The sequence below is a fragment of the Mustela lutreola genome, chromosome 9 (assembly GCF_030435805.1).
Source record: "Mustela lutreola isolate mMusLut2 chromosome 9, mMusLut2.pri, whole genome shotgun sequence".
Lineage (NCBI taxonomy): Eukaryota > Metazoa > Chordata > Mammalia > Carnivora > Mustelidae > Mustela > Mustela lutreola.
Genome location: NC_081298.1, coordinates 79,786,345 through 79,930,523, shown reverse-complemented (window position 1 = coordinate 79,930,523; position 144,179 = coordinate 79,786,345). Strand labels below are relative to the sequence as shown.

General features: G+C 38.4%; 1 protein-coding gene and 1 non-coding gene across 4 annotated transcripts; one reads left to right on the top strand and one right to left on the bottom strand.

Annotated features, from left to right (window-relative positions):
- Positions 1 to 77,786: 77,786 nt before the first annotated feature.
- On the top strand, positions 77,787 to 139,049 carry EFEMP1 (EGF containing fibulin extracellular matrix protein 1). Of its 3 annotated transcripts, none has more exons than XM_059187714.1 (11): positions 77,787 to 77,931; positions 79,218 to 79,305; positions 83,497 to 83,545; positions 83,711 to 84,124; positions 121,182 to 121,304; positions 125,239 to 125,358; positions 126,334 to 126,453; positions 127,567 to 127,686; positions 131,690 to 131,813; positions 131,898 to 132,093; positions 138,727 to 139,049. In XM_059187714.1, the coding sequence occupies exons 2-11, from the start codon at positions 79,225 to 79,227 to the stop codon at positions 138,769 to 138,771; spliced, it is 1,392 nt and encodes a 463-aa protein (XP_059043697.1). In that variant the 5' UTR covers positions 77,787 to 77,931; positions 79,218 to 79,224; the 3' UTR covers positions 138,772 to 139,049. The 3 variants fall into 3 exon arrangements, with proteins under 3 accessions (XP_059043697.1, XP_059043694.1, XP_059043695.1); XM_059187711.1 differs by lacking the exon at positions 138,727 to 139,049 and adding an exon at positions 136,554 to 138,159 and having other exon boundaries at positions 77,789 to 77,931; XM_059187712.1 differs by lacking the exons at positions 77,787 to 77,931; positions 138,727 to 139,049 and adding exons at positions 78,583 to 78,706; positions 136,554 to 138,159.
- Positions 108,373 to 108,479, bottom strand: LOC131808682 (U6 spliceosomal RNA). Its single transcript, XR_009344891.1, has one exon. It is a non-coding gene; the product is annotated as a U6 spliceosomal RNA (small nuclear RNA).
- Positions 139,050 to 144,179: the final 5,130 nt, after the last annotated feature.

Below are 144,179 nucleotides of genomic sequence, written 5' to 3'. Positions count from 1 at the left end.
ATGATGGTTAAATCCCATCAAATTGATTTGTAAGATAAGAAGGTCAAATGGCTTAAAGCTGTTAAGAGAAAGGTGTGACCCCCACCTCCCCAGGCTCACAGCATCAGCATCACCTAGGGGCTTATTAGAAATGCATGTTTTCAGGGGCACCTGGGTGGCTCAGTGGGTCAAAGCCTCTGTCTTTGGCTCAAGTCATGATCCCAGGGTCCTGGATCAAGCCCTGAATCGGGCTCCTTGCTTAGCAGTGAGCCTGCTTCCTCCTCTCTCTCTCTGCCTGCCTCTCTGCCTGCTTGTGATCTCTGTCAAATAAATAAATAAAATCTTAAAAAAAAAAAAATGCACTTTTTCATGCCCAGCCCGGGCCTCCGGAGTCAGAAACTTTTGAGAATGAGCACCAGTCATTTGTGTTTTAACAAGCCTTCCAGGTGATTCCGATTCACATTCAAGTTTGAGAACCACTGGCTTACAGAAAACAAAAGATTACTGCTGGAAGTCTGAACTCAGAGATCTTCTGATGTTATGTAATATATGAAAAAATCATACAAAAGAATATGTATGCACAAAATATTATTGTCAGGATACATTTCTTTCTTAAAGTGATTATTTTAATAATAAGTGAAGGATTAATAATAGAATGGAACATCTTCCTTTAACTCTTACTTTGCCAATGGAATTGCAGAGCTTGGCAATTTTCCTTAGAAATAAAGAGTTAAGAAATCTTATTTAGGAGGAGAAAACGTTTTCATGTTTGGGAGGATTAAAAGGGTACTGACATCATTCAAGTCATGAGCCATAATTCTTATTAGATTTTATTGCTACATTCTTCACACAGCTTTGGAAAGTTATTCCTAAGAGCACAAAATATGCACTTAGACTGCACACAGAGAAGGAAAATGCTCTCACAATGAAATTATTTTAGGCTGACCCAATAATATCTGAAAGACTCAAGACTTGTTCTCTATGTAATATATCTTTTCAAAATAAGAGATGAGTCTATATGAATTTGTCTTTTTCAATATCTTTGATAATTTCCCTTCTTAATAGTTAAGTTTGGCTATAAAAGACCTAATTTCTGCATGCTAAAAAAGTTATTTTTCTTTCCTCTCTGATATTATAAAAATTGCATGGCTGAAGGGTAAAAAAATAAAATTAAAAATTATGATCGAACTTGGCCTTTAATGACAATGGATAAAATACACAAATTAGCTCTTATGTATCAGAATATAGTACGAAATGTCGGTATGCCTGTTAATCAGTAACTTCTGGTAGTGCGTTAAAAATTCATCTTCAGTTTCATTCATAATGAATTCATTTTTATTCTTTCTGGACCACACCAATTTCCCATGATGTGATGGAAAAAATTGTAATATTCAAAACTTGAATTAGATCACACACAAAATGACAAGTTGCTCAGATTATCATAATAAGGTTTGGTTTATTCATTGACAAGTGAGAGCCCAGCTATGTCCAGAATCTACAAAGTCTGTGCTGGAGAACAGCAAGATGTTTCAGACTCCAAACACCCCGAATGAAGTACATTTACTTAGATGAGGATGAGAAGGTTCTCTAAATGCCAGGTTTCTTTGCTATTATTAGGATTAAATCAATTCCGTATTGATGGAATTGCTGATCAGTTTCTCCAACTGGCAGTCTTAAATGTCTTTGATAATAAAAGAAAATTATCAACCAGTATAAGCAATTTGATAGACAAAATCTTTCAAAACATGGGGTTCATTGGAGGAAAAAATAAAAAGCGATGCTAGGAATTTAGCATCCTCCTAGGCAGTAGGAGAGCTAAAACTGTCTGATACCAACAATGTGAAACACCCTATACACATTACCTAATTTAGTCCTCAATGCAAACTTGAAGAGGAAGGTATTACTAACAGTCCCATTTTGTGAGCAAAGAAACTGAAGTTGAGAAAGACATAAATGGAAAGAAAAGAACCTGTACAACTATACATCTGAGACAAAATAGTACGGAGAACAAGCAGGGAACTACAGGTCAGCAAACCTGGGTTTGGAATATTTGATGCCCTTATCTGTGCCTCTCTGCATCTAAATTTCCTCATCTTTAAAACAATATATCCTCTTTTCCTATCTATTTCCCATGGCTGGGCAAACACTTGCCAATGATAAAGAACTGAAAAGCTATAGGAGACTGTGATCTTGCTTAGGGTGAATGGGGCAAGCTTTGGGAATAGCTTGGTCCTTTGCTTCCCCCACCCCCAACCATAAACTGCATTTGGAGCTGTGCAAATTGCAAAAGAAAGATTGTTGCTAGAAATAACTAATTTGCCTCCATCATCGGCCTCTAGCAAAACTCTGGCTTTCTGTCTTTGATCAGTTTCCCTCCCAGGCCCAGCCATGTTTCTTTGTCCCACTCTGGTGATTCCGAGGCCACTCATCTTTAAGGCAAGCCAGCAGCCTCTCTTGAAGGGTTGTGCCAGACAAGTTCACGAGGTCTTTCTTCTTTTGACAGGGGAGCAGATTTCCTCTGTTTTGCTTTTAAGGGATGTCAGGGTTTGCAATAAATGTATAACTGAAATAGACCAGTGCCCAAAAGCATATACAGAAGTGGAGCTTGGCTACAATGGACCACCCCCTCAGCAACCCGAAATTCCTAACAGATCCAATCCTGACAGACACTTTATAAGCTCTATCATTCATAGACTTGTGATATTTCAGATCCAAAAAGGAAAATAATGACTACTTATTCCAACTCTATTATTTATTGAGCACTGATTGTATGCTGGGCATTTCACATGCACTGTCTCATTTAATCTTTATAACAATGTAGTATCAAATAAGATTATTAATGGCACAGTTTTGCAGATGAGAAAACTGAAGGTCCTTGAGGTTAAATAAGGGCCTAGAACCAGATCTATTTGTCTCCAAAGCCCATCATCTTAACCCCCCAGTTTTAAGGCCCAGAAGTTCAGTGGCCCCAGGTCACACAACTGGTTAGTGATAAGTCTGAAACTAGACTTCAGTTTTCTTTATACCATGTGACACTTGTTACTACTTGAACAATCTATCTTATTAGAAATATGTCCAAAGAATTATTCAATCTGTCATATAAGCCTATTGGCTGTCTTGAAATCAAAGCTACTAACTTAAAATCTGCCAGCTACAGTGAGCACCAAGGAAGAAAACTTCATGTGAATTCTGTCTCTATTAATACTTGAAGCCAAATGGTAAGTGTTAAACCATGCCTTTTCACTCTTGAGAACATGAAAATTCATACTCATCATTATGAAACAGATCCGCTTCCCAATTTCTTCTGGCAACCTAAAAAACAAGGCAAAAGCAGTCATTAATACAGATGGTCCCTGATTTTCAGTGGTTCAACTTGTCGATTTTTCAACTTGAGAGTGGTATGAAATTGATACACACTCAGTAAAAAACATACTTTGAATTTTGATCTTTTCCCAGGTTAAGGATACATAGTACAATACTCTCCCATATTCAGTGGCATAGGATAAGTGAGGATAAACAACTAAAGTACTTAGAACCATTCTATACCCACTCCATTATTCTGTTTTTCACTTCAGTACAGTATTCATTAAATTACCAGATATATTCAACACTTAATTATAAAAAAGGCCTGTGTTAGATGACTTTACCCAATTGTAGGCTAATAGAAGTATTCTGAGAACATTTAAAGTAGGCTTGGCTGAGATACAGTTTTCTGTAGGTTATGTGTACTAAATGTATTTTTGACTTACAGCATTTTCAACTTACAGTGACTTCATTGACATGTAACCCCATCATAAATCAAGAAAGATCTACACGTAGCACAGCAGGGATCATTTTGGGGTTTTGTAAGACCAGGCTTGAATTTGCACTTATAAACAGGTAAATATTACCACTTCATTACTCATCATCAAATTTTCATGTCATTTGTCAACATTTGTCCTCTGTAAAGTTTCAGCTGAAGGGCCCAGTAAGGATTTTACAATATGCAAAAAATAGATAACCTTTCCATTTGACAAATGCCTTTTCATTTTCTGTCTTAGTGGTCACCCACAGCGGTGGCTGCCATGGAAAACTTCCTTCATACCACAAATGATTACTACCAAGATACGAGTAGCGCAAAATGAAATCTAATCTAATAAAAAATGTGGTTAATTGCTATGCCAAATTGCAACATTAATTCTTTGAAGCAAAACAAAGTACAAAGGGACCTTTCCTGAGTGGGTTTAATTTGGCTTTTGTTTTTCCCTCCTATCCATGCTCCTCACCATCTTGCTCCTTATTTTCTTTCCTTCCGACTGTCCTCTCCTGCATCTCTGAAAAACTCAGAGCCGTGTTTTGTTGTGGGGCAGGATGGAGGTGAAGGGCAAAATCATTTCAACTGGTGTGTAAGATACATCACCACTAATTCATAGATTTTATCCTTTCCCCTGAGGCTCCAACCCAGAGATTCAGAAGGACTAAAAGGCATGCTTCTTTGCACAGGTGATTGCTTTAAGGAAACCAGGGATTGCCTTGTAGTTTATAAGAAAGGTAACTCACCACCATTGTCATTATGGACTCATTTTTGCTGAGAACAGTATGTGCTCAGAACAGTGCCAAATGCTGTGTGTTTTTGAAGGCTTTAGGCTAAGATGGGGTTTTCCCTTTTCTAGTAGGGACTCATCTCTAAAACTTAATTTTCAATGCCCCACTGGTTTGGGAGGGTGCACAAAAGTATCCCTTGTTTCAGGATTCAATTCAGTTTATTCAGGCTTCAATATCTCACTCTTATGTAATTTTATGGATTTTACGTGGTTTCCCCAACTTGTTTTTAGAACAAGCTCTCTTTTCTCACTTTCTATATAAAACATCTTAACTGGCCCCATTTCTCTTTAAATAGCATGTTAGAAGGACACACATTCATTTAAGAAACTAAGCATTTGAAAACTATGTGTAGTAAATATTTATAAAGAAGGTAATGTTCTCTTTCTTGACCTGGGTGGTGATTACATGGGTGTGTTCACTTCGTGATAATTCATCAAGCTGTACACTTACAAACTGTACATTTTTCTATAAGTGTTTACCTCAACAAAATAACTTAGAAATATGTATGTATGAAGAATCCTGACATCCCCTCCCTTACATGCAAATCCACAGTCAGAATAACTGATTTTACATGAGAATATTTCTCTACTCTCTCCTAGAGCCCTCATTTCTTGTCTTGGGGACTTACAGCTCTTCAACCTCAATCCAAAAAGATTGTTTGTAGGATCTCTCTCTCATCTGATATTCTCCTTTTATGCTCCCCCCCAAGGGATTTCTTCTGTCAACTAGGCACCTGTACCTTTATTTTCTTAATAGCTCAAAAACAGTGCAAAATTGGTTTCCTTCATCTTTTCTCACAGTATGCTCTCTGGCCACCCTTGCCACAAACCTTCAGATATCCTTTTGCAGGTGCTGGCTTGATGGCTTTCTCGCGTTCCTCTTCAGGATGGGCTCATAGGATTAAAAATTACTATGCCTCCTACTCTCTTCATCTCTCTCTCTCTTTTTTTCATTATACCTCTGAAACTTGCATTTCCAGAAAATGAGTCCCATGTTTCTTTGCAACTCCACTGAAAAGTACCACTATTAGACACTCTCCCATTTTCCATTTAGTTTCTATAAGAACCTTCCTGGATTCTATTAGAATCCCTCCTAGGATTGCTGTCAAAATCAAACGAAATAATCTACATACAACACTTAGTTACACATACTAAGTAAAACAGACCCAGTAATCACTCATTAAATAGCAGCGTTTGTTATTGTTAGTAATAGTATGATTAGCTAAGGATGTTTTTGTTTGCTTGTCACGACAGTTGGGTCAACTCAAATTCTTAGCCTGTGAAAACTTTTGTAATGCCGAGGGAATAACAAAGTAGCCGCCACCATAGTCTTATTTAAGCCTTTAATAATAGTACAAAATAGATTTGGGATCCTATTTTAAAATGAGAAAACTGAGTTTTGTAGGGGTTACACCATTTGTCTGGGGTACTTGCCAATTAAATTGACTATGGAGATGCATTTTCTTCTGAACTCACCACCTTTTTGTAGGATATGTGTGTCCTGCCAGCTTAGGGCATCGCCCTCAACCCCTCAGTAAGAAGCCACTGGGTCCCAATTACGAAGAAACCTCAAACCTGGCCCCTGCTTCTAAGGAGCAGATGATGGGTAAGTCAACTCCGTCACCACCTCACCCAGCATTTTGTCTTTGAGACCTAAAGCTTTGCAGACTTCAAGGACCTAATCGTCCTGTACTCTTTGTGTTAATTGCCTTTAGCATCGCCCCCATAGTCCCAAACCAAGTAACCGTCTTAGAAAACTGTAACAAACTTAGAGACTAAAGTTTCCTCTCTGCTGCAAGAATCTTTAGGGTCTGGAATTCTAGACACTCTCTCCTAAAAATTTCCAGAATAAACTTCCTTCCTTCTTTTACTGTAGATGTATTCTACAAAAGATTTAAGTTTAAGCTGATTCAGCCACTAAGACTACAACACCATGAGTCGTGATCGATGCTTCTTGTCACTGAAGCCAGTTCTTGCTGTCTTTGGCCTTCAGAAAGAGGATCTTCAAAATACTTTCTTTTTTTAAGAAATGGAAAGTGGCATACACCCAGTCTTAAGAGTTACACCCAATTATACACAGGCAGTCCTTAATGAATGTTCTAAAAGCATCCAGTTTATTTATTTCTCTCCAGTTACTCATGTTGATATCATTATCCAACCTGCTTATGGCTTTCCTTGAAGAGGTTATTTAATCTTTTGCTTTGCTTCAGTTTTGAAAGATACATTGTGTTCCTTAAACCAGGGCTGGCTTCTAGCTAAGTCTTTCTAGAAGCTTAAACTACAGAAGTATAAAAAGACTTTTTTTTTTTTTTTTTTTTTTTTGTGGGAACCATTCTTTATATCAATTACACTTCTGCTCTGTCATTAATTGTGACTACCTATTCAAGAATGTCTCCACCATTCAGAATGTGGAAAACGTGCCAATGGGAAGCTCAGCTCAATGGCAGTTCTGGCTTTGGCTTTGGGCTGGACACCCACTTATGCACAGTATGACTCAGACTCCCTTCTCGTAACGCCTTATCTCTAGACACCATTCTCCATGAATCCTTTTCTCTATTCGTAATCACTTCTAATCCTCATGCTCCTCTGTCTGACCTTCTCTTCCCACAAAAATCCAGAAAGTATGCACTTAATAAACAAACAAATCCATTGACAAAGATAGATGTATTCAGGGCAGCTTTACCAAAATTCAGCTTCAAACTGGTATTTAACAAAATTCCAGCCAAAATGCTCATTTGTAACTGCAGCCAACTATTTTATTGAAACCAATTCAAAGCCAAACATTTTTTGAATGCCTACAAAGCTACAAAAATAATAAATAATGTTTTGCTATCTTTCAAGCCTTGGGGGATTCAGAGTCCCAATCCCATAAAGAACAAGGAGGCAAGGTAAAAAGGAAGCAGACCTGAAAAAGGCTATTGTCTGGAGAGTGGCTCTCACCCAGAAATCAGAGAGAGGAAGTTTGTTTGGGGTAACTTCAGGTGGTCCCCATGACTGCTAGGAAATGGGGATATAGAAAAGAGTCAAATTGAATGTGTTCTTATAATTTCTCTCACCCATCAACACCTTTCCAGTTGGTTTTTATAGATTTTTCTGCCTTTGTTTGGAATTCATTTCCAAAAGAAGGTTTGCAAAAGATAGTCAAATATAACAAAATTAGTCCTACTCCAGCACCAAAGTGAGTTTGAGGACCGAAGGACCTGAGATGTTTCAGAATTCTGACTTGAAGGCTAAGGTAGGACTCGATTTCTAAACATGTTTCAAATGACGGAGTGCTCATATCCATAAATAAGAGAAAATTGAAATATAAAATAGCTTATATCAACTCTGGATACCATGGAGTTCTGAGAAACCATAAACATCATGCTAACTCAGAAGCCCCTCAATATAGAAACAAAGATATCTCTTGACCTACACCCTAGAACATCCTGGTACAACAACAATAAATCAGTTAACTCGAGCAACGTACAGAAGTAGATTCGAAAAAAAAAAAAAAAAAAAAACTTCTAGGAAGGAATAAAATGACAAGAAAACATAAGCATAAAAAATGGTGGAATTTGGGCACCTTTTCTAAAATCTAAAGGTTGGAAATTTGAAAAAAAAAAAAAAAAGTAGTTGAGTCCACCAAAGCACATCATAGTAAAAATAAAACCAGAATTTATTGAATATCGGTGTATCCGATTTTGTGCTAGGTAGAATTTTTCACAATAGCACCCTATTTAGTCATTAATAGTCTCATCCACAGTATTAACAGTGCAGAAACTTGAGTCTCAGGAAATGAAATGATACATCTTAAAGCACCCAGCTAGTAAGTGACAGTATCAAAAATCACAACCCAGCCTACCCTGCTCCAAAGCTCCTATGCTTCCCAACAACTTATGCTATGCCCCATTGTAAAACTTGCAGTAGGAGGAACAATCCTTCCAAGTTTTCAGAAGGTATCTAAATAACACCCAACTTTGAGTAAACAACATGGTCTTCAGAGAAATATTAAAATTGGCACTATCTGAGCAGATCCAATGACCTGACAAATGTGTTACATCTCAGTACAAATTTATAGAAAGTAAGGTCTAACAATTTACAGAAGATCACAAATGCATACATTGCAATGCCCCCAAAGATGCCTGTAGAAATACTTTACTATGGATTTAGAAGCTCTCTTCCTTTGGTAATATCCCTAATATCTTTGAATGGGATGAATAGTGTTAAAAATAGCTTGTTTCTTGATACTTTGCTACTATTTTTTTCCATTTATCTGGCCTATGGACTATCTAGCCAAATTAGTAAAGCTTTGTTACCAAAACCACTTTATAACATTTCCCTCCTTTTTCCTTTTATGTTCCTATCACAACAACCCAGAAGGTAGGCATAGCAGTAGTGTGTCTGTCCTTTCCCTTCAGAGTCTTCCCCACTGTGATTGTCGGCATAACATGCCCTATGTCTTGGGTTCATTGAAGCTATTCATTTTCCTCATCAATGAGCAGTATTTTCATTTATGATCTTTTTCTAATGTTTTCCAGTAGAGGGAAGAAGAACTACATCTTTATTCTTCTTCCCTCTTTATAGTCACTTTTCAGTGTTAAGCCTTCTAGGGAGAAAGGAAAATCAAATCTAAGGTTAAGAAAAAAGAAAAAGTGAACCAGTATGCATGTTGCTTCAGGGTTTGAGCTGATTTATCCTAACCCCTAGAGGAAAAAAAAAAAAAGACATGAGAAATGATAGGCCCTTGTTTTCTGCTTAGGATAAAATTTTCTATTTTTCTTTGATCCTGAGCAATGTGACTCCAGAAAATAGATTTAAGAAATATTTTAAATGCTAAATTTCAGTAAGAAGACATTTTTAGTTTTCAAAAAGTAGCCTTTTACTTAGGAGTTCATATGAAAAGCAACATTATATTCCCTTGTTCTTTCTTGTTTTATGACTTTATATCTATCTGAATTTTTTCAAGCCATCTTTCTAATTTAGCAAATTATCACTATCCTAATTCTGTCAAGTCTTCATTATTTAGGGACAAGTTATGAGCTAGAATCTGTAATTACTTGCTTCAAAAGACATTTCATTTAGCTCAACAAATTTTTATTGTGTACCTTTTAAGTACAAGATACCATACTGAGAATGGTATGTCTGAGACTATAAAGATGAAGAAGGGTGGTCCTGACTTCCGGTAGTTCATAGTCTAATGAGGGAGGCAATAAGTAAGCAAGAAAACACCACTGTGTATAACAGGTGACAAAATAGAGAGGGTACAAGTTAAACAGGATCACAGAGAAAGAGAGAAGAGGGAAAGCAGTGTCTGATGTTGGTGTTAGAGTCTATGTGTGTGTCAGTCACATAGGTGTTCGTGTTGGGGAGGGGGGTGTCAAGAAAGGAGTGAGGAAGAGGAAACCATCCCAAGTATGTGTAAAGGCATACTACAGCTCCTTGGATTCTTGGAACTTCACATAGTTTGTTACGCCTGGAGTCCACAATGCAGGAGAAGAAATGGATTATAGAAATGGTATGTCACAGACAAACCATAAGTGACTCTTAATCTCACAAAACAAACTGAGGGTTGCCGGGGGGAGGGGGTTTGGGAGAAGGGGTTGGGATTATGGACATTGGGGAGGGCATGTGATTTGGTGAGTGCTGTGAAGTGTGTAAACCTGGTGATTCACAGACCTGTACCCCTGGGGATAAAAATATATGTTTATAAAAAATAAAAAAATTTAAAAAATTAAAAAAAAAAAAAAAGAAATGGTATGTCATGAGGTGGAGAGAAAGGCAGGGCAAATCCACACCAAAGTGCAAATCCCAGCCCTGCACCAGACCTACGGAATCCAAATCTGGGCATGGATCCTGGGGATCTGTGCTTGGAACAAGGGCCTCCGGTGCTTCTTGTGCTCCCTGAAGCTGAAGATCCCTGCCGCAGATAATGGAGCACCTCTGCAGGCTCTCCCTCCCTCCTTTCTTGATCATTATCCCTATGATTGATCAGCCCCACTCAGTGAATTGAAAGGGCTGAGGTGCATGGCCCAATCCCATTCAGCTGAACGAAGCAGCGTGGGCAAAACGACTACCATCTAAAAAAGACGAAGGCCTGGCCCCCCATTTCACATCTGCCCCTTTGGTGAGTAGATGGTCATTATTTTTTTCACTTACATAATTGCTGTTTGGGGAAGGGGTTGTTGTGTTTTGTTTTACCTGAAGAACTCTTTTAGGGTGTTGGCTTTGGTATTTGCAAATTCTTTAGAAAGCTCACTTATAAATGGGTTTTTGAGTGATTTGTTTACAACCACCTATACTCTTGTGTTTCTTATTATGTAAGGATTAAATAGAACAAATCCTCTCTAAATGCAAAGATTAGAACATTACACGCAATGCTGTACATACCAGAAATGTGTGAAAATCAGGTTTCTATTCACCAAGAAAAGAAGCTTGATGATGTCTCATCAAGATAAAAGCAGAGAGACACAAGTCTTCAGTGACGGGCTCAGTGAACAGTGCTGTGCTTTTACCCAAGGCACCCATGTGCCTCTGCTCACATGATTCTCTTCTTCTTGCAGGTCTAACCTGGATGGCTGTGAGTTGGCTTAATCTCAGCTGGCAACTGTGAGATGTTCATACAATCCCCCACAGTGGTCTCTGGGATTATGCTAAACAGAGCAATTTCCTTGCCCTCATGGATCAATAGCCTTGTAGGCAACCAAAATTAGACTACAGAATTTCTATTTCATGACAAAGAAAAAGCAAAGCTGCTATGGTTACCATTTCATACTCAACCTCCTTTCGTCTTACTAAAGTCTTTCTGAAGTCCCGCTATACTGGAAAGGCCACCAGCCTTGGGAATTAATTTCCCTTTACTGAATTCATGTTCCATTTATAGCACTCCTTCAAGGCTGGAGTACAAAAGCCAAACATATAAAAACAAAACCAAAAAACCAACCAAGAGAGTTCAGGTGTTAGAAGCGGAACCTAAAAGGTTTTCCTTCTGAAAATTCCTCCCACTTTTTTTGTGGATGCTGGTCTGTCAAATTACAAACAGTCCAAGAGAATATGATCTGCCAGGCCCTACTTAGACTTCAACAGCCCAGATTATCACACAGAATGGCTCTTCCTCATTCCTTCTGTAAACATTTTGCATTCAACATCCTAATTGATACTCAGATTTAGAATCAATTTGGCGCTGGCCTCCAAGACTTTTACAAGCTATACCTAACTCCTATTCTTGGTGATCCCTGGAAACAGGGGCAGAAGACCATATTCTGGAAAAAGATTGAGGACAAATGTCATTCCCCACGATAAAAAAAAAAAATGAAGTCCATTTCTCTTTCTCATTCACCCAGCAGCAAAAAACAAACTAGACAGAGCAAATTTATAATTAATGTAAGATTAATTTAAGAACAGAAATGATTAAAGATGCTATTTTGAAGGTCTTGGCTGATGCATAGGAACTATTCCTTGGGTATTTTCAGGAAGAAAAGAAGTCTATATGCCTATCTCATTAAATTACACCTCTGCTATTGTGATATGTTAGGTTTTCTTGCCAGAAATTGATGTTGGGTAGTATGAAGTCAATTTGAGAACTAGTTATTCCCAGACTAAGAGGACAAATCCTGAACTGTAAGCCAGAAAATAACCCACCTCTAATAGAAAGAGGGTTTCATATCAGTCCTCAGGGCCGATTAGGGTCCATAAAGCTATGCAATTCTTCAAAGGTCATCTGTATCTTCCTGCTGGTTGAAATAACTACCACCCTCGCAAACATTAGAAAATTACCATTTCCAACTCTTGGTGACAATTTTTCAAAAAAGATAAATCCTTTTTTTCAAAAAAAAGAAAATTACTGTAATTCAACAGGATAAGAGATCATTTTTAAATAGAAGAGCCCATACTGTCCCTCGGGAGCTGTGTTTGTGGTCATGCAGGCATACACAGTAATTTCTGTAGATGTTTGCTATACTGTCCATCCATTCAGGCACTGTAGGAGCTTTTAGAAATGCCCTTGGCAAGGGCTTCATCACAGTGGAGTCAAATCAGAATGACTGGGCCTAGGGCCTAGGCATCACTATTTAAGAGCTGCCCAGCAGATTCTAATGTGCCGTTGGAGGTGAGAATCAGGAGTCCAACAGGAAGGCTGTGGATGGAGTGACAGAGAAACTGGCCGGAGCTGGAGTCCGAGCAAGAGCTGGGTGGGCCATTGTAAGGATGTGGGGTTTTACTGTGAATGACTTGAAAAGCATGGGGAGAGTTTTAATTAGAGGGGTAACAGGACTTGTTTATTAGGTCACATAGATCAAAGAGGATTTTCTCAGAACTTCATAATTTATACACTCTAAGGAAAAATATTTGTTGTGGGTTCCAAATAACTTCCTCAAAATTAAACTTCAGGAACATAGACCATGGGATATGCAGGTTCCTATCAAGAGGAGAGCTGGGATAAAAACAAAACAAAACAAAAAACTGTTTCTGAATTAGAAGCCCCAAATCCTTTTGATGCCTGATTAGCTCTGTTACTGTTTTAAGAAAAAAACTGATCACGTTTTTTTTTTTAGCCACATATAACCTGACTTAAAAACAAAACAAAACAAAACAAAAACTTAAAAATTCTACAACTGCACCCTGGGGTAATTAGCATCAAAATAAGGGAAGGCTTTGGCATCTGTGTCAGTGAGACATTTGGTATATTGTTGTTAGTTGGGGTTGGTGTATGACCTTCCAAATGAAAAGAGTACAACATGGTTCTCAGCCTTTTCGTAGGGAGGCTCTGTCTTGTTCATTATCAAAGACCTTGTTAGGGCTCCTGGGAGGGAAGTCCTTCCCTATGTCGCCAGCACCTACAGTGTGGCCCTTGTTACCCTTTCACTACCTATGCCTTGAAGACTACCTACATCAAAAAGTAGCCAACCCCTTTCCCAGAGGGAGAGAGCAAGCAGGCCGAGCTTATTACTGCTCTGCTGTTCCACACCTTAGATATGTGCTCAATTTGGGATCCTGAGCTATTGCACTAAACCTGAACTCTATTCCTGCTCAGTGTAGTTGACCATGATTTTTTCATCCTCCAGCCTGCGTATTCTTGTCTGAGCACAGATTCTAACTCAATGAGGCTCGAAGCATTGCTTAAGTCAGACCTCAGCTCCATGCCCAGATCTGGCTTTGCCCGTAGGAGCCACAGGGACCCTGTGCCTCCTACAGCCTTAGTTATTTGGGATCCCATGCAAAGGACATCCCAAGACTCCTTCTTTAGATCTTGCCTGATTCTTCCCTGACCATATGTCCCAGTATGTACTGCCCACCAACCTGTGTTGCCCCAAACTTGTACTGAGTGTTCTTTAAGCATCTCTGGCTTCCTCACCAGGTACAGACTGCCAGCCCCAAGCTATCCCAACACCACCTGGCTATGGTGTCTACCAGAATGACAGCAGTCTGGAGGTCTTGTGATTTCCCCACCGATTTCCTGGCTTTCCATACTGCCAGGACTGTCCCCAGACGAGCAAAGCTCTCCTCCTGAGCTCATTGCCCTGAACAACTCTTGACTGAGCTTTCTTAGTGCTAGAAATCAACATTTCTGTCCCTACTCAAAAAGCGAGGCAGTATCATTAGACTGTTAGTGATGTTGGCTCAGGAGGCTGACCGAACGTTTCAGTTGCTGCAGGAACTGTGAGGAAGCCCAACTTGACAGGAGGTTTTATTTATTCCATTACTGAGAACAAGTTAGCTAGATTAACCACCCTTCTACCTTCAAAGGGTTTTATTGTCCTCTGCATCTGAATGTATGTAGCAAGGAATGTGGGCAGACTCAAATCAGCTAGTAAAAGTTCCATCAGCCACCAAGAAGGCCCCTGAAGTCACAGACAAAGTCAGAGCAGCCAGAGGCATCCTAGCAGCACCCCCATACAACCTACAAAGTGGCCCTAGTCTCACAGTGTCTGTCCTCTATGTATATCCAGATTAGAACTTTCTGTGTCCCTCCCCAGGCTGGACTCCTGGAGGATAAACAGTTAATTGAATGCCCAGAAAGGCCATCTTTGTCTTCCTTTGCCAAATACTACTCTTAAGTAAATGATTAATTAATTTAAAAAATCAAAGCTGAAACAACAACAAAACAAAACAAAATGAAAAAGGCTTCTGTGTCCAGTGATGATTGCGAGGTCTCAGGAAGTCTACAGCTGCCCATCCTATCCAAGCCAGAGCTGTCTTCCATTAAGGTAGAGCAAGGTTAAAGAAATCTTTCCTGGTTACAGACTCAATCCGATATCATCTGGAGCCCCTCAAGATCAGTCGTCTTGCCAGGTTACTGTCTAGTCTATTCTTCCAAGTTATCTTTGAAGTCCAAACTTCTCCTTACACACACACTTTCTTTTGGGGGGTTATGGCATTATTTAATACACAGTCTCAAAAGCTGTCACACACACGTGCATCTCATACTCCACTAGAAGTGAACATGATGGTCTGGAAGGGGTAAGAATGGAGAAGGTTCCAAGCTCAGTCAACATACTTGACCAAGAAACCCTGGTTTCAAGTAATCCCCATAATATACAGCTACTTTTCATGTTTCATTCAACAAGTAGTTAAAACCAGTTGAGGTACCAGGTTTTGTATGGGAATGCAGTGGTAAACAAACCATCTCTATCCTGGTAGAATAGTTGGTTTTAAGCCAAACATGTAAATATCACCGTTGAAAATATAGACAATTAAATGCTATGAGCAAAAGATGGGGAGATCTCATCTAGACAGAAGGTGAGGTCATGATTTAAAGAATGGGTAGAAGTTGTGGGAACAGCACGGTGAATCTTGGGAGAAGGGAAGGGTTTGACCAACTCTGGAAACAGATAACTTCTCCCATGTGGATGTCTGACATTCTTTTCAGTTGGTATTGACATACCAGGAGGATCTCTCCAGCAAAACCCTTGGGAGACACTAGAAAAAATGACCCTCTACTTTTTAGTTCTGTCATAGACTCTCTTTTAAAGAGATGCCCTTAGCCTATACAATGCCCCAAAGATTACTGAGTTGTCTTTCCTTACTATCATTTTTCCCTGTCTACAGGCAAACTAACTCTATTTCCAAGCTCAAATAATCCAGAGAACTAAAGAGTTTTTATTCTATGATTTTTATGGGGTGAAAGGAAATGAAAACAGGAAATATGTCATCTAAAGAGCAACATTCCTGAACTCTAATAATTATTAGGACTTCAACTTCTGTAGGTGCTTCACTCTGGCCCTTTTCCCTTTTAAATCATCACACTCACTTTATCACAGTCCTGGTTAAGGTCATTTGGTTCCAATAGCCCATAAAGCCTTGGGCCAGGCTAGAACAGTTGTTCTCAAATTATAGTCTCTGAGCTATATCACCAGGGAACTTGTTAAAAATGCTAATTCTTGGGCCCCATCCCAAATCTATTAAATTAGAAACTCTGTGTATCCCAGCAGTCTTTTAACAAGTCTTTAGACAATTCTGCTGCATGCTCAAGTTTGATAACCACTGGCCTATTTTGGAACTTTTACCCACCTTCATGAATCCCTCTTTTCCCACCTAATTCCTTGTAGCAGTTTGCAATTAAAGATGATATTCCCATAGTCAACTATCCCAGCCACCATGTCCCAGTCCCAAGGGTTTACAAAGCTTGTTGCAATTCTATACTAGGTACTCCAAGTAGCCCATACAAGGCTAGAATCATGATCTGTGGACAAACAGACTTCTGTTACTTTGAATAAATGACATTACATAAAGATCATACTGTGTATGTGCAACAATCAAATCTTGAGGGACCAAGTCCTATTCTTCACTTATTTTTATCTCCTTATCACATTCCTTCTAGCTCACAAATGACACAGTACCAACTAATTTCCCAGTTACTGCAGGAGGTGTTAACTTCCTTCCCTAATCTGCCAAATCTACCTGCAAAAACCAAACCTATACCCAAGAGGGAGCATGAGATCTACAAGGAAATATCATGATGGGCTGACTTTTCAGGTCCTTCTGGGGTTTCTTCTCCAACAGAGGTCTTCAGGTTCCCCAGGACTATTCTGTTTACAAGTCCTTTAGTTTTACTTAAATACTCTCTATGAAAAGCATATAAACCTTAAGGAAATACCTGTTAAACAATAGAGATGATATATTTGATCATAGGTAAGAACTCTAGAAAGAGAATAAATAATAAGCTGAATTATTTTAAAGTATTCCAAAATTTCGTCATTGGTAGAATTAAAATATGGTGAAACCTTAACTCTCAGGTCTACTTTGTATTCAGATAAATGAAGACAGACAGACAAAAATCAATGGACTTTCTAGTCTCCATTCCATGGTCTCTTCTTTTCCACTTTTTCGTTTCTTCTTTTCTACTTCTAAATCCCTTATCCAGTCATTTCCAACCCTTCTTGTCCAAGATAGCCCTGTAAACCAAAAATTCCATTAGGTAGAAGGGTAGATTTTCTAAGTAATACTAGAGCCCTTCATTCATTCTATATTTGGTGGAATTTTAGAGACTAATAGAATTTTCTGGTGAGATCATCAAAAACTGACCTGCAAAATGATCAATATGGTAGGAAGCCAGTGACATTCTTTGAGTTGTACATCTGACCACTATGTTCTTGGTGTCCTATGCCTCTTATATCTACTAATTCTAATTCTAACCTTATCATTTCAGTGAGCTAGAATTCTAGAAAAACTTAAAAACATGGTAAACTTATCTTGTTTACGATTTATCCTAATGTGCATACGATTTATCCTAATCAGTGAATCTCAAATTAAATGCTCACCGGGTTGTTTCATTCAAATCTACCTTAAGATTTTAACATTTTAAAAATTATCATTAAAAAATAGGGGAAAATGGCTTAAGGAAAGCTATTTTTAAAATATCCTCTCTAAAACATACTTACCCACACTTGTTTGCTATGAAATATATGATTAGACTATAATAGTCTTATACACATCATGTTCACAATGTCTCTCAAAATATGGTGAAACCTTAATGTTCAGGTCTACATGGTATTCAGATAAATACAGACAGACACACAGTTAAATTCCCAGTCTCATTAGTGGGAAATAACTCATAAGTGTGATGTTGGATTGATTTTACCACATGACAGGATTACTTAGTTGCAAATTTTATATGTAGGAACAAAGTTGTTGCATTTGGAGATAAAACCTTATATAATTATTACAGAGTTTTTGATGTCGCAGATACTGCATCAGGAACTGATTGGATAAGAATGGGTCACCATCAGTTCCTAATGCATTGCCTTCAGCATCTAAACAAGCCTCAGTGAACACTTCATGTTAGATGCGCTAGGATGTGTTTATGGTTATACAATAAAAGAAGCGCTCTTAATTTAACCATGAAGAGAATGTTTCTAGAAGATATGGTCCCCAAATGCTAAAACACCTATCATTAGCCTACACTTTTACAAATTTACCACTGAAACCAAAGAAGTCAATCTAGTCCTATGTTTGTGCCTATAACACACTGGTACTTTCCTTGCTAAATATAATACTAAACAAAGCAAACTAAAGTTGCTGATCATTTTTAGAACTTGGGAAAAATTAATAGACAATTTTTGGATTTTCCTTATCTTCATTTTTTTGTTTCTTTTTTAACTTAAGGGCTTACAGGGGTTAAATAGGTATTGCTATATGAATAGGGATTATTTCCCACCATTACTGCTAAAATAAATATTATAAGAAAAAAAGACTACAAAGTAATTACTATAAAAGACAACCTATTAGTTAAATTCTACTTTCAGCTAACCCAAAGTCATTTGTACTTCCAGCATTTTCTAGTTGAAGGGTCCAGGCATTTTGACAAGCTAGATCATTTTACTTCGCTTACTAATTGACTTATCAAACATTTGCTGAACACCTATTGTATGGAAGCTACTATCCTAGGCATTTGTGATATAGGAGTGATAGGACTGAGCAAAATCACTACCCTAATGTCACTTACATACTAGTGAAGTGAGTAGTCTAACAATTGATTTATGATATTCTGTGTGAAATCAAAAGTTTCCAGAAGAATAACAGTCTTAAAATATACACAGGCTGTATCATGGATCGAACAATATTGTATACAAGCAACAATACAACTTCTGTGGATACATTCCTGTTAAATAAATTTCATAAGCAATCTAATGTTATTTACCATATACTATAGGTTATATATAAATATGTAATATAAATGTGTGTGTGTGTGTGTGTATAATATACTTCATACACTCAGCTGAATATGTTCCCCAAAGGGAGAAAAAGTTACTATGCAGGATCTCTGAATCATTCCTATAGGTAATGTGAGGCATAAATTTAATATTTATTAAATTTAAAAACAATCCAAATATGGCCATACAACGCAGTACCAGTGGAGTGGTACAATAAAAGGAACATAGACTAATGACCATAAGGAATTATAAAATAATCCCTAATTCTAGTCATATCTGACAAAGAACTTTAAAGGAAGAGAAATTCATAAGCTTCAGCAGTACTTCTAGGAATCGCCTCTCTTATTCTTAATGCTCCCACAAATTGCTCTGGAGCCTCTGAATCTCAATTCTCCAACAGTTGCCAATTGCAAGATCCCAGCCCTCCTGGCTTTTTGTATCTTCTTTCCCCTCCTTTCCTCCATCTCCTGGGTTCTCCCTCTGCCTCCCCTTTTCACCCTGCCATCTCCCACTTCCCTCTCACTCTCAAGACCCTACAGAGTCAGATCCCTGGATTCTCTTCCAGTTCCTTCCATTCTTCCTTGCTTGTCATACCCAGCTACTCCATTCCCTACCACTCACATAGTTAGCTCTCTCACTTCAAGTCTCTTCAAGAACACCTTCCCCAGCTACTGTATTTAAAATAGCACCCTAGGGGCCTCTGGCTGGCTAAGCTGGAAGAACATGTGACTTTTGATCTCGGGGTTGTGAGTTTGAGCCCCACATTTAGTGTACAGATTACTTAAATAAATAAATAAATTTAAAAACAATAAGATAGCACCTCTCATTTCCAGCAGGCTCTATCCTCATACCCAGTTTGATTTTTCTTCATAGTATCTATCACTACTTGATATCTGGTGTACTTTGTTTGTTTGTTTGTTTGTTTGGATTTTTTTAATTCTCTGTTTTCCTTATCAGAATGTAGATAGCTTGAGGACTGGGCCTGTGTAGTATTCAGTGTGGTATCTCTAGAATCTAGATTTCCCGGCATATAGTGGACTTAGTAATTATTTGAATAAATGAGGTTTTTGTACAGGAAATCATCATTTTAATTCTTCTTTACAGAATAATAATGTATACTTAAATATGAAATTTTAGAAAGACTCTTGATTAGGTCTTCAGGCTTTTCTCTATCCCCAGTCTCTCCTTGCGTAGGGGAGGCTGGGAGGTTTTAGAATTAAGTCTTATATCTTTAAATACTATCCATATGCTAATGAATCACATATTCATATCTCTAGTCCTAATAGTTCCCTGAGCTCCAGACCAATATATACAACTCTTGGACTGATTGGATAGAATGGGATCCTTGGAGTTGGAATAGGGACAGATGAGAAGTCCCTGATGAACCTGGGGATATTGAACTTCTAAATTCTGAGACATTTGCTAGTGAAAGTGGTCTCTCCACCTCCTCCCTCATCCTTCTGACTAGAGGGGATTAACCCTTTACTGCTTGAGAAAACTGCAATGATCTCTACTGTGGTAGTATCCATGCAAGACAATGCTGAGTCTCCTCAGGAGCTCCCCACACCCACCCTCTTTGATTCTAGAGCTGTAAGAAGACACAGTCCCAGCACTCAGCAGTCCCTTAAAGGTGAGGTACAATGTGTCCCATCAGGATGTATCTATACTCCAGAAGAACTACTTGAGTTCTCTAACTTCTATGGACAAATCCAGAGAATAGTTATGAGAATGGATTATAAGAGTGTAGAATAATGTTTTAAGGAACATAAAGTTGAATCAGGCCAACTTTATTGATATGAATTCACTAAATAGAGATTTCAATTTAATGTTACAGAATGGATAGTTAGAAAGAGCCCTAACAGTTTGGTTGGTTGGCTAAAACATGCACCGAAAAGTGGTCTACAATGGCTGAGTTAGAAATGACAGACTTATCTTGGTTTAATGTAAAGGAAGGGTTAAAAGACTTAGGGAGATTGGAATGTTAGAGTGGATTTGTCATTTAAGACCTACTCACCTACCCTGGGAGGGTGCAGAAGACCTATAAATTCATGAGGGAACCCTAGATCCTTGAAGAGCTCTTCTCAATATATCAGATCTTATAGTGGGAACTGCTGTCACTGCACTGGGAGGACCTAAATATGAGGAGAATAATTGGATCCTGGGTGATGGCAGCTGCCAAAGGCAAGGTAGGCATAGTTCCCATAAGGGACAGCAGATTCAGAGGGGCAATCAGAATAGTCTAACTCATGTAGAGCATGGTATTGGCTAATCAATCATGGTGTCTCTATAAATAAAATACTTAGGAAGCCTACTAAATTCTTATCTGTATAAGCAGAAAAGTTCTAGGTCAAGGGAACAAAAGTCTAATCTGAACCATAAAAAAAGACTACTCTCAATCAATTCCCACATTTGAGCCAGTTTACAGACCCAGAACTGCTTAAGTGAAGGGAAGCTGGATCCGCTTGAGGAAGGACCCTAGTCCATTGTTAAAATTTAATACTTTTTATCTTTCTCCCAACCATTCCCAAAGAAGCCTACAGCCTTTTAGCAGGGTAACTATGCACTGGGGAAAGGAAATAATCAGACCTTTGAAGACTACAGATATTGGCTCTAAACTAACACTAATTCCAAAAGAACCAAAATGTTACTGTGGTCCACAAATCAGAGTTGGGGTTTATAGAAGTCAGGTGTTCCAAGGAGTTTTTGCTCAGGTCTGTCTCACAGTGGGCCCGGATTGTACTTGGACCCACCCTGTGGTTAGTTCATTTTTCAGAATACAGAATTAGAGTAGATATACTCAGAAACAGGCAGAATTCTCACACTGGTTCCCTGATCATAACTGGCTACCATGGTAGGAAAAGTTAGTAGTAGCCATTAGAAATATATCTACCAAGGGGTCCCTGGGTGGCTCAGTTGGTTAGGCATCTGACTCTTGATTTCAGCCCAAGTCATGATCTCAGCATTGTGAGATGAGCCCTGCATCTGGCTCTATGCTTAAAATTCTCTCTCTTCCTCTCCTTCCACCACCCCCTTTAGAAAAAAAAAAAGAAAGAACCATATCTATCTAGGAAAAATAGTGAACCAAAAGCAACGGCTCACACCTTGAGAAATTAAAGTGATTAGTGCCTTCATGAAGGATCTAATAGAAGCCAAGAGTGGTGATTCCTACCACATCCCCATTCATCCTGCCAATGTGGCCTTTGCAAAAGATAAAAGGATCTAGAAGAATGATTGGATTGTTGTAAGCTTAATCAAGTTGTACCAGATGTGGTTTCATTGCTTGAGAAAATTAGCATATCCCTCAGTACCTAGTATGCAGATACTGATATGGCAAATGCTTTTTTCTCCATACCTGTCAATGAGAACCACCAGAAACACTTTTCTTTCAGTTTACTTCACTGTCCTACCTCAGAGGTATATCAACTGTCCAGTCCTATGACATATTTAGTTCACAGAAATTTAGATCCCCTTTACCTCCACAAGATATCAGACTGGTTCATTACATTGAAGATATTATGTTGATATCTACTAAATGAATGATTACCTAGTAAATGAAAAGTAGCAAGTGCTCTAGCCTATTTGGTAAGATATTAGCTAGTCAGAAGGTAGAAAATGAATCTGAAGAAAATTCAAGGGCCTTTTACCTCAGTGAAATTTCTAGGTATTCACTGATCTAGAGCACAACAAAAAAGTTCTTCTAAGGTGAAGGACTTGTATCTGGGCCCTCTTAAAACCAATGCAGAGACACAATTCCTAATGGGCCTCTTTGTATTTTGGAGTCAACACATCCTCTTTTGGATGTGGTACCCAAGCCCACTTACCAAGTAATCGAATAAGCTGCTCATTTTGAGTAGGGACCAGAACAAGAGAAGGCTCTGTAATAGGACAAGCCCATTGTGCAAGCTCTTCTCCCACTTGGGCCATATGGTTCACAGATCCAATGGTGCCTGAAGTGTCAGTGGCAGATAAGTATGTTGTCTGGAGCCTTTGGCATATCCCTATAAGTGAGTCACAGTGCAGGCCTTTGGGACTTTGGTTCAAAGCCCTACCAAGCTCCCCAAATAACTATTCTCCTTCGAGTAATAGATCTTGGCCTGCGATTGGACCTTGGTAGAAACTGATGCTCTACCATGGATGACTAAGTTACCACGTGACCTGAGATAACTCATGAAAACTGAGTGTTAATCTGATCCAACAGCCATAAAGTTGGACATGCTCAATAGCACTCTGTTATCAAACATAAAAGGTATATATATATGTGATCTGGCCTAAGCAGGCCCTAAAGGCACAAGCAAATTATATGAAGTGGCCCAAATGCCCATGGTCCCCCTTCCTGCTACAGACTTTTCTCTCCTGCATAGCCTCATGGAGAGTTCCTATAACCAGTTAACAGGGGACAAAAAGACTCAGGTCCGGTTTACAGATTATTATGTATGATATGCACGCATCACCCAAAAGTGGACCATTGTAACACTGCAGTCTGGGACATTTCGAAGGATAGCAAGGAAGGGAAATCTTCCCAGTGGTCAGAACCTGACTGTTCACTTTGCTTGGAAGAAGAAAAGGCCAGAAATATAAATATATTGGTTCATCATCTGTGGCCAATGATTTGGATGGATGGTCAAGGATTTGGAAGGAATATTAGAAAATTGGTAGCCGAGAAATTTGGGGAAGAGGTATGAGAATAGACCTATCTGAATGGGCAAAAAACCCATGAAACATTTGTGTCGCATATGAATATTCACCAAAGGGTGACCTCAGCAGAGGAGGATTTTAATAATCAAGTGGATAAGATACCCATTCTGTAGATACCAGTCAACCTCTTTCTCCAGCCACTCTCATTATCACCCAACAGGCTCATAAACAAAGTAGCCATGGTATAAAGGATGGAGGGTTTGCATGGGCTCGGCAATATGGATTTCTTTTTTTTCTTTTTTTTTTTAAGATTTTATTTATTTATTTGAGAGAGAGAGGGAGAAGCAGGCTCCCCACTGAGCAGAGAGCCTGATGTGGGGCCTAGGTTCCAGGACCCTAGGATCATGACCTGAGCTGAAGGCAGAGGCTTTAACCCACTGAGCCACCCAGGCACCCCATGCGATATGGATTTCTATTGATCATGGCCAGCCTCGCTACTGCTGATTACCCAATCTGCCAGCAGTATAATGCCACTGAGTTCTAAGTATATCACTATTCCTTAGAGTGATCAACCAGCATCTGGTGACAGATTGATTATATTGGATTATTACCATTGTGAAAGGAGCAGCTTTCTCTTCCTGCTGGAATAGACATTTACTCTGGATATAGATTTGCAGTCCCCGCATGCATAGCGTCTGCCAAAACTACCATCTATGGGGGCTTAGAATGCTTTATTCACCATCATGTTACCCCACACAGCATTTTTTCTGAGAAAGGGACTCATTTCACAGAAAAAGAAGTATAGCAATGGACCCATGCTCATGGAATTAAGTGGTTTACTATGTTCCACACAATCCCAAAGCGGTTTTCCTGACAGAATGGTGCAATGACCTTTTGAAGATTCAGTTACCTCAGCTGGTAATACCATGTAGGACTGGAGCAAGGCTCTCCAGAAGGCTGTATGCATTCTAAATTAGCATCCATATATGGTCTTGTTTCTCCCATAGCCAGGATTCTCCAGTCCAGGAATCAAGGGGTGGAAATGGGAGTGGTAGCACTCACTATCACCCCTAGCAACCCACTAGCAGAAGTTTTGTTTCCTGTTCCCATGACCTTATGCTCTGCTGGCCTAGAGGTCTTTGTTCCAAAGGGAGGAATGCTTCCATCAAGAGACACAACAATGATTTCCATTGAATTGGAAGTGAAGACTGTTGCCCAGCCACTTGAACTTCTCTTGCCTCTGTATCAAGAGGCGAGGAAGAGAATTACGGGGCTGGCTGGGGTGATTGATCAAGGAGAAATTGGGTTGCTACTCCACAATGAAGGAAAGGAAGAATATATCTGGAATACAAGATATCCCTTCCTATGTCTTTTAGAATTACCGCACCCCAAGTTAATGGAAAACTACAACAATGATCTAGGCAAGACTATCAATGTCTCAGACCCTTTAGGTAAGAAGGTTTAGGTCATTCCACCAGGTAAAGAACCATGACCAGCTGAGGTGCTTCCTGAAGGCAGAAAAATACAGAATGGGTGGTAGAAGAAGGTAGTTATAAATATGAGCTTAACCACATAATCAGTTATAGAAATGAACATAGCAATTGTCATGAGAATTTCCTCCTTATTTTCTTATGAGTATGTTTGTGTATGTGTATTCACATATACATATATGCTTTCTATTTACAAAATACACATATATTTTTGTTTTCTCTTTTGTTCCTTTATCATGTAACATAGGAAGTATTGCTAATTTTACATCGTAACACCCAAGTTATAGGATCAAGAAGAGTAAACTTTACTCAAAGGCCTACTTCTTCTGGGGAAGGAGTTTGTGCTTTTTGGGTTATATGCAGGATAGCTCTGTCACGTTAGATGAAATGATAACCTTGTTATTGTAATTATCTGGAGATTAAATATGGTTTAAGGAGATGCTCATGGGTGGCCACACTGACAAAGGTGAACTGTGATAGTTTTCTGTGTCAACTTGACTGGGCTACAGAATGCCTACTTAATGGTTAAGAGAGAAGACTCTAGAGTCAGAATGCTCCACTACTTACTGAGTGTGATTTGGCAAGTGGCTTGACTTCTTGTGCCTCAGTTTTCCCATCTGCAAAATGTAAATGATAACCTCATGAGGAGGTTATGAAGATAAGAGAAGAATATGTATTTAAGCACTTAAGGCAGTGTGTGGGATAAAATAAGGACTCAAATGTTAGCCATTAGCATAATAATCATTCATTTATTACTATTGCTGTGTGTTTATGTGTTTCTCAAATACATTCTCTCCCTAGATAGCTGGAGTAATTGTTAAAAACACAGGGGGCATGACTTGGACTTATTGTGATAATAATTTTGCAATATATACAAATATTAAATCATTACATTTTACACTAATACATGTGTCAATTATACCTCAATTTTTAAAATGCAGAATATAATTCAAGTATATGTAATGATGTCATTGCCCTGGGTATCTAGAGATGAGGCTTGACTACAACTTAGAGAAGCTCCATACACATGTGAACAATAGATACTCTGAAAACGAGGAAAGCACATGACTCCCTTGCCCAAAATCCTCAATTTCCCATTAAATTTGCAATATAATAAAAACTGTTTATTGCTGCCTACTCTCTGCCTTCTCCATTTTATGCCATACAATTTGCTCCCTATATTTAGGAGTCAAGGTTCCAGTAGGAACCTGATAGATACTCTGAAGGGTAATTGAAGGGACTTCACAAAGGCCTATAGAGGGTTAGAGAACCCAGAGACTTTGAAGGATCCAAGGACTTTTAACTAGCAATAGTGGAGAGCCCATACCATATCTAGTCCTGAAGGGACAAAAGTAGAGTGAGTGGTCACCAGAAACGGAACCCTAAGAAAAGAGCCACTAACAGGAAGGGGGGGTGCCTTCAGGTAGAGAGAAAAAGCCACTATCAAATCCTAGATAGCATGGTTGGGTATGGGAATGTAGTTAAAAATAATCTAACTTCTTTCTTCCTCCTGAATTTTGAGTTCCATCTAGTGTCTCCTGTTGGCTAAACTCACCTGGATGCCAAAAGGCAAAAGAACTCATAGAATCTGAGCGGTAAACCTACTGGCACACAGAAGAGTAGAAAGTATATATAGAAAGGTAAATGCTAAATTTCCAGTACAATTCATCACTTTTGTTCCTCAACATCATTTCCTGTCCTTTATCTGGATGAAAAACTCAGGTACCTATCATAGTTGCCGCAAAACTTCCTGTAATCATTATATTGATGCTGAGTCTGATGTTAATTCAGTTTACACCTACCTCAAACCTAAATTGTAAAGTTAGTCACCACCAGTACTCTTCAAAAGAGGTAGCAGAAAAAAGGAAGGAAAGGAAACAAGTTTTGTTCAAATATAGTTCTGTTAAGCTGAGCACTAAGTTTTCTTGGGGCTTTTTAAACCACTGCACCAACATGCACTTCTTTGTATTGTCCAAGGTTATTGGCCTCAATTACCAAGGGAAAATTGTGTGGCTGCTACACAATAGCGGCAAGGAAGACTATGTCTGGAACATAGGGGATTCGCTGTAACACACCACAGTACTCCCAAGCACAGAAACACTGGTCAGTAGAGATAGCGGTGATGCAATAAAGACAAGATCACCAAGGCCTTGTGTCCTGTAGGCACCAACATTTGATTCACACCACCTGATAAAAATTCCTGACCAGCCAAGGTTCTGGCAGAGGGTAAGGACTAGAACTGATGTTATGATTATCAACATAGGCCTATGACCAGTTATAGAAACCAGAACTGCAGCAACCTTCAATTTCACAGAATTATGACTTGGTTCCCTGGTGGAAGTGGATATGAAGAAGTGTATACTTTATTGGATCTTAGGATCTCTGATCCCACCCAGCCCAAGGCTTGAAGGAGAAGAAATAATTCCTTAAGCAGAATATTAAGTAAAATGGTAAGAGAGGCAACTCTCATCCCCATTCCTCAAACATGAAGAGTGCAGTGCCCAGTGGATTAAACAACCTGTTCTAGAATGTTCTTTCTTCAATCTTTACACAGCCTGCTTCTTATTTCCAGACTCAGGTCAAATGTGAACTCTTCAAAGAGTTCTTCCATGACCTCCTGTTGTGTAAAATAATGCATTCTTCCCACTTTTACACACACATTTGCTCTATGGTAGGTTTTATTTCCTTCTTAGCACTCTGAAATTATTTGTATCTCCTTGTTGATTCTATTTCTTCTTCACTCCAAGAAGCCTGTGACTTTATCTTATTTCTTCAATACCTAGAACAGTGCCCGGTACATAGAAGATATTCCAAAAATACTTTTGAATAACATAAGGACTGATAGACTCTAAGAATGTAAGGCAAGAGGGAACCACATGCCAAAGTTCAAGTGTAAGCCAGAAGATTCCTGGAGAAGGAGTACTTTCACTACAAGGAGAAACTCAAAAGTATATTTCTAGAACTAATGTTCTAAGACATTATTTGTACTCTATCTTAAGTGATAATGATGGCATATGGAATCAGAAGAGAAATATTTAAGTAATGCTTGAATTTAATTATGGGGACAAAAAAATGTGCATTTGGGGGAGAAAGAGCACCAGATGTGACCCATGTTGGCTCTAGTGTAGCCTCTCTTTAAAAGAAGGAAAATGCAGTTTAGAACATGTAGTGTGATAAGGACTTGCTTGCATTAGAAGAACTGTGAAGAAATTTGTGAGGTCCATGGGAAGGACTGTGTCCTATTCCTCTATATCGTGCCATCACTTAGCAAAGCTCCTGGCCATAAGAATGGAAGGTAGAAGAGTTTGAGAAACTTTGTGAAATGCTTTTGTATCCACATCACAGAAGTGAAGTCAGGCCACACCCAGCAACTAAGTGCACCCGTGGAAAATGCACCATCTGAGGTACCTCTCATTTCTTTAGGAGGAGAGTGACAAAGCACAATGCTGTAACTTCTCATTCATTTGACTAAACAGTCCCAATCTCATTCTGCTTATTGGGACCAGAGACATAGAGCAGACGTGTCTGTTCCCCATTATTAACTCACTGAACTGGACGTAGGAATAATTTGGGAATGGGGACCATGGCCCATATCACATCAATCACAGTTTATAAAACAACAACACAGACACACGCAAGTACCTGAGTCTATAAATCATAGGCCCTCCGAGAACCCACATGACATCCCATGTGCTGGATGGTATTTCTGAAAGCTCTGAGAAAGCTGAAAATCATACACAGGCAATCACGTCCCTGCTGAATATACATCTGAGGAACTGTGCATGCATTGTTTACTCCATCAACTTTATGGAATAAATCACACAAAACAAATTAGTTTCAGATGGTAGGATATGAATAGCTGATGTACAGTATAAAGGAAAGTGAACTCCCACTTTTGACCCAACTACTTCCCATCTCAAGCATCTCAGAATCCAGATGAAATTCATTTTTGAAAACGTAATGGAGATTAGAAAGTTAATAATTGGTGAGGATTACAGATTTCAAAAAAAATTTATGAGTCTTGTTAACTCATTATGTTGTCTCATGATTTTTAGTTATTGTATGAGAAACCATAGGTAATACTGAACCCATCTTCTCTCCTTTCCTTTATTATGCATAATAATCAAAAATAAATCTCTTTATGGGGCATCTGGGTGGCTCAGTCAGTTAAGCATCCAACTCCTGATTTGGGCTCAGGTCATGGTCTCAGTGTTGTGAGATCGAGCCTCAAGTTGAGCTCCATGTGGAACCTGCTTAAGATTCTCTCTCCCTTTCCCTTGGCCCTTGCCCCTGCTCGCACTCACTCTTCTCTCTCTCTCTCTCTCTCTAAAAACAAATAAACAAATTAATCTCTCTGTGACATTTCCTACCTGTACAGAAATTCCATAATAGATATGACTCAACACACACTTAAATACCTCACTGCATACCATACTGGGACAATTTTTTATATTCCTAGAAGAGGCATAATATCTTCCCACTCCCACCACCAGTCTTTTTTCTTTTTAACTAGCACTGTAAAATTAACTTATTTTAATGTATACTTCTATGAATTTTTCTACATATATAGAGACATGGAACCACCACTGGTGATCGGAACAATTCTATCACCCTCCAAATTCCCTGGTGCTACTAATTTATAAACTACTGGCAGTCCACTGATCTGTCCTCTGTCACTATGGTTTTATCTTTTCAAGAACGTCATATAATTTTTGTTATGTAACATGTCACTCATCAGAAATTCTTTTGAGATTCATCCAAATTGTTCCTTTTCTTGACAATTTACTCCTTTTTGCTGCAGAGGAGTATTTCGTTGTATGACTGTATCACAGTTTGTTTATCCATTCGCTCACTGAAGGATATTTCAGTTACTCCCAGTTTGGGCAGTTATGAATACAACTTCTAGAAGCATCCAAGTACAAGATTTCTCTTGGGTAAATACCCAAGATTAGAATTACTGAGTCACATGGTACATATATGCTTGACTTAATAAGAAACTGCCCAACTTTTTCAATAATGGCTATACACAATGTCTTTTCTCATAAGTAAAATAATAAAAACTATTAAAGGTGACCCCCAATTAGCTTGTTCATTTATGTCTATGAATTTTACTACATATACAGGTGATTCCAACAGTATTATTCACCACGATAAAATATTGTCCTTAAAAAATCCGAAGCATCTGTCTTCTTTTCTTTTCACTTTTAAAACTTCAATCATATTTTCAATACTTTAACATGATGTTTTAATCAAAATTAGATGCTTGAAAACTGTAGCAATGTAAAGCCTGAGGAATCTACTTATAAACGAGGAAATTTTAATGAGAGAAGGAGAACTGAGGAAAGTTTTCATCACAGCTAAGTTTGAGCAATTTAACCCAATGTCATATGCATGAAGTCCAATTTTCAATTCACAAAGAAGACTCCCCCTCCCTTCCTCCAAAAACTTCCACCCTAGGCTAATTACAAAAGAAGAAAATGGAATATGAGCTCCAGCCAGAAAAGATTCACAGCTGCCACTCTTTAGTTGCTACTTTAATGGAAAACACATGTGCAAGATACCACCCAGGAGACAACTGCACTCTGACAAAAGGACCGTCACCAGAAAATGAGCCACATGAGAGGACTTATTCTCTTGAATAGGTTGAACCCAGAAAGAAGGTTGATAGTCTTGTTATTCTTATATAAATATGTGCTGGTCCAAAGATGAAATGCTGGGATAGGATTTAATCTGTGGCAACAAAGTTGAAAGGCAATGATATGATTTAGTCTTTCACACTTCTCACCTCATCCACATACCCTGCAATCGGTTTATCATCAGATTTGAGGAGTTTTTGGCGAAGTTAACATGAGGAGAAATCCTGCAAAGGAATTGGAAGCAAGGGCATAATGATGAATGCAATTAATAAATAATACCATTTATACTCATTGGTTCCTCTTATTACAGGTAGACAGCACTGTTGCAAGTGCTGTACACATAGTAATACAGATATATATCTATATTACTGTGTGTAAATTAGAAAGATAGATACATATCTAATTAGGGAGATAGAGGATCTATCTAATTAGGGAGATAGATCCTCTATCTCCCTAATTTTTCAGGGTAGGGATTATGTCCACTGCATTAGGTTAGGTTGCCATAACAAAATACATTAAATGGCTTAAATAACAAGAATCTCACAGTTCTGAAAAAGAATGAGGTCAAGGTGCCAGCCATTAGATTCTTGATGAGGGCTCTCTTTCTGGTTTTCAGATGGCCACCTTCTTGCTATGTCCTCACAGGTGGAGAAGAGAGAGAGAGAGGAAGCAAGCTCTCTGGTCTCATAAGACTAATCCCATCATGAGGTCCCCACCCTCATGACTTCTCCTAATTATCTTCTAAGCCCTATCTCTAAATATCATCACATTGGGGCTATGGCTTCAACATATGGATTTTGGGGGAATACAATTGAGACCATACCATCCACTTTACAAATAAATGACATTTTGAGAAGTTATGGAGTTTACAATGGATCATTCAGTGAGCAATCAGTCAACCCTTGAACTTGAATCCATGGCTGTCCAACTCCAGGGAATAATATCTACTATTTATTCACTGCCCAGTAAGTGCTGGCTTACTCTACACAATATCTCTGATTTTCATAGAAAATCTTGAAAGTCATTACTCTTCCCATTTAGAGATATGGAAACTCTGGCCCAACTGAAACCTTCTGAACCTTATTTATTACACATAACACATCCTAGCAGTTCTTAAAGTATAGTTCTCAGACCAGCATCATTGTCATATTTATGTGGAAACAAAATAGAAACGCAAATTCTTAGACCAAACAGAAAACCTACTCAATCAGAAATCCTGGGAGTGGTGTCCACAATGTGTGTTTTAACATCCCTTCTAGGTGATTCTGGGCCATACTGAAGTTGAAAACCATTTATTCCATAAATTTATTAGAAGAGTTAATACATTCAAAACTCAATAATAGGTGGTATATCTGAGATTCAAATACAAGTCCCTTTGGTGCTAAAGCCTGTGGCCTTTTGCTAAACTATACTGCACCATCCCAACATTACCAAAGGAAGACCCTGAAGATAGAACATATTTTAAGTAAAGTGTGGCTATAGAGCATAATTCTGAATTCTGCTTTGCCACCATAATGCTAATCAGTTCTCCTACCTACAATAATGTGATATGGGGAAATGTCTAAAATATAGCCCCTGGGAATTGATAATGATGCATTCCACTGATCAAAAAACACCTTATGGTATGAACTAGGAAACAAAGCTTTGTGAAATTTTAATTTGAGCCTGTCAATTTTTTATCCCATCTAGTGAAAATGAAAAATAACCTAGTATAGAGAAAAAGTGTAGAACAAAGTTACTTGTTCAACAAAGCAAATTTCACCCCTTTGATTTATTTTTAAAAGTCATGTTTAATTCATCTAATCAACCACTGCTTTATCCCCATCGAATTACTATATAGTTACACCATTTTTCCCTGTAAGGAACAAGACCATTTTGAAAGTCTGGGTAATTTACAGTAAGATATAAAAGTCTGACTATACCAGACATGGCTAATTTTCAGAGAGTGGTGAATAAAGGTACTTGTTCTCACACCAAGGGCCTTTTAAAATCATTTGCAAAGTCAGAGCATTTTGAAACAAGCTATTTCTAATACAAATATGATCACCTACACCTATGATCAATATCAGCTCTAACAGATATTATTATATTAAAAATATTAATGAGCATTGCTAGCCACTGCTGTGTTTTACAGGTAGTAAAGCTCATTTGATCATCACAAACATGTGAAGCTAGCTCTCAACTTATTCCCATTTCACAGGTGAGGGAATTGGGAGGGAGAGAGGTTTAGTAACTTGCCAGATTAAGCCCATTAAAGAGCATTTGAGGGACATTCATTCAGACATGGATGCTTCACTCAGGATGGAGGGGCTCCGTGTTGCTCTGCATCTGGATTAGCTCCAAAGGCCCATCTGTGAGGCCGCCTGACCCCTGGGGTGGGAAAGTGTGGCCTTCGTAGCCCTGGCACTCCATCTGGACAGAGTGAAGAAGAGCTGCCGTGTGACGGTGCAGGAGATCTGACAGTTCCTTCACTCTCGTGAGAGATCAAAGTGATCAAGGGACAGAATGGGAACCACAGTTCTATTGGCCTGCTTGTTTTCCATTTGATTCTTGAAAACAGACCTATTAATCATTTAGTTTGTGGTTTTTGTAATTTTACTGACTTCTAACTCATTTGAGTCAATGAGGCAAGGATTAGCATGGTCTGTGGATATTCAAACCTCTCGTATGGAAGAGAAATTGAAATCCTTTAAAAACACATTACCAGCCAGCAGAAAGATGTTCGTGTTTTCCTGCTTCAGAGTTACAGATGGATGTGACTTAAGTCCTAATTGGGAAAGACTTCATGTGTTTTATAATAGCAGATACCCTTTTAAGTAAACTTCCCATACTTTTTTATTCCATCTACCAAAAACAAAAGCAGTTTTCAGCAGAGCGTGTGGAGGTGAAAAGGGCTTTCCGAAGATACTGTTGTGATTTTTTTTATTCTGTCCTGATTTGGGAAGTTCATGGAGCCCAAGTTCATTGTGTGCAGCTGACAGGAAGTTTGCTTGATGGCTTTTGCCTTTCACATCCCTGCTCTCTTTATCTAAACAGACAGATATTCCACTTTCTTTTCTTCCTCCCTACTTCCTTCCCTTCACAACACTTCCACTCTGCCCTCCACTCTGATTTTATTCACTGACACCAGAAGGATCCCTGCTGGAAAGGGAGGTAAAAGTTCTTTAACGTCCAGGGGCTTTTGGTGCAGTAATTAATTAATCATTTGTCACCACAGGTCGAGTTCAGACTCTTCAAAACTCCGTGGGTTGAGATCTTCCTATTTTGAGTCCCTCTTTCTTTCTTTGTACACCTTTGAGCTCATTGAATATACTGGCAGCTCCATAGAGAGGGAAGACCTAGTCCTTGCCCTTAAGGAGCTCATGCTTGCCTGGGGGAGAGGTGGGTGGGTTTATGGGTAACAACAGTCCCCCTAGTTCATCTGGACCCAAGCAGATTCATTTAGAAGGCAATTTCTCTTAGAACGCTTTATGAAGAATTTCAAGCCAGGCATCCGGTTCACAAATCTCCTTGGGTCAAGAAGAATGGTAAGCTCTCTGATATAAAATGATGAGCTTTAGAATCAGATCCACTTAAATCCAAATCCCAGCTCTGCCTTGGACAAGCCACTGAATCTCACAGAGTTTCAGTTCTTGGTATTATAAAATGGGAATGAAATTCATCTCAAGAGTCTGCATGAAGATTAAATGAGAAAATGTCATACAAAGTACCTGGCATAACTCCGAGTACAAAATAAAGGCTTGTTTCCCTTTTCATTTTTCCTCCTCTCTTCCCAGACCTCACAGGAAGAGGGGTGTGGCCTCCTTAATGAGAGGACATGAAAGAAGTACTAATAATATTAAACACTTCAATATCACCTGCTACATCCAAGGCATCATTCTAAGCACTTACACATTTTAACTCATTTGATTCTTTCCCCCAAACCCTCTGAGATATGCACTATCATCTCCATTTCATAGATAAGGAAACTCAGGCTCAGAGATGCTAAGTAACCTGCCAAGGTCACACACACTGTGATTCATGCCTGGTGTATCTAGCTCTTAACCATCATGCTGTCAGGAAGCAGATCATGAGAAAGGAGCTAAAGGCCTCTGCAATCTGAGTATACAACCTGGTAGTCCTCAGGTAATGGGCTCTGTACGGTTGGCAGTATTTTAACAGTCAGGAGAGTCCACATTAGAGCCTACCCTTATGACTTCTCTCAAAAAGGTTTGGAAGATCTTGGGGTGCCTGGGTGGCTCAGTCAGTTGAACAGCCCACTCTTGATTCCAGCGCAGGTCGTGATCTCAGGATCATGGGATTAACCCCATGATGGGCTCTGTGCTCAGAGCAGAGTCTACTTGTCCCTCTCCCTCCCCCTGCTTTCTCTCTCTCTCTCAATAAATAAACTCTTTTTTAAACAAAAATTGGAAAATTTGGCAATATGCAGCCCACGTCCTGGTAGCAATAAGCCAAGGACTCATGACTGCTCTCTAGACTAAACATGTGTTCTCCTATTCGGCACAGTTACCAGTGTTCACACTGGTATTAGGTAGCCTCTTCTTCACTTCTGACCTGCACATGTATTTGAACTTGTGATCCAGAATGAGGCAGTGCTCTAAATAGAGCCTTGTCCATAAAGACACAGGAACTATGTTCAATATGTTTGAATGACATGAAGGAACAAATGAATGCAGGAAAGAAGTCTGAGTAAAAAACAGTCAACAACTACATTAAAATCACAACCACTTATGTATGGTGGACCAGCTTTTAAGCCATATGTGCAAGATTTGTAAACCCCTGCCGTTCATCTCCACATTTCCACACCTAAACAAAAAGCAAAAAATGCAGGTTTCCTTTTAGGCCATGAGGTGAAGAACCATTTGCTTTCAATGTTAAAAACATAACTTGATAAGGTAGTTTAAATTTTTAGGTACTACTTAATTCAAGCAACAACTTCTAAACCATCTTTTTCTTTTAGCTCTTAGGCTTTGGTGATTTGCATGATCTTGGAGAACTGACAGATATATAGCAAAACTCTCCTAGAAACCTGGAAAATATGGGAAGGGGAAGTCATGGAACCTTCTCTGTATAAGTCTGTGAGTGAAGAGGAATCACTTCAATTTACAAGGAAAAAAATGGAGACCAAAAAGTTATCTAAGACCACACAGCCAACTGACCCAGCATATTCTGAACACATAGTCTGTGTTCTGTCTAAGACTTCATATCACCTTCCTCAGAGCCTATCAACCTAAAAATCCTGTTTAAAGCAGTGCTCTACAAATGGCATCACCATTTGTACAAAATGATATCACACACCCTGTATTTAACTTCCTTACAGATATATCTTTGCCCAAGAGGGAGTTCTAATATTACTCACCAATGACCCTGTCTTTGTAACATCTGAATTGTTTTTTTTCTTACCTTCTCAATTTTATTAGACCCAGTTTTATTAAACTGAGATCAGAATAAACTCAACTTTTTACCAGTTTATAATCATTTTATTTTATTATGAACCTGCAGTAATGCTTATTGTATTTACAGATCACTAAGTGAAATTTTAAAAACCATTTTCCTCCTCTAATCTCTCCTATCCTGCTTTCTTAGAAGTACACAAAGCATTTCAACCACTCCCAAATTCCCTCTTGATACCCTTAATGATTCTGAAATATTTTGTTATTCCCCAAACACCGCCCTAAAGACAAATCATTGGACTCCAGGATCTTTACACTGCCAAGTTGAGTAGAGTTCAAATGTTCTATCTAACCAGACTCTAACTTAACAAAGACACATATAGTAGATGATGTGTAAGATATTCCGAAAATACCAAGGCAACAGGAAAAAAAAAAAAAAAAAAACCTCTGTCATGAAGAGTTCCTCTCAGAATGTCTTGTAATCTGAAATAATTATCTCTATCAGGACACTGTAACCTGGTCATAGTACATATGTGTATATCCTTACAAAAAATAACATAAGGCAACTTTGATTTTAGTAATGTGTAGCTTAAGATTTCTCACATCCAAAACAATTAGTATTTCAAAACTTATGGTAATTTCTCTAAACATCAGAGCATGCACAAGGACTTCAAGAGGGAAAAAAAATAAATAAAATAATCTTACCCTGATAAAATAAAAATTTTAAATAAAATTATGAATCACTTAAAATACAATCTTGCTTTTTAATTAACCATTCCACAGTATGGCATAAATGTGAAACCAGGACACAGAAAAGGCATTTTCCAAAAAGATACAGAACCTATTAGAAGTTCCTTCTATGTTAAAAAACAAACAAACAAACAAAAAAAGGCCCATGAAAGAATAGTTTTCAGAATGACCAAAGCATAACCAAGCACCTCTTCCATTAGAAGCTTCACCAAAAGGCACATTTTTTTCCTTACCTTGAACTTTTTATTCCAGAACCAGTCCTTTCTCAAGTTCACTAGGAATTGTGGTAAGCTTTGAGCCCATCTCACTTAGTAGATCGATAGAAGCATTTAAAAAGTTTAAGGCAGGTCCTCTTATTATTTTCAGAGCCATATGAACATAAAAGGAAACTATATGAAAATACATTAAAATGATGGAATATATTTTTTTGCGAAGAAGAAGCTCCTTGAAGACAAGGATACTCCTATTTTCCATCACTGTTGTATTATTTCCACCTAGAATAAGGCACAGCACATAGAATATACTTAATAAATTCAGTACTTACATGAATAAACTGAAAAATTAACTCAGAAGACCAATGGGGCAGTTCTACAAACCTCTCCGAAGCCCTGAAATTTTCAAAGGTTTCATCATGTAGTTTGCCCACTGCTCTTCAGTTCACTAACCATGAAGCCACTTAACCTGAAAGAAATCCCAGGGACTAAAAAATAGCTTGCCATGTTCATCAACTCACATTTTTACAGAGTTTTAGAGCTAATGAGGATATTGGAAGCTGCCTTTGAACTCTTCTGTTTTACATATGAGGACACAAGTCTAAGCTCTCAGGTTAAGGGACTTAGCCTTGATTATCCAGCTGACAGGTACCAAAGCCCTTCTCGTTAATCTTACATCTATCTCTGCAATTCCCCCAAAAAGTATTGGTAGACTTGAGGAGTTCATCTTTAATAGCCTCCCAGGAATCACCCATGACTTCCCCTTGAGGAATGGTGGAGGGGCCACAATTTTAATATAATCTACCAATAACCAGGGGTTTGCTTAACCTGAAAATATATGTTGACCGATTTGCAGGGTCTTGCTTTGGGGCAAAGATCTGTGGTGCCCATCTGAAAACCTGATATCTTTTAATGCTCTTACATTATTTCATGAATAGCTCAAGTGTTGGGGGATGGGGCAGATATTATTTCCTGCAAGTATTGAGACAGAGGCAAAAACCTCCAATTTGGCCACAAGAGGGCAGCTACAACATTTCCTCCTTGATCTTTGCAGTTCCAAACCAGGACAAACTGGACATTTCAGGGCCCAGCCAGCCATAGATCACTGATAGCACCTTTCAACCGAATCCTCAGTAGGTCACAGAACATTCTCTCATGGTGTTGTTTCTTGCGACTTTTGTTTTGTTTTGCTTTTAAACAAATTATTTTCTAACTCCTTTCCAGATCTAGAGAGCCCTCTTTTAGAACTTTGTGCCAAAATGACCGTCTACAAAGATCTTTGGAGACCAATAAATCGTTAGGCTAATTTGGAAACCCACAGAAGAGGTTTTATTTTAATTATGTTTGACCCCAGATAAAAATAAAAACAGTAATAATCATCTGAATTTTCTACACTTAATAAAGCTTGTCCTAAGTGCTTTACAGGATTTGCCAAATATTTGCCTCATCTCATAGCCTTCATTCGTCATTTTCATTTTTGTGATATCCTGAAATCTTTCAAGTCAAATTTATTGTGGAATTTTATCACTGAGCTAAACAGTGGGAGGTCTGCAAACAAAAAGCAGAGATTAGTGATAGCTAAATTCCGTATCCTTACAGTTCTATAAAAAAACATAAAGTCAAATTTATTTCACTTTTTTAGATGAATAGAGTTGGGAGTTAATTTGAGAAGTAAATGTTAGGTGGTTGTTGTGTGTGTGTCCTCACTAACAATTACTGATAGCTAGTTTGGATGTTTACTACTTTGAATTTGTACACAGATATGTATTTCTTTCAAGTTTTTTGTGGGGCTTTCCCTAATCATCCTATTTTAAAATGCAACCCCTCCCAATTCCCACATATCCTGTCTCCATTCCCTGCTGTATTTTTCTGTCTTGCATTTATCAACATCTGACATACTTTATATTTTACTTGGTTTCTATAAAGTTTCTCCTCAAACACCCTCTCCCCAACTAGGGCACAGCCCAATGACAAAGGAAATTATGTCTCTTTTGTCTATTGCCATGTTCTCAAAGTTTAAAATAATATTTAGACCATCATAAGATCTCTGCAATTCAGGGCACCTGGATGGCTCAGTGGGTTAAAGCCTTTGCCTTCGGCTCGGGTCATGATCCCAGAGTCCTGGGATTGAGCCCCACATCAGCCTCTCTGCTCAGCAGGGAGCCTGCTTCCTCCGCTCTCTCTCTCCCTCTCTCTGCCTGCCTCTCTGCCTACTTGAGATCTCTGTCAAATAAATAAAATCTTTAAAAAAACAAAAAGAAGAAGAAGAACTCAGCAATTCAAAAGCATGGTGAAATCACAAAAAAATGGGAACATTTTAAACATTTTTACCAGAAACTGATTTTTTTATTTTAAATCTCTGGTAGGGCCTAATTTGCTTCGGTACATTTAAGGAGACCTCCTTTAAATAACCCACTTAATCAAAATTAAAGCATGTTTCTTAAATCAAGTATTTTTTTTTAAAGATTTTATTTATTTATTTGACAGAGAGATCTCTCTCTGCAGAGAGAGAGATCAGGCAGAGGGAGAGGGGGGAAGCAGGCTTGCTGCTGAGCAGAGAGCCCGATGCGATCCTGAGACCCTGGGATCATGACCTGAGCCGAAGGCAGAGGTTTAACCACTGAGCCACCCAAGTGCTTTAAATCAAGTATTTTAAACAATACTTGGGTCACCATTATCGCTGAGACTATCCTTTTGAATGCTCGGACCCAGCTGGGTCCTATTTCCCAGAAACCAATTAAACCTGGACTGAATTCTCAGTGAACACGGTCCTTCAGGGGATGTCACGGCAAACCAGTGGTCTGCGGAAAAGAGCCGTGACTTAGCAATAAGGTGCTCATAGTTGCAGTTCTGCTCCTACCACTAGATAACCAGGAGTAAGAGGATTCGTTTAAACTGTTAATGCTTTCATGTACCCACCCCAGCCTATATCAAAGAATTTTAGAGTCTCATGAAATAGTGAAATGTAAAAGTATTTTGGTAAGTATGGAGTATTTTTCAGGGCAAGATGATATTAAAACCAGTGTTTCTTCCCCTCTGCTATGTGGTAGCCAGTCAACTATATTTAATGGTTTGATGGACAATTATAGGCTAGATGCAGTTCTAGTCAAGAGATGTTTATCAAGCCCTCCTTGGTAGCCAGCCCCAGACCTTCTTCTTGCCACAGCTGGGTATACTCGGCCCTGGAAGCTTGGCCCCGGCCTGTCTCTAGGATATATTCTGATTAGAAACAGAAGGTATTTAAAGGAGCTCTAGCCCCATAACAAGGAATTCATATTTGTCACAGGAGTTAGTCCAACCCTGATCATGTGCTCTGATGCTGATAACCAGGCAACTTCCTTTTTTTTCTACAAACAACTAGATCAGGAATTTACCTCCTCTTGGAAGCATTTTCAAGACACATCTGTCTTAATCCATTCAGGCTGCTATAACAAAATATTTTAGACCAGGTGGCTTATAAACAAAAGAAATTCATTTCTCATAGTTATGAAAGCTGGGAAGTCCAAGATCAAAGCACTGGCAGATTTAGTGTCCCGTGACAATGTACCTCCTGATTCATAGATGGCTGTCTTTTCACTGTGTCCTCACATGGGGTCTCTTTTATAAGGCTGCTAATCCCATTCATGAGGACCACCCTCAGGACATAAGCACCTTCCAAAGGCTCCCCCTCCAAATACTGCCTCACTGGGTTTGAGGTTTCAATTAATTAGGGAGGACACAAATATTCAGCAAATATTGCTGAACCAGTGTTCCTCTACGTTCAGAGTTCTGTTGGGCTCTTGCCAGTATCCCCTTCATACACATATCTCTTACCTGCCGACAGATTCCCTGATGCTGGCTGACCAATTGGCACTGGATACTCCTGAGGTTCACCTTTTCCTCAACTTCTCCTATCACTTTAGTTAACCATCTTTGGGATTTGTCACTGATTCCAACAGACTCTATAAAGCCAACTGCTTGCCTTATATGTTCTTGGTTGCCAGACCCAGGGGATACCATGTTCTACTAGTCACCCTATGCTCCCTCAGGACAGCTATAGTGGTTCATATCACTGGGGCCTGCCTTGCTTTGCTTCTGATCCTGCTCATGGCTTATCCCAGACTGCATGACCCTCAACAGTTAACTGAAAGGATGCTGTTCAGTCATGTCCATGAGGGGCATAACCCTGAGAGTATACAAACAGAACAAGAAATACCCAACCTCAAAAACTGCTGTATTCTAAAAATTCTGTGGTAAATGGGTTCTCTAGCACTTGGGAATTCATTTCCCAACTCCTCACAAACAACTCATTTATTTTAATAGTCATTCCCTCAAAAATATTCATTATCTCACTACTTTGCACCAGTCACTGTGCTGGGCATAGGGAGACAAGGAGAAATGAGACTCGGTCCCCTTTTTTCCAGAAGTTCACAAAATAACAAAAGAGAGAGTTGTAGAAGCCAATAATATGAATATAGTACAGCAAGGACAAGAAAGAAAAGGTGATCCCTCTGCCTGGGCAGATTCAGAAGGTTCCACAAAGAGATATTCCTGATGCAGGCTGAAGAATGAGGAAGTGTGCACTAGACAGATGAGTGGAGAAGGGTGTTCCTGGTATGTGATTGTCAGGCTGCCAGACCAACACCCCAGTGTCAAAATTTAACCCCTAACATAGCTCTGCTAATGTGCAGCACTGATACAGAAAAGGAACAGTTTCTTGAGGATGGTCTGGGAAAACTCGTTTCTGTTGTAAGATTAGTTCTAAAACCTTCAATAAGACAAAGTTGACCCTGGGCTCATGCCAACAGACACACACACACACACACACCACCACCACCACCACCACCACCCCTACCACCGTTCATCATCTGGGGCAAGAAAGAAAAGCAACTCAGTTACAGGAGGAGTAATTTTTACACTTTCACTTTCTTGCAAAACACTAGCTGAATGCAAGGTCATGAGTAAAGCTTGTTAGAGACTACACATAATACACAGGTCCATACCCCTGAGGAGTTTAACAACTAGCTGTATAGACAAGACTCGTGCATATAAAGTAACTAAGAGCCCAAGGCAGTAGCTGCCAAAAGAATGACGCATTCTAGGAGCACTATACTGTTAGCCATCACTGCTTTCTTCAGAGAATAATTCAGTTTAGTTCAACAAGTGTTTTATATTAAATGCCCACTACAGGTCTGTTGATGATGTAAGGCTGCATTCTGAATTTCACAAGGCAGCATCCACCCGGTTCTGTAAATGCAAATAAGTTTTCCTCCCAGAGGTATTAGGTTAAGTCAACTCTGGAAAGACTCTGGGGGACCTAATTAATAGGAATTCTGTTTTACTCAATACGGGAAACACATCAACACAATAGGTATGAGAAAGAATTTCCCACCAGTTGGAGCTGTCCGAATTAGAATGAACTGCCTTGGGAGGTAGTAAGTTTCCCGTCAAGCCAGATAATTAGTTGGCAGTGATTTGTAGAGGTGACTCAAGCATTCAATGACCAGTAGGCTCCCTTCCAATCCTGTGATTGTGTGAACTTCTGCAGCTCCCAATTGATAGCACAATAGACGAATCTGGGAACCCTTGCCAGGAAACAGTCACGGTGTTGCAGATTAGCCATGGGTTAGGCTCATTCAGGGTACCAGGGCCCAGACTGAATGGTGGTGAGGAAACAGAAAACATGGGAATATATAACTTCTACCAAGAGCCTGACCAAACTCCTAAGGTCAGAATGTCTGGGAGAACCTCAGAATGCCAAAATTCATCAGTATGTAAAGGAGATGGTGACTTTCAGTCAAGGAGCACCCAAGACAGAGACTAACTCAAGAATGAAAACTGCAGCTCCTTGGATAAGACATATATAGGATTTTAGAGTACTTTGAAAGGCTCATCTGATGAAGACTCTCCTGATCCCCACCCTAAGGGGACCTCCTGGACATTAAGGCATTATAATCCTTGGGAATGTCCAAGCAAAGGTGTTGCCAATGATGTGTCCAGGAGGAGAGCGTCTCCAAAGTGAAACAAGCGAAGGATGGGCAAAGAAAAGTTATGAAGTCCTCCTTGGGTGACAAAGGCAGTCATGGGATCGTGGGTGTCAAAGAGAGGAAATGGCAGGAGGGTCTAGAAACCAAGAAACAGCTGTTTAAAATCCTGGTGTCACTTGGCACCACGTCAGAACAAACTTCGAAGTGTGTGATAAACTGAGCTCTACGTTTCCCATATCTAAACAAGGTAATTACATTGATGTAGGCATGTTGGCGAAGGAGGTATCTAGTAAGAGAAAATGCCCACATTTGGATCCCTTCTTATCAATTTTATAACACCTCTGAGCTTCACAAACGAGGAGACTGAATGAGAAAACCTTCCTGAAGTCCCTTCCAACTATAAGGTCTATAATCCCAATGCACAAAGCACATCCTATAGCTGAAGAAAACAATTATCAAACAGGTCAGAACAAAACATGCAAGAAGAAACTAATTGAAGCAAAAACTTTATTCTTGGATTTTGATCTGTGACTTCTTCCCCCCTTCTTGGGATTAAATTGTGATTTAAATAGTTAAGTCAAATGAATGGAAGTGAAACCAACACACTACACACCAGGAGCATTCTTATTTTTGTGGGGAAAGAAAGCAAATGTGCTATTTGATTGTGTACGAAAGATCAATCTGCAAAGCTTCCAGAGACAAAGCCCCATTAAATCAATAGGGGTTCTGCCCAGTGCCCAAGGAAACCCACCAAGAGGAGCCAAATTATTTCTTTTTTGTAAAAAGCCATCAACTCAATGTTACAAATCATTTGCTATTCTCAAGAGAATTGCCTAGTATTGCAAAACTTGATAATTACTGATTCATGACTGATTTAGGAAAAACATGGGCTTAAGTAATCAGGCCAGAGCACTGCTGTTGACCGCAAAGCTGGCAGGAAACCTATCCTTTCTTTCATCATTTCTTTCATGAATGTTTAACATTCTACAAAATTTAGCTTTCAACATATTAGTAGTGGCTGGATTTTTCCAAAAGTTGGGAAGACAGAACATACCAGTTGCATGGTATTGAGCACTTATATTTTCTCTTTTATTCAAGTGTCACAAACCAGAAACCATGAAAAAGTGATTTCAGAAATCAGACTTGGTAAGACCTGGATTGCTTTATGTGATGTATCAAATCTCAGACTCTTTGAAAGAACTCTGCAAACACATAAACCTCTCTTCCATGAACTGACACTATGATCTGTATAAACTGGCAAGAAGAATTTAATAAATATTTTGAGCTGACCCTACGTATAAGCTACACACACCTACATTTGGATAATACATGCTTCTCTCATAAAAGTTTGCTAAACAGTCACTTTATTGGGCTAGCAGATAACAAGCACATCAGAAATATTCATCTGTACATGCGTCTGGGAAGACGTTGTCTATAAGGAGATGTGGACCCCATATCTGTAGAGAGAAAGCTACTCCCTCTCTGCTGGAATCACTTTTCTGCTTAAAATTAAGAAATTAAGAATATTTTCTTTTCTGCAGAGGAATTACAGAGAAATTCAAGCCAAAATACTGTCCCACAGATTCAAAGAGACTGCCTCTAAAACCATATCAAATTCTCTTCTCAGATCTTTCTTTTTCTGAGATTCTGCTTTCCAAGTAAACACGCTTTTGTTAGTGAAAGGCAAAGCCTTGTCATCAACTTAGTATCTACTATCAGTCCTTATATGCATGTACCACAAAAAACATAAGAATTGTAGGTCTATTCACTGAGACACACCATCAGTGTTCTTGGAGGAAAAGAGTAAATTATTTAAAGAGCAAAAATGTTAAGTAAACATTTTCACAGGGCTGTGGTAAAGAGGTACTCGTAAATTGCTGGTGTGCAAGCTGGTGAAACCCTCACACAAGCAAGTCGACAATGTATATTAAGTTCTAAATATTTATGCATTGGGTCCAAAAAGTCCATTTTGGGGAACTTATCATTTAAAAAAAATCTAGACTAATGTAAAGCTTTGTGCAGGAAGATTTTTTACTACAGAATTTTTTATAATAGAAAAACAGAGAAAGAACTTGTATGTTGAACTTAAGAAAATGGTTAAGGAAAAACAGATGAACATAGGGCAAAGGAAGGAAAAATAAAACAAAATAAAAACAGAGAGGGAGTCAAACCATAAGAGACTCTTGACCATAAGGACACAAACTGAGGGTTGCTGGAGGGGTGGAGGCTGGGCGGATGGGATAACTGGGTGATGGACATTAAGGAGGGCACTTAGTGGAATGAGCACTGGGTGTCGTATGCAACTGATGAATCACTAAATTCTACCCCTAAAACTAATATTACATTATAGGTTTATTAAATTGAATTTAAACAAAAAAATTTTTTTTTTTTTTTTTTTTTTTTAAAGATTTTATTTATTTATTTGACAGAGAGAAATCACAAGTAGATGGAGAGGCAGGCAGAGAGAGAGAGGAAAGCAGGCTCCCTGCTGAGCAGAGAGCCTGATGCGGGACTCGATCCCAGGACTCTGAGATCATGACCTGAGCCGAAGGCAGCGGCTTAACCCACTGAGCCACCCAGGCGCCCCTTAAACAAAAAATTTTTTAAAAGAAGAAAACACTTCTGGGCACCTGGGTGTCTCAGTGGGTTAAGCCGCTGCCTTTGGCTCACGTCATGATCTCGGGGTCCTGGGATCGAGTCCCACACCATGTTCTCTGCTCAGCAGGGAACCTGCTTCCCTCTCTCTCTCTCTGCCTGCCTCTCTGCCTGCTAGTGATCTCTGCCTGTCAAATAAATAAATAAATAAAATCTTAAAAAAAAAAAAAAGAAGAAGAAAACACTTCTATCTTCAGAAAAGAAAAAAAAAGGAAATGATTAAGGAAAATACAGTATAACCTCTTAACAGAATACTATGCAGGCAGCCACAAGAAATATTTGTGAACATCAGTAATGACATGAAAATGCTTATATTATAATATTAAATTTAAAGCAGAAGACAAACATATATTGCAGATATACACATATATATAAAAGACTTTTAAAAATGCTTATAAAAATAATAAATGTCGACATGTCAAAAAAATGAAAGGATTGGGTAATTTTTTTCTCCCTTTTACCTTCTCGATATTTTCCAAATTTTCTTCAATGAGCTCCTTAAGGAAACATTTTAAGTAAAATAAGAGGGACTCTAAACAGACATAGATTAGGGTTAATGCTCAATATTCCTGACCAAAATTAGATTAGGCCTGAGGGAGATCAGATGTGGAGAAGGGATTTTGGTGGCATTAATATGTATTGAATTAACTCATAATTAATTCATTCAATGAATAGTTATATAAATTGACCGTGGGAGGGAGGGAGGGAATCACAGATTCCCTAAACCAAAGAATCATCTAGCCCACATTTTGCAGCAGCAGGAAGAATGAACCCTGGGGAGACCGAGATGTAATTTAAGAACTGGAATAATATAGCAGCAGAGGATTCATAGGAGGAGAAACTTTCAACAAGGCAGAGAAGATCAGAAATGTTAACACTGCAGAGATGCAGGGAAATCACGGAAAATGAGGAGGGGGGAAAGGCCCTGGATTTAACAAGTTAAAGGCAATCGGGAAACTAAAGAGAGAATCCAATCCCCGAGGGTCAGTAAGTGAGAAAATGGAAGCAGTGAGTGAAAAGAGAGGTGAGAAGGAGTGACCGATTTGACCCAGGGTTATTTATTGCGTCCTTTACAAAAAAGGGGAGACGATTGTGAATTTAGAGGCAAGAGGGAGAAAGGCCGGCCCTGAGAGCCAGAAGATTATAGACGTGGGAATAGCCCGCAATAGTTCCACTCCCTGCCCACCCACAATGGTCACAGGTTGACCATATGACTGCATCTGGCACAGATGTCCCCATAGACTGGCTCTACATGCCTGCAGGACCCTATCTCTAAACTATCCCTTGTCACAAGCTGTCTCTTCTGATCAAACCATGCTTGTGCTCATCCACACCTGCACTCACGTGGCTCTTCCTCCTCTGGGACTGTTTTTTCTCTGCCTCTTTCATGAGTCCTCCTCCTCAGCTACCCTCAAATGTCAGGTTCCAGGGTCCATCCCTAGTCTTTGTATTAGTCTCTTAGGACTACCAGAACAAAGCACCACAAACTGAGTAGCTTAAAACAACAGAAATAAGCTCTCTTACAATTCTAGAGCCTGGAAGTTGGAAAGCAAGGTGTCATTAGGGCCATATCCTCTCTGCAGGCTCTAGGAGAGGATCCTTCCTTACTTCTTCCTAGTTTCTGGTAGTTCCTGGCAATCCTTGGCATTCCTTGGTTTACACAGCGTGACTCCAGTCTCTGCTTCTGTCTTCACGTGGCCTTCTCCACGGTATCTGTTTCTGGTTTTCTTCTTGAAATGACACCAATCACTAATTAATTAATCCAGTATAACTTCATCTTCACAAGTTACATCAAAAACAAAACAAAACAAAAAAAAACCCCTGGGGTGCCTGGGTGGTTCAGTCAGTTAAGCACTGACTCTTGATTTCAGCTCAGGTCATGATCTCTGGGTCGTGGGATCCAAGCCCATGTCAGCTTTGTACTCAACGTGGCGTCCACTTGAGATTCTCCTTCTTCCTCTCCCTCTGCCAAGCCCCCCACTCACATAATCTTTTTAAAAAAGATAAGACCCTCCTTCCAAATAAGGTTATATTCTGAAATTCCAGGTTGACATGCATTTTCAGGGTACACTACTCAACTTAAGCCAATCCTGAACATTTCCTCAGACAGTGCCATTCCCGTGTGATCTCATCTACTTCCAACCCATCTAATCTATGTTCATGAAGCTGTATCCCCAGCTTCAATCTCAACCCCATTTCCCAAGCCTGTATTTCCTATTGCCCACTGGATATGGTTGAGTGAGAAATACACAAGCCCTTTCAACAGAACCTGTCCACTTCCAAAAGAGAACCTGTGCTGTCTCCTGTGGTTTATGTTTTAATTCATGATAAATCTATCTGGTCTCCCTAATGAAAAGCCTTGCATTATCCTTAACTTTCTTTTCTTCCTAATCACCTCCCACCACATCTGATCAGACAATAGACCCTACAGATTCCATCTCACAAACATTACTCAAATTTGACTTCTTCATTAAAAAAAAAATTATTTATTCGTTTGAGAGAGAGAGAGAGCACAAGCAGGGGGAGAGGCAAAGGGAGAGGGAGAAGGAGATTCCCCTCTGAGTTGGCAGCCCAACATGGGGCTCAGTCCCAGGACCCCGGGATCATGACCTGAGCTGAAGGTGGATACTTAATCATCAGAGCCACCCAGGTGCTCCTCAAATTTGACCTCTTCTTTCCACCTCTACTGCTAAGGCCTGAATCTGGACTCTCAAACTTTCCTTAGACTATTCAAGCTACCAAAAATTTTACCTCAGTGAAATATTCTAAAACACCATACCATGATAGTGCTGGGCATACCAAAGAGATAAACACAACCGTGCCTTTGTATAGCTTTCAATCTCAGCTGGTCTCCTTGCCACAGGCTTAAATGCATTTTCTTATAGGAAACAAAATCAGATAATGTCACGTTGCGACTCACAATTCTCTTTTGACTCCTTATATCCTTCCAGATGAAACACAAGTCCTCCCCTTGTCATAAAAATGTTTCATAATCTGCTTCCCCAGATTGTCACAACACTGACCCACAGCCTTTTGTCACTGCCAGGGTGGTTTCTTTTCCTTTCTAGAATCATGCCCAGAAGGAGTGATTTCTTTGATCTAATGTGCCTCTCTTCCTTCTGTACCAGGGGAAGACCCTACCTTCCTTTAAAGTGCAATTCAAATGACTCCTCTTTTCCTACTTCTCATCAGAATCTAGCAGAGTCCCTGTGGCCTCACAGGACTTTGTTCCAGTCCCTATATGAGCACATTTACCACATTGTATTGAAATTTATTTTTTACCTGTCTGTCTCCATCACTAGACCATGAGCTCACAGAGGACTAGTACCAGGTAGCACTCATATATCTTGGTCTAAAAGATTGTGGCTATGAATGCACCCTGCCTTCTGCTTATGTGAATCCTACTAAAGGTTCCAGGCTTGATTCAATCTCAGCCTTTTCAAGGACTTTTTCATTCCAGGCAGTGAGTGTCTCCCTCCTCCGAATGGTCACACCACTTATTTTCTGTATCACTGGCATGGCATTTACAACATGGTGCTTTGAGCCATTAAATGTCTCTGTTTTCCTTCCTGCTGCAATTTAAAATGTGTTTTCCAAACTTTAGTCCAATCCTTACATTGTAGAAGGCATTCCTTAATATTTGCTGATTGGTAAATCTTTTAAGGGATGGAATTCTAAAGGAAATGAATGGGACACAGGTTGGGTAGTGTTTTTAGCATATGGAAAGATAAGGTATATTTCCTTCCATGAAACTAAAAGGTTGAGAAGGAAGAGAGAAAAGAATGATAAAGGAGAATACAAAAGTCCTGAATCAGAGAGCCTTGATCTTGTAAAATAACCATGAAAAAATAAAATTCAAGGCTAGGTATACCACACAGATATTAAATGCAGCCAAATAAAAACATATCAGAACTTAATAGATATGAGTAGATAGAGGAAGAGTTGGCAAGAGTATGTGTAACTTATACACAGTAGAACGTATCATATACACATTCAACTTATGTAAAGTAACCCCTAGAGGCTTGATAGGAAGGAGAGAGTGAGAGAGAAAGAGCCATAAAGGGTGGACAATTCTGCCAGCTATTCCATCCAGAGATGCACGTCAGCCCAATGTATCTCCCAAGCACCCCACACAATATAAGCTGATACTGAGGGTGGTTTTTGGGTTTGAATATAAACTCGAGCCAGGTTCTTCAGTGATCTGTTCGCACCGTAAATGAAACACTAACTGCACAGAACTTGCTGAGAGAGCATGTGTCAGGATCCAATGTGGCACCTATTTGTGACTATATATCTTGAAATTTATGGGCGATTTGAGGGACTTTCAGAAATATGGACTTCACATAGTTTTTGTATTGTGTATTGACTTTGGCACCAAACCCCCAAGTAAGATGTGACTCCACTGGCTGAGTCCTATGTCCTCTACTGACACTTACCTTCCATAAGAAGCACTTACAGTACTTGTTGTTTGTACTGCTTATTTTCACATGTAGTCATGCATGGTCTCGTGCCCTTATTTAATCGCTCAGATGTAAATACAACCCACTTCATCCAGACTATAAGTTGTTGACAGTAATGCTGCTTAAGGCTTTATATCCCACAATGCATGTGGCACAGTACCAATGACAAAAGTTTTTCTTGTGGGCACCTGGGTGGCTCAATGGGTTAAGCCTCTGCCTTCGGCTCAGGTCATGATCCCAGCGTCCTGGGACCGAGCCCCACATTGGGCTCTCTGCTTAGCAGGGAGCCTGCTTCCCTTCCTCTATCTCTGCCTGCCTTTCTGCCTACTTGTGATCTCTCTTTCTGTCAAATAAATAAATAAAATCTTTAGGGGGGGGAAAAGTGTTTAATTGTTGAAAGGTCATTTTATCCATGTCACTTTTGCTATTATCAAACTCAGAGTTTAGAAGAAATAACGAAATGTGTGATTTTCACGTTTTTTACTGTGCCTTCTAGGTTATACTGACAGCTGTGAAATGACAGGCAGGAGGGGAAAAGCCCTTGTTTGACCCCAAATTATTCATTAAATGTTAAGTAATTGACTCTTCTATTGAAATGAGGAAGCATGAAGAGGCCCAGTATAAAGGGTAATAAAAAAGATATTGTCATCAGCATTTTTCTAGAGAGATAGTAAAAAAAAAAAAAAAAAAAAAAAGGAAAGAAAAAAATCATTTGGGGAAAAAGTCCTGCCTTTATTAGTGGCCTGGGAGGGAACATCAAATCAAGCTAAGATCCACCCACTCCGAGCGAGTAAAGAGAACACAACAGAGCAAAATCTCCGAGGATTAATCAGCAAGATATAAATGTATGAAAAGATTAATCAGGATTTCTTCAGGTTTAACTCAATTATTATGTATCAATTCTAATTTAAAAACAACATTTTTGTTGTAAATGAGTCTTTCTCGCTGCTGATTCCTGACATACTGTTTCCTTAAATCCTTTCATTTTATTAATATAACTCTGTCCACAAGGCAGCAGGGATCCGAGGAAGATTGAGCAATTACTGAGTGTCATGGGATTATGAAGATAAGCTATTTGGATAATTTAAACTAAAAAAACAACTGTCCTTTATCTCTCGGGTGGGTTTGTCGACCTGGGTTATTCAGATAATTTGACCGACCTATACTTCCTATTACCAGAGTAGATACTCTAAATGTGCCTCAAACACTAGAAAATTATTTCAAACTGTTTTCAGCATGTTCTGTGATAAAGAGATGTGAGGTTAAATTATCATCCCAGTTAAAAAGTAAGTTTGTAGCTATTTTTACTGTATTGGTCAGCTAGCTCTTTTTAACTCTTGGGTCAAAGTTTTGGGACATTAAAACAAATAAATTCACTCTGTTTTTTCAAGCATAAATGATATGCAATAAGCCTCAGAGAACAGAGGTTACTCATTCTGGTTATGTTTTACTTTCTTGCAAACACATACTCATGCTCAATTGAACTGCCGCCAAGTGATTTTTAAGTATTAAAGGTGAACACAGCCCTCCTTTTTCAAGGATATTTTGGGCAACTGTTGTGAAACAAAATGCAAATCATTAAAAAAAATGATGTTAAAAAAGAAAGCACTAGTCAAGAAATCACTCAAAGTTTAAGCTCACATAAAAATGAACTAAAATTAATGATGGGTAAGCACCTCATAACATGGAACAGGAAAAACATTCAGAACTCTTGACAACGGGTTCAAATTTCCTGACCTGCTAGACAAACCTTCTCTTTCTACATCTTTCCTAGATTCCATCAGGTCCTGTTTTTCTCTCTACAATAAACTGCCATTTATCTAGAACGCAATCAATAAGAATGTTAAAATAAACAGGCTGATGTGTTCCTATGTTCCTTTTCGGTTAATTTACAGGTGTTTATTGGATGCCTATTATGTTTCTAACACTGATGTATATGTCACAAATATTACTTAGAATTGCATAACTTCCCCCTTTATGAGGAAAAAAAACCAAGTAAACAAGTAAACAAACAACTTCTAATATACATCAAAAAGTAATGTAGTCCATAAAAAAAATTCTAACGCATCAAAAAGTAATCCTGGTTCAATTCCAAACTGCCTTGTTCATCTCTAACCACAGGCCAATAACAGCCAGTTCTCTGGCGATAAGTGAAAATCACTGTAAAATTTGGAAGTACCAAGTTTCTTCCATATACTTTTAGTTTCAAAGGTACTCCCATTATTTGACCTCATGGAAAAATGTGACTAACTCTTATGTTCTAGTAATAAAACTAGCCTATTCTCCAACATTTTAAATAAATGAGGGATGAAATCTCTTTGTACCCTACACAAAACCCAGCATGAGATTTTGAAGGGTTGACAAATAATTGCTGAATGACTGAGCTTATGTTCATAATGTGAGGTCACACAGAACAGTGAATTTTTAGTTTGCATGGAAATGAGTCTATAGATAGAGGGAAGCACTAGAAAGCACAATTTAATCTATGAAAAAGAGCCTAATATTCTTCTATAGAAGTAAGCCACACACCCTTCTCAAGTTCCAATTTTGCCTTCCAAGTTAATGTGTGTCTGTTTCTAATTCTCTACTAGACCACCAATAATTGTGTCACAAAAGGGAAATTCAATACACGCAAGATTCTGATTTCAGAAAAACAGAATATATACATGAGGTCAGCAAAAATCTTTAGTTCCCCAGGGTTTCTATTTTAATGCCCCATTTTATAGTATCCTGGGAATTTCTGTTGAAAAAAAAAGAGAGAGAGAGAGAAAGAGAGAGCTCTTCCACAGTCGGCACTGGTAACTAAAACCAAGGAAGTAGTCCAATGGAAATTAAGATAGTTAAGTAAAAATACAAAAGTATTCATTTTCATAATTGACTTTCCATATTATGTAGCTAATAAGTATGCTTATGACTTCTATTCAACACAACCCTTTTGATTGGTGATAACTACTTCAGCCTTAATTATTTCATATTTTTATGTTTTGACAAATTACATAGATTTTGGGACAAGTTAACTGAGAAAAAAATAAAATTAGATTTCTACTTCTTGTGTTTCACCAAGACAAATTCTAAATAAATTAAATATTTAAACATTTAAAACATGAAACCATGAAATTATAAAAAGAAAATATATGTGCATATTTGAATATTCTTGAAGTGGAGCAGGACTTCTTACATTTAACACCAAAACCAAAACCCTTTAAAGAAAATGTTCATATATTTGACTACATCATATATTTAAATTTCCCGATTTATAATTCCAGCAATATGGTGCACCAAGGAATGCTTCTGTACAGGGTACCAAAAAATTCAGACTAAAACACTTTTAAAACCTTTTAGAAGCATAGCTTAAGTGGAAGCGAATAAGGAAATTCTTCAGAGGCAAAAAATACTTAATAGTTAGAATCCAAAAAGATAATCAAGCACTAAAGTGGCCACTCGCTGATATTTTCTGATTCCTGGCAGTTTGAAGATTTCAATGTTAATGAGAAGTGGGAAACAGAGTCAATTCAAGGCAGAAATTAAGATTAAGATACTTCCACAGAACTCATTAAAGGAGACATTTTCAGTGAAAAAGATAAACTGAAAAAACAAACAAAATAAGGCAAATGTAAAATAAATAAATAAATAAATAAAGCAGATGTAAAATAAATAAATAAATGAAATATGAAATAAAACAAAATAAAAACACCATCCTCTGTTTCCTCTGTCCCACAGAGGAAGGGCTCTCGATTCTGGATTCTGGAAAACAAGATGAGAATGCCTGAAAACTAACAGCCTCAAGTTATCTTTCATTTTGGTTTGGTAACAGACCTCACATTGTCTATGGGACTGAAAAGAAAATTAAAGTAGACCAAAGCAGTTCTTGGTTTTGTAGCACCTAATTGGCTTAGAGAACCAAATGAAAATTTTCTCTACAGAAGATACTAACCCCAGCCTCACAGAGTTCCAATAATTGTGAGTTTACAAATGAAAATCACAAAATACATAAAACAAGAGTCAGCAGAAAAACCAAGCCACTCAATCAGACTACAGAAATTGGCAGTGTTGGAATTATAATATATTTTCTAAAAAAATGTGAGTTTAATGTGTTTTTAAAAATACTGAAAATTATGAAGAAATAAGAGACTATAAAAATGGACAGGCTTTTAAAAATAAAATGAAAACTGTAACAATTAAGGTTAGAAACTTAATTGTCAGAGTAATCATCAGATTAGACAAAGCTGAAGAAAGAACCAGTAAACCAGAACATAGATCTGAGTACCCATATGCAGCAATGAGAATCAAAGATCGACCTTATAAAAGAGAGGTCAAGAGACTTGGAAAACAGAAAAGATAGAAATATGTTTAAAAGGACAGCCAAAAGAAGTTGATAAAGAAGATGAGGAGATGCCAGCAAATTGCTAGAATTGTGAAAAGATATAAATCCTCAGTAACAAGAATTTCAAGAATAACAGTTGTAAATAAGTCCTTATCTAGACACATCACAGAAACTGCTACATACCTGAATTAAAGAGGTCTTAGAAGAAATTAGAAAGAAAAGAAAGATTATGTACAAACAATTAAAATGAGTGCTAACATCTTGAGAGTAATCATGGAAGCCAGAAGATTATGAAAATAATACCTTCAACATGCTAAATGATAATAACTCTCCACCTAGAATTATATACACAGCAGAAGTATCTTTCAAGATGAGCATAATTTTCTAACAAATGGAGAAAGTCACATTTTCTAACAAACGGAGAAAGTTTATTACTGGCAGCCACTTACAAAAGGAACTTTTAAAGAAACCACTCTAAGACAAAGCCCTGAAGAAAAGTCTGAAATACAGGAGGAAATACAGAGAGAAAATATAGTAAACATGTTGTCAAATTAAATAGACATTGAATGCAATGACAACAATATCTAATATGTGGCATTTTAAAAAGAGCAAAAGTAAAAGCAAATAATAGTATAGAATATGGATATCAAAGTTAAAGTGTTCTAAAGCCCATATAATATCCAAGAAGATGAAGACAGTGATGATCTTTGAACATTTTTAAGTTAAATATGCATGCTAAAAATTTTAAGATAACACAAAACTAATAGAAATGGTATATTTAATTAAAAACTAGAAGAAAAAGTAGAATTAAAAAAAAAAGAATAACAAACCAGTTCCAAAGAAAGCAAAAGGGAGAAAAAAGAACAGAGAAAAACTAAGACAAAGAGAAAATGAAATTTAAGATGGTAGAGATGAATTCAAAATCACAATAATAACAGGTTGATGGGTATTAAGGAGGCCACAAGCTGTAATGATCACTGTGTGTTATATATAACTAATGAATCATTGAACACTACATCCAAAACTAATGATGTACTATACAGTGGCTAAATGAACATAATTTAAAAAAAAACACAATAATCACTATAAATAAAATGACAATGTTTTCTCCTTCAAAGAACAAAATTGTTAGACTAGAATTAAAAAAAATAAATAAATAGATAGATAGATATTTAACCCATAAGGGGAAAAGATGGAGGAAAAAAGAAAGTAATAGGAAAACACTAACCAGAAGAAAACCAAGACTAGAGACATCACTATATATAATGAAAAGAGAGACAGTTGATTTTCATCCAGAAAAAAAAAAAAAAAATGAAATTGAATCAGCACTTGTATCAGTTAACTAGTGTTACAGAACTAACCAGCTTAAATCCAGTGGCTTACAGCAGTAATGGTTTATTATTACTGACTAGTTTCAGTTATTTAGAATTCTACTGAAATCAGCTGGGCTCAGCTCAGGATGCTTGGTTGGGATAGCTCTTTAGTAGACAGGCCTAGACCTGTTTTTCTCATAGCAATAGAAGAAGCAAAAAAAAAAAAGGCCTCTTAAGGCCGAGGCCTGAAACTAATGGCTCTTCTGCTCATTCTGTTGGCCAAAACAAGCCAGGTGACGCAACCCAACTAAAGCACTGGGAAAATAACTTCTAACTTTGTGGGAGGAACTTGAAGCTGCATGTCAAAGAGGATATGAGGGGGGTGAAGAACTGAGACCAATAAAACAACCTACCACAGCACATGAAACCATTCATGAAAATCAATTTCAGATGTGTAAAGGAATATAATCATGAAAAAACAAACCTGTTTATCTTTCAGGAAAAAAAATAGATGAATATCTTTATGTCCTCAAAATAGAAAAAAATTTTAAACACAAAATTACAAAGCACAAATCATGAAAACAAAGCTTGATGAATTAAATTATGACACCAAAAGATATACTAAAAGTAAGTGGAAAAAATAAGTCACAAACAGAAAGAAGGCATTTTTTTCACAAATAAAGCTGACTTAAGACTAGTATCTAGAATATATAAAGAAAACACGGAAAGAAAGAAAGAGAAGTGAAATGAAGTGAAGGGTAGGGAAGGGTAGGGAAGGGAAGGGAAAGAGAGGGTAGGGGAAGGGAGGGGAGGGGAAGGGAGGGGAGGGGAGGAAGGAAGGAAGGGAAGGAAAAGAGGAAGAAAGGAAGAAAGAGGAAAGGAGGAAGAAAGGGAAAAAAAGGAAGCAAAAACAGCTCAACAGAAAAATGTGAAAAGACATAAGAAAGTTTTCCTCAGAAGAGCATCTACAAGTGACCAATAAAAATGAAAAAGATGCTCGCTTCATCAGTAATTGGAGAAATGCAAAAATCATGATGAGAAACCATTTTAAAGCCACTAGTCATTTTGAAGTCTGATACTATCAAGTGTTAAGAACAATGTAGAACAATAGTAAGTTAAACACTGCTGGTGAGAGTACAAAATGGTACACACCCTTTGGAAAACCATTTGGTTTTTTTTTTTTTTTTTAAACAGAAAATGCACCTACCCTACAACCCAACAATTCCAATACTAAGAATAAAATTTTTGCATGTAAGCACCAGGAGATATGTACAAAAGGTTCAGGGTAGCATTTTTATTTTATAATAACAAAAAAAAATCCAGAAATAATGGAATGAATCGATAAATTGTGATATGGCCACATAATGGAACACTTTACATGCACTAAAAAGGATGCCTCCATGTGGGTGATTGTCAATGGGTTATGTTTAGTCAAAACAATAAATAACGGGTATCACAAAAGAATTCATCAAGTATGATTCTCATTGTATCTATTCAAAAATAAATTAAATAAATAAATAAAATTAAATAATACATTATTTAGGAATTATCCATATTAGGAATTTAAGAATTATCCATATGTGGCAAAACTACAAAGAAAAGAAGTCAAAATTAAGAAATTTGGTTGCCTCTAGAAGAAGGGGAAATGGGATATGATAGGTGTTTTGGAAATATACTATCCTTAAACTGGGATATGAGTACATGGTTACTATTTTATTATTGTTGTTGTTCAAACACTATATGTATGGTATTTACATGTTCTGCTATACAAATATTTAATCTTTAAAATAAACTTAAAGGTTTAAACTGTAAACTTAAAATATCACAAACATTAAAAGGCAAATGACAAAGTATTTTAAATCTTGTATCATATCTAATAGAGAGTCATTGCCTTTTTAAAAATCCTGCAAATAGGGGCTCCTGGGTGAGTCAGTGGGTTAAGCCTCTGCCTTCGGCTTAGGTCATGATCTCAGGGTCCTGGGATGAGCCCCACATTGGGCTCTCTGCTCAGCATGGAGCCTGCTTCTCCTCTCTCTCTGCCTGCCGCCTGCCTACTTGTGATCTCTCTTTCTGTCAAATAAATGAAGAAAATCTTTACAAATAAATAAATAAATAAATATAAAATCCTGCAAATAGATTTAATAGAAAAATAGGCTAAGCAGTGAAATAGACAATCCTCCTTAAAAAATCATAGCTGTGCAAGTAAATACATAAAAGAGTATTCAACCTCACTAGGAATCAATGAAATAGAAATCAGAACAATTACGTGATGTCACTTTCGATGGTAAGAATGTCAAAGATTAAGAATAAAGGGATTTATAGGATAAAAGATCACTCATATTCAACAGGAGGGACAAATATTGATGTAATATTTCTGGGAAACAATTTTTTTTAAGATTTTATTTATTTATTTGACAGCAAGAGTCACAGCGAGAGAGGGAACACAAGCAGGGGGAGTGGGAGAGGGAGAAGCAGGCTTCCTGAGGATCAGGGAGCCCAATGCGGGGCTGGATCCCAGGATCCTGGGATCATGACCTGAGCTGAAGGCAGATGCTTAATGATTGAGCCACCCAGGCATCCCTCTGAGAAACAATTTGGCAAAGAAATCAAAAGCTTTAAAATGTACTTACTCTGTCACCCAGGAATGATGCTTTTAAAAATTCATCCTGGGAAAATGATCAATCAAATAGCAAGATTTATTATAAGGATACTGGCTGTAGAACTCTTTATGGCAGTAGAAAGTTGGAAACAATTTAAATGTACAATAATTAGGCATTAGCTCAATAAACTACAGCAATGTACAATACATTAAACAACCACTAGATGATAGCATAGATATCTAATCGTAGACAGGAGAAATGTGTCTATATTAATATTAGATTGGAAAAACCAGTCGTGCTGTATGTAGGCATAGTATGACCTCATTATATATATTTATCTATGTCTGTGTATACATGGAAAGATATGATATATACATGAAGGGTATAAAGCACAGCCAAAAAAGTATATTAATACCTGTTACCTCAGAGTGGTAGGATTTGAGGTGATTGAAATTTATGTCTCTTTGCCTGTCATTATTTTCTTATTTGTACAAAAGTCATGTATAATGAAAACTTCAAAAGAAAAATATTTTAAATGTAGTATTTAGAAAAATAATACAGTGTGTAAATAACACCAGAGATAATACCACTGCCACTTTTTAAAACTTCACCTTTTCCATTATGGTAAACCCAACACTTTCCAAAGGGAACATGAGGAGGTTCAGAAAGGACTGTGGAGTCCAATACAAGACTATACAACTAGGGAACGTAGTGGAAGTCACAGGTGAAATTGTTTTTTAAAAAGTGGCATATTTGATGTGGCCACAAATTTAATATACATAAGTGTAAAGAAGTCAAAATTAAAATCCAATATCTGGGGGAAAATGAAAAAATCTGCAGAAACTTAACAAAGAAAAAGTTATTTAGAGCTCAATAACGGTGTGTATACATTAAATATGAGACTCCTATATCTAAAATGAAGAATTTCCTAAGTTATAAATTGTTTGTACTTTAGGCATCCATTATGGACATTTGATGTATCCCCTGACATTATATAGTTAATAACATAAGGAGAAGAAAAACGAAAGGAACCTAAGAGGCCATGGGGATTCGTAATAGGACCTAGGGACTTTCACCTCTAGTTCATTGTTTGGAATTAGGCCTACATCAACAAATAACTAAGAATTACAACCTACACTTCATTCCCAGCGGTTACATGGTCCCCCTTGCCTGGAGAAAATTTATTCAATCCAAAAAGCTACCCGCTGAGGTGGCATTTCTACTAGGACCCTGCAAACACTTTAGAAATTAAAGACCAATCCTGATTTTACCCATTCTTTAAATAACTGTGTATGTATGAAAGAGGAAATGAAAGAGTAAAAAATTCAGGGAAACAGGTGGCTTAAATTCCACCTAAAATCATCCAGCTTCAACTTTTACACAAGTGTTGGCAGCTTTTTGTTTAACAGAGTAAACCATGCTATAATTAGAAGACTAATTTGATCAATACTAAAATATCTTAAATTTCATTTCGAATTTGCTTCCCTAGCATCAAAATTCTAAGATTTCTGTTACATTTAAAGCATGATTTAAACCTTCCAGTGATTACCTCCCCAAAAGTAACCCCAATTCATATATTTTCTATTTTCATAACAAAACATCTCACCAATAAAGAGTTATCTAACAGATAGTGAACAATTATGCCACAACTTTCTAAGAAATGTTCTTTATAGTGAAGACCCAATTAGTTGAGTCTGTTTAACTCATGCTGGCTTTCATTCAGAGACTAAATTTATGTGGTGAGACCTGCTCTTTCCTAGAGATATGACTCTGGTGATTGAATAATGCTAAGTATACATGGCTAAGATCCCAAAATCTGACAAATCAGATTATTGCTTGTAGAAATTTAAATTCCAGTTGAGAGCATCTCACAGTTCCCAAGAGCCATCACATACTGTAATCATAAATGTTATTTATTCATGACTAAATAAGACAAAATTAGTAGGTAGGGGGTTAGAAGGGCAGGAGTGGGAGGTTATTGAAAGGATAAATCTGTCAGCTATTCAGATTAAATGTAACATTCAGAAGCACTTTCAGCTATAAAATGATCTGGTAAATTTCTAACAGGGTTTTTTTTTTTAATTTAATAAATACAGAGACCCTAAAAATGTTGCTAAAACTAGTAGATTCTGCCTGATCTCAGCTCTTTATTTGTTTTTTCTAAAAACTAGATTTCAGATTTGAAACATAAAAATAAACTATGCTTAGAGTACCAGGTGCTCTTTAAAAATAAAATATTGCTGGACTGGGAGGAAAGTAAGGGAGGCCTTAATAGTCTGGGGAAAGCCTGTAATAAACAATGAAACCCTTTGCAGGCTTCTAGAAAGAATTCTGGAGACCAGGGATCGGTCTGAAAACACAGTTACCACAGGAGGATTCAATTAAACATCCATTTGGTTCTATGGAATAACATGACTCCATTTTGGTAATATAAATGCTTTGACAGCTGGGTACAAAAATGGGATGACCTGTTCTTCAGTTACTCATGGATGGCTTTAGCATAGATGAGATTCCTAACTCTGGCTATGTCTACCACAAGCCCCATGCACACTGAAGTGTTTTTGCTTTTGTTTTTAAGATTTATTTATTTATTTGAGAGAGAGTGAGAGAGAGAACAAACGTGGGCATGTGTGAGTCAGGGAGGGACAGAAAGAGAATCCTAAGCAGACTCCCTGCTGAGTGCAGAACCTGATATGGGGCTCAATCTCACAACACTGAGATCTTGACCTAAGCAGAAACCAAGAGTCATTTGCTTAACCAACTGAGCCACTCAGGCACCCCAACACTGAAGTATTTTAGTGACAAAATAAATCTGAGGCTGTTTGTGTGACAACAGGTATCTGTGTCATATACAAATTATTCATGTTTTTTTTTTAAAGATCTTAATTATTTATTTGACAGGCAGAGATCACAAGTAGGCAGAGAGACATACAGAGAGAGAGGAGGAAGCAGGCTCCCCACAGAGCAGAGAGCCCGATGTGGGGCTCAATCCCAGAGCCCTAAGATCATGACCTGAGCCAAAGGCAGAGGCTTACCCCACTGTGCCACCCAGGCGTCCCAATTCATGGGTATTTTTATTGAATATTTTTATGAATTTTTCTTTTTACCGTGGTTATAGTTAATTTAGGCCTATCTCTTTCATTTTATTCTGTCAGAAGATGATAGCTTTATGGCTCCTTTCTTCAGAAGTTATTTTCCTGATAGTCATTTCAATGTTCTAACAAGATTCCGATTATGGACAACCAGTGGTTTTTGAGTGGTTTAATGCTCTCCTGGGGTGGGAAATTAATAAAATACCTTGGGTAAAACAGCTATCTAAAATATACAAAAGCAATAAGCAGTCATTTATGTATGCTAATGACACCATAGACAGAGTCACTCTTGACAAGACATATGCTTGAAGTCCCTTTTCCTGTGTGGTCATGAATATGCCCTAAGCCAGCCATAGCTCTTAATAGTTCCTTTATGGACAGGGCATTTGTCTTTAGATATATTTTTCTGTGAAGAGTTAACTGTTCAGGTATGAAACAGAAAAACCTCACCATTTGAACCACTTGAACATAATAAGCATTTGAACAATACACAACTAAGTTTACACTTTCCTTCTCTTTTTTAAGATTTTATTTATTTATTTGAGAGAGAGCAAGAGAGGGAACAGAAGCAGGGAGAGTGGGAGAGGTAGAAGCAGGGTTCCCGCTGAGTAGGGAACCCAATGTGGGGCTCGATCCCAGGACTCTTGGATCATTACCTCTGCCTAAGGCAAATGCTTAATGATTGAGCCACCCACGCACCCCAGTTATATGCTTTCTTAATGGGCAGACCCAGATCAGTCTTAGCTCTGTAGGCCTCAGTCTCCTCATCTTTGTGCAATGCAAAGCAGAAATAGATCCTACCCAGTCTTGCTGTGTAGATTAAGTTAAGACTAGTTCACAGCAACCCCTAAAATTGTGGTCTTACTAGATAACAATGCCCCACAAAAATAACAATAAATGACTTCATTATAGAAATGTTTTGCTTTGTTAGTTTTCAAGAATATCTCTACTCATTGACACTTGTGTAGAATTTAGGCATGTGTGCTTCTCCCTTCAATAGCCTCTTCTCCCAGTTTGTTGATAAAGTTCAAAGAAGAAGCTTTAAATACTTACAGAGATTCTTTTTCTAGAGATTATCTGTTACAGAGATATTAAGGAAGACCTAGATTTTTGTTGGTTTGAACCTTATATAATTTGGGGGCCCTCTTTAAGAAAAGGAGTCTGAAATTATGGATACCAAATTAGGTACAAGACCTTAGGAATTAGAAATCCAGAATTAGGTACAAGGCTATGCAAGTGAGGGGGTTCTGAAGTTTCATTAACTTCATGGTAAATCCAACACTGATTAGAGTTTTAACAATGGAAGTATCATCTATTAGCTTAATTTTTAATGCTATAGTCTGAAAAAAAGTTTTTATTGAAAGGTAGGCAGCATGGCACTTAACAGTACAGGTGCACTATTTTGTATAGTATTATGAATGAGGAATTCTTATAAATCAAATAATTTTACATGTATAAAAGAGCCAAAGAAATTCTACAACCAGTATCTTTTATAATGTCAAGAATTCTTATATAAAATGCATAATTTATCTTCAAAAATTAAATTCCTGTTTACTGCTTTATTTATAGCTGTAACTATTTAAAAATTGACTGAGTTCAGTAAGCATCCTACTCTTAATCTCAGATCATGACGTTCTTGGTGAGTTCAAGCCCCTTGTTGGGTCCCATGTAGGGCATGGAGACTACTTAAAAAGTTTTTTGAGATTATCTTAATTTTAGATGTGCAGCATAATAGCTCAATATCGTATATATTGCTAAAGGGTAACCACAATAAGTCTAGTTAACCTCCATCACCATTTTAAAGTTACAAAATTTTTTTCTTATAGTGACAATTTTTAAGATCTACTCTCTTAGCCACTTCAAAATATGCAATATAGTATTGTTAACTACAATCACCTTGCTATATATTATATCCCCATATCTAATTTATTTTATAACTGTAAGTTTGAACCTTTTGACTGCCTTCACTCATTTCATCCACCCGCCCCCCGCCCTTGCTTCTGACAACCACCAGTCTGTTCTCTTTATCTATGAGCTCAGGTTTTTTTTTTAATTTCTAAATTAGGTTCCATGTACAATATAATCTATTTTAAGTTGTCTCAACTAGTCACTATAAGACAGAACCTTGTAGAAACTTCTCAGATCTCTTATGCACCATAATTCTTAAATATGAGGCATTTACCTTGATCATGAAGACTTTTTGGAAGAAACATTTTTATCACCTAACATTATTTTCCTCATAGTACTCCGGGAAAAATAAAATTAGCATACATCAAGGGAGATATATTACAGTAATCCTACCCTCTCTTATTGTAACCAAACTAAAATTCCATACTAATTCTATACATTTAAGGGCATACAAACATTAACTGTTTCATAAATTAACTTCTCGACAGCAATCACTGTCTCTATACCATCATTTTTTATCCATTCTTCAATCTGCTGCATTCTGGTTTCCACTCCCACCCCTCCCATTAACTGTCCTCTTCAAGGTCAAATATAACCTCTGTTTCTAAATCCATCAACACTTACCAGTTCGAGACAAATATACTTAAAATCCATTTACATAGTACTGAATAGTCCTGATTGCCTAAAAAATTGCTGGCAAAAAAAAAAAAAAAAAAAGGCCTCATAATTTAACCCCAGTTTATCTCTCCAACCTCAACTCCCCTCTTTGTTCTTTCTACCCCAGTCAGATGAACTGTTTACTGCTCCTCTGGAGGCTTTATGAGCCTTTGTGAAGGGCTCTTTCCTCCCTTGCCCTGGCTAACTCAATTGATTCTCCAGGGCTCCTCTTAGATGTCTCTCCTTCCAAAGCAAACCTTCCATGGCCTCCCCAGGTGGAATTAGTTGCCTCTTCCTTTACCTCTCTGTAATGCCCCATCACATTGTGCTATATTGCCTGCTTAGGTGTTTGACATTCCTCCAGACTATAATATCCTTAGAGGCATGGTGGTAAAGCCAGTGCTTAGGATCTAGCATTGCATACTTAGTACACAGTCTGTTACTGTACACAGTCTGTTAGTACACAGACTGGGAGCTTCCTCACATAAACATTATTTCCGTAGACTGGAAGCTAGTCAAACTTAATGTATTACCATTTGCAAATAACGGAAGTACACATTCACTTTCATTTGGAAAGGAGTTTTGAATTTGGGTATGTCTTAAACATCCTATGTGCTTTAAAATCTCACTGTTGTCCAAAGTAGAAATCAAAGAAAAAGACATAAACTCTCACTTTACAAATCTGCATCTAAAGAAATCTAGTTGGGAAGACTAGAACATACTCAAATTAACTCTTTCTAAGACTAGAACATACTCAAATGAACTCTTTCTGAGGTCTCTTAAACAAGAAGTTTCTTGGGCTTTTCAATATTAAAAAAATAGTAGCAAAAAAGAGTTGCAAAAGGAAGACAATAAATATTTGTTGAAGCCAATCATCTTTAGCAGAAGATGGAAGAAAAGAAGCCATATTCTTGATAATACCCTCATGGTGTTCTGTGAGAGCCTTCAAATAGTTTTTCCAAGGAAAAACTAACCATTCAATAATTCATTCAACACATTTTTGTTAAGAACCTATTACATGGCAAGCAGAGACATAGAAGTGGTCAGACAGAAACAGCCCTTGCCCCTAGAGAGCTTAGATAGTTGTAATGTATGTTTGAGAGTAGCTTATCACTGAAGAAAAAAAAAAATTTGAATCTCTTAACTCTTACCCCCTAATTATGCATTTGTAAGTTTACTCTGTTATTATAAACTATTTCTCAGACCTGGATAACCACCTTACAAATGTATATTATGTGTCTCCAAAAATACCTTTGACCCCTCTGGAAAGGATTACACATTATCTGTCTCGTCTCCCAAATTAGGATGGGCTCCAGACTGAGCTTTCTTCTTTGTATCCTTGATATCCAACCCAGGGCCTGGAACATAGCAGGTATTCAAAAAGTCCTAAAGAATGAATGAAAGGATGGATATTATATAGGATAAGAATCAAGAAAACAGAATCCCAGACCTGGCTCTGCTATTCACTGTGTGTGTATGTCTCTTTACAGGTAAATTTCTTCTTCTATAGAATAGAATAGGATTAAACCTCTAGCTCTGAAGTACAGTCACAAAAGAACAAAAACGGCCTAGGAGGTCAAAGAATTAAAGATCTAGTGCTTGTTTAATGTTGCAGGATTTTGATAAATATGAGAATATGGAAAAAAAGAAGAGCCTGAAAAAGGATCCTCAGGCTAAAATTTAGACTCTGATATGTTTTATTTTATTTAAACTAATTCCTACCTTGCCCAACTCCAGTTTCAAATCTATTTATAGAAAAAGGAGTAAGGATGAAAGGGACAAGGGTACCCTTACTTTCTGTGTCTCAGTTGTTATCTCTTTCATGTCAATGCAATGATGTTGGTTTAAGAAATCTGGCTTTCCTCAGCAGCTAGGAGAAAAATAAATGAAGGGCTAAAAGATGTTTGGGAAGAAAGAACACAGCAGATGCTATGGAGAAGAGAAGAAAGGTAATAATAATTAGGCATACCAGTAAAAACCAGCATGTAGCAAGAATAGCAAAACTTTTCGAGGAAAATCAAAAAGGAAATCTAGAATTAGCAAGTGTTCAAAAGTTCTTCAGTCTGTGCTGGAAGTTCAAACTCTTTTTCATCTTCATTATCTTTTATTGAGCTACGGACCACCCTTGCAGACCCTTGCAGACCCTTGCAGACCAAAGTTTAATTTGATATAGAGATACATCTACCATGTTCTCCATTGAAATCCAGACATATGAGTTTGTCTGGTGAACTGGTAACACAGGCCTGCTGGAAGATGGTTTGCACTAGGAGTCTGAGGAGCCTCCTCAGTTTGATTCAATACCAAAGACACAGTTGCTGAGAGGAAGAAAAGAGGGTAGCAGCGTGTCTTGAGTATTATATTGTCATCCAGACTTGTCTCATTGGCCAAGGCCTCACACACCGATTCCCAAGAAAGGGGCCGATGAGAGAATAGACTCAAGATACTGTTACCTGCTGTTGACTGGGTAAATACCGATGTCCAATGCAATGCCACTTTGGTGCCCATGTGATAAAACGTAGCTCAGGAGAAAGTAAGAGACATCTTCCTTACCTCTGCAGGGGTCCAGGGCAGTGTCAGAGCATTGGAGGCTCCAGAAAACAGCTCACTTTGGAAACTTTGAGGCCTCCAACCCAACCATGGGAGCTTCAGTGCCCAAAAGAAGGCCTTAGACTGCATTCCCAGGAGAGTTGCACCATTTTGCAGACTCGGCAGCTATCAGCAGAAGTGAGAAGGACACATTCATGAGCCCTTGTGGGACCTCCACCTCCAGATCTGACCTACCCAGGAGGAAAGACTTTGGGACTGAAAATCCTGTAGTAAAAAAAAAAAAAAAAAACAGCTACCAAATCCAGAAAGTAAATTATTATTCTCAATGTAGGCCTGCTGTGGTCAGCAGTAACTTCAGTAACAAAGAAACTAAGATCAACCCTGTCCTCTAGGAAAGAGGCCTAGAATCTAGAATAATCCTGCTCACTGGGACCATGTAATGTTTCTGGGCCTCCTTTTCTTCATTTTTCTTTAATAAACACATATGGAGCACCAACTAAAGCCACACTCCTGAGTGCTGAGAATATCAAAATTAAAATGACCTGACCCCACCAAGAAGCTTTTGGTCTCATAAGGGAAATACATACACAGATGGATATGCCCACAGCAATAATAAACTATAGATCAGTGTAATGAAAAGGGAAATATATATGGTGCTGTTATAGTGTAGACAAGTATTTAAGCCAATCTGTGAGTGTCATAAAATGAAGGGATGATTTTCCCATGAAAGCCAGATTTTCAACCCATGAAAGTGGAGCATAATTATTATCCAGGAAATTATGGTAATCCAATTCAGTAGTGACCAGAACCTAAGTCTAGAGATTGCTCACAGAGAAAATAAAAGATAAGCTTTGCAAAACATTAAAAATATGAAGAAACGCTTAAAACAAAATGTTGAGGGGCACCTGGGTGGTTCAGTTGGTTAAACATCTGCCTTCGGCTCAGTCCGTGATCCTAGGGTCCTGGGATTGAGCCTCACGTCTGGCTCCCTGCTCAGCGAAGAGTCTGCTTTTCCCTCTCTCTCTGCCTGCCACTCTCCAACTTGTGCTCTCTCTCTCTCTGTCAAATAAATAAATAAAAAACAAACCAAACAAAATAAAGCAAAATGTTATAAAGAAAAAACAATATACAACATTTGGTAAAGGAGTATAATGTATATGCTCCAAAATAACACCATTATCTATATTTGCATATGTATTTAGAATATATATGGGAGGAGAGAGAAATCAGAGAAGACTGAATAAGTATATATACATATATACTTTTATATGTGTATGTATATATGTGTGTGTATGTATATATATGTGTATTTACACACATATATAATGTGTATATATATATATTCACACACACACACACACACATATACACAAATCTGGAAAGAAATACAACAAAATGTTAACTGGTTCTCTTTAGATAACATTTAAGTAATTTCATTATGGATAACTTTAATTTACATCTTTATATTATCCTATATTTTGTAAAATGTCCACATTGTGCGTATATTACTTTCAAAACACAAAAATACTATTATTTGAAAGTCACTAGGAAGAAGGAAACTACAGAATGTTTAGAAACATAATAAATTCATGTTGAAATGTTAGAAGTCACTGAAAAAGAAGATTCTAATCAAGATTGTCATTTTTTAAACTCTCTGCTATCTCCTTTAATATACTTCTGTTGAAGAAAAATACATTTGTTTTTTCTAAATATAACTGATTCACACATTTTTATTTATTTTTTTCCTCCTTGTTTTCAGAGAGAGAGTTTGGGGCATTCTCAGGGGCTGGGAGAGAGGTAAAGGGGGCTGGGGAGAGGCAAAGGGAGATGGAAAGACAATCTCAAGCAGGCTCCGAAGCCAGTGCAGAGCCTGATGTGGGGCTCAATGTCATGACCCTGAGATCATGACTTGAACCAAAATCAAGAGTCGGCGCTTAACCAAATGAGCCACCCAGGTACCCCCAAACATTATTTTTAAACTGCTAGGTATTAGTTAGCTCCAACCCAGAATTTCTGAAAGTGTTTGAAAGAAGACTAAGTGATAAAAACCCAGCAGGTGTTTATGGTACAATCATCACTGATTAGAGAAGAGAAAATAATCCCTTAATATAGCACAAAGTTATATCCAAACTAAGACTTTACAATACACAGAAAGGGAGAAAAATAACCAGTTATTTATAGAATTTTCCAAGTATCTAAAGCCAACTATCTGGAGGTTCAAGACTAAGAGTATGTTTTATTTATGTATCTGAGTAGGATCAAATGAACAATGAACCATTTTATATCACACAGGGTGCTTAACATCATCTCTCCAAACTAAATGTTCAATAAAAAGATGAAGAAGATAGAGACAAAGATGACGCTATGAAGTGTCTTTACTGTTCATTCGACAAATCTCTACTGAGGATCTACCAGTGCCAGGCTATCCTCATTTTCTCAGCAATTCAAAGATAAGACTGTCAGTGTCAGCTCTCAGACAAGTGAGGCCTGGGCACTAGGGTGGGCTGGGGCAGTGTCCTGGGAATGTGCAACAGGGAGAGATATTTGGGTCACTTGCCTAAGGAGCATAGTGTTAAGCATAAATAACATAAAAGGTAATCTCCAAGAGAGAGACCAAAATCAAAGTCAGGCTAACCAAGAGAATTGTCAGTCCAAAGTGGGTACTAGAGAGGAGGCTCCTAGTAGGAGACAATGGGACAGAAATCAAAACAGACAAGAGGATTCATTGCATAGGGACAGGTGGAGAAATTTCCTGAGGCTGAGTGCATTCTGCATAAAGTTTCATGGAGCATATATGTGGAATGTGGGCTGCGAGAGGTGAACAAACACAATCCCTGCCTTCAAGATCACAGCCTGGTGAAAAAGAGAGATAACCCTCATTTCATTCTGTACATGAATGCGTCAGCTCCACCCAATAGTTCCCCATGCCTAGAAACATACCTCTGTCAAATGTTCAATTTGTGTTGTACAGATGGATGATGACAACGAAGATTATGTCAAACAGACAAAGGAGGCTGAAGATAGAGAGATAAGGCAGGGAGGTGGAACACTCCCAAGACAAGGAGTCAAGACACCTGGTTCTAGTTCTTGGCTCTGCCACTAACTAGGGTTAGCTTGGACAAGTTATCTAAGCTCCAAGTTTCATGAGGGAGTTGGCACAGATGGTTGCAAAGACCCCATTTTCCTTCTATTTCCTTTTCACCATAAAATGAATACATTAATCTTAAATCAGATTGGACTTTCTCATCCTGCCATTCTTCCAACCGAGTTGAACAAACTTAAGTGTTTTATAACTCTTGGTCCTTTTAAAAATCAACTACAGTTGAAGCATGTGCTTGAACAGAGTTTAAAAAAAAAAAAAAAAAACAACAACCAACATTTATGTCTAAACAATATCCCTGTGATATCTCCCTTGTGGATATGTAAACTTTCAACCTCTTACCTTGAATAGAGTTTCCACATTTGCCCTATTTAATCAACAATAACAGTCAGATATGTTATTCCTTATATTTTTTTGCATTAGCAGCATACTATAAATTCCAAGTAGAAAGGGTTTGGGTTTTTTTGGCCTTTCCACATTCTACACTGAGAAAGAAGTTAAAGATATTTAATCAGAATAATTTATGCCTTAAAATTCCTCAAAGAGCAGAGAGAAAACAATACTGTCTATTCCATTTTAGGCTTTGGTCTCAACAGTTCCATTTGTATAGGATATGACATATTAATAGGAAAAAATCATAAATATGTATTACTAATATTATTACACATTTCTTTAAATTCTAGATTTCAATGAAAACATTTCAGTTTTGTTTGAACCATTGCTTCCTAAAAAGTTAATTTAAGTATTTTCAAGATGTCAAAACCCATTTTGTTATCTGTGTTCAGTATCGATACAAGATTAAGTATTCACAAAAGGACAGATAAAGAGGACTTTCTATTTTAGTAAAAATCCAGAGTGAGGGAAAAATAATTCACATAAGGTAAAATGAAGTTGGAAAGTAGAACATAGAAATTCTAAAAGTCAACAAAATACTATGTAAAGATTCCAAACTGAGAAAAGTAGGAGAGTAATGATCCATTTTTTTAAGTTACATATTGAAATCAAATTACTAACTTTCAGGAGGTATTTTTTCTAATTTCATTCTCCATAATGCAATCATCTTGAAACCCCATCAGCCCTGATTAGCCAAATGAAGTTTCCGGAAAACTCAAGTTTGAAAGGAGAGGGAAGAGCTCATAGCCGAAAACAAAATAAAGTTTCACATCTGTGTCGGCATCTGAAGTTGCTCTGTAAGATCTGATAACTTGTTAGAAAGCAATCTTTTTTGCAAGGCGGTGGATTTACATCATACACTTTATCTCTCCAAGGAAATTTTAATTACTGGTTCCAATCATTTCTGATTGATTTGCTTTTTATTCATCCAAGGTATTCTCTGCTCTATGATGAAATCAAGCCTTCAATAAAATTCCAAAAATTTCAGAACAATTTACAAGCTCCAGATGACTGAAAGTTTTCTCATGTCAGTTTGGCATTCAGGAAGAGCATTTCACCAAATACATTCTGAAGGAGAATACATCTGCACTCACTAAAATAAAGAACTCACCGCTGACATACTTGAGGCAAATTAATGTCACATAGATGTAAATTTGCCAATATTCTCTGAGACTAGAGCTGCAATCCCACTTCCAGGTATTTCAATGAGTTCTCTTCTAAAGCACAAGCCACAAGTTACATGGCTTAATGTTTGGGGTATTATAGCAATCAATTTAATAAATACACATTATCTTCTGTGACAAGTTTATAACAGTTTGTATATGTGTGTATGTCGAGTGGGTGTATTAGGAAAGACTATGTGTCTGCTGAAAGCCCACTTAAATTTCTCTTGGCCTGGTCCAGACTCCAAAAGACAAGATAGAATCAAAGAATCTTAGCACTAAAAAGAGTATTAGAAGCTATCTTTTCCAAGGACTTGTTTCAAAATGGCAAGCATATCAGAAATCCATATGTGTATTCACCATGAGAATATTTTCACAAATAATAACAGTAAATCTAGCTATTCAAAAATATTGAATTTTTAAACATCAATATGAAAGCATCCCAAGAAAATAAATAATTTAATCAACATTACTCTTGAAAGAGTATGTTACAAGGACATCATTAGGCAGAGATCAATTTTTGTCATGTCACTAAGAATACTAGTACTTAACAAATGAACTCTTTCTATGAAAGGCAAAGACTTATACAGCCAATTCTGGCTCCAGTGTTGGCTTCTCCTTCAACAGCTTCATAAGGGAATATACTTTTACAAATCAACTGGACCCAAATATTGTCTGGTTTGGCTACACGACCAGAAATTGTAGGCTAATTCTACGATTCATGTCTTGGTCTCTAGAATGTCAGGCATACTCACTGTGGGTTCTTGCTGGGTACTGTTAGCCTGTGCTCTAGTCAGTCACTCTTAGAACTGAGCCACACTTGATAGGACATCTTCGATTCAGGGACACATTATAAAGCATACAGAGACTTAAAGTGCGATGCAGGTTCACCAAAGTCTGTGAATCTCTTCCGAAATTGTGGTTCCCTCCACCCCCAAACAGATCTTCAAATCCTCAAAATCTGATTCCCTTGAGCTCTAGCAATTCAGCAGAGCGAATTTATTGCACTCTCCAACTGCAGTCTGCTCAACCCAGCTTGGATCTGTGCGCTTGCGTTACATTGAAGACACAACCCATGCCTCTGCTCTGTCCCTGCAACCCAAAGTTCAGTTGATGGTGGGGAGGAAGAGACACAAAGCAGCATGTAGAGCAGGGGCTTGGGCACAACACCTCCTGCTTTTGAACCCCTGTTCTGCTGCTCACTAGCTGTATGACCAGGGCAAGTTCCTGAACTGTTCTGTGCCTTAATTTCCTTTTTAGCAAAACAGGCATAATAATAGTGCTGCTGACTTGACACATACGAACTGCTTACTATAGTTTCTGACACAGCGTAAGTAATATGTAAGTGTAAGCTATTACTGCTTATTAGCAGTAAGGAAGTATAATTTTATAAGCCGTTCAAAATTCAGAATATCCGGTATCTCAGAGCCACTTATTCCAAAAATACTGTCACCTCAGGACAGTAGTGATGCGCAGTATGGAGCCACACATTTCCCTGACTCAGTCATAAAACTGCAGTTTTGTAAAACTATCAGACCCTGCTTCTTCTAAATATCCCATAAACTACAAATAGTTACAAACAAAAATAGGAAGACAATTGTTAACCTTAGTAACTTCTTTTATCTTATTGTACAGTGAATCTGGTTGACTCAGTTCACAGCACAAACCCATGAGTGATAGATCTCTGGTATTAATAATAATGATAGCGGCAACAACTATGTGCAAGGAACTATACCAAGGACTTCATGTGCATTCTCTTACTTAATACTCATAAAAATTCTACAAGATAGGAATCATCATCATCCCCATTTTCCATAAGAGGAAGCTGAGGCCCAGACAGGTTAGGTAACTTTCCCAGGTTCACACAACCAGTGAGTGGCAGTCAGGATTTGAACCCAGACTCTAAAATCCTGATCTTGTGCCACACTGACCCTTCAATGGGGGTTGTTTTAGGGTGGGTTTGCTTTTCTGACCGAATCCCAGTGGATATAAGAGATTTGATGTTAGGACTGGCAGAGCCTGGGTCACATATACCCACAGAGTCACGGGAAAAATAATCTCCATGCAAATCATAGGGATTGGAAGAGCTCTGGAACAAACCATGGTGTGTGTTTTCAGGGATAGAAAGAATCAGCCGGCAAAGGATAAAATGAAATAAGGGCTCAGGGGGTATGCCCCAGCTCTCTGCCTGCCTTGTAGCTCAGAGAGGCAGGCCTAAAGCCTAGAAGCCTTGACAGCCCATGTCCAGTGGGCTCCTTCCAGACAGGGAGTGTGGAATTATGGGCCCTGTGTTCTCTGTATCCTCATTCTTATCAGCACATGGAAACAACTTAAGAAGACAAAAATTCTGCCACATCACTAGGCCTGAGAACCAAGTCTGCTCTTGACATTCTTGTACCAGCATTGGGCCACTTCCCCTTATTTTTAGGGTCTATGAGTTTTCCCTTAATGTATACTTAGTGGCATTCTGTAGGCAGGGATGGTCATGGCCTATCACTGTAAGGGTTGGTTTCCAAAGGAAAATCAGGATATAATTACCAGAAGAAGAGGTAATAAATGAGGAACAAACAAAAACAAGGTGATAAATATAGCTAAGTATAATATAATAACAACAGTGATAAATGTTGTTACCCTGGTCAACATTTGTGCAGAACTGATTCAAAGAAGTTGAGTGACTGCCATGGTTACCCAGCTAGAGCATAGCAAAGTCCAGGCAAGAACTCCTGGCTACTTGTCCTGTTTTCTTTCCACTACACAAACATTTAAATTTGTCTAGAACTGGGCACTTTCCCAAGACACAGAACTGCTAGTGCAAAAACGAAAGGTCCTGGGCAAACTGGGGTGAATTGATCACCTTGCCATTAATCCCTATGGAATTGTTTCATATTCACTGCCTTTTTGTTTAATTCATTTTGGGATTTTTGTTTTGTTTTTTACATATTTCACTCTCCAATTGTCCACACATCAGTGAACATTCTTAATCAAGTTTTAACCACAGGATTTGTAGACTCTATTACTCAATTAATTAAAGAGCCTGTGGGTCCTTGAGACTTCTAATTATTTTCAGGGGATTTTTTAAAAAAGGGAAATATTAAAGAAAATATAATAAAAAATTTTCTTTGTAATATATACAGTGTACTAGTTCGTAAACTAGGAAGCAGAGGGCCCTCTTATAAAAGTTAGTCACTGGTTACTTTTCAAATGGAAGAGAAGGCAGAGTTGGCTTCTTGAATTAAAGGGAGAGTTCAAGTCTTAAATCTTTAAAAATCTCACACACACACACACACACACGCACACACACACACACATCCCAATGCTAGGGGGTGATGGGGAGGAGCTCAGAAGCTGATCCAAGCAGAAGTGGCTGGAACACTCAGCTTGCCCAAGGACAGAAAGGCTGGGAATCTCTCTGAACAGCTTCTCCCAAGAAACACTCAGAGCCTGCCACTCTGGAGTGTGGGATGCAAACATAGCACATCACAAGGGCCAGAGCTTCCAGAATAGACTTCCTCATGCTAGCGGTGAGTACATTTTCTGCCGCAAGTAACTGAACACCTGACTCAGACTGGCTTGAATCATAAGAAAATATATTACCTCACAAAACTGGAGTGCAGAGGTAGAACAGAGTCCACATTTGCCTGATTTGGAAGTGCAACAATCAGGGTCACATTATAACTTTCATGGTCCCTGGGTACTTTTGCCTTCATGAACCCCTTCCTCCACTAAAACAAACAAACAAGCAAGCAAATAAGTAAGAAAAAGGAAAATAAAGAAAAAAAATTTTATTTCGTGACTGCAATGTTATTAAGACATTTAATCAGGCTAGATGACATTTATTTTTTTCCTCTGACTTTATAAGAAAATAAGATATTGTGGAGAACCCCTAAAAGTATCATGGGCCCTAGGACCAGTCCACCCTATGAACAGTCTACCCAGGATGTAGGTTCTGTCCACATGTTGGCCACCCACAGCATGTACCACCTTCATGATCAGGCTGGCTTACCTCCAGGTGGTAACAAGGTTGCCAGTGGCAGCTGAGGCAAAGGGCTCCATTGTTCCCCTCCACTGTGCGCTTGGAAGGCCTTCCCCTAACTACGGAAAAGAAGTACTTCCTTTTAGTTCTGATTAATTTGGAGTGGGACGATATTTCACCCCTGAATCAGTAGCCCAAGAAAGCCATTGCCAATTTCACTATTTTTCAACTAGTAAAGAGATACCCTATCATTAGAAATAGGAAGGATGGGGTACCTGAGTGGCTCATTCAGGTAAGTATCTGATTCTTGATTTTGGCTCAGGTCATGATCTCAGGGTCGTGAGATTGAGCCGCATGTCAGGCTCCACATTGGGCATGGAACCTGCTTGAGATTCTCCCTCTCTCTCCCTTTCCCCCTGCTCCCTACTCTCCCTCTGCTTAAAAAAACGATTTTAATGAGATCTTCACAAAAGAATATATATTGATGGACATTAGGAAATAAATAAAAAAGAAATAAAAAATGCTCAACATCATTAGAAATGAGATCACCCATAAGATGCCGCTTAAATAACACACTATAACAGCCAACACTATAAATGACTGACAATATCGGGTTTTGGCAAGGATGTGGAGCAAATGGGATCTCGCATGTTGCTGGTAGGAATGTAAAATGGTACAGTCACTTTGGGAAACAGTTTGGCATTTCATTTCAAAGTTAAACATATTCTTCCCATATAACCCAGCAGCTCCTCTCCTAAGTATTTACCTAAAAGAAAAACATATATTCAAACAAAAATTTCTCCATGAACATACATGACAGCTTTATTCAGAAACAGTCCAAATATTTATCAGCAAGTAAAGAGATAAACAAGTCAGGGTCTATCCACACATTGGAATACTACTCAGCAATAAAAAGGAATGAACTTCCAATGCACCCAACAACATGGATGCATGCTAAGTGAGGGAAGCAAGACATGAAAGAGTACCTACTCTAGGATCCATCTTTATGAATTTCTGCTGAGAAAAAAACTGCAGGAGGCTATCATCATGATCCAGGTGGAACACACTGGTTGCTCAGATCAGGGTGTTAACAAAAGAAGTGATGAAGAATGGTCTGATTCTGGATATATTTTGAAGGTGGAGCCAAGAGAATTTTCTGAAGGATTGAATGAATGTAAGGCGTGTGGGGGAAAAAAAGAAATCAAGGGTGACTCATGATCTTGGAGCTGAACAAATTGAAAGATGAAATTCCTATTAATCAAGATGGTGAAGCAGCTAGATAGAGTAGGCTGGGAGAGAGGGTGAGACTCAGCAGACCTGCTAAGTTTGAAATGCCCATCAGGTGTACAGAGGAAGATAACAATGTCAGCAGCTGGATATTCAGGTAAGAAGAGCTCCAGGCTGGAGATAGAAATTTGGGAGTTTCAATCCACTTTTTCTGGGGAGAGGGCCAAGGATAGGAAAAAAAAAAAAAAAAAGAACAGAAGAAAATGTGTGGACAGATCTTCTTACTATACAAAGGTGAAGTTCCTCTTTTTTTTTTTTTTTTTTTTAAGTTTGGAGGCCATTAATGACTGGGAAAACAAACTTACTTGAATTTTGGTAGTAAAAATCTTCAATACCATTAGCAAAATCCCACATACTTATGTAAGGTTCAGGGTCATTAAGCTCCTTTGATCTTGCTCAATATTGTGTGGTTTGCAACCAATCTGGCAAGGTCTAGACAACCCACTGCATACCCCAGAGATAAGGAGAGAGGCCTCCACCCAACAGCCTCTGCCTACCATATTCTCTGCGGTGGCCAGCAGAAAAGGGGAAGAAGCTGACCCTCTCTCTCCACCCTCTCTCTCCTGCTGGGGGTCAAAGTCCTTAGTACCTTCAGTTGGCACATCGTCTCATTCATGAAGTTGTATTTGGCTGTTTGCTTCTTAGAAGACATGACTGCCTTGGAAGCAAACTATTAATCTGACCATAGAGTTGGAGCCTTCAGAGATAACAGCAATCTGTGTGGTATGATTTGAAGAAGCCAGAAAAAAAAAAAAAAAAATTTTTTTTTTTTGCTCTCCGGATTCCCTAAATTCCACCATTAGTATGAAAGGTGAAGATGAAATGTCCAACTTTGAATGACCAGAACTGGGGACTCTTGCAAGTGAACCAGTGGAGAGAAGAGAAGCTTAGGTAAAGAAAAGGGCCCATACACAGGGGAGGTTTGTGAGACCAAAACCAAACCTGACCTCACAATTTTGTTAGCATGAGCTACACGTGGCCCATTGCCAACCCTGTCACATAGTAGGTCATCAATACTTGTTGAATGAACGGATTCTCTTTTTTCTACATTTGAGAAAGCAGACCCTCCCCCACGCAAAAAGAAAACAAACTAACAAACAAACAAACAAATAAATAAACAAATAATCTGAAAGAAAGGGCAACAACAACCAGTCCAATGAATGGGGTTAATTAACTGTCCTAGGATTCACTTATCGGAAAAAAAAAAAAAATGTTTAACCAGTTTCTCAGGACCCTGAGCAGCTCTCTGGGAGAGATGTTTTTCCTCTACGGGGCATGAGATATTGTCGGAAAGGCTGGAGCATCACCAAGGCTGATTCAAACCCAAGACCTCACATGCCAAGCATGCCATCTTCGGCCTGGGGTTCAGGCGTGTCTGGGAACTGGGGTGAACGGCTGGCAGAGGAGGGCAGGCGCCAAGGCGGAGAGGGCACTCGGAGGAGGGGGCGCAGACCCGGCTGCTCAGAGCGCTCTCCCGCCCAGCCTGCGGCGCCCCGCTCAGCCCTTGCGCCTCCCTCGGCTCTCTCCTCCGCCCCCCTTCGCCCTCCCCCTTTCCCTCCCTTACTCCTCCTCCGCCTCCTGCCGCCGCAGCCGCTGCCAGAACTCGCCAGTTCAGACCCACCGGGCTGCCCTCCCCTGCCGCTCTCCCCTTGCTGCCCAGGCTCGGAGAGCAGCGCGGCCGCGCAGGTAGGAGCCCCTGGCGCCCTCAGTGCCCGCCGGGCTGCGCGCAGGGAAGTAAGTGGGGTAACCTCAAGGGTGCCGGGTACCCGAGAACTGCCCCCGGACTGTGCAAGATCTCTCAGGCAGAGAGGGAGGTGGAGGTGTGCGGTCTCGGAATGCGATCTGTCAGCATGTGCGAGTACTGGGGTGACATCTGTTTGGATGGGCAAGTGTGTGCGCGTCCGCAATCAGCCGACTGGGCTGTGCCCATAAACGAAGTTTTGAAAGTTTCAGGGGGCTAATGTACGAGATTTAAGCCGCACCTGGATTCCACAGGAGCTGGTGAAAAGCGGGAGCGCAGAGCAGCTCCCGGGGCTGCAGCCTGTTAACTTAGGAGAGGGAACCTCACCTCCCCCGGGGCGCCAGGTCGGCCGCCTGGAAACTGTACGCGGCTGCGGTGTGGTCCGCGGGTTCTGGCTCTAGGCAGCCGGATCCTGAAGGTAGCGTGCCGGGTACCAAGGGACTGATAAGGCACCGAGAATCGGACGCTTGGGGCAGCTCCTCCGCACGACCTGGGGCTTTCACACGAAACTGCGCGAAGAGAATGGCACGGAAATGCCACTTTGAGGGTTTGTTCGGGGAATAGAAGGAACTCTGAAGGGCAGGTATTCTACTAGGGGAGGAGATAGCTCTTGAGTTTTGTTTTGGTGTTTTGCTTTAAAAAAAAGTTTGAGGTCAAGGTAATTTGTATTAGTTCACAGGTATTTCTGCTAAGCTGTGCAAGGAACTTCACTAGTTGGAGGTGAGCATATAGGCAAAACCTGAATATTCAAGAAATATGAGATTTGCTGCCCCACCTCCTCTCTCTCTCTCTTTCTCTCCCCCCCCCCGTGTGTCTGTCTGTCTGTCTCTCTCTCTTTCTCTCTCTCTCTCACACACACACACACACAATAAATGCACCATCTCCTTTGAAATTAATTACCCTCTATTCTACCCTTCCACACCCTTTCTGGAGCCTGTTGTGAAGGAACAGTAGAAATTCCTCGCTGAATATCCTTTGTATATGTTCAGCGCAGCTGGATGGAGTAAAGTGAAATGTAACTCTGCAGCCGTTTTTACAGTCTTTGGTGCCTCCTTTGGCCCAGGGAAGGTTGAGGTGGGGGAGGGGAATGAGACAGGAGATTGGAAATCGGGTATGATGGAACCTCAGCCTCTCCCTCCTGCCCTTCCTTGCTTATTACTGCACAGCTAAAGTTTTGTTATTTCCCCTGCAGCAGATACTAAGCATCAGTTTGTCCTGTGCTTTCTTTGAGATTCACGATGTTGAAAGCCCTTTTCCTAACTATGCTGACTCTGGCGCTGGTCAAGTCACAGGACACTGAAGAAACCATCACGTACACGGTAAGGGGTGATGGAATTTGAGATAAGTGCGGTTCAGCGGGATTCGGTGACACAAGGGTGACTTTATCCACCCCTGCCAGTGTATGTGGTCTGCAGGCTGTGGAGGGTAATAAATTAAACAACTCTTTAGTGTGGTTCACATTTAAGATTTGTTTAAATCACCCGTGGTCCCTCCAAAATTTCATTTAGATCACCAATTGAGATAGGGACCAAAATGTAATGATTTCTGGCAAGACTGAAAAAGGAGACCCTTTTAAAACAAAAACCAAAGTAAGCTACATGTTTCTAACACATCCAATAAATTAATGAGGGTAAGGAATTGGAAAGCCTGGATTCCTATATACATGTAGATAAAACCAAAACTTGCAGAGTAAGACAAGTCAAATAAAAACAAACATCACAAAAGCACATACCTCATTTGTATATATGACTTATGTTCTCATGTAAATGGCCCTTATTGAATTTATAAAGACTATATATATCCATTTATAGTATAACTGATAATTCATATAAATGCCCTTCAGGTAGAATTTATGTGCTACCAGGATGCGTATTGGCTAAAGTGGTCTTAAAATGCATTGTGTGAAATTTGGTTTTGCAAATTTGCATTTTCTAATTAATTACATCTGATTATTTCCAAGTAATATTTGATTAATTAGTTGATTGCATAGATATTACCAATGTTTGATAAAATATCGAAAATATCATCTGACTATCAGGAATGGATGTAGTGAGAACAGAGGGCAGTACTTAACCTCATTTCCAGTGAGTTTGTTTACACCTCTGTTTTCTCTTTTCTTTTTTTGTTTGTTTGTTTTTGTTTTGTGTCTTCTAGTCTTTAACCAGTGTCATGAGGCAAGTGACATTTGTCCTGGATCACAATATGAAAAACATATTTTTCTACTTGCTCCCAATTTAAAATGAAGTAATCCTACTCAAAAGAATGTGAAAAATTTTTGAAAAAAGAACTCCTAAAAGTGAGCTAATGTCAATTACTGATAATAAACATTATCTCACTTTTTGGTATCCTATTATCCCCGAAATGTTAGTATTCTTCTGGAAAATGTTCTTTGTTGTTGTTCAGATCAACTATAAATCAAGTAGGATTTCACATAAATATTTTGTTAACTTAATGATAAATGTAGTTGCTTCCTCTGCTGAAGATAAATAAAGCATGAGAAATGAATACATGTGCTGTTTATCTTCAAATGAGAATGTTTTGTTATTCAGGCTAAACTTACTACTTTCTTAAGGAGCTAAAGTTAAATTAACTACCCATTTTTATATTCATCCAATAAAATATTTTATTGCTTTTACAGTTGCTTATCTTATACCCCCTTCTCTTTGGTTCATCAATTAAATCACAATTATCTTTAGCAGAGAAAGGTCCCTGTGGATTAAACACTAGAGTTTTAGACCACTAACTAGGGTTCATTATTATTATAGCAGATTTTCCAGATATGACATCCTTTTTGTTCTAAAATTAGGTCTATTGTCTCTTGAACTGTGTATGCCTAATAATTTATGGTTAAAGAATAAAATATAACTGCTCTGTGAGTACCCTGTTGTGGGGATACTATCTCCTTTCATTTCCATAACAAAGGTTGAGGGAAGTGGTATCATCTTCCTTTTACCAATAGCAGAACTGAAGATTAGAGAGAGTATCTAACTTGCTGAAGGCTACACAGCCAGCAAGTGGTCTAGTCAGTCTAGGCTTGTTTAATAGCAGATCCATATTAAATATACTGGAACTAAATACCTATCACAATCTGCATGCCCTCTCTAGTTAGCAAATAGATTATTCAGTGTACTGTCATTGTGCCTGACTTGAAAGGTACTTTTTGGAAAATTGAGCTCATATTCACAAGATAGCATCATATCCCCTTTCCATTTTAAAGTTAGGGTTCATTCAACCATTTACTTGCCAAGTAGCTACCATGCACATAAGCAGTTCTTACACCAGCAAAAGAACTTGTTTACTAAGAAAATCTAGACCTTTACCTCATGGAATTTACGCTGGGAAAATACTGTTGAACTACAAAGTTCCTAAGCAAGTACACGTATTATAATTGTATCAATTATATAAATGCTAAAGAGATAGAAAAAGCAAGGAAGTAATTAGTGTGAGCACTGGCATATTGGAAGAGGTCAAGTTCTGTGCGGAATCTTGAAAGAAGTAATGACGTCAGATTAATCTAGAATGGCTGAAGAGGCATCGGAATCAGAGAAAGTGACATGATCAAAGTCTAGGGGTAAAAACAACCCAAGACAAGTTGAGGAGATGACAAGTTTAGGTGGGCTGGTGCTGGGTGCTGAGGGAGCCCAGAGATGGCAGAAGTGGGAGGTGAGAGGTCTGCAAGTCAGTATGAGGTCTTAAATATAGGAGTAATACAATCAAGAGAGCAAGGAAGATTGTTTTGGAGGCTGTGTGCAGCACACAGAGATATGGAGGACAGCCAGACAGCCTTGCCTATTCACGAGGCAAGAAGGCTTACACACCAACATGGTAGATACAGACATGGACACGAAGTCAGCAGAGTTTAAAGGAAAATAAATGGAAAAGTCAGTGTGCGTGTTACAGTTATAATCCAAGGTCCTAAGAAGGGTGGTGGCGCTCTGGGCAGGTTGGAGAAACTAGAAAGAATTAGCTTCAGAGATAAAGTGAGTATAGTTTTCACCCTGTGAAGTTTCAGATCCCACTAAAACATTTAAACTGAGCTGTCTCCATTCAGCTATTTACTTGCCGAGCATCTGTTGTGTGCATAAGCAACTCTCAGCTCTATTAAAAGAATTCAAGTATTGGTTTGTTCGCTCTACTTTTGCTCTATCTTTCCTGAAGCATCTTCCTCAAATCTGCATCTGTTCAAATATTTTCCTGAGCTTAAAAATGCTTCAGGGAAAATAAGTAAATAAAATTATTCAGAGGCCTCTTATCACTTATAGTAGTGTTTCTCAAGAAGTAGCCTATAGGCAACCTGTGTCAAAATCACCTGGGATGCTTGTTAGGAATTCAAATTCCAAGTCTCCTACCCAGACCTGCAGAATCTGATCCTTTGGGTCTGCATTTTAATAAGCACCCTGGGTGACTTAAGCTTGATCATAAAGCTTGAGATTCGCTGACATTCAAGGTAGGAATTGGTTCCTTCTTGTCCCTCTAACTGCATGCCCCCACTCAGACTACTTGCAGCTCTTTCTGTCTTTAACAGTGTTGCATCTTTTTTCTCATGGTCCCTCCTCCTAGAATTCCCACATTTCCCTGGAAAGATCCTGTAAGACCCAATTCATTTGTGACTTCCCCATAAAGTCTTCTCTTCCACTCTGTCATGCCTCACACACAGCCCTGGACAGAGTTCATCACTCTTTCCACATATATGTATGGGTCGCAGCACCTGACATCTTGCTCCAACTTGTCTACCTGTCTGTCTGCTCTTCTGTCTGTGAGCCACTTGAGGACAAGGACAAGGTCTTCATGATCTTTGCATGCCCAGGGACTAGAACGGTGCCCCATAGGAGAAGGTACTCAGTAGATGGTTTGTTTAGTGAGTGAACTAGAGAGGACTCGTAGGGATTGAAGCTAGGAGGTGGGCCATGGTGTGAGTGGGAGGCTTGAGACTCAGCTGAACAGGTAAGGAAAGGCAGGTGCTGGAATGCTCTAAGAGAACTGAGAGAGGAGGGGAAGAGTCAAGGGCTAAATAAAGGAACTTGGTTGATTTTTTTTTCTTTTTGGCAAAGTTTTTAATGTGGAAGAAGGGCAAATAAAGCAAAAAAAAAAAAAAAAACAAAAAAAACAGGCATTCAAGGAGATTAGGGAAGATCAGTATTGAAACAGAAAAGAATTCTGAGATGGTGATGGGCAACTGTACCCAATACAACACAAGAGTTGAGGCAGCTGGTGATTGAGAAGGGAGCCCGGAAGCGATGCAATGCACAGATTTGTCAAAAGAAAAAGAGAGAGAGAGAGAGAAAGAGAGAGAGAAGGAAAGAAAGAAGGAAGGAAGGAAAGAAGGAGGGAGAGAAGGAAGGGAGGGAGGGAGAAAATCTAGGGAATGTTAAACTATCCACCTCATGATCTAGCTGGGACTCTAGAGCAAGGATTGTTGTCATAGGAATGAAGCTTTTAGAGTGACTTCTTAGGAAGTGGATACACCCATTAACTGTCTCCTGGCCCCATCTTTGATGTTTTCTTCACAGCAATGCACAGATGGATATGAGTGGGATCCTGTAAGACAGCAGTGCAAAGGTGAGCCAACTTCAAAGACTTCCCGTCTGAACATAGATTTCTGTCTCCATCTCATGTCACTCTTCCTGTCCTCTTTGTACTCTACAAAAAAAGGTGTGAGTGTATATTTACATGTTCTGTGTTCCCTCTGAGAAGATTCCTGATTTATTTTATTGCTGACCACAGATATTGATGAATGTGACATTGTCCCAGACGCTTGCAAAGGTGGAATGAAATGTGTCAACCACTACGGAGGATACCTCTGCCTTCCTAAAACAGCCCAGATTATTGTCAATAATGAGCAACCTCAGCAAGAAACACCCGCTGCGGAAGGCGTGGGTGCAGCGGCCAATGCAGCCGCCTCGTCAGGGACAGGCGCTGGGGGCGTGACAGCCACGGGCATGGCAGCCAGTGGAGTGATGCCCGGGGGCGGCTTCGTGGCCAGCGCTGCTGCAGTTGCAGGCCCCGAAGTGCAGACTGGCCGAAATAACTTTGTCATCCGGCGAAACCCAGCTGACCCTCAGCGCATCCCCTCCAACCCTTCTCACCGGATCCAGTGTGCAACAGGCTACGAGCAGAGTGAGCATAACGTGTGCCAAGGTAAGCATGACTTATTATGCTAATGAGAACGTTTTTGTCCAAGTGCACCTCGTGGTGAGGATTAACAGCGCCAGTTTACTGAGAACTTCCCACACGCCATGGTGCCCAGTGCTTTGCCTGAATTATCATTTAATCATGGCAAAAATCCTAAAAGGTGGTTGCTGCCTGTATCGATTTCATTTTACAAATGAGGAAGCCGTGGCTCGGAGAGGGGGGTCATCAGTGGTTCTCAACCATAACAACCATCTATAGTCACTTGGGAGCTTTTAAAACCTCCATATCCAAGCCACACCCCAGAATAGGTTCTGGGCCTCCCTATTTTTTAAAGCTTCGCACGTGGTTCCAAGCCTGCAGCCAAGTTTGGGAATCAGGGGTCACACGGGTGGTGAGAGTAGAACTAGCCTTCAAACTCAGGCAGGCGGAGCCAGAGTCAACAGCTGTCAGAAGGAACAGTCAGGTTATTCATTTGGACTTTGAAATTGTGCATCAAGCTACTCCATAAATGTCCTCCTTTGGGTTCTCAAGTTTTCTTTTCATTGAACTTGCCACTAATTTATTTTTCTCACTGAGGAATAAAGAAATGGGACTTTTGTTTCTCGTTACCTTTGAGGAGTCTTCCCCACTCCACATTTCTATCGTTTTCAGTTCTCATCTGAGTCCATTTCTCTTATATCACTTGCACCATGGCACCATCTGCTTGGGTTTTTCTGTTTATTTTCTCAAAGAGTACACATTACTGTGTATTCTAGAAACAGCTGTAGACTCATGCTAACAAAATGATAAGAATCTTGGGCTTTGAAGATGTGTAGGATATTAGTTAACTCGACTGTGCTATTAGATTTTGTTTCCCTTTTCCTACTTAGCCAACCCTTTCAGATCTGCCTGGTGTGGAGCTCGTTACTGACAAGGGCCATAGGAGCCCCAGACTCCTTTTGCACAGCCCTGGGGCTGACAGAGTAGACCCCATTTTATACCACAGGTGCATGGTACATACTGGCCAACAGAAAGGGTCCAGGAGTTTTTAACCTTCTACCTGTTCCGAGTGAGGAAAAGAAGCATCTTCTGTTTCCCTGAGATGCTGCCCTTTATGCGCTGGTGTGGAGTTTTATATACTGTATGAGATAGATTTGAAATGGCTTATAAATGAAGGACCCCTATCATACCCTGACTTTTAATATTTTATATTTTGTGTTCAAATTTTTAAGTACCCCACATCAAGAGCTAACCCATGCCGTGATGGTGTCACTTTTCAGAGGGTGCATCATATTAGCATCTGTTTTGTGTTACTGCCATGAGTCAGAATTCCAATAATGATGATGAATGCTTCAGCATCTGCTTGATATTCCGATATTTAATTTAAGGATTATGTCAAGGAGATAGCCTCATGAGGTTACTTTATGTATATGTGTTTGAGTGAATATTGATAAAAAGTATCTTGAGTTTATTTAAGACAGCAACTTTTAATTGTGTTATTTAAATATCTAGTTGAATTGGAAGGTTTGGTGATGTTTTTCCTGAAACTGGAAAGTGATACTGAAGTTTTTTTTAAGTATGGGCTTTTCTATACTGAATTATTTTTCATGCTCCAGTTATATATTTTAATGGTACTTAGGAGAAAAAAATAAACAGAAAAATGAATGGGTCATTTCCCAAAGTGGCTTATACCTTTCATTGGCAAATATGGTTGAATTTAAGAACAATGCCTAGAACTGAATGAAGAAGTTCTAGGATAGAGTATATTCAAGACTTACAAGATTCACTTGGTTACAGTAGAAACTGCATAATAAAATGTGAATAATAAAAATGAAATCTATTTAATTTTTTTAAAAAGACTTAGACCTTACAAAATTACTTTTCACAGATTAAAACATTTGTAATTCTTAATTCTGTGAGAATTTTTTTCTTTAGTTATAAGCTAAAACTATTAAATGCCTGGCTTATGATAGATGCTAAAAACATACTTACTGATTGTTTGCACACAGGGTATCTCTAACCCAACTGTTCTATATAATTCAACCAATTTCTTTAAGACTTGGGATTGGGGTCTGTATCATTGAAAGCAGGGTTAAAAGTTTTTTGGATGACTTAAGGCTTAAGTTGGATTTCTTCCCACCTCACAATTTTGCAAAGTGCCCATAAATGTGGATTTACTTAATTGTTGATAAAAGGGGTTTATTTCATATGATAACAACAGGATAATCTGTCTAGGGAATCTGACTAACATAAGTGGAGTCACACTTGTGCCCGTTTATTATTGAGCTAATCAAACATGCAGTCCAGCTTCTTCTAATTGCCTGCAGATGTATGACATTCTCATTCCAGGCCAGCAGCACAAAATAATGTTTTATAACCAATGTGAAAGTGCGGGGACCTCCGCTTAAAACAATAATGTGCTCCAAGGACCTATATTTCTGACATCATTGTAGAGTTTGAAGAGCCTTCTGTTTTAATAAAGTTCTCCACTCCCTTTTAAATGTTTCATACTATGCCCAGTAATCCAAACACATTTACCATGGTTGCTGGATCGGAATAAATGAATGCCTGCAGATGAGTCACATTTGTATTAAAATTATTTCTTTTTTCCACATATATTTTTCAACAGGTACAGTTTATCATTACATAACCTAAAGCTGAGGGGATTTTTTTATATAATGGCTGAAATCTGTACTGTGCTTTGGTGTTAAAGTCAATTGTACCTTTGAACACACTAGTACCAGTTACAGATGATGCCTAATAATTTAACTACCTGTAGATATTTTAAGTGTATTCTATTTCACAAATATATTGTTAAAAATTTTATTTCTTTATTTTTGGAGAAAGACATAAAGAAAGTGCGCAGAGGGGAGGGCAGAGAGAGAATCAAGCAGGCTCCCCCTGAGCATGGAGCCCCACTCAGGGCTTGATCTCACAACCCTGAGATCACAACCCGAGCTGAAATCAAGAGTCAGATGCTTAAATGACTGAGCCACCCAGGTGCCCCTATTTTATAAATATGTTTTTAACCAGCCCTCTGTGTTTTAACAATTAATGAAAACATGATTTTTTTTTACTCCTTTTTCATGTATTTGTCCAGAATTTTTCAGTGTTGTGCAAAAGCAGGAGGTTTAAAAAGCAATATTACCTCCAAATATCAGTTCACACTGAGGAATTTTTTTCAGACAATTTTTGCCAACCATGGGTGATACTGGGGGAGAAATTTGCACTGAGAATTTCAAATGACAGGCACCATCCTTGACAGCTATAAAAACTGTCATGGATATCATCACAAACTACATCACAAAAACTACATGAATACCATTGTATTGTCACATACCTGGAGTCATATATAAATAAATTTTTAGAAACTGTTTCTCCATGAGCTATCATCTACATAAAAGTCAACAGATACTCATCTGCTCCAAAAGGGAGATGAATGAATGGGGAATAGATTATAACCCATTGATGGGTCACTTAATCTTTCTACAACTTTATTGTCTACTCTCTGTGTATCTTCCTTAAAGGCAATGGATTTCAAAATCACTAGTTCATGTTAAGAAAGGATTTTTAAAAGCATATATAACTTTCTAAAAGCCTCATTCTCGTAGAAAAATATCATTTGGGAACTGGCAAGTAGGAGAAAGTATTGATTGCTCAGTTTAAAGGAATTTGTTTACTTAATTCAACTTTCAAAAAATTAAACATAAAGTATTTTGTATAGCTGATAGTTAAGCCATTACTAAAATCGGTCAGGATTCCCAGGTATCATTACTAACTTGCCAAAGAAACTGAAACATTAAAAAATCAACTTGATACAAATGCCTAATGAAGCTGATTATGGACTCAAGCCAAGTACAGTACCTGGCTTGTATTATATAAAGTATAACTGACAGATGTGAAAACACAACCCAGGGTTTCCAACTGTCTCTGTTGAACCAAGACTGTCCTGGTTCGAAAACTGAAACCCCCGCATTCTGGGAAATGCCTCTGTCCTCAACAAATGGGGTGGTTGATCACCCTAGTGCACCCCAATAACTGAATCTCTTGCACCTCACAGCCAAGAGTGAGAACTTCTCAACGTTAAAGCCATTTTTTTTTTTTCAGGTGATGGCACTGCTTGTCCAGTGAAATTGTTTTTTTTTTTTAATTTGTTTTGAATTTTCAAAAACCAAACTTCCCTGATTTTTAAGTGCCTGGATGGGGACTTCCCTTGCCGTTGTCCAGATCCCATTTGCTGGTTTGTCAATAAGCAAGTTTCCCCATTGTTCTAGACTTTGCATGTGCCAAATACCTAGATATTAGCACCTACATACTGAGATACATGTCATACAATAGGTAGCTCATCTTTCCACATTTCTTCTGGGGGAAAAAAATGTACCACACAGCCAAATTAATTATCATGCTTCAACTATAAATTTTTGTCAAACTGAAAAAAAAATTTAGCTGTATTTTAAATGATTTCATTTTTATCACTGTTGTCTGTGATTCAAGAGCAACTAAAAAGCCAAAGAGAAAAAATTGCCTTTTTGTAAAGCTTAAAGGAACAACAAAAAAAAATTATGCTCAGGGTTTAAAAAGCTCTGCATTGTTGGGGATCACCTATTATCTTTTGTACATTTCTTTATAAACATAAGGATAACTAAAATACTATTTTGAAAAGGAAAAGTTATTATCTATACATGTACTTTTAAAAAGAGAAACTTGAACTAACATGTACAGATTCTCAGATGCTAGGGACGTCTTTCTTTGACTTCTTTCATTTGAAACTTATATGATCTCATATACAAAAGAGGACTTATAAATTATAGTGTAATCAAGTGGCTTAACATACCTGGCATTGTCATAACAAAAGAGCTTTCAAACACTTATCTTTTGGGGTTTTTTTTTCTTTTTTGGATCCTCAACGAATGTCATTAGGGTTTCTCTTTGTTTTGGTTAGTTTTGTGAGGAAGCCCAATTTTTGTTACGTATAATTATACAACCCAGTGAAGAACTCTGATCTTAGAAAATAGGTATTTTGCAAAAGGAAGACTATAATTGAGTAAATTATGATATTAACAGAAACAAATACTTCAAGCAGAAAGGAAAATGGGTATTTAGCCTGCTTACTGCTTTTCATTGCTTTTAGTTGTTAATTGCCTTTGAGTATCTAAAAATTCTCTAAAGCCATGTAAATAAATGGGAGTCGAGTTTGTAGGGATAACTTAATAACTTTCTAAATAAGCTGATGCAGTGCAATAGAAGTGACTGATTTTTCTCCTGAAAAATCTAGCACAGTTTCATAATTTACTTTTCCAAATTACTATAGTCACTGGATGCCTAGTTAATTTAAGACATTTCTAATACAGGTGCCTAGGTGGCTCAGTTGGTTAAGTTGGACTCTTGGTTTCAATTCAGGCATGATGTCAGGGTCATGAGATCAAGCCCCACTACAGGCTCCAGACTCAGTGGGGAATCTGCTTGACATTCTCTTCTCTCCCTCTCCCTCAGCTCCTCCCCCTTCCTCATGCACATGTACTGTCTCACTCTCCCTCAATTAAATAAATAAATCTTAAAAAAAGAAAGATTTCTAATATACAATTGTGAACAATGTGTATAGGTATATGTATAAGGACTCAAGAAGTGTCCTTAAAATTGCTTCATAAAAATTAAATGGCAACTATTTGATGGGAAAGAATGAAAGAGGTCAGTATGATCACACTTCTGCACACAAAAGACTATGCTGTATAACTACCTTCCATAGCATGTGGTCCCTAGACTGAAAGCATTAGCATTATCCAGTAATTTATTAGAAATGCTAATTCCTGGACCCCATCAGACCTATGAATCAGAGACTCTGGGGAACGATGCTCAACAATCTGTGTTTTAACAATCCTGTGATTTTGATGTGTGTTCAAGTTTGAGAACCAATGCCCCAACTTAATCTTAACTTCAGAAAATTGAATTCAGCTACAAAAATCAGAGGTAAAGTCATAATACTTTACATGGGAAAGTGTAGTTTCCGTAGTGTAGTGGTTATCACGTTCCCCTCACACATGGGAAAATGTGAAGTAGGAAAAAGAAACCATCAAAAATATATATTCTGTTTCTAGGAGAGAATATTTGATTTACTTCTCTCACCTTTCTTATTGTCATCACCAGGACTCTGATTCCTAAACATGAGTGATGATGAGTTCTAGTTAGTACGGTATGATATGTGTAGTCTAGAGTGAAAGGAAGCATCTAAAGAAGAAAACAAGAGACTGTGTATTTCTCTATAAAACCTGTAAATGTGAAATACCATAACAGTCTTGAACTATCAGTGAAACTCTAAGTTCTGCTCTGGCTGTGGTAATGGTTGGTGCTAAGAGATACTTACACCTTCTATAGGCATCCCCCTTATGCTCACAGCACAAACTGGCAAGATGAGTTAATGCTGTCTTGAGGTTTAGTTCATGCAGAGTCACAAATGAGGAGGTTGACTCTGAGTAAAGCATCTTTCATTTATCAAAGTGATAGGAGATCCTTCCACTACTGGATGCCCAGCTGATATCTCACTCTACTTAAGAGTGTTCCCATGGTGTCTTCTGTTCTATTTAAACTTGATCAAAGATTTACTTCTCATCAAAGATGAGATCCTTGTTAAAATTAGTCAACACTGGGGTGCCTAGGTGGCTCAGTGGGTTAAGCCTCTGCCTTCAACTCAAGTCATGATCTCAGCATCCTGGGATAGAGCCCCACATCAGGGAGCCTGTTTCCCCCTCTCTCTCTGCCTACCTCTCTGCCTACTTGTGATCCCTCTCTCTGTCAAATAAATAAATAAAATCTTTTAAAAAGAAAAAAAAACAGAAAACAACTAGTTAACACTTAATCTGTGGAGTGAATTTCTCTCTCCCCGTAGCAGCAAAAGGAAGCAGATGAGAGTAGGATTGCAAGCCTGAGTAACTTCAGGAATGTGCACTGGTTGCTGGCTCATTATTTCTTTCTCCAGCAGAAAGTTTCAAACTGTATTCTTTGAAATCAACAAGTTGCCCCTTTTGTAGGGATTGCCTTTACACTTGCTGAATTACTGGCACAATTCTGTTCTTTGAAACCAAAGAATAAACAAAACTTGTCCCAAATGTGTTTGATTTTGCACGAATGTACAAATAAGTAATTCACACCACATCTGAAATCCATTAGCATGCTTCTTTTTCCAGGAGGTATATGCAAATTGCACACTCCAAAACAAAACTGATCAAGAAAACTGCATTCAAATATTGACAGAAAACTGCAGCTGTCATTGCAAGCATTTAGCCACAATTTCAGGCTTGTAGTTTGAACCTAACTGATTTGTAAACATTTAATAAAGATGAAGTGAAGAAATGACATGAAAAGAAGGCTGAGTGGCAAGATATCAGCAGCAGCATGGATAGCTTATTGCTGTCAATTTCATATGCCTACAGATTCAAAGGAGGGAGAGACAGTGAACCAATGTTATGTAAATGTGTATTAAATAGACTGAAAAACTGAAGATTTGAGCAAAATTAATTTTTAAACCTTGAACTACTTTTCCAATAATTGTGCATCTGTCCTAGTGAAGGGTAACCAAGCAATACCATGAGTGAAACTGATCAAATAGAACACAAACTCATTCAGCTAATGCTCAACGAACACAATCCAGTTTGAGAACTACTATCTATTGTGGGCACTTTGATAAAATCAAGATAGAAGGAAGAAGTGCTCATTGTTCTTAGAGAATTTGGCATCATCAACCCTTCAGTGAACAAAAAGCAATAAAAGAAACCAACAATATAGTCCAGCAAAGTAACACACAGGACTTCACAAGAAGTACATAGCGAACTGCTAAAAGTGTCACCAGTTTGTAATACAGGTATCCTTCCAATTTTCTGAAATCTATATTTGGACAGAAAAAAAAGATGTCCCCAGAAATTTGGTCAAGAAAAAACAATCTGAGGGGTTTAAAGTGGCGGGGGGGGGGGTGGGAGGTTGGGGTACCAGGTAGTGGGTATTATAGAGGGCACAGATTGCATGGAGCACTGGGTGTGGTGAAAAAATAATGAATACTGTTTTTCTGAAAATAAATAAATCAATTTAATTAAAAAAAAAAAAGAATAAAAGTTCAGTTCCTCCCTGGAAAGGTCCATTTTTTAAAAAAGAAATTCTATTCATTTACTTGACAGAGCTCAAGCACTAGCAGGGGGCACTGCTGAACAGAGAGCCTGATGCAGGGCTCAATCCTAGGACCCTAGGATCATGACCTGAGCTGAAGGCAGGCACTTAACCACTGAGCCACCCAGGCACCCCTAGAATGGATTGTTTAAAAGAGAATGATGAGGGGCGCCTGGGTGGCTCAGTGGGTTAGGCCGCTGCATTCGGCTCGGGTCGTGATCTCAGGGTCCTGGGATCGAGTCCTGCGTCGGGCTCTCTGCTCAGCAGGGAGCCTGCTTCCTTCTCTCTCTCTCTCTGCCTGCCTCTCAGTGTACTTGTGGTTTCTCTCTGTCAAATAAATAAATAAAATCTTTAAAAAAAAAAAAAAAAGAATGATGAGAGGAAGTTGAGAGGCTTCATAAGGAAATTAAAATCCAAATAGTAGAGGAAGTAACAATCAGTGTAGCCAAGCAGAATAAGTGGGAATCAGCATTGTTTCTTCTACCCTGGAATGGTTTCTCAGGACAGTCCCCAGAGACAGTGAGCTGCTGATAGGAAGGCCAATGAGGAAAGGCAAAGCGGTAGGTGGAGGAAAACTTAAACAGAAAGTACACTTGATGCTGAGCTGCACAGCAAACATCTATGACCAGTGCCATCTTCAGTAACTCCCTAGCAAAATACTAGTATGTTCCTCCAACTTTGTCTAAATATCTTCCTGAACTGTGTCCTATTTTATTTATTATTGAATAGACACTAAGCAAATGTGTTTTGTTTTGTTTTGTTTTTTTGTGCACGTGTGTGTGTCTAATTGAATAAATGAATGGTTTTTAAGCATCAGAGAGCTCAGGCTTATAGTTTACTCTGAGTTCTAAAACCATCCTTGTAAATGAGCTATTAAGTACCAAATGCATATAAGATATATTTCCCAACTATATATGTTATCAAATTTCTCATTAATAATTGGGGTCTTAGATACCTTGTTCCCATTTTAAGCTTAAGCAGCTTGAAAGGAGCTATAAAGTCTATTCTTTATATCCTAGATTGTTTTAATAAACGTTGGTGAATAAACAGGTTTCTATTATCCCTAGAGCAAAACTACTAATTGGAAATACTAGATTCTTTTTTACTTTCTGAAAAGTCATTTAAATTGTGAATGCCTCTTTGTATCAAATATATAATTCCTCAGAAATCTAATGATGAATAATGAAAATATGGTTGTTTGAGGGGAATGTTAGAAAATACATAAATTCTCTGATGTTGTGAACAAGCTCAAGGCACTGGCTAAAGCTCTAAAATAAGAAAGGTTCAGAGCAATCCATATTGGTCATTTTCCTCAACTACTAGCCAGAAATTATCCTTTTCAAGTCAGCTTTGTTCAAATGCTGAAGGGTAGAGTCTAGGATAATCACTTAGTTGGGTGTAGGTGACTTAAAGAAGTGCATTTCTGTTCCCAAGGTAGGAAGACCTGAATTGCTTGGGAGGTAAGAAGAAACTCCATGGATCCCAGGGGCCCAGGAAGAAAGAACCCAGCTTACTGAGGGCCCCTTGGGAGCTAATAACTAGCTTATACTTGAACTGTAGATGAAGTAAGAGTGTCAAGTAGGAAATGGAATCAGAGTCATCTGCAAAAACTGCATGTATAGCTTTTAGGTATGTCCAGGTAAAACAAGAATCATCATGGGAATTTGGAACTACCACTGTGCATATTGTTAAATCCCAAAAAGTTCCAGCAAATGTAATGAAACAAATTTTGCTCCCTAAACAGCTATGCGTGTTGTAAGGAATCTACCCTACTCCCTTGAGTAGAGGTGTAGAACATGATCCAAAATGGGAAACAACTCACAGAATTCTATTCAGTGTCCCTGGAAACCAGGTCTATCACAATCTGAATTAAGGAAGATTTTTTTTGTTCTATGGTGATTAGTTAGATTTTACTTGTGAAATATTTTGCAGCAAAGTTCTCCTGTCATACCTATAGTCACAGATGAGTATGCCATTAAATTGTGGTTGACATTTTTACTATTTGGTAAAAAACAAAACAAAACAAACAACAACAACAACAACAACAAAAAACCTTAGATATCTCAGGGTTTTTTTTTTTTAACCAAATAGTAGTAAAAAATAATTTTTCTACCAAAAATTACCAGATTTTTACTCAGATTTAATTATGAAGAGCAGTATATCTGTATTTCAGAGTTTGCTGTTGAATCCTTCAAACTGTTGTTGAAGAGGCTTCTTAGAGAATTAGTTCAACTCTAATTATTCTCCCAAAATACAGGAGCAGTTGACATACCTGGCATTGTTTAACTTTAACTAAACCCACTGATGAATTTTTTTCTAATCACCGCATTTCATAATTTGAAGCCTGAAGAGAGAATGTTATATAAGATGGTTTTCTCTCCTTACCCGTGTTTTTTCCTGAGCAGTTTGTGGTATCAGAAGACACCTCATCTGAAAGAGGAAAGGACATTCTAAAAGAAGTTGTTAAAAGACACCTCAGAAATCTGCCAATGCAGGCTCAAGGCCCTCGTTCTCACCTAGCTTGGATTTACTCCCACCCCTACACATGTACTCACACATACACCTACTCAGGTTCATACCCATATACAGGCACGTGCACAGACATGTGTGAGGCAAGTCATTTTTGGTAGGAAATTAACATGTATCCAAATCAAACCAAGCAAAGCTGATAAAGTTTCTAAAATGATTCTCATTATTTCTGTAAAATCGAAATTGGAAATTGCTTTCTAAATTCATGTGTTTACCTACCATAGGGGAACAGGACACCTTGGACAACTACTGCATTATTTAATCAACAAGTAATTTTGTTAGATGGAGTAGAGACAGGGTCAACAGAATAAAACTAAAAGTATTAGGGGTGACCTTTAAGGGCCTGTTGTCTTACACTTCTACAACACCCTGGTCATTTCTTCACTAATCCTTCTTGGAGATTTATCTGGACTCCATCCTGACCTACCTCTGTATTCTACAATGAGCAAGAGAATTTTTAACAAAATAAACTTTCTAGGTAGAACCTCATAGAACAGATTTAAAAATAGCTTATTTGGGCGTGACACTGAATCCCTATGCTCTTTCATTCTTCAGACTTCTGTAAATTATATAGTCAGAAGGTAGCCCAGAATAAAAGTCCACTCAACAATCAAGGCAGAAAATTCCAGTCATTCATGATTAATTAAACTTCCCAGTAAAAGCTGTGGGTCTTTTTTGTAAAAATAGTTCATGACCTGGCATATCAGAAGAACCCTAATCCAGGGAAGAAGCCAGAGCGGCGGGGGGGGGGGGGGGGGGTGGGGGGGTCCTCCCATACAAGCTGGTAAAGTTGCAGGGCTTTGTTCTGAACTTCAGTTGCATGACCTTCCTTCTTCAGTGATTGAAAAATAAATAAATAAATAAGCTAATGATTAAAAAAAAGAAGCTAAATGAAAGAAGGAAACTTAATCATGGTGCAATTTAAGCAGCTAATGATAGTTCTGAAATACCAGGAAAGATTATTTGGTGAACAGCTCATTCAAAAAAAAAAAAAAAAAGGGGGGGGGGGCGCCTGGGTGGCTCAGTGGGTTAAGCCGCTGCCTTCGGCTCAGGTCATGATCTCAGGGTCCTGGGATCGAGTCCTGCATCGGGCTCTCTGCTCAGCAGGAGCCTGCTTCCTCCTCTCTCTCTCTGCCTACTTGTGATCTCTCTCTGTCAAATAAATAAATAAAATCTTTAAAAAAAAATGTTAAATAACAAAACCATTGTAAATTAGAGTTCAACTCTAAGAAAATTAAAAAAAATCTTTTCATTGATTTTTCAATTTAAGCGGGAAAATGGATTGTGTAAGCATGCCAGAGCCATAGTTTTCAATAAACCAAGCTGTCACAGATGGTTAAAATCCCAAACAGACCATCAGAATACTTCTCTATTAGAAGATCTTGGGCTATTTGGTTGCCAGTGTAAAAACCCAGTGACAAACAGTATTAGGGTTCTAATAGAAAGTTTTAAAGAATTGTTGGAAATCTGGTTATACTACCCAAGTCAGGAGTAGGCAGAATTACACATTACCAAAAGTGTTACAGAGTCATAACATGGTTTTTCTTGGTAAAATACATGGTTTTTCTTGGTGAAATACAGTTTTTTGTCTCATACTAAGGGAACAGTTTATAGTGACAGGAGAAAATAAGGAAGACCTCAACAAGGAAGATTGCATGAATTATCTGATCAAAATTCAAATAGTGTTTTGAATTTTCTCAAGAGCTTAAACAAATCAAATAAAGGTCCTGAGAAGTGGGTAAAACTACCTGCTAATTACTCAGTGTAGTTCTCAAGTTAGGAAAGAAGAATCAGGGCAGATTCAAGTTCAGACCACGTCTTTGTACTTGATTTGGAGAGCTACATTTGCAAATTTTTCTTAAAAATGACACATCACTGGTATGTCAATTCCACTACTCAGCAGAAAGAAAACACCACTTTCCCGTAAAGGAGAAGAAATAATTTCTCTTTGCTGTGACAGTTGAGTGAACCTCTTATCCACAAAGATCACAACTAAGTAACAGCAGTTGCTGAAAATTCATGACTTAAGTGTGGCTTGCTCATGAACTGATTGTAAATATATATATACCAAATATTATTAGGGTGAAATGGTGAAGCCTGTTATGGGACCTCCCTAGCTCTCCTGCTGAGAGACTCAAGTAACAGTGACACTCTCCCCCCAGCACTACCTGCAATCACCACATACCACTCAGGATGAAAATCAATCACCTAGGGAAAAAGAAAAAAAAAAAAAATTCAGTGAATACCTGTTAGGATAGAGGCCAAGACCGTATTCACACATTCGTGGAGAAAAAAAGCAAGAGAAGGCAAACAGCTGAGCCATAACCTTCTCTTCCAGGAATCTCCTCTTACCCTGGGAGTCAGGAGCAACTGTAAGAAGAATGGGGGACAGGAAAAAAGAGATGTCGAATGGAACTGGAAGAGAGAGAAAAGGAGAGCAAGATAGGCACTTTAAGGGCAATGAGCAAGTGTAGACTACACTAATCGAAAATATGTTCTACTGAAGTATCTCATCCAACAGTATTACAATTACCAACTTTCCACTTATGTTCATACGTGTAAATGCATATTTTCCTCAAAAAAGAACCTTATGAAGAAGAGAAAAAGGAAGGGTGACTCGAATAAATCAGTTTAACTGTTTTTACAAAATTGGCTAGTGGAGGCTTTACATTTGCGATTCAATTGTGTAATATGTTTTTGAGAGTCTTCTGTATGCTATGTGTGATAGACCAGTGCTTCTCAAACTTCAATGCAACACGAATTACCTGGGGAGCCCATTAAAATGAAGATTTGGATTCAGTAGGTGTGGGATGAGACCTGATTTTTCACATTTCTATAAAGCCCCCAGATTTTGTGGATATATATATACAGAATTTGTCTTCCAGTAGTTGAAAGTTTGTGCTTCCCACTAGGAAGCTGGTATGTCTAGTGATTCTTCATCCTCTGTTCTCTGCCTTTAGCAAAATGTGGTATAATTTGGATAATTTGCATGTGGTGAGTTTTATTGTTCATTTGTTTTTTCAAAAAGATCTTTTTCTCCTCTGGTCAGTACTCATTTTCTCCCATGTAAATTCCATTGTTATAGCTACAGCTGTAATACATAGATACTTCCTTTGCTTACTAATGAACAGAATTTTCTCCTGTAGTGGAATGTTTTTATGCTTGAATGCTCAGGAGGATCCCGGAAAGTAATCTTTGGCAGCAAAGTGTGGCAGAAACCCCAGGAAACTCAGCAAGAGACAAAGGTTCCCATCTGGGTCTTCCCCTAAGTGACTCTGACTGTATTAAGCCGGTTAGCCTCTCTGGGCCTCAGTTTTCTCAGCTGTTAAAATTAAGAAGTTGTCCTTCCCAGCTCTTACTCAAAACAATTTTAAAGGAATGAGAGAGAAATTAAGAGAGAGGTAAAGAGAGTGTACTTTGACTAGGTTATAAGCTTTCGAAGTATGGTAGCTTTGCGACTCTTGATTGCTACGGGCCTGGCCTTTAAAACTGCTCGTATGGATAGGAGTCCTTCTTTGCCTTTTAGATGGTATTTTTACCAGGAAAACATACCAGAACAAGTTAAAATCTGCCGTGGGAAGAATGCAGGTGCATTCTGTGATTATAATAGCATTAATTACTCGGAAACAAACAAACAAAAAAAAACCAGAGAGTTCTAAAGACGTGAAGCTTTATTGACAAAACAGTTCACACCTAGTACTGGTTGTTTAAGTCTGGACCAAATCACTGAAGCTTTAAAGCTTGATCACGGCAGTCTTTTCCGCAGGCACTGACAGGGGTAATTATTGTGGTTCATGTCATAGCCCAGGACTCCATTTCAATCCCAGCAGAGAAAGGAGTTATTTTTATTTTGGTGCACAGTAAATATACTTTTTTTGCATGTATTAATATAAACTGCTTTAATATATAAAGGTGCTAACACTAAACTTTAAAGGCTCTGTATTATTTTCTTGATTCTGAATTAAGATTTCCTGCCTTCAGTTAAGGTTTCCTGCCTTCCTAAGTACCTTTCAGCAAAGAGCAATCTGTTTAAGTTCTACAAGTCTGTTCATTTCACATTTGGGGATATTTGCAACCTCAGACTCAAACTAGGTTTACAACCAAAGTAACCAGTCTTTCCTGAGTGTATGCATTATTATCCATCACATAGAAACCATAAGAAAGTCTACACTCTAGTTATTTGTGGCCACAGAACAAATTACCCTAAAACTCAGCGGCTTGAAACAACAAACCCTTATTATCTCACATTTTTTCTGGGTCAGGAATTGAGATGTGGCTTAGCTGGATCCCCTGGCTTTGGGTCTTTCACAAGGCTGACATCACCTCTAGGCTTCACTGGGAAAGATCCACTTCCTAGCTCCCTCACTAGTGGTTGTTGGCAGGATTTACTTCCTGCCTCTGTTGGTCATGAGTCCTTCCTCCTTCAACTCCTTGCCACATATAACTAACTCTCCATAGGCCATCTTACAGCACGGCAGTCTTCTTCATCAGAGTAAGCAATTGAGGGGGCAAGAGAGAGAGAATGCTACTAAGACTGAAGTCACAGTCTTTTGTGACATAATCATGAAAGTGACAACCCAACTCTTTTGCCATATTCCGTTCATTAGAAACAAGTCACAAGATCCAGTCCGCATTCAACGGTATGAATGCCAGAAGTCTGGCATCCTTGGGAGCCATGTTGGAAGCTGCCTACCACAATCTGTAATGAAAGTTCCCCCTCCAAAGTGGTGATGCAACATGGGGGCTTAAGTGGGTAGGAGAAGAATAAATGAAACAAGATGGGATTGGGAGGGAGACAAACCACAAGTGACTCTTAATCTCACAAAACAAACTGAGAGTTGCTGGGGGGAGGGGGTTTGGGAGAAGGGGGTGGGATTATGGACATTGGGGAGGGTATGTGCTTTGGTGAGTGCTGTGAAGTGTGTAAACCTGGTGACTCACAGACCTGTACCCCTGGGGATAAAAATATATGTTTATAAAAAATAAAAAATTTAAAAAAAAAAAGTTCCCCCTCCATTGATTCCAGCCCAAACATTTAGAGTTAAATCTAGAACTTTGAACAGTTTTGAAAAGCAGAATAGGAGTTAAAAAGCAAAATACACCCACCTCCCCAGCAGTGCAGGAGACTAGATGACTCATTCAGATACATAGCTTGATGGGTGTGGTTGAAATAGGCAGAGTACCGTGTAACAACCTCACTCTTCTGACAGCTCCTTCTGAATGAATGCACCCTTCTCTCCTTCATGGAGTTGGAACTTCTAAAACACTACCAGTCTTCTCCAAAACCACTCCTAACTAATTACGACTATGTCCTTTGATTCTGAAACTCTATAATTAAAAACCCCTTTAATCTACTGTATAAGTAAACAATATCCATGAAACAAAAACTTTACAAGCAAACAGAACAACTACCTTTATTCTTGCAGATTAGCATATACCTATAGTTCTGTTACATAGAATAAATTTAATAAAAATTCTTCTTGCTTCATGTTAACTTTGTCCTAGACATCTGTGATATTTGTGTGTTTGTTGGGGAGTCATGGGAAATGTTTTCCATCTCTCCCATAGAAACCTCTATTCTGTTTTGGTCACATTTTTCTTTCTTCAGCCTAGTCAAAAACCCATGCCTTGAACTGTCATTTTTATGCTTACACTTGTTTACATCTTTTCTTTTGCCTCAAATGTCTATTAGGAGTCATGTGCTGAGCATAACTTAAGTTACCATAAATAGGTTACATAAGACTTAGAAATTCAGAAGCCATAAAATCCAACATGGATTTTCGAAGGATTCTAAGGAGTAGGTATCTTGATTAAGAGGCAGGAATAGTGACTTGTTTTTCAACAAGGAGACAATAATGAGTAGAAGATTCCTCTGAGGGAAAGAAGATAAGAGAAAAGATGTATGAGCAAAAACAGAAAAATCAGTGAAGATGGAAACCAAAAAAATTGAACATATAGGAGAACGTGTAAAATCAAATGGCGGCAGGTAGAGAAAACCACCAGCCACATCCAGTCTCTTCTAAAAGAATATTCTAGTAGCTAAATTGTAAATTAACCAGATGGTAAGAATAGATAAAAGGCTAAGGCAGCTATTAAAAGGAGTAATTAAAATCCAAAGGAAGTTTTTGTTTTTATTTTTTTCCTTAAAATGAAATGTTGTTAATTGCCTTTTAAAGTGCATGTTACAACTCTGTGTGGAATGCAGTATGGTATCTCTTTGGTGTACTCTCCCCAGCATTCGTTTCCAGATTTGCCCACGTGTCTCTGATACCAATAATAAAAGTTTCTGTGGGCCTACTGAGTAGGCTAGGATAAATGAATGCCTCAGCTTCCAGGTAGAGGCCAGCATCTGGTCTCAGGCCTGGAGCATCCTGGGGAGCTGGGTCTGGTCCCTGACACAGGCAGTAAGAGCTGGGGAAGCCTTCAAGGGGGCTGCCAGTCAGAGCTGGTTCCCCTGGTTCCCCTTACCATGAAGTCCAGAGAAGAAAAAAAAAATAACAAAAAAAGTAATATACTCATAAGATTTCTTCATATTCAACCATCTATTTGCTAATACATTCTCTTGACATAAGTAGCCCCACTAAATTCCTCTTTCCTCATCATTAACTCTAAAATGACAGCTTAAGGATTATCCTTTCTGCGATTTACCATGAAACACAGCTCCAAACCAGTTTGTTGTAGGTTTCTGAGCTTAACCACATAGCTCACACTGAGTGGATAATCAATCATTCTATGACTAAATCCATCTGGAACAAATTTGAAGAAGTGGCCATGTAGGGTTTTTTTTCTTTTTTTTTAAATTAAACTGAAACCAGAGTTGATCTCTTTTTTTCAAAGGCTTTAAAGAAAAAAATTATAAAACTCAGCAATGACTTCCCCCCCAGAACTTATGCATGCTCTCTGAGCAAAACTGGTTCTATCCTGCACCCATTTTGCATTTCATTTAATATTTCAGGGAGATAGTTCTTGAATGCTTTGGAGGAAATCCGCTTCTCAGAGAATGAGGTCACAATCCCTCCTTGGGTAGAAGGAAAGGGGGACATTGTGTGGCCAGTTGTCGCCACAAGTTCATGCTGATCTTAAATCCCCAAACATGCAGGGCTCAACTGAGGGAAAATATGGAACTAAAAAAAGCCTATTTCTGGTCATTCTTGCTGGATCCACTACTTTAAAAGATCATTTAAATATCAGGAGACTTGGCTTTAAAGAACTTCACCTTTCCCTCTCCAGACCCCAAGTTGTTCATGTAAATTTAGGATATATTTTCTCATGTATACTCTGACATCTGCACCATTCATGCATTTGTTTGTTAAATTTTTAGTCATTTATTCATCAACTCATGCATCCGTGTATTCACTTACTGTGTATCCAAACTGTACTAGATGCCTAGACATATCCCCTTTCTTGCAAGGACTTTCCAGGCATAAGGTAAGGTTGGATTTTTAAAAAATTAAATGATACAAATAATCAGCTTAACAATTCAGGTCAACAAAACTTTAGTTGAGGGGCTCCTGGGTGGCTCAGCTGGTTAAGCAGTTGCCTTCAGCTCAGGTCGTGATCTCCGGGTCCTGGGATGGAGTCCTACACTGGGCTCCCTGCTCGGTGGAGAGCCTCCTTCTCCCACTCCCTCTGCCTGCCATTCTGCCTACTTGTGCTCTCTATCTGTCTAATAAATAAATAAAATCTTAAAGAAAAAACTTTGGTTGAGAGCCTCAGTCCCCATGGAATCAATGGTAAAAGCAGTGGTGGGAGTCCAGAGGAGGGATTGCTTGCTACAATCAAGGGCCATAATGGGTTTTTCAGAGGCAGTGGATGTAATCTGGATCATGAAGGATGAGCTGTATATAAATAATCCTGAGAAGAGAAAAGGCAGGCTTTGCTGGGTAGATGCCCTATATGCAGAATAATGCTTAGGGAAACAGGGGCATAGTTTGTATGAATCCTGAATTCTTGGTTAAGCCATTTAGATTTAGTAATGTCATAACTTGGGAAAAGATTTTGAGCAAAGAGTGATATACTAAAAATGCTACCTCCAAAAAGTTGTAGGATTAGAGAGGAAACATAAGTGTGCACATATGGGTAAATGTGTTAAATCATCTTAATAGGGCTGGGATGGGACAGGGGGGCAGATCCAACTTCTTGTAAAGTGAATAAATTTCTCAGAAAAGAGTGACATTAACTTTCAAGTACTGTACATAAAATAACAATTCTAATAAGCTTAAAAAGAGTTTGATCCATAAGGACTATTTTCCGGATCATAAAAATTTGTTTAAAGTCATTTCTAACAGACACCTATTTTGCACATAGGTGATGAGTCAGATTCTGAGTCAAAGACAATTCTAAACAAGTTCCACTCCAAGTAGGATGAACAGTTTATAATGTTGTTTAGCAATGTATTTATTCATAGATATTATAAAGGTAAACATAAAATAGTCAATTAATAATATTTAGGTGTAATTTCAGCTCCTATGTCCCATGAAATAACCAATTAGGAGCTAAACAAGCCCTTAAGTGATCTTACGAACAATCGGCCTTTCTGCCTTGAGTTCACATCCATTAAACTGTAGAATGGTGATTAGTCATAATATATGGCAGAAGGAATATAGAGTAAGTCTCTAACCATAAACTATGTCTGAACATAGACCTTTAACAGGGATTGCTTTTATTTCTAATATGGTGAAGGCTGTGATGCTGTGAAATGCAATGAACGTAGCCTAGGCAGAGTCATGCCCTGATTATAACAAGGTTTACAATTACAGGAAATTATGGCAAGAGGTAATTACAAAGGCCCACTTGCCCCAGTAAGTCCCCTACCATCCATTTTGCATATAAGCATGAACCAAGGAATAATCTGGTTACAAAGAGAGGAGAGCAAAAGGTTCTCCCAACATGGCTAGGGGAAATGCATTTCCTAGTTAACAGCTACTTAATTAAAAATGAGAATTTTAAAAAATGAGAATTTAAATGGAGTACAAAAAGGGGAGGAGGGCTTTAGAAGGGCTATTTGGGAGTACAGCTGGACGGCTAAGCTGATAAAGCAAGAACTTAAAAACATAAAAATATATAGTTTACCTTATGAAATAATCCAAAAGAATTTTAACTGGATTTAGATCTCACTTCACTAAGTCATGATAGTGTGTGTGTGTGTGTGTGTGTGTGTGTGTGTGTGTGTGTGTTTAAGACTTATCCAACAGCTAGAATTTTGCAAAGGTAAAACACCTGTTCTGTTCATTGATCTATTTAGGTTTCAATTCTAAAACACTCCATAAGCAGTAGTAATGCCTATACTTCTCCTTAAAAGTGGGGTCTTCTGGGGATGATGTATTAGTTGCCTAGATTTACTTTATTGTTTTATACTGGATTTGGGGATAAGACGGGGAAAAGAAATTTTAACACTTGCTTTTTTAATTACAGTTTGGGAGATGGCACAAGACCACTAAATATCTTTATAGCTGTAAGACTACTCAAGAAGCCTGAGTAACTAGTGTATGCAAAGCACAGTAGGTGCTGAGAATACAAAGATAAAAATGCTTGTAATGCCCACCCTGAAAAGCTCACAGTCTAAGAGGGAGGGGACTGCAAGTACAATGTGACATTTTGAGTTTCATTTTGAAGACTTCCCAGAGAAGGTGACACCAGGCTTCATTCTAAGGAGGTTGTGGGAATTAGCCTTTAACAAATGGGGGAAGGGAAGGACAGAAGGAAAAAGAATGTTCCATGCAGAGAGAATAGCCCTTATGAAAGTCCTAAAGAAAAGACAGAAGAAGGGAGTAAGTGTTCTGTATGATTCAATGTGTAGTACATGGTGGTAAGCAAGGATCAAATCATGAAGGGCCTTGCATATCACATTTAGAAAGTTTGGATTTCATCCTGAAGATACTGGAAAATGACATAATGAGTTTTCATCTGCACCAAGTGAAAGATATCCTATACAAACATGAAACTTCTGCAAATCTAAATGAAGTCCACTCTCTTTGGTCACAGAGGAGGGAAACACATCATTTACTTTCAAAACATTTCCGAATCCTAACTTTGTTAGTCCAGTTAGATAATTTCATTGTAGGTGATTAGGACAGGTTTTATTCTCTACTTAGTGCTACAGAGGCAAATTAAGTATGAATTTTATTCTAAAAATAGCACAGATCACATTTTTAACCAAACAAAATGCAGTGGGGAAAATATCATAGCTCAAAGAAAAGTGTAAAACATCAGCATTAAAATTCACTCAGCATTTAGTGCATTGTTCTAGGTCATTATGCTTTTATCCCCCCAGAATATAACTGTAATTCTTAAAGGATTTTTACTACTTGAGGTTTGTTCCATCTTAAAGCTCGTACTAAAACTTATTGGAAGACTAATTTGAGAGTAAAATTCAACACAGAATTTGTAGAAGCTACAAGAAGTTCTACACACTCACCGTATTTGGCATGGCATTCCTTAGTCTTGTAAAAAATATAATAACAATTGAATAAATACTATGGAAGCATTGAGTGTTATTTATTATGCTTTGCCATGTTGTAATTTAACGGTGCTAGAATTTATGCGTCAGACCCAATGGAGAGCTCAGTTGGTACCTTCAACAAATTGGGGCCATAAAATTTATATAGGCCACTGATGTGTACCCAGGGTTATTCAGCAGCTGGTTTCCTAACGAAGAATGCCAGAAATTGGTAGTTGGAGCAAAATGTGTTTAGGACCCTGAACCAGATAAAGTGCGAAGGACACACCTTCACTCTTAACATGGCTCTAGTTAAGGAGGTGGTTGGGAGCAGCTATTCAAGACCTATCCGAGGCAGTTGACTTTCTAGAGAGAGCAAATTTGTCGCTACTGCTCTTTCTTAACAAGGAAATAGCTGTCCCAAAGTCAGCTGGACAAGCTGCTTTCTGTAGCGATCTTACATTGACCAAAGGAAGCTAGGAAAAGAAGCACAAAGATTCCTTTTCAATGTTCAGCTCGGGCCCACCTTCTTTGCGCTTCTTTTCCCAAGTTCCTTGGGTCAGTGTAAGATCACTACAGAAAGCAGCTTGTCCAGCGGACTTTGGGACAGCTATTTCCTTGTTAAGAAAGAGCAGTAGCGACAAATTTGCTTTCTCTAGAAAGTCAACCGCCTTGGATAGGTCTTTGGCCCTGCTATGTCCACAGTGGTTTGTGAGTGCTATGGCCCAGTTCGGTGATCTTCCTGTGTACCCTTTGGGAGCTCAGCAGGGTGCCTTTGCCATCTTTATCTTCCACTCTGTTTTGTGGAGACCCCCGCTCATTCAAAAAGTCAGACATCAATGTTTTTATCTTAGAGTCTTGTCCTTATGAATAAACAAGCGGAAATACTTGTCCTAACTCTAAATGTAGTTATTTCCACTACATTCGAAAATACTCCCCATCTGCCCTTTAGTTCTGATTTCTAACTTCATCACTGCCTTGAAAGATGATGACCATAATGTCCTTGACATAGCCAATATAATAAAAATTGCTGCTGAAATTTGTATCTTCATAACTTTTTCATTGTTGGAACTTGTTCACACAAAAGTTCTTTCTCAGAGTACCTATAGGTTCTAATTGAGCTATGTTTGCCAAGTAGTCTTTATAAACGTTAATACTCCATTGCTATGAAGGGGGTCCTATAGTTATTAACTGTCTTTTCATATGGCAAAATATTATGAAATACAAAAGATACTATGTTTTTCTTTTTGCCTTGTCATATCTCTTTTGTTTGAATGTTTGCAACTTCCCTAATAAGAAATCGCTTTTAAAAAGAAAGGCTGATTTGGCCTATTCTCCTATCTGTTCATCTGGAATACACCTAAGGAAGGGAAGTCAGTCAAAGCTGTGATGTTCTTCCCGTTTGGATTTCAGTCATAACAGACCACATTCAAAATATGACATGGGGCAAGGAAGCGAAGATGAGATGGTAATTATATACAAGTGAATAGCAAATTATACTGAAAGACCTGACTTTCTGCAGTTTCTTGCTTCCTTCGCTCTGCAGACAACAGTAATACCAACCTGATGTACACCGACTAATAGCCATTTCACAATGTGTTAAGTACAATTTCTCGAGCACTTAGTGTCAAGCAGGTACCATTTGAGAGGTGTCTTATTTCAGTTAGTAGTCACAATAATCTTATGAAATCGATATTATCTTTTCTTTACAGACTTTGTCAATGCAACTTGGAAAGGTTAAAGAACTTGGCCTGAACAGACACCTAAAATGTGGTGTTGCTTGGGTTTGAACTGAGATCAGTGATGCTAAATCCCGTGATCTTCCCACTCTTCTGTCTCAATTACAGTTCATAGCATTCTGTCAGTGAGTTGCAGAAGAAAAAAAAAGTTATTTTGTGGTTCTCAGACTTTCTAAAAAGATCGACAAGTCCTCCCATCGATTCTTGGTATAATAAATTCTTGGTGTAATAAGGTTAGAAAAAAGGTAGCACAAGAAACTAAAGAAGTGATCTCAAGTAAAAAAATTTAGAATTTTAAAATTGTGTGCAGTGAGAAAATAGTATGATTGTTGCAGTTCTGAAAGAGATCCCTACACCTCTCTGGCCACCTCACAGTCATCCCCCTTAACCACACACATGCCTGAAGCCAAAGATTTTAATTTAAAGGTCTCCATAAACAAATTATTACATTTTTAGGGAAAAATAATTCCAGGCTAATTTTAAAATTAACAATATGAATTGCTCAATTTTTCCATTTTCTTCTAAACTGAAAACTTGGAATATGATAGACTCTATGGATATGCTCTATACAGTAACACTGTAACACTGTAACACACAGTAACACTGTATACACACACACACACACACACACACACACACACACATATATCAGATCTAAGAACATAGTCTTTTTTTTCTTCTATGTTTATGCATGCTAAGAAATCTCCTTAAAGACTTAGCATTTACCTTTAATGTATCAACTGTATAATTGGCAAAGGTCCATCTTCCTTTGTATTCTACAGACATAGAAACATGTGTACAGGGCATGTTTCCCCATGAGATTTTTTTTCTAGTTTATGCTGCCAAACAGGCTTTAAGCAACTCTAAATTCCTGAAAGTGTGTAACTTTGCAGGTACATAGTAGTGCATTTAAACACTGAAGAGAACTTTCTATTCATCACACTCTCCTAACAGAGCCATTTAATCCTGAAAGATTGGTCCATTTTTAGATCCTCTTTTGATTCTACAGATCAGAAACCACTGCTGAAAAATGAAAAAGAAGTGGTGCCTGTGTGGCTCAGTCATTAAGCATCTGCCCTGGGCTCCAGTCATGATCCCAGGGTCCTGCTTGGCAGGGGGCCTGCTTCTCCCTCTCCCACTCCTCCTCCTTGGGTTTCCTCTCTCACTGTGTCTCTCTCCATCAAATAAATAAATAAAATCTTTTTAAAAAGAAAAAGAAGGGAAGAAGAAATAGAGACATATGATCATGGTCCCCAAAAGGCATGAGGATGTTTTTCAGGTTTCCCAGGATCCAGTATTTTAAGGTAGAGAGGGAAGAAGAGGTAAGAGCTGGAAAATGAGCAATTTTTTACAACAGCATTCAGGAATTCAGTAAAATGAGCTTTAATTTCAGATTTTGAAAACTGAAAGAGATCTCAGAGAATATACAGTCCACGAATTTGAGAGCCATCCTTATGCAGGGGCCATATTAATCTTCTCTGTATCATTCCAATTCTAGTACATGTGCTGCTGAAGCGAGCACAGAGAATGTCGAGTCCAAACATAATTTTGCCTCTGATGGAAATATAAGGTAAAATGCCCCCCAATTCATTTAAAAATGAAAGACTATTTTATATGTTAGCTTGAGAAATCTTTAGGATTGAAACACTCACAGGGTCAATAGTTTCATTGAACAGTATTTTCTTTAGTTCCCTATTGCCTTTAGGTACTCCTTGAACTCAGAGGACTTATTTGAATGGTATTACCTCACAACACTGAAAGTGTTTTAATATAGACGGATGGGGGATATCCCATAGCCTACATATGTCAAACACAATTTATCAGCAAACTAAATTCAAATATGCATGCAAATTAATGAATAACTTGGGGAAAATGGCAACCATAGTGTCCATTTGAGACAAAACCAAAAGTTAAATCTCTCTTGGTTTAATGGTATATGAAAGGGAGTGCCTGGGTGGCTCAGTGGGTTAAAGCCTCTGCCTTCGGCTCAGGTCATGATCCCAGGGTCCTGGGATCGAGCCCCACATCGGGCTCTCTGCTCAGCAGGGAGTCTGCTTCCTCCTCTCCCTCTGCCTGCTTCTCTGCCTACTTGTGATCTCTGTCTGTCAAATAAATAAATAAAATCTTTTTAAAAAAATGGTATATGAAAGATTTGGACACAAGCTGATAGTTGTTCAAATTTAACATTTTAGTCACTGAATAACCTTATGCCTTAATATGATGAAAGCTACAGAGTCTTCCTTCCTGAAAAAAATCATTCATACAGAACAAGGAATAAGAAGTCTAGTTTTTAACTGCCACGTTGCTCAAGGAAGAGGGATAAAATAAATAACCACTTAAGGTAAGATCTTCCCTTGCTATACTTTATCATAAAGCAAGGTTTTCAGATGTTAGAGGATAAATTATGAAGGTATAAAAGTAAACATCACAACAGTACAAAGATATATGTATGTGCATCATGTGTCAAATGAGAGAATGTAGAGATATTCATTCATTTTGTTGAATCCTTACAACCTTCTCTATTTGGGTGGAGACAGCAACTGTTTTTCAATTTTTTAAGACTTAATTTATTTATTTGAGAGAAAGAGAACACAGAGGGAGAGTGAGAGGAAGACACAGACTTTCCACTGAGCAGGGAGCCTGATGATGTAGGGCTTGATTTCAGGACACTAAGATCATGACCTGAGCCAAAGGCAGGCGCTTAACTGACTGAGCCTTCCAGGCACCCCTGTTTTTCAATTGTTTTTTAAAAGCTTTATTTATTTATTCGACAGAGGGAGACTGGGGGAGGGGCAGAGGGAGAGGGACAAGCAGGCTCCAAACAGAGCGAGACGCGGAGCTTGATCTCAGAATCCTGAGATCATGACTTGAGCCAAAACCAAGAGTCCGAAGTTTAACCAACTAGGCACTACCCAGGTGCCCTGTTTTTCAACTTTTTAATTAATATTTTCTTTCTCTTTTTTTAAGACTTTATTTATTCATGAGAGATAAAGAGAGAGAGGCAGAAGGAGAAGCAGGCTCCCTGCAGAGCAGGGAACCCAATGTGGGATTTGATCCCAAGACGCTGAGCCCATGACCGTCAGATGATCCAAGACCCTCAGATCATGACCTGAGCCAAAGGCAGATGCTTAACCAACTGAGCTACCCAGGCTCCCTTAAATAACATTTTCAAACTCAGAATTCAATGTACAATACAATGAACATTGAACATGCATCATCCAGTTTCAGAAATTAACATTCAGCCATATTCGCATGCAGCACCTTAGCATCATTTTTCAACACAGATGACTGGTCAAATCGCCACCTGCTACTGAGATCCACAGCACACCATTTGTGTATTTCTGGTCATAGGCACCTCACTACTTCCTAATATATTAAAGAGTCCAATGACCATATTCTTCTCTTAACCCCAATCTAAAATCTGCGTTCCTTAAATTTCTACCCATTTATTCTAGTTCTGCCTTTGAAAAGACAAGTTCAGGGGCGCCTGGGTGGCTCAGTGGGTTAAGCCGCTGCCTTGGGCTCAGGTCATGATCTCAGGGTCCTGGGATCGAGCCCCGTATTGGGCTCTCTGCTCAGCAGGGAGCCTGCTTCCCTCTCTCTCTCTCTCTCTGCCTGCCTCTCCATCGACTTGTGATTTCTCTCCGTAAAATAAATAAATAAATAAAATCTTTAAAAAAAAAAAAAGAAAAGACAAGTTCAAGACTTTTTCTTTCTTATCTAATTGGCCCTTCAAATCCCTCAAGTTCACTTTCGACTATCTCAGATACAAATCTCAGAAAATTGAAAATCTTCATTGTAAATTGAATAGAGTGGGGACAAAGAGGAGATGTAAAGAGGGTAGGAGGGGCTCTACTCCTTCTTAAGGGCTGGCATTTTTTCCCCACAAGGTTTCATACAGGATATTTTCATTTCATTCAGTTTAACGTCTCAAATTTCAGTTTTATCTTCCTTGTACCATTGGTTGTTTGGAAGTGTAGGTCCTCTTTTCTGAAAGAAGGGGATTTTTCTAGTTTTGTCATTGTCATTGTCATTGTCATTTCCATCATATATGCAGTGGAGTGAGGGAACAAAAATCTGTATATTATAATTTTTGAAATGTATTTATAGACTTTCCTTAAGGCTAGCATATAATCATTTTCTTTTAACATTCTCTCAGTCCTCGAATATGTTATATATTCTATACAGTGTTCTATATTATGTCAAGTAGTTCGGAGTTTTTAATCATGTTATTCATATTTTCTATTCATTTCTGAAAATACGTTATTTCATTTGGTTACCAAGAGAGGTATGTTAAAATTTCTTAGTGTAATTGCATGTATTCATTTTCCCTTTAGTTTTGCCTGTCTGTGCTTTGTCTGTATGGAGGCTGTGTGATTAACTGTAGTTAAATTCTGAATTTCTATATTTCCTTGGTAAACCAAAACTTTTATCGTTACATAGTATTTTTTATTCTCTAGTAATCCTTTTTTTTTCCCTTAAGGTCAACTTTGTCTGATACTGATATTACAAAGCCAACTTTCTTTTGATTAGTGTTGGCATAGTAATCTTTTTTTCTTTAACCTATCTTTTCTTTCCATCCTTACATTGTTTCTCCTGAAACAGCATATTTGGGTTTTGTTTTTGTAATCAATCTGAGAATTTTGGGTTTTAGCAAGAGTATTTAATCTGTTTACATTAATGCAACTATTGCTATGATTAGGTTTAAACTGACATTTTACTATTTGTCTTCTATTTGTTCTGCATATTTTAGTTTCCTTTTCTTTCCTCTCTTGCCTTCTCTCTAAAATAATGGACCAGTTTATATTATTCCTTTCTCCCCCATATTAGATTTGTATTTTTCGGCTTTTACTATTCCCTTAGGGTTTTTCCCCCTAGGGGCTACTTAACATGCACCCTTGATTTATCAAAGTCTAAAATAAATTAGTAGTTTTACCTCTTCCCTAATGATGCAAGGACCGCCAAGTACTTAAACTCTATTTTCTCCCTGCCAACTTACTATTCTCATGTATTTTAATTATAAATATTTTATAAATCCCAAAAGACCTTCCTATTCTTGTTTTATACAGTCCGTATTCATTTAGATTTACTCACATATTTATCCTTTCATTGCTTTTCATTGTGCTGGAATTTTGAATCAAAAAGAGAAAGAATAAAAGAGAGAGAAAGGAATTTAGTGCAAGTTTGGTGAGTTCCACCCCTCCTTCATCCTACCTCAGCTTCATTTGGAATTCAGAAAACATAAGGGCCCTGAGGCATATGGGGAAACATTGTGCAGAAACATCATAAGTAAGATGTAATGAAATGGGTAGGAAAATATACACAAGGAGGTAACATGCTCTGAAGGCAAGAAGCACAAAGATATGCTTTATTTAAAAAAGCCTTAAGCAGTTAATGATTTGGAGAAGTATTGCCAAATTACACTCAGCAAATTTAGTAGTGGGCCCCAATTTAATGGGCACAAAAGCTGTTTATTGTTGAATGAACAACAAGTATAATGTAATTGGTTTCATACAATTAGGAGGTCACCAAGCTATGCTTGTTATAATTGGCATTGCCATAGCCAGGGGCTTGTGCGACCTCAAGCGATGATTGGCCTGAAAGAGTAAGCCAAGAATGTGTGTGCTTTGGGCTAGGGAGACTGACTAATCTGGCTGCAAGGCTCAGGGAGGGGGCCAGAAATCAAGTCCCAGTGCTTAGGCAGGGCCTGGTGGACTCCACTGAATGTAGTGTCCATTCAGTTCATCACTCTCCAGGGGTTTGATCTGGAGCTGGGGATGGAAGGTGGTTGGGAGGAATAAGGCAAAGAGGTGTAAGGCACCAGAAACTAACTGTCAGTTCAGAGGTCTCCCGTAATAAGATGGGATCATAATTCCTGTGAAGGCCATCAGTTTGGAAGCTGGTCCCCAGCTCGTGTAGACTCGGCTTCAACTTTCACACAGACCATCTTTAATTCAATCTTTAAGCAAAGATTAATGACGCTACTTGTTTCAAAATACAGTCCTACCTCCACAAGGTTGTGGTTGATGACTGGTTATAATATCACTCCAAATACCAAGGTCGCCTTTCCCCAAACATATTTGTAATGGATAATTAAGTTTAAGAAGTAAAAAAAGGGGGTACCTGTGTGGCTCAGTTGGTCAAGCGACTGCCTTCAGCTTGGGTCATGATCCCAGGGTCCTGCTCTGCAAGGAGTCGGCTTCTCCCTCTGCCCCACCCCCACTCATCCTTTCCATCTCTCTCTTGCTCTCTCTCTCTCTCTCTCTCTCAAATAAATAAAATTAAAAAAAAAAAAAAAAAAAAGAAGTAAAAAAGGAAGTTTAGCTGGGAATGACACATTCACAAAGATGCCAGAGAACACTCTTAACGATTAGCAATCATTTATCAGTAGAAAATGTTTTTCCTGAAGATTCTGAAAGCATTAAGCTTCACTTTGCCAGTGTGCAAAAAGGGCTGAGGAATAATTAAGGCCTTTGTTTCCTTGCTGATCCTGTTTTAGCCTATGAGCAATTGGTGCCTTTGGTCGGTGTGTAGTAAAGATGAGTCACAAGTTGAACTGACCTTGTGTGCCACTTGGTTTTCTCCCCCTTGTTCATGAGCTGTATGTGTAACCTCATCCCATCGTCTTGCAAATGAACACCACTAGCCACAAAGGAGACTGGGTGAGAAAAGGTCGATCTGCAGTGCAAATCAATCATCATTGCTGGAAAAGAAACTCCAAGTACATGTCGCATGATTTTTCCATACGAGAGCAGCATGTTTCAAGGTTCTGAGAGAACGCAGTGCAGGGACAGGGACTTCCAGGGCACTGGATTCACCACTCTATAAAACAAAGAAATGAACTATCAGGGAGGCTGATGTTTGTTGATTTTGGTGATATTTTTGTTTATCATTTAAAGCACACCAAATTATTAACAGTCCTTTTTGCCAGAACAGATAAGAATCTAGAACTATAAATCTACTGCTGGCCATAGATGAAGACAGTTCTCTTTTGTTACTTAATATCAGTATTTATTTTCTCCACTAGAACTGCTTAGCTTGGGTGAATTCTAGCTGTTAATTTCAGAAGGGTGAAAAGCTAACTAGAACTGGGCATTTAGCCCAGATAAATCTGATTCCAGTACTATGAAAGAAGCAGCAAGGGAAATAGAAAGTCTTTGACAAAAATTGTTGATAATTGGCTAAGGACTGGGGAGGGAAACAGAAGACTTGGAGATCTGCGAATGTTATTCTAATGTGGAAGAAAGACACAAGGGAGGAATCAAGGCACTACCGATGAAGGACCCTCTCTTTTCTTCTAGGAAAAATTAAATATATATACATACATAAAACTACAATTAAAGGTCTGCTATTCAGAGCTCTTAGGAAATAAGTCTTTACGGAGACCTAAACTTAGGGGCAAAATGGAAATCTGTCATTTGAATTGCTACTCTGTGTGATTGTGGGTAGGTCACCTCATGATTCTTCGTTTCAGTGATTTCCTCCTGCCTCTCTCTTCCATAAATTGTGCATGATGCGACCACTTATTCCACAAAGCTGTCATCAGGATTAAATCAGAGGATCACAGATCAGATTTTCTAATCAAATAATAGATGTTTATTGCTAATATCTATTTTTATCCCAGCTAATTTTAGAATTTTAATAGATTTGTGTATGAAGTTATATAAAATATCCACACCTCCTTCCTAGTCAAAGCTTAAGCCATATAATTCGCTGTCTTAAATCCTCCGATTATGATTACTAAGAGCCATGAATGGATGAGGAAGTAGTAAAACAGCAATGCTCTCAGCACTTATTGAGATAGCTCCTACTTTGCAAGATTATACCGAAAAATAAAACAAAGACCCAAAATAACAAGAAGAGCCTTACCCAATGAGTTCCTTTCATTCAAAAAGTTTTATAAAGTAAAAAAAGTGCTGGGAACTAACTTATTGTTCTGTCCCTAGAAAGGATGAGGATCAATCATTTTGAGCGGATAGGTCTCTATCTAAATTGTTAAGAATGTGAGAGAAAAAAAGAGAGATGGGGGAGGGAGGAAGGAAGGAGAGAGGAGAGAAAAGATAGTAAGAAAGAAAGAGAGAGAGAGAAAGTGAGAAGGAAAGATGGGGAGAGGGAAGGGAACAGAAGGGAAGGGGCTAGGAATAAAGTAGCTCCTTCACACAGCAAACATGAATCCCTGACCCCTTTTTTCTACCTTTACCCCATTTATGAGGTTAAATTAATATGGTTGCCGAAGATATAAGATTATAAATCCATACAGATGAAGAAACAGCAACTTGAATTTAACCACTGCCTTTGCTTTAACCACAGGAGCTCAAAGGACAGAGCCATCAAGTAATACTCACAAAGCATGCACAGTGCTCCTCACCGAACTAGGAAAGGTGTGGCTGCTTTACTATAAAAGTGTACAATCTGGAACCAAAAAGATATATTTTCAAGACTCTGAATTTAAAAAAAAAATCTGTGCATCAGTAAGAATGGATAGCCTATTTTACAGATGGGGGAATAGAGAAAAAGACTTGATGCCGTGTTCCAAGATCACCTGGACAGTGACAGATGCAAAATCACTTTAGTCCCTTCCTCCTATTTCAGTATGTTCTCATCCCTTGTCAGTGGTGTATTATTTGAAAAGTAGTTCTGAATTATTCTTTAAACCTAAAACAGCAAAGTCTACATGGTCACCTAGAGCATTTAAGGTACAGAAAACATTCGTCCATGAAAACATACTGAATGTCCATGTCGTGGTAAGTTATCAAATTATGAAAAAGAACATTGCAGAGATTAAAATGTTGCATAAGAGAGAGAAAGCAGCATGAGTCAGGGGTTTGGGAAATATGAGTCAGAATGACGGGAAGGAGCCAAAAACATAGAGAATGAGGGCCTAAGCAGGGACTTAATGGACACCACAGAGATGTGGACACAGTTGCCTCCATTAACTTCTGAGAGGAAACCAAATAAGCATTTCCATAGACTGGGGGTCAGCATGATAAAGAGGTTAGGAGTGAGAGCCATGCAAAGATCAGACTGCATTATTTGAAGAAAGGATGGTGCCAAAGTCAGCAAGAAAGGGACCCACAACAGTATAAATCACTAGGAGGGAGAGTGTGGGCACATTTTTGAAAAATGAGGGAATCACCAAATACTGCCCTTAGCTATTCTTAATGCATTAGAATGATGAAATGTGAGTTGATTTACGTGTTGTGATATTTTAGGAAGCACACTCTATTATTTTGTTCTTTGGGTATGTTTACATTAAGCTGTGTCTACATAGTTCAGAGCTGCTCCCTGTGGTGTCCAATTCAAATTCCAATCCCACCTTTAAGGTCCTGAATTTTTGCTTTGGACTTGAGCTCCTACTTTATGAAGCACCTTCAAGCAGGCTGGGCGGCGGGCTCCTCACACACAGGCCCTCCAGCCATGCTGACTCCCAACTCTCTTGCAGACCACGTTTTTTCATCAGATGTTTTCTACTGCAGCCTGCCTCCTGCCTAGAAATAGCCTCCCCACCTTCTTCAAAATGCAGCTCAAAACTCCCCAGGCGCAGCAAACCTTCCACAGCCACTTGCCTCCAGTGCTGCCTTATGCCTCCTCATTTCTGCACTTCTCAACATCATTGTTTTCCTACAGTTTCCATGTGCAGACATCTTGCTGGTTTTGCTGTTTCTCACATCTTGCCCATCGCCCTTCCTTGGAAATGGTTAGTTCCATAAGATAAAACACTGATCCTACTTCTCTCAAAGTCCAGGCATTTCCAGCAAATGATTATGATTCATTCATTTATTTATTCATCCATTTGTTGAACAGTTACTAAAAACCCACAATGGTTCATGCACTCGGCTAGGCATCAGGAGTACAGAAAAAAGTAAGACATAGACACCATCCTCAAAGAGCTTGAAGCAGAGCCTAGGGAATGTGTTAACTAATTGCTTAAGAACATGGTAAGCTTCGCTCTTGATGATAAATTGTAGATTGTTTAAATACAAAACAAAAACAAAAACAAACAAACAAAAACAAACACCTCTCCTGGAGTACTTTCTCCTAGATTACCATGAAAATCATGGCTGACCTGAGTCCTTTCCCTTATGAATAAAGCAGTGCTTTTGCCATTTAAGATACTCCCAACACAGAGGCCTTTCATAGAATGAAAAACCTGGGGAAACCGGGTCTTCTGATACACCAGCACAAGTGGATGGATATTCTTCGAGTCTCTGACATAGACGTAGGTTTTGGTGACTTATCACGTCAACCTCCTGATGTTTAAGACTAACAGAAAGGCACTCAAGTAGGAAAGAAAAGTGTGAGGCATCTGGCTGGCTCAGCCAGTGGGACAAGCTACTTTTGATCTCAGGGTTGTGGGTTTGAGCACAGCGTGTTGAGTGTAGATTATTTAAGACATAAAATCTTTAAAAAAAAAAAAAAGTGTAAGAGAGCTTAACATGTGTAACAATTCTTACATGACTGCCTCATATGACATATGCTCTGTGAGTAAGTAATAACAGCGTCTCAAAGTACAACTTTTAAAATAATAAAATTGTGTTATTTAAATAACGGTATGAATTGGTGGTATAATCGAAGATAGTTCAAAGAAATCCTGTTGATGTGTCCTTCAGCATTAGATAAACTGCTCATAGCAAAGGAGAAGATAAATTGTCTCAGTTTGAGTTGGAGAAGTTGTAAATGAAAATGTAGCCCATTCATTTCCTAGCAGATCCAGCTCAAGATATGTGACAAAGCCTGCACTCAACTCCTTTGGAATAATTTCTTGGAGGGGATTTCATGCAATTGTGTTTTATTGAATTTCAGGAAGTTTCTCATCCAAAAGAATTAAAAAATTAAAGTGAGTCCAAGTATATACAAAGTGTGTTAAAAATATCACCAGTCAATGTTAGGTGTGGTGAGTCCTAGAGCAGTTTTGTTTGTTTGTTTTGATAGAGAAAGGAAAAGAATATAGTGGTAGTGGAGGCAGTGGTATTTCTTTATTATTGAATTATTTTAACTCGCCTAATATTTTTATTCGATAATCTTTCTCAGAAGTTCAACGGACCTGGTTCTTAGAAGGGGTAGGTCCAGGTAGTACAGTTTTATGTTTAAAACCTATATGGGGGCACCTGGATGGCTCAGTGGGTTAAAGCCTCTGCCTTCAGCTCAGGTCATGATTCTAGGGTCCTGGGATAGAGCCTGCTTCCAGCTCTCTGCTCAGCCAGGAGCCTGCTTTCCCTACTCACTCTCTCTGGCTGCCTCTCTATCTACTCGCGATCTCTGTCTGTCAAATTAAAAAAAAAAAAAAAAAAAAACCTTAAAAATAAATAAATAAATAAATAAACCATTTAATGATATATTAAGTCCACTGGAAATATTAGCCTATTTATCAAAGAGCCTTAGAACTGAACAAGAAAGTAGGAAGGAAATTGTAGGACATCAGGAATGCAATGGGGTGGGGGCGGTTTGCAGAGAGGTCTCGGAAAGAAAAGCCACAGTCACTGGTGAGCCCTCCCTTAGAAAATGCAGCAGCCAGCCCCAGTCCTTGATCTCCTGCCAGCATGGACTGAGGAAACTTGCCACATCTGAATCTCACATTTCGGTATCTCTCAGGGCTGTTATCACTGCAAATGCTGGCAGATGCTCTTGACATAAAACAATAGGAATTCTGCTGTCATTTCTGCATTAGCGAGTCATAAAGCTCTGAAAGAAACCCCAGTAGAAATGTTTTCATCAAGTGCATATGAGAATATAATAAGACGCACAAAAAAAGAGCAGATAATTTCAAAGCAAGATCATGGCACTTCTGCACAGTACCTTAAAAGGACAGAGTTAGAATCACTGATTTGAAAATAGTGATGATGATGATGATGATGGATGTCAAAGCAAAAATGAAAAAAAAATAAATAACACAAAAAGTTCACCACAACTTTAAAACCACGTTCAAAGAATCATGTGAAGTAAGTAGATGCTTTTATAGGGTATTATCCAATAAACGGCCATACATCCCTTGAGTATTTTTCATCTCCCCTCCCTCTTTCTTTTGGAAAGAATCTCTGTTATCATTCAAAACCGATATCTGAGGACAACTCTCTTACGACAGGACAGGAACCTCCTACATTTTTACACTGGTGCAACAGCTCTCCTTGGAAATAGACTTAAAAGGCAACACGGCAGGAACCACTCTCTGAGTTTCTTTAAGGGAAGGCAGGAATTAAGGAAGACATTCTAATTACTGATGGCTCATCTGTTGTATTGAATGTTAGCCCACTGCCTGTTCCAAAGCACCACCCTGGGTTTGCCACAGTGATGATCTAAGGCTCTTCGTTTTCATGCAAAATTTGTCATCTAGGAATTCCAAGTTTGACGATGTTTTTTTTTTGTTTTTTTTTTTGTTTTAATTTTTTATTTTTTATAAACATATATTTTTATCCCCAGGGGTACAGGTCTGTGAATCACCAGGTTTACACACTTCACAGCACTCACCAAAGCACATACCCTCCCCAATGTCCATAATCCCACCCCCTTCTCCCAACCCCCCTCCCCCCGGCAACCCTCAGTTTGTTTTGTGAGATTAAGAGTCACTTATGGTTTGTCTCCCTCCCAATTCCATCTTGTTTCATTGGACGATGTTTTTTAACAAAGCTTAGACTCTTCAGTTGTTGAAGAATGCCAAAATCACATAAGCCTTTCATATTCTTAACTCACCTATTTAACTTCATAATGGGAGAGAGTTAATTGAATGCGAAGGTAATGTTGAGAAGGCAAAATTAAAGTTCACTTATAAATTACTATAATATGAATGCACGCGCACTAATTCACATCACATTTTGAACCCAAAGAAATTCATTATAACAGATTTATTATATTATGACTGAGCATATTTTACTTTTCTAAAACTATAATCTACCTACTCCTTAGGGCACATTTAGTAGATTATAGAACTGGTTTAGGGAAATATCTTTTTTAAACTGAAATGAAGTGCTTGGAGAAAATATTGTATTTTAAACTACACCAGTCTATCTCTCCTAGAACAATATGATCAAGTTGAATCCTTTGCATCTTGAAATTTGCAATGCAAGGGTTTTTCTTTTTTTGTTTGTATGTTTATTTGTTTTTATTTATTTGAGAGAGAGAAAGAGAGCATGAGCAGGGGGGTAGAGGGACTGAGGGAGAGCAGGCTCCCAGCTGAGGATCATGACCTGAGCTAAAGGCAGATAGATGTTTAACGGACTGAGACACTCAGGCACTCCAAAAGGGTTTTGTTGGGGTTTTTTTGATTTTTGTTTTTTGGTTTTTTTAAGATTTATTTGTTTGTTTCTTTGTTTGGGGGCAGTGTATGGGGGGAAGGGGCAGAGGGAGAGGGATGAATCTCAAGGAGACTATACAATGAGCGTGGAACCTGACTCAGGGCTCATCCCACAACACTGAGATCATGACATGAGCCAAAATCAAGACTCAACCAACTGAGTCACCCAGGCAACCCTGCAATTAAAGTTAAAAAAAAAAAAAAAGAAAGAAAGAAAAAAAGCAACAGAAAATGCGCAGTATTAAAGTCTGATTTATATCTGGACAGATCTTTAGAGATGTCAACATAAATGATCTCAAATGCAGTATACTGGGTAGAAAAAGCAAGTATTATACAATTTACACTAGAACACATAAAACAACATTGTATATTCTAATGGATACACTGTATATTCTAAAGGATGGATTTATAATAAAAGTATAAAAACATCTCAGGGAAGGATTCACACCTACCAGGAACAGTGGTAGGTGGATGCGTAAAGAGATGAAAATTCACTATCTTTAGCTATGTCTCAAAAGTTTCATTTCTGAAAATGAAGTGAGCCAAAGCAGGCATGGCTAATGTTAGCATGGCTCCTATGAAATTTTTTTCTGAACACTTGAAATCATTTATTATTTTAAACATGTCTAATATAATAAAATTACAGAGTATTGTTTTAAGAATAAAGTAAAAACTTTCTTTAAGAAAAAGTATGATGACAATTCAACAGAGGGAAGGTAAGTTAATGGTACTGCAATAGTATCATTGTATGGTGACAGATGGCAGCTAGACTTGCGGTGAGTATGAGGTATTGTATGGAGTTGTCGAACCACTATGTTTGTACACCTGAGACTAATGTCACTTATGTGTCAACTATACTCCTTTGGGTTTTTTTAAATGGAGGAATAGTAACATCTGCACAACCAACTCAAGCTCTGTGCTGGCTATCTTTACCAGATATAGACGAGTGCACTGCAGGGACTCACAACTGCAGAACTGACCAAGTGTGCATCAATTTACGAGGCTCCTTCACCTGTCAGTGCCTCCCGGGGTACCAGAAGCGAGGAGAGCAGTGTGTAGGTAAGTACAGCAGAGCAGTAACCCAGATCCTGTTCTAGACTTCTTACTTGTTTAAACCTCAGTTGTTCAGAACAAAGCATTCCTATTTATTTGGAGAGGGATAGCTAACAACTTATTATTCTTTCATTGACTCCTGGTCCATTTTCCACATTAACAACAAAGAGCTAGCTTTAAAGGGTGAGCATATTTTGGATATCAAAGTGTTGCCTACATGTTAGACTAAGCAAAAACAAAAATTTGGAGTATGAATGGGACCACAAAAGCAACCAAGAAAATAATTTTAAATTAGCTATTTGGAGGCTGTAGTACCACAACATTGATTATGTGACCTTCATTCACTGGTTCATAAAACAGCATTGCTTATAGGGCACATGGTGAGGTTCAAATCCTAGCTCTACTCCTGACTCGTGTTGAGGCTTTGGACAAATGACTTACATACTCAGGAGCCCATGCGTGGGAGTGCTTAGAGCTGGGTAGAAGAGCTGTGTGCTATCATTGTGTGATGAATTGACAGACACATACAAAATACTCATTATGCTGCACATGGGTGCAGTCCTGGGAAGGCAAAGCCAAGTCCATCATGTGCCTCCACTTGAGAGCTCTACTTGAGCTACCTGAGGGCGGGGGTCAGGTCTGGTTTATGTCACTGCTGTTTCCCCAGAACCTGAAAAGTGCCTGCCAAGTAGATGCTCTGTGCATTTTTTTTTTTTTTAAAGATTTTATTTATCTGACAGACAGAGATCACAAGTAGGCAGAGAGGCAGGCAGAGAGAGAGGGGGAAGCAGGCTTCCTGCTGAACAGAGAGCCCAATGCGGGCCTTGATCCCAGGATCCTGGGATCATGACCCGAGCCGAAAGCAGAGGCTTTAACCCACTGAGCCACCCAGGTGCCCTGCTCTGTGCATTTTTTAATGACTGGAAGAACACAGTGTGAGGAGATTGACTGGCAAATGAGAAGTGAACAGTAAAAAGTAAATGTGTTCTAAGTTCAGTCAAGAGGTTCATCCTGCAATAGGAGTAAAACTTTCTTACTGACTCCCTGTGTCAATTCTATCTATATGATATTAATAGCAATTTGCATACCACCTTTTAACATACATCAGTGAGGAGTCTTTATTTCCTCTTGGGAACAGAGGATAAGAGTGTGGGGACAGGAAGCTAGCATTAATTTTCGCCTGAGAATGTTTACTGTCAATGTCAAGAATGTCAACACTGAGCCCGTCATGGGCCCTGTCCCAGTTCTGCTCACCACGGGGCTTTGTCCAGGTACTGGAGCGAATGCTCAGCCTCTGAGGAAGGCCCAGGCCTTGTGTGACTGAAGCTGTGATTTAGGAGAAGACTGTGTAGAAAACACCACAGGCACCAAAGTTTTGCCTGATGGATTAGTCAGGAAAATAAACAATTGAGGGTGTAAAAAGTACAGAAAAAGAACTAACTCAACCTACTATGGGAGCAATTAAAGGGAGTAAAATGTATGACCATAGCCCTATATGATAGAGCAGGAGGAAATGTTCTTAAATTCAGATCTAATTATGTGGCATCCCTGCTGTTCCCCTCACCCACGGAACCAAATCCACATCATCAACAGAACATCTAAGGTCTTCTTCCATCAAATTCATGCCCAGCTCTGTTGTATCAACACCTTTCTCCCCCCAGAATATTACACTGCAGGCTTGTCTACTAGTTATAGTTCCCCACATACATCACACAGTTTCACACTTTAGTGCCTCTACATAAAATCTTTCAGCACCAGGAACATGCAGCCCTGGCAAACTCCTATTCAGTTTCCAAATCCCAGCTCAGGGTCACTTCCTCTGGGTAGTCTTCCATGATTTACCCAGCCGTGATTAGTTACTCCCTCCTCTACCTCACTACTTCTCAAATCTAAATGAGTCTTTTTTTTTTTTTTTAATTTCCAGTCTGTTGCAGGTCAATACTATTATATAGTACAGTAAAAATGTTGTGGTAACACAAATGGCTATTCCTAAACACATATCCTCATTTTCTGTAGTTATTTGTTGCAGACTGGTCCAAATAGTACATGGACCAACAGTAATCAGCAGATCACACCTTGAGCAGAAAGGTGCTTTCTGTCCCTTGTATAGCTTTCTACAGTTGATCTTATCATTCCATGCAATAATATGTACTGTATGTATTTATCATCATTATAAAACTAGAGTGCCAAACACAGTGCTTGAAAATAACAATGATTCACTGGATGTCCCCTGGTTGAGAAGACAGGCATCATTTATTCATCAAGTATTTACTGAGCGCTGATTGTGTACCAGATACTGTTCTAAGTGCTAGGCCTACATTTTACAGAATCACGCTCTTCACGGAACTGTTAAAAGGAACCATTTATACAAATTAGCTGTCAATACTGGCAACTGGCTATAGTACTGGGTAGTAGGAAGAACTATGCTAAAATTGGTCTTAATTAGTATAAAGTCTACACTCACTCAACTGATGTTTATTGAGCACCTACTCTGCCAGACCCTGTTCCAGGTATTAAGCACACAGCAGTGAACAGACAAAAAATTTTCTACCTTCACCTAAAGAGGAGACAGGTATTATTTGCCAAGCATTATAGTGAGGGAGACAGATAAGAAGCAAATAAACACATAACACAATGGGAAGGAGTGTCAGTGGCTACAGAGAAAGAAAAAATGGTTACAAAGCAGAAAAAAAGGACAGATGCGACTGAAGAAGCCATTTCATATGGATGGACAGAGGTGGCCTCCCTGAGATGACTTCTGAGCAGACACCTCAATAAATGAGGTGGAAAACCATGCCAATGTCATTACGTTTTATTTCAATATTGAAGTGAAATCAAATATATTTGGCAGTCTATTAATAATAGCTGCCATTTATTTTTACCTGTTTTTTACGAGGAAGTTTGTCTATATAATTTCATGTTATCCTCCCCAAAAGTCTACCACACTGTTGGGTTACCACTTACAGAAGAGGAAATGGAAGCTCTGAGAGGTTAAGACCATGCTAGTAAGTGCCAGAACAAAGAGTCATCCCAGGTTACCCTGAGGCCACTTGAGCATAGTTTCAGTCAGAGGGACTCAGCATCAAGAATTGTTTTGTTTTCGTTTTTTTACCATAAGGTAGTGTCCCTGCTGTCTTACTTTGTAGATGCATGATTGTTATTTTAAGTTACACACGCCATGTTAGAGTTGTCACAAAGTATAGAGTTAATGAAATTTTATTATGCTTCTAAGATGTTGATCCTACTCCACACATTCTCAACTGACCATTTTATAGCTGGAAATATTTATCTGAGAAGAACACAGCCTGGAACATTTCACCAGAGTGTCAGAGGGCACTCTCAAGAGGTAATGTGTTCAGCATCCTCCTCCTTCCACAGTGTTCTTTCATTTGGTTCTCACAGAAATGTCGTAAGATACACATAGCAAGCATTACTATCCACATTTTACAAAAAAAAAAAAAAACCAAGAAGCCAAATGTTTATATTACTTGGCCAACATCACCAGCTGAGCGACAGGCCACGCCTCCTTTCTCTTAGTTTTATGCTACATCCGTTGATTCTTCCATAGTCCTTTTTCCCTTCCGTAATTACAGATAATCTTTTAGATCCCCAAACTGACATACATATTCATATATATATATATATATATACACACACATGTGTGTGAAATAGTCTTCATTGTTTTTCTGTCTTTAAATCTCAACCCACTCAACCAGTTTTATGAAGTCTTTGTTTTTAACATCTCACTCAACTGCAGAATGCAAACCAAAAGTATATTTTTTAAAAGCAAATCCTAATTTAGAAAGAGAGGGAAAGAATTACCTTGAAAATGAGATTTTTCTCCAGCTAGGTTTTCTAGATAATGTTCCAGTGAGAACTAAAGAACTAACAGCTGTGGATAGTCAATAACGTGATTCTCTTTGTGTGCCTGATAACCTAGACATAGATGAATGCACCATCCCTCCATATTGCCACCAAAGATGCGTGAACACACCAGGATCATTTTATTGCCAGTGCAGTCCTGGATTTCAGTTGGCCGCAAACAACTATACCTGCGTAGGTAAGATTTGGGGAAACTGCCATAGTGACTGATTTCTGTCTTCAGAACAAACATCAGGGCATGTTGCAATATTTCCAGTTTTCTGTGCTCTTGAGTGAACTGGCATTATCTTCCCTACGTTAAGCTGAAAAGACAATAACCAATCTGTTTCTTAAAACACATCAAGATATGAATGGAAAACTTTGTTAACCTTGGTGTTAGTTATCCTCTGTGGGTGTATCAAAGATATAAAAAAACTACAGATCAATTGATATACACACACTAATTAGTCAACAGTGTGTGATATAAATGCTGAAGGTGCCGATGGGTTATTGTAAGTCCAAGTACATAAATTTTCACTGAAAGTGCATCTGATTTTTACATGCTGCTTCTCCCCTTTCAGAATGCAGTGTCATAGCACACAGTTTTAGGATTGGCATGACATGGAAAGAATCTAGTGCAGGAAAAATGCCTTTTCACAATATTTTCAGTGCCTTAGAGCATTGCAAAACTCTGTATGGGTCTCAACGGCTTATGTTATAATTGTAATGGAATTTAACAGAACCCATTTAAAAAGTAATAAATAGCAGAGATAAATCTTCACCACAGCATGCTGAGAGACTGTATCAATATGAATGTCTTCTATCAATTATTTATAGACTTGGCACTTTGCATCTGAACAACAATAAAAAGAAAATAGATACTGGAATGTATATTTATTAGAATCATTAAATTCTTTTGGAAAGATTCATCAAACACAAAACTAACTGTCATTCCCAGAAATAAATATTCTGGTATTTCTAAAAGAAGTACATGACAGACGTTTAAAGTTATTCCAACAAATATGAAACCTGAGTGGATATTCTCCAGTGAGCTTCCGCAGGGCAAAGAATCCAACCCAGGAATCATTCACTTATCAATAATGACATAAGTACAAAAAAGCAAGGATATGTTTTAAGACATAGATATATAAATGTATATAATGTTTCCTTTCAGATATAAATGAATGTGATGCTAGCAATCAATGTGCTCAGCAATGCTACAACATTCTCGGCTCATTCATCTGTCAGTGCAATCAAGGATATGAGCTGAGCAGTGACAGGCTTAACTGTGAAGGTAAAATATTTTCCAAATAATTTGTAATAACAGTTCAATCTGTATAATTGCTGTTGCTTTATCCAATTTTGTACCTGTTTATGAAAACAAATTTTTCACCATGGAAATTCTATTTTAAAATCCAGATAATTAAGTTCAATTATAAAATTGCCTTTTTAGCATGTTATAAAGAGAAAGGAGAAGGAACAAAATAACTGAAGTATTAGATGTAGGATGAGTCTAATAATTAGATGGGGTGTTCCAGTGTCTTGTTTCTCAAAGTAATCTGATGGCCAGCGGCACTGACACCTCCTTGTCTCTACTTGGGAGAAATACAGATGTCAGGCCCCAGACCAGACCTACTGAGTCAGATGCTGCATTTAACAAGAATCCCAGGTGGCTGGTATGCACATTTAAATTTGAAGAGAGGTAATCACATGTCAAAAACGTTAGAATATGAACCAAGAGGCCTGTCCTCTAGTCTTCCTCCTGCCACTGTGTGACTTGGACATATTTCTTAAGTTGCCTCGGTTTCACTTTTCACATGAGTAAAAAGAGGGCCATTTAATTGGAAGGATGACCTTCAGAGTCCATTGCCCATGCATGTTCCACTGTGCAATTCAGAAGGCATAAGACATCCTGAGGGGGATGCCATTGACACTTGAGGTCTCTGACTTCCTCCCAGCTTTACTTGGGGCCACGAAGGTCATACCCCACCCAGGGAGGCCTCATATCATGCCACTATACTCAAAACCAAAAGGGACTGGCTCTGGACAGCTGCCTCTGCACATCTGAGCAAACTACAAGGATATCACCAATTGAGAAATACAAAGCATTCTTCCCCTTAATTCCCAATTCATTCAGTCTGCTCAGTTGGTATGGTTAGGTCCAAGATTTGCCAAACATTCATCAATGATTGACTAAAACTGATGGTAAAAAAACTCTTTGTGTGGTGAAGTTCTAGAGGAAATGAGCTGATATTATAGAATTTTCCCTCAAGCATCTTACAAAGTATTATATTTGTTTTTGAGTTTGCAGTATTTTTACCGTCTTACTTTATCTTTAAAATTATTACCAAAGTAGTGACCTGGAAGTTTTTCAACTCTGTGTCCCTGCTCTTGTCTGATTCAATAGACATTGATGAATGCAGAACCTCAAGCTACCTGTGTCAGTATCAGTGTGTCAATGAACCTGGGAAATTCTCATGTATGTGCCCCCAGGGATACCAAGTGGTGAGAAGTAGAACCTGTCAGGGTGAGTTTATTGTTTTCATATCTGTTAAGTGTTCATTTTTAACCAGTAAAAGCAGGGAGAAACTTTTAAGATTCTCTACCATAGACTCTCACTTTTTCTCTCTTGAATAAAATCTGAGCTCTTTTTCTTTTGTTCATATTACAATATGCACATCTCATAAAAAGGGAATTATTCAGTTAACACTGACTTTTTAAAAGATTTATTTATGTATTTACTTGAGAGAGAGTACGCATGCGCAAGCATGAGAAGGGGGACGGTCAGAGGAAGAAGCAGACTTCCTGCGGAGCAGGGAGCCCTATGCAGGACTCAATCCCAGGACTCCAGGATCATGACCCAAGCCAAAGGCGGTCGCTTAACCAACTGAGCCACCAGGCACCTCAACACTGACTTCTTAAAACTTAAAGTAATTGTTTTTCTTTCTTAAGGTACAAAAAATTTTAATAAAATATTGATACCTCTTCTATATAGCCTACATAATCTCTATCATACACATCTTCTAATCACCTGACCAAAAAGATTAAAATTATTAAAATATTTCACCATGAGTTTGAGTCTAGAGAATAAAATTAATATGTGGGTTAGACAAGCCTCAAACCAGTCTCATACCCTCTAAAACACCAAGATTATAATTTAGGTGCTGAGAAAATCAGCCTCATGTATATTTAAATGTGCATAAATTCTTCACCAAAAAACTATTGATCCAAAAATAGCTAATATCCTAGGGTCCAGTTTTAAAATAAACATTCAGGTGGTCTTCATTCCTACATACCTCAATGCTACATGTAGTTTCAAATTTTTTTAACAGGGAAAATTCTGCTCAGATAAAATCAAAAGTATAGTTCATCCTAGAAAAGCTAGAATAGACACTTACATTTACATAAAGCAGTGAAAGAGTGGGGAAAATGACTGAACTTGAAGACAGAAAAATTTTTTTTGAGTCCTAGCTGTACCACCTTCTAGCTGTATAATCTTGAACAAATTATCAAACATCTCTAAGCCTCAGCTTTCTCATTTGGAAAAGGGAGTTGTGAGCATGAAATGAGATAACATACATAAAAATTATTTGTAAACTATAAAGCCTTATAATCCAAGGTGTTTTCATAAAACTTACTTAGCAACACAAGTGATTAGTAGCAAATCTGCCCTAGAAAGTCCCCTTTAATCAGAACTGAGAAAAGACATAACAATGGTAGTAAAATCCTTTAAGAAAGGAAAAAAAATCAAGGAAAGGAGACACTAGGGATTCTCAGTCTATAATTTTACAGGAGAATATTAACTCAGAGAAACACCCAGGACCTGGGATTTTATAGTATGCATATGATCATTCAACTAGACTCCAACCACTAAGTATGAGCATAATCAGAATGCCGTTCATTGCACAATGAACACCTTTATACCCCTTTCCAGGGTCCTAGAGACTCTAATGCTAATTAGAGTCTCTAATAGAAAAACATTGCATTCCAGTGATTTTATTTTTGAGACTGAAACCTTTAAAATGAATATTACATGGAGGAAAATATTAGCCAATGGGATATCTTAACCCATTTCCCTGGAGTCCTTCAAATAAATGTCTCTGTGTTTCTGATCATTAGTGGATTTGGTACTCTGCAAAAGACAGAAGTAAATTAACATACAGTAGAATCTTACCTGCCTACTCTATGTGTATGGAAACATATCCGTTACAATTAAAGGAGTAAAATGCACTGGAATTGCAAATAAGGGATTCATGAGTGTCATATCTTGAAGCTATGCAGCTCCAGAATGTTTAGTTAAGCCAAAACATTTTTATGAGAGAGACTTAACATTCTTTTAAGGTACAAAGCAATTGGTTTTCTCCACTAAAATTATCTCTTCCCAAACTCATTCATAGACTAAAGTAAAACCAAAAGGCTTAGTTTGAGGATGAAATAACTGTGCTCATTTCCACAACCTTGCAAAAATGAAAACTCTGTGTGTTTGGGTGGAAGGGGTGCACAGAGAAGGAGACAGAGAAACAGAGACAGAGAATATACATGCACACAGATGCACATTTATAAAATATTTTAATACTATTGATAATTCCTGAAAAACATTCCAGAAGGATTAAGGTATTAATTATGCCAGGCTCTAAATTAATGGAAGTAATGAATGAAATTATTTTGCCTTTGCCATTCCTGGTCTCTATGTCACAAACCAGTCTTAGTTTAACTTGTAGCTAACAGCATCTTTATTTTTTCAGAGAAGTCAAGAATATTGAAAGGACAAGTCAATTATGCTTTCTTCTAAGGGATCTAAATTCTTTCTTTAGCCATAGCCAGTCCAAAAGAAGACACTTTGTATAACTGACCCTTGGAAACTCTTGGAAATTTTCCAGTCTCCTCTTAGGTTCCAGATAGCTTTGGCCAGTTTGGAAACTAAAAGAATTTTTTTTTTCCTCTGAAGAAAAGGCATGGAATTATTTTCATTTAGAAGATGTACTACCTTACAGTGGAAAGATGCCTGTTACTACCTGTTTGAACTTGAGCCACTTACTTAACCCTTATTTGTTTTTCCTCCATGTCAAGTAGAGATAATATCTCTCTCACCTATGTCTACATGATTTGTGTGAAGAGCAACTTAGTTCATTTCATATTTCTTAAAAGCCAGGTGCCCCTGAGTGCATTAGTGCTCGGTGGTCAGGGGATGTAAAGATGGATACCATAGTCCTGCCCTAAAGGGGTTTATAAGCTAATGAGAAGGTTAAGACAAACATGCAGATTTCAGTAATGTAAAGAAGAAAGCAATAAAGGCCCCTCCAAAAAGAACATGGGGTATGAGAATTCTGATAGGAAAAACAGATTTAACCCCAGCAGCTAGCCCTTTCCTGGCTTGCAGCAGGGATTGGGTAAATCACTTATGAAATGAGTAAATAAATGAACGAAAGTGTCTGGTTAACTGAAGCAGAAAGATTCAGAAAAGCCTTATAATGGATAAAATTTAAATCATTATTCAAATGTAAAGGGAGGTAGACATAGCCAGGAATGTGAATATTAATATAGTTTTCATTGTTGCTGTTGTAATAGTAAATATAATGGCTATAATATTTATAGTAAATATAATAGTGGAAGTGTTCTCTCAGATGTCATCTGGAGGCTCCTAATTCCCAAGTCCCAAACCAGTCTGTATCCAGCCTGGCCTTCTCACAGCCCTCTTTTTCTGGGACTCTCTCCCTTTCTGGCTTACTCGCACTGCCTTTTCCTGGCTTGCCTCTCACCACAGCCCCTTCTTTAATTCACCTTCTTCCACACTGTCTCTAAATAGCTATGCCACCCAAGGTGCAACAGATCCAGACAGATTCAGGTTGTATGGGGGATCTGGGCAAAGTTTAATGTGCTTTTAGACGTGAGACTGAGTAGGACCTGAGTTAGTTGCATTTAATTGAGGACAGATGTAGCTGAGTCATTCCGAGCAGATTTGTGTATATGTATCATTTTATGATCTTTTTATCAAGCACCTGTTGTTCAACTGTTGAATTCAAAAGCCAGACATTAGCCATTGATAGACCTTATATAAAAGTGAAAGACAACAATTCTTGCCCTTGGGAGATTATAATTTAGTTAAGAATATAGATATGGCAATTGTTAATTTTAAGATAAAATGGACTTAAATAAGAGATGGATAAGTGCACTGAATGATTAGAATAAATTCTGCCTGGAGGGTTAGAAGGCTGAGGAAGGAAGAGGCTTCTCAATTTGGCCTTGAAGTGTGCTGGTTAGATGAGATTTTTATCATTAGGGTGGGGAGGGCCTTCTCACTGGCAAAGCAGCAAGCAAAACCAAAGGAGAGGGCATTTGACTGACTCAGGAGCTTCCCAGAAAGGTAGAGCCTAGAGGTGTGCTTTTGGTAAGCAAGGCATGCGGGTGGAGACTTGATGCTCTGGGACTAGATTACACGGCCCAAGGGAAGCACAGCACAAGAAGTGAAGCTGCGAAGTATTATACAATTTTCTCACATCAGTAAATTCTTTAATCTTATGTGTTTACAGACATAAACGAGTGTGAGACCACAAATGAATGTCGGGAAGATGAAATGTGTTGGAATTACCATGGTGGCTTCCGTTGTTACCCGCGAAATCCTTGTCAAGATCCCTACGTTCTAACATCAGAGAAGTAAGAAAAATCAGAGCTTTTGAAAGTGAGAAGCTTCTGACCTTACCACACTAAACTGGGAAATACTTTTGTTTTTCTCCGTAGCCGATGTGTTTGCCCAGTCTCAAGTGCGGTGTGCCGAGAACTTCCCCAGTCTATAGTCTACAAGTACATGAGCATCCGATCGGATAGGTCTGTGCCATCAGACATCTTCCAGATACAGGCCACGACCATTTATGCCAACACCATCAATACTTTTCGGATTAAATCTGGAAATGAAAATGGAGAGTTCTACCTAAGAGTGAGTAGTACCCTGAGGGCAGCCGTAGCTGTTGGGACAGGTGCAAGTTTGCTGTGGTTTGGCAATATTCACTTGGAAGGAAAGCTAACATTTAAGGAGTTTGTGTAAGATCTTCCTGTGTGCATTATCTCACTGGATCCTCCTGGTAACACTGTTAGATAGATACTGATACTTCTTCTCCATTTTTGCAGAACAGTGAGACACATATTTAGTAGCTTCTCTAAAGTCACTCAGATATCAAGTTGAAGGCTCTAATGGAGTTGTGTGTGACCAGTAGAACACAAGCCTACACACATACATACACACTCCAAATAGATACCGCAAATCAGTGATAGTTCTTTCATTGTACATAGAAAAAAATAATGCCTGGAGAGCTTTTCAAAAACCATAAATTCCTTATTGTTACATCTGCAAGATGATTTACATTCACAACAAAACCGAATCCTAGAAGCCTCTGAGCAATGACCCCAACCCCCGGCGCCAAATATGCCAATAGTTGCAGCCTTCTTGCAAACTTCCAGGGAGACAATGTGAGGTCACCTTTGAGTTTTCCGTTTCTTTCATTGCCTATATGAAATCTTTCTCTCAATTCTGCCATTTCTTTCTTCATGGTTATCTTTGCTTCCCCTTGCCCTTGCCTCTCTTCCTTTAAACTGGCTCTTGTACCCCCTCATCCCTCTAAGGGCTTCCAAGCCCTGACTCCAGTGCCTCAGCCTTCCAGGCCCCAGGCAACATCTAAGCAAGGTCATTTTAGGTGAAAATCCTGACATATTTTAAATAGGGCTCACCACTTCATGTGCAAATGATGGCACCCCACCAAGCAGTTTGCAGGGTTCCGGTAACTGTTTCACGCTAAGGATGTTATTCATCAAGTTATAATTTTCTCAAAACTCCTTTGGGCACTCTTCATTTTTAATCAAATTTTAAAGTCAATATTTCATTTTAAGAACATGAAAAATAAATTGGGAAATTCATCCTTGTGGTAAAGTTTACAGATTTTTAATGTTTACATGTTTATCCCATTCTTTGATATATTAAGTTCCCTTCCAACTCCAGAATTATGTGATTCTGCTTCTTTGCCAGTAAATTAGAAATGATTAATTTCTCATGACCAACTTCTGAAGAGAAAAATCCAACCCAAAATTTATTACTGTTCTTTTTTTCTAATAGCTAAGAATAAACTTCTTTAACATTTCATGCTTTAAATTTGAAGTATACTAGATATTTGTAAGAAGTTTACTCTAAATGAATTTGATGCAGTTCACATAATGCCAGTTTAATAATTCTAGCCCAAACAAATAACATTATTTGTAACCCATAGCAATAAAAGAGGTTCATCTCAAAATCTTTTTTAAAAAGTTTTCCACTTTGAACTTTTAGCTATTATTTAAGAAAATAAAATTACTAGCATAATCAACAGTTAAGCAAAGTTCCAGCATTTTATTTTCCTTGCAATAAACATAGCACTTTTAAAAGTTTTATGATTCCTATCAGTGCATTAATCGATTAGATATTTTCAAGTAAAAATTCTCACAGTGTTTTTCTCACATAAAATCTTTTTTTTTTCCATGAATGATATAAAACTTTGGCAATTTTGCTAATCCCAGAGTTAAATATTAAGTTATTTGAAATAAAAAGTCATTTTAAGATTATTTCTTATCACATAATTGAAGAAGTAGTTGGGTTAAATCCTACAAAATTTTTCTACTGAAAATCCATTGATGCATTAAAATCAATAATCAGACCTTAATTAAGCTCCTACTGTATGCTCAGTCCCATGCCAGGTGCATGTAATATATATTTCCTTACTTTAAAGAGCTTTAAATATTACATGTGGCAAAAGTTTACATCTATGGGGGGGGGTGTAATTTTGTGTTTGTTTAATTCCATGGTCCAAGATATCAAAGAATTAATGTTGGCTGAACAGTTAAAGAATGTTTCTTGATGGTCATGATACTGGGCATGATCTTTGAAGGATCTATAGAATATAGGATTTTATTTATATTCCTTTTAGGAGAATACTGAGAAAACCTTTCTCCTTAGAAAAGAGGATATAGTGTAAAGAAGTAGTACATAAAACTGAAGGTAGAATACCATTCTCCCCATCCGTACCACCCAGGATCTATGCCTTATTGAGCCTATTTTCTTGTATGGTCTACAGTGTGGGTATAATGAGAGCAGACTGTCTATTCACTCTTCTATACTCATCCCAAGGAATATACCTGGCACAGAGCAGTTGTTCAAAAAATATTTTTAAATGAATGAATTAATTCAACTAGTGCCTTCAAAGTATTACTATTACCTTCAAGGGTCAAGCACCATGCTGGGTCCTAGAGATAAAACAATGAATAAAACCAAGCCAATCCCTGTCCCAGTGGAGCTCATGGCCAAGACACTGAGCAAGTGCTCTCAAGTATGCTGAATATTACAGTTGTTGCAAGTATTCATGAGTGCCTACCCAGTCAACTGCTAAGAAGATAGAAGCGGTCCAGAACCTCTGAAAAAGTGGACTTAAGCTGAAGACCGGCAGTTGAAGACTAGCAAATGGAAGGAGTAAAAAGCAGTCCAGTTGGTCTGAAACTCCTGAGTACTGCCTGTGGAGTCGCTTGAGAGGATCCTGGAGAGATGAGCAGGGTGCAGATCACAGAATACCTGAAAGATCATATTAAGGTTTCAGGTAGAGGAATGGCTGTCATATTATCATGTTAAAAAATGATGCCTGGCTACACTGCAGAGCCTGGATTGGAGTGGGACAAGAATAGAAATGAAGAGACCAGTTAGTAGTTCAAGAGAATGGGGTACTACAGCAGTAGCAGTGAGTCCAAAAACAGTGGAGAGATTTATGAAGATACAGGAAGAACTACATGACTTGGTGAATCATTGGCTATGGTGAGGTGGAGGAAGAGGAGGCACCAAGATAGCACCAAAGCAACATAAGTTTCTGTTGTGAGCAACAGTAAATGATTACGGAGCCATTTATTAAGATAGGGAAGAAGGAACCAGTATAGAGAGGAAAGTGAGTTCAGTCTGGACATCCTTTCAGCTTGGACCCTTCTTTTAAGTAGGTGGCCTCACCTCCTACTCTCCTGAAACAGCTGAGGCCAAGAGACATGAATTACCTGAACTTTCCACTCATCCCCTACAAATTTAGGTTCATGTGTCCTCCTTCTTACCTTCTCCCTTGAGTTTTCCAAAGATGAGGTTTTACTTCTGTCAATCAAGGCTAATTCACCACCTATATTCTTGCTTCCATCTCCTCTAGAACTTTGTTCCATCAAACTCCCATCTACCTCCTACGTATTCAACTTGCCTCCCCCTACATGTTGCCCTCTCTCTCCTCTCCCTTCCTAAAGGGAGGTTTCCTAAAACACAGCCTATAAACACAGTCTTTGAATTCTTACTTCCTAGTCACCCTTCAGTCTTCTGTTCCCATTATCCTACTGAAGTTGCTCTGAAAAAAGCCACCAATGACATCCATACTGCCACCTCCAGAGGGCATTTTTGAGTTCCAGTCTCCTTCAGCCTTACTATTCTTTTGGATACTGCTGGCCATTCATCTGTTTCCCACTTCATCATCTGTTTCTTCTCAGCTTCCCTCAATGGCTTCTTCTCTGCCCACTCCTTAAATAGTGGCTTCTCCTAGTTCCAGTCTTAGCACACATACATTTTCTCCCCTGGTTTAAATGTCCACTCATTGGACATTAACTGTTAAATCCTAACCCACTGTCTGTACCCCTGCTTTCCTCTGGCATTCAGATTCACACATCTGCTTGCCTGCCTGCCTGCTCTTCCAATTTACCTACTCTCCAGTACCCATTACATTCTTCATCAAAATGAATGAGTTTCTCTTGAACATACTTCTTTATAAAACTTCCAATTATATTTGGTGACTCTCCTCAGACATTAAAAAGTCTCCCCTCAGTGCTTCAAGGTTCCTCCTCTTTTTCCCTGTATTTTTTACCTTTGTGTGTCTTCTTTATGTATATCCTCCATAACCTCATGTATCTTAGCATTTGCTATGTTCTATTGAAATTAACTATTTACATATTTACATTTCTTTGGCTACTAGAATGTAAACAAATGCATAATGCTAAGAAGTGAAAGGTAATAACATTCTTTACTTGTTCAAAAAAATTATCAGATTTTCACCTGAACTACAGTCTTTATAAAGGCTGGTACTACTCAATAAAAGTGAAGAGAAACATTAACAGAGAGGGATGAACAGAAAACACAGAACTATCAAGAAAGCAGGTCCCTGGACCATGGAACTAATGACTATGTGTGGACAAGGGGGGAAGAACCAGGAAAGGTCAAAACCAAGAAGGAATTAAGTAGTGACTTTTATCCTACTCTCAAAATTCTTCCCCTAATTCTTATAGGGCTTGGTATACTCTTAAATAATAGAAACTTCAGTTCAAGAAAAATTATTCTCTCCCTCCCTCTTTTTTCTTTTATTTTAGCAAACAAGTCCTGTAAGTGCAATGCTTGTGCTGGTGAAGTCGCTATCAGGACCAAGAGAATATATCGTGGACCTGGAGATGCTAACCGTGAACAGTATAGGAACCTTCCGCACAAGCTCAGTGTTAAGATTGACAATAATAGTGGGGCCATTTTCATTTTAGTCTTTTCAAAGAGTCCACTATAGGCATTTAAATCAGCCAAAGAATATTGTTACCATAAAGCACTATTTTATTTATAGACGTATCTAGTACATCTACATCTATATGCTGTACACTCACCAGTAATTCAAACAATTACACCATGGTATAAAGTGGGCATTTAATCTGTAAAGATTCAAAGTTTGTCTTTATTACTGTATATAAATTAGACATTAATCCACTAAACTGGTCTTCGTCAAGAGAGCTAAGCATACCCTAGCCAATGAAACTTGGATTCTTTTCTGTCAAAGTGGATCAAAGCAATGATTATCTTCTGTGGTGCGTAAGGAAACTTAGCACAGCTCCACTGACAGTCTCATAAGGAGGCAACCATCGTAACACTGAACAGCATGCAAGTTCAAGAATGAATTTTTTAACTGCTTTTTAAGAAAATGGAAAAAGTCAATAAAGATATATTTCTTTAGAAAATGAGGATCTACCATATTTGTGTTGTTTTTATTTTCATTATCAGTCTAAACACAGTTGTTTATTACTTACTTAGTAATAAACAATTATTGTATATTTGCTCGTTTCTGTTGAATATTTTAAATTTGGTCAGAAATTTTTTATTGTGAATGTGAACAAAACAGTAAGCAAAATTCCCAAAGTGAATAAGTTATCCATAGAACAATTATTATACTGAGACATCACAGAGGGATAAGAAAACAAATCATTTTAAAACTATATTGGAGTTGACCTGAAGAAGCAAATTCAATGTATTTGTCAGTTCAAGCTGCTGTAATAAAATACTATAGACAGGGTGACTCATAAATGACAGAAATTTTTTTCTTCCACCCTAGAGGCTGGAAGTCTAAGATCAAAGTTCCAGCATGGTCATGTTCTGATGAGAGCTGTCCTCCAGGTTGCAGACTTGTATATTTACATGCTAGAAAGAGAGTGAGAGGGTTCTCTTCAAGTCCGTTTTGTAAGAGTACTAATCTCATTGATGAGGGCTCCACCCTTATGACCTAATTACCTCTCAAAGGCCTCAACTTGTAATGCTATCACCTTGGAAGTTAGGATTTCAACATTCGGGGAGGCAAAAAGCTCAATGTATAACACTCAGTAAATGTAAGTACATCCCTGAATTCAGGTATTCCACAAGATGTAGAGCAAAATGAAGAATAGGTATTAATAGGTATTGTACTGAGGAAACTTTAGCTTCTGAATAAAATTAAAACTCTAGAGATTCACTTATAACTAAAATTCTCATCTTTATATGTGAGGCTCACAGAGGAAGAAAATGAGAATGGTTCTTATTCTTAGCATCCAGAGTGACCGTGAACTAAAGCAAACCGCCCTCCCTCTGAATTCAAAGGAAAGGTTTTATGTATTATTTGTTTAAAGTGTAACTGCTTCACTTTGATGTATCATATTTTTAAATAAAAATAAATATTCTTTTAGAGGATCACTCTATCTTTGGAGGTTTTTTTAAGTGTAACCAGTAATCAATATCATTTTGTCTGGGGAAAAAAATTAATTATAACTGCTAGAACAAGAACGTCCATTTGGTTTTTTTCTAATAGATAATCTAGGAGATAAGGGAGGAGGAAAGACTGCTAAAATCATACCACAAGAAGGGTGCAGCCAATTTTCTCTTATATCCGGTTTCAAAACACATATGAGTAACCTCTGACACCCAGGCAAGCTCAGCCTTGAAACAGGTGTTTCTCAAAGTGTTGACTAAATGTGCAGTAGTTGTCAAAAAGTCAGTTCACCAAGAAGTCAAGAAACAAAACACAAACTTCTTATGTGAACAGGGGATGGGCTTTTGTTAAAGGGGCACAGAAACGGAGATGAGAGAACAGGTCTGGCCAAGAGCCATACAAAGAAGCAGAATGAACAGCAGCCTCAACACAGCAGGGCTGGTGAGGGCGTTCCCGTCACTCCGTCCACATGAGTACTTGCAGTCCAGATAAATTAAGGCTTGATCTAAACTTCTCTGTTTTTAATCAGTCTATTGATTTTTCTACAGATGGACACAGTTCTCAAATCAGTGATGGGAATGGAGATAGTTTAAAAAGAAAGTCTAAGACCTCTAATAACTTTCACTTTTAAGTAAGAAGACAGTTTCTTATCTATAACTCTACAAAGGATTACAGAAGAAGAAACAGAAATTTCTCTGAAATATTTATATATAAGCCCTGGCTCTCCACCCCCACTTCTAAACATTCATATAATATTGTAGAATTACATATTACTATTATATAATTATATCCTATATATTATGGAATAATATATTTGATATTATATGTTATATGAATATATAAATAAATAAATTATTTCTGTGTTATGTAATTAAGATATAAAACATGTTATAATATATAGGAATTTTTAAACTGCATTTTTATAATAATATTAAAATAATTAATAGATAGATAGAAAGATAGATACAGAAATCATTAACTGCAGGGGCACCTGCCTGGGGCAGTCGGTTAAGCATCCAACTCTTGGTTTCAGCTCAGGTCATGATCTCAGTCCCATGTTGTGAGACTGATTCCATGTTGGGCTCCCTGCTCAGGGTAGAGTCTGTTTAAGACTGTCTCCCTCTGCCCTTCCTCCCTCTCTAAAATAAATAAATCATAAAAAGGACAGAAACTAAAAGAAAGCATTAACTATAGGCAAAATGGCTGCACTTTCATCCCAAAGCCTAGCCCTATTCACAAATCATAGACAGATCAGAAGGGTTGATACAATGAAATGTCACTGATGTGATTCCCTTATTAATTGTAAAGTACACAATACAATTCATTTAAAGGTGTACAATTAAGTGACTTTTAGTATATTACGATGTTATGCAAATATCAGCACTACCTAGTCCCATACCCATTATACACCCCATATTCATTAGCAGTAACGTCTCATTCCCCAACCCACAAAGTAGCAGGAGTTACCACTAATCTAGTTTCTGTCTTTGAATTTGTCTTTCTGGACACTTCATATAAATAGAGTCACACAAGAGATACCCTTTTGTGGCTTTTTCACTTAGCATGATATTTGTAAGTTTCAGCCATATTGTAGCATGTATCAGTACTTCATTCCTTTCTATGACTAAAAAATATTCCATAGTGTAGACATACCACATTTTACCATTTTGATGCTGGCAGGCCAGGTCCAAGGAGCCAGAATGGGGTCCCATAGGACAAGCCAAGAGGGTCCTTGCAGTGAGCCAGCAGGGAGTGAGAGCAGAGTTTACTGAAAACACAGAGAGAGCGGATACAGATGGAGTGTCTGGGAGACTCAGAAAGGAAAGGTGGGAGTCTGGTCTTTGCTTGGGGTTGGAGGTTTTTGTTGAGGATTTTGGTTTGGTGTATGTGTCCTCTTAGGCATCCAGAAACCAGTTAGAACAAAGACAAGGACTTAGGTGTTATTCCTTGGAAGCAGGGGTCATGGCGTCAAGATGTCTAGCTCCAATGGTGGTTTAGAACATGATTATGATGGCTTTGGTCCTTCTTTAGATGTTCTCTATTCTAAAGGAATCGTTAACTCCTTATTCTTTACAAGGAGGACATACACTATTTGCATTCTAAGGCATGTGTAAAGTGGGGATACAGGTCCTAGCATGAATAAAACCAGGAAAAGAAGCAAAAAGCAGATTTTTATGGAGTCCTTCAGTTTCCCTGTTTCACATTCATCAGCTGAGGAACATAAGCTGATATGTTCTTCCCACCTGTAATTCCTTTTTGTCTTAGCTACAAAAAGGAAACTGATTCTTAGATGACTCATCCACTAATTTCACAACCTAAATCACCCATTTTTAGTTACATTTTTAACTAAAAAAAAAAGAATAGAAAAAAAACTAGCTAGTGAAAAAAATATATATTTTTCATTCTCAGAAGCAAAATCCTGGAAAGAGATTTGGAAAGCTAACACATAATTTCCCTTACAGGTACACCAATCCTCAGTAAACAGAAAAATCTCCTGTTCTCTTTTTAATGTCATTTGAAATTCAAAATAAAGTAAACATCTTCACTAAAAACAAAACAAACCAGTAAGACAAAGACCTGCTTTGTTTTCGAACTACACATGACTCCCTCCTCCCCTTCTCAATGAGAAACACTGATTTAAACCAGCTCTCATAGATGGGAATTACAAGACAAATACATCCCAGAATCATGATTATTCAGAGGCAAACATTTATTGAGCAACTTCTATAGTAATCCTTTCCAACGTTTAAGAGTGTGATATATTATAAAAGAACCAGTTCTAACATTAACCACTTGTAATAGCTTTCTTTATCCATTAAACTGAGATATTGAAAGAAGGAGCTTTTCCAGTTTTAACAACTGTAACTAATCCCTACCCCTGGGCTGCATTGACAGATAAGTTACCTCAATTTGCCAAATTTTTTAAAGCATCTGAGCACTCCTTGTGTCCAGTGACTATTGGGAGCACTGGACATTGGTAGAAGAGAAGATTCATAGTGCCTTCCCCAAAATAGATCTTCACACTGTGGGTTCATTAATTGGGGCCAAGGACCAATTTAGCTATAATTTTTTTTTTTTTTTACTTTTTTAAAAAAAGATTTTATTTATTTATTTGAGAGAGAGAAAGTGAGAGAGAGCCTGAGAGGGGAAAAGGTCAGAGGGAGAAGCAGACTCCCCATGGAGCTAGGAGCCCAATGTGGGACTCCATTCCAGGACTCCGGGATCATGACCTGAGCCGAAGGCAGTTGCTTAATTGAGCCACCCAGGCACCCTAGCTATAAATTTTTAAATCACAATTCAAAATTTTTTTTTGCTATTTGGTCTGTTAAATTATGCATGTTTTTGCTTTTTTGCTCCTTTTCACTGATACTGAAACAGAAATACTCATGTTAAATGAAAAGTCATTTTGCCTTGTTTCACCAGTGAAAAAAGTCCAGCCATGGGTTCCCACACTTCCAAACATGCTTCCCTGGAAATATGTATATTCTTAGTAAGTTTCAGTCATAAAGACATAACTGGATCATTTCCATCACTTCACCATTCTGTTAACCATTCCTGGGCTCAGAGACTTCCATGCTCTATAACTGGACAGTTCCATTCTGACAGTGATTAGGAAAGGCCTCTTGGTTATTAAGACTGCCCCCTCCCCCAAAATAAGATCCCTTCAGCTGCAAAATTTCCCTCTTAACTGATTTCTTTAACAACTTGCTATCTCCACTCCCTCTAAACATAAAACCTCTTATTACATGGGTGCACTTCTTTTTAATAACAATAACCATAATAGGATTCTAAATTCAGATGCCACCTAGTCAGGTCATTTTATTTTTAAGACTTGCTCAAGGTCACAGTTTGTTAGGCAACAGTGCTGTGCCTAGAATGCAGGTCTTCTGATTTAGATTAAGTTCTTTCATGGGCCATACTCCAAATTTCAACACCAGCAAGCAATCGCTTTCTTTCCTGCAAAGCGTCCACCCCAAATCGTGGACCAGCTTTGCTGATTGCTGTGACCAGTTCTCACCACTGCTGTTACATGCAATTGTGTTGAAATAACACAGATGCCAACCTGATTCTCATTTATTTTCTTAAACTTTAGCTGATTGTTCTCTTTAAAAACTCCATAGAAGCAGAAGTCATCGTGTTACACGAAATACTCCTAAACTCTAGAAATTCAAAGTCAAGGACCAATCATGTAGACCTTACTATATTGGAGAGGACAGCAATTCCCAAAAGAAAAAGTCTATTACTAACAATCCAGATGTAGCTCTCTGCCTGGGGGAGCTTTGAGAGCAACAGTGGTGAAGAGGGAGTGAGGCTAACACTCTCCCGGTTCAGAAGCTGGGCCAAAACACTTGCAGAGTCCTTCCTTCCATAGGATTAGTATAAAGTTAGAGGTTTTTGTGTAGATTATTGCCATTCCTTGACACTGGTTAATATTCATTAGGGGATATTTTTTTCACGGTTTAAAGTGAGCACTTTATTGACAAATAGGTAGGCATTCTGTTTGTGAATTTCCCATTATCTGGTTCAGTGACCTTGATCAAGGCACTTCATCTCTGTGGCCTTCAGTTACCTCACCTGAGAAGTGGGCATGGGTTTTGATGAATGCCTTCTAACATTAGGTGATTTCTGAAGGAACAAAAAATGAACATCATCACCCAGAGTAAGTAAGATAAGATGCCTCATTTTATTAACAACTCAGTCCTCTGTGGGGTTTTTAGTTCGTTCACACTGTGTTTAAATAAAAATGGTAAAAACAAGTAGGGCTTTTAAAATTGTAATTTAATGAAACAAGATGGGATCTGGAGGGAGACAAACCATAAGAGACTGTTAACCTTACAAAACAAACTGGGGGGGGGGGGTAGATAGGGAGAGGGAGGTGGGGTTATAGACATTGGGGAGGGGAATGTGCTATGGTGAGTGCTGTGAAGTGTGTAAACCTGGCGATTCACAGACCTGTACCTCTGGGGCTAATAATACATTATATGTTTATTAAAAAAAAATTAAAAAAAAAAAACCTGTAGTTTAAAAATATAAATATTGAAGGGCAGAAATCAGTTGGAAACCAATCCCCATATCGAATAAATAAAGTCTTCTTTACCACTTTGCCTCTACAAGGGAGATGTTTTAGTGAAGCCAAATGATGGAAATAGGAAGATTGTTCAGCATCTTAAGACCACCTGAACACAGCCCAGTGGGATTATTATTTTTGGGAAGCTTCACAAATACAAGTTTATTGTTGAATCCTGTTTCCATGACTCCAAGATGTTGCTTATGTTTTGAACAGCGGTGTATGCTTCTAACTTTCTAACTCTTCTTTTAAAATATAGAACAGCTGCTGGTCTGCTCATATGGTATGCATAAGAAGCCCACAAGGGACAAAACCTTCCATTAATATGTCGAATTATTTTTAACAGACTTATATTTCTATCCCGAATCATCTTCTCAGAAAGATGGCACATTTCCATCCTCCCAGCTGGGGGGAGCACCTGCAAAATACAAACCCAAACTGTGACACATCTGGTACCAAAAAAACCAATCTTGTTTCATCTGGCCAGCAGACTAAAATATCAAGATCGTTGAACAGAAACAAGGCTAAAAGTTAACTGCCTCTTGTATGTAGTCAACACAGATGTCTAGTTAAGCTGTTTATATTGTAAGCGCATGTGTATGTTAATGGAGCACAGACCCCTTTAATAAGCCAGAGTCAGAATACAAATGCAGGAGAATTTTAAAGACCTGAATGCAAGAATTCAGTTCTTTTTTATCTTCCCATAGAAACTAAATTAGTTTCTGCAGAATCTCAGCATTATTTTTAAACAGATGCATATAACACAAATAAATAATTTTGTTGCATTTTCTTGGTATCTCCAAATTGTTTATTTCCTTTAAAAACTGTATTCCATGTTTTTGTATTTTAATATTTAGATTACATTTCTCTCTTTGAGTGGTAAATTACTTGCCTGTGACTTAAAATAAATCAGGTGTCTTGGTTTGTATTGCC

Coding starts and splice junctions, on each gene's coding strand:
- EFEMP1 (XM_059187711.1), top strand. CDS start 79,225: ATGTTGAAAGCCCTTTTCCTAACTATGCTGACTCTGGCGCTGGTCAAG. Junction 127,687..131,689: donor GAGAAGTAGAACCTGTCAGG/GTGAGTTTATTG, acceptor ATGTGTTTACAG/ACATAAACGAGTGTGAGACC. Junction 131,814..131,897: donor TACGTTCTAACATCAGAGAA/GTAAGAAAAATC, acceptor TTTTCTCCGTAG/CCGATGTGTTTGCCCAGTCT.